Below are 115,819 nucleotides of genomic sequence, written 5' to 3' on the forward strand. Positions count from 1 at the left end.
TTTCCCTCCCGTTCTCTCCCAGCTCTGTATGCATACACTTACAAAGGCTTCAGGCAACAACTGCTATCTCGAGTTAAGGTCAATCGATACAGCTGATGCGTTGATGGTTAATTATAGGTAGCTGATGGGTTTCATCTGGCACAGGTTAACCTTGTTAAATATATGGTTTAAAAATATCCCTTCAAATTTAATTTTCTGCTTGTTTTTAGATACACTATGTGCACTGGTTCTTCTGTGACCTTGACGGGATGGGTGGTGACAGCTAAAACACTGCTTTATTTTGTCAACACTGAGATTCACTCCTACATTATAAAACAAGTTCAGGGGTTGTTACTATCTTCCACACCAGTGCATCTGACCTCTCTTGACAAAGGGGGCATGAGATGGTTGTATTCATCTCGTGAATACCCTGTTAGTGTTTTTTCAGCGAACTCCGTCTGGGCTGTTTGCTTCTATTCACCACGCAGTAAGAAAAGGACCATTTGCTTCTGTTCATCTCGTGTACCGTTTCTTGCCAGAGAATGAGCTGTATGAAATGCACAGAGTCTAAAAGGATTTTAGTGATGTCTTGATTGTAACAACACTCTTAACTTGAAAATTTCCAGCTTTTAAGAAAAACTGATTTTTTACGTTATACTGGAGCTGAAGACAGCAATATCTTCCTCAAGATTTTTCTCACTTGTATGCTTTGTCAATAGTTCAGTCCTGAGGGAGAACAGCTGTACTTAGAAGAGCTTTTAAGCAACCACTAAATTCACTAGGACACCGATTCCCATTGTAGTAGGTCAGCATGTCGCCAGCTGTACTCTGATTTCCAGTAATAGAGCTAATCTTCTAAATCAATATGTGATTGCAGTTGGGCAGCCTGCATCATTACACCAGGTAAGTCCAATCTTGCCTCCTTGGATGCTTACCTTTGGGTCTATAAAATTTTCACAGAGAGGGCCCTCAAGCAAGGTTAAGCATATTACTGAACTTCTGTGCTTAATGAAATGGAGCCAGTGTACTTGAAAACTGAAATATTGAAAGAAAATATGAAACACTCCAGCACTGCAGAACAACCTTCTGAAGTTTCACCTAAAGCTTTGTAAATTCCTTAAACTTCTCAACAGTGGTATGATATTCTTGTGAAAAGTTGCGTGTGTGTGTGTGTATATATATATACATTTTAAAAACCTCACTTAATGGAATCAAGAAGCAACACTTCTAACTAACAAGTGCCTTTTATCCAAAAATTTCAAAGTTATTTAAAACATTAAACAAAACCACGGAGAATAGAATCTCAGAAGTCTGTATTTTGAAAGATAAGACTCCATGTATTTTACACCAAAACAAAAGGCAAATTTATTTACTATTTTCCCTGAAGATTCTTTGGCAGGAGCTGTAATTAGATCGCATCCAGTTAAAACTTAACGATTAATCCAAACTGTCTTCAAAGGGTTTAGTGCATTGTGATGTACATTACAAAGAAGAAATTATAACTGTCAAGGGTCAGATTTTACTTCTTTTACTCACATTCACTGAACTCTGAGACTAAGCATCTTATTTCAGTGTTTTTGAGAATGTGATTTTGTTACGATGAAGGGATTGCAGAAACGGGTCTGACATGAAGACGACATTCAATGAAGTATTACCTTCGCTTTTAGAATTATCTTTGATCGCACTTGTAAATTCGCAGTGGATTTCCCATTAATTAATGTGAATTAGCTAGTTGTGGCTGTTCAATTTAGGTTAATTCTAAATGTTTTACAGTGCATCGCTAATTATTGGAAAAAAAACCGCAAACAACTTATTAAAAAGCATGCAGGTGCAAGCTGTGAATGGCAGGGAATCCCTGCCTTGGCTCGGCAGCGCTGGCTGCTCCGCCGGGGTGTTTGCTTTGGATAGCTCCTGGCTCCGCCGTCCCGCAGAGCGCGACTCCTGCGAGGGCCCACGGCGGCCGAACGTCAGGGGGACGCCGCCGAACGCCTCTGGCCTCCCTGAGGGCCCCGTCCCATTTTCTCCTGTCTCATGTACCCTCGGGAAGGCGAGGGCTCCGCTTTCCACCCACCGCGCTGCTCTTCTGCACTGGGCGCGAGGCCTCGGCAGAGCTCCTTTTCAAATATGTCAACGCTCGCCCTTCGACGGTCCCTGCAGCGGGATGAGGGTTCCTCATCCCCGAAGGGTTCGGCGGGCGGCTGCTCTGCCTCCGCGGGGCCGGGCGGACAAAGAGGGCAGCGGCCGGGCCGCCGCGGAGGTGTGGGCGCAGCCGTCTGGCCAAGACACTGGGCCCATTCTCCGCTATTGTGGACGCTGGCTGAATGCCGCTTTTTGTCCTTTGCGTACACGTATAAACTGCATCTTTTGTTCCTTCAGTCAGCAGGAGAAATCTGCCTTTGCAGTAGAACACGTTGGCCTGGCAGACAGAGGTTTATCCGCCCCTCACAGGGCGACAGCAGCCCCCTGCGCAGCCAGGGCTGCGGTGCCGCGCCGGGCCCCTGCCCCGGACGTTTTGCCCCCTGCCCTGAGGGGACGAGCCGCAGCGCTGCGAGGGGGGCCCGGCTCCTTCGGGCGGGAAGCACCGGGCCGTAGGTCCCGGCAGCCCTCGCCTCTCCCCGGCAGGGGAGGGCAGCGCCTGGGGAAGCTGCGTTCCCCCCGCACAGGCGGGAGCGGAGCCCGACGGAGGGAGCCCCACTCGCGACGGGGCGCAGAGGGCCCCCCGCTCCCCCCGCCGCGACATGGCGGCGGGGCGGAGCTCCCGCGCCCGCCCCGCCTCGCCCGGCCCGGGCGGGGGCAGCGGGCGCCCCGGCCGTTGGCGGCCGCGCCTGCGCGGTGGGGCGCGGGACGGTGCGGAGTTGGCGCGGCGGGGAGGCCGGTGCCGCGGCGGCGGCGGGGTGAGTGGCTGCGGGGAGAGGCCGGGCCGGGGCTCCCTCAGCTCCGACCGGGGCTTGAACTTTGCCCGCGGCCGCCTTGAGGGGGAGGGCGGGCTGAGCCTTCCCGCTGCCTCCGCCTGACGCCGACGCCCCGCTCCAGGCGGGACGGGACCGAGGGCCGCCGGCGGAGCGGGGCGTCAGCGTCAGGCGTTCCTCGGCGCGGGCGTTGCGGGGGCCGTTACCCGGCCCGGCCCCTTTCCCGGGCACCCCGGGGCGTTACTCCCCCGCGTTGCTCCCACGTCGTTGTCTCATCGCTTCTAAAAATACCGCCCTGGCCGCCCGCCGCGCCGCGCTGCCGGCGGGGGCTGCCGCTCGGCGGGGCGTGCTTCGGGCAGCCGGCCTGGCCGGAGGCGCGGAGCGGGAGCGCCGGTCGCCTCAGGGGCCGGCAGCCCGGGGGGGCAGGTGTCTGTCCAAAATGCACGGCCCTTCCAGCCGGCTGGGGAGGGCTCGTGCTGTGGTTTTTACCTGAGCATCTCGGTCACGTTCGGGCCATTAGGTTTGATGCTCATCTTGCTTTTCATTCGCGCTTGCCGTTTCTTGTTTCTTTGTCACACGGTACGGTGCAGTTTTCAGTCATAATTTCTGTGTGGTGTGGTGATAGACTGCGCTCTGCCGTGAACGGTTTCCAACTTGAGAAGTTTACTTTCTGCTAAAGTTAGTAAGCCAGGCGTTCGTGGGGGAGAGGGGACTCTATGTGCTTGCTTGAATATTTCTGTCCTTCAGAGCAAAGAAAGCATCAAAAGTAGTTTCTGTTTCGTTTTTCTTGCATTAAAATAACCGGGTGTGTGGGCTCAACAATATTGAGCGCAAAAATACCAGCCGAAATTAGCGTCTCTGTAACTGTGTAGGCGGGAGCTGCGTGTTGCAGAGAGCTGGCGGTGGAAGGCCTTGGCCACCGCCGGGTCAGTGGCCCGGGGTTGCAGGACGGAGCCTCGGGGGCTGGGGGGCCCTGGAGGCGGGAGAGGCCGGCGGTGTCCTACCGCAGCGAACAGATGTAGCTCTGGTGGGCTGCTGGCAGCCTCAGCTTCTTCCTAAGGTTTAAATTTAATTTCCGGAGGTGGAAGTTCAGTTCTGTGCTACTTTTTATCACAGACACAAAAAATACGTACCAAAACTCTTAACGTTTTACGTGACATCGAGGGATGTCAGTCAGAAGTTGGCGGGAGAGGTTGTTTGTGCTAGTTGGGTTGGCTTGCTGAGCTGAAGTGCTTGCAGTGTGGTCTGATCACTATCTCCTAATGGCTTTTTGGTCATAATAAACATCAATATGCTGTATAGGCTGATTTATTTACCTTGATATATTAACACAAACATTTCTTCTAAGTGTAATTGCTGTTGTACTTTAGAAGGAACAGCGACTTTCACAGCTGACCAGTTTTGAATACTATTCATGCACATTTGAGGCCAGCCTAATGTAGCAAAAGAATTAATTTGAAGAGCTGCTTCATTGTGTCTGTCTCTTTTTAACAGCTCTGATGACAAGTCACAGAGAATCAACAAAAGCAGATGGCTGGAGGTGGCTCCTGTTACTTTGGGGACTAGTCTGTTGAATAGTGAAATATTAGAAGATAAGCACATTAACACAAAACACAAAAAATTACTTTGTGCTAAAGTGTGTTAAAACTTAATTTGGGAGAAGTTTGAAAAATTATATTTTTTAAGCACTCTTAAATTCACTATATTTACTTGATACTGAAAGTTCATTTTTCCTAAGTGGAGGTACAAAGTTCCAAGTACAGCGATCAGATACGCTTATAAGGTCATAATGTACCAGCCCAGGCTTGCCTGATATATATATATAATGCTTCGGCAGAACATCTGTGGGGAAAAAAAAGAGACGACTGTGCCACATCTTGTGTGACATGTCAAAGGTGTGCTAAGTATAATGTTTTGACCTAATGCGTAACAGCATTGGTTAAGTTGAAGGCTGCCTAAACTTTAAAACCTGTTGTGGACATATTGCCTGAAGCTTTTGGTTGTTATGGGAGTTTTCTGAAGGCTTGTATACATTTCTACAGAATGTGTCTCACAAGGATTTAACTTTTAAGGTGAAAGAATACTAATACCAGCCTCCTGAGGAACATGAATTAGTACTGAATGGGTTAGGTTTTTTTTTTAGTGTTGCAGTGAATGTTGTTCCCTCCCCCAGCCTCTCTGTCTTGTTAAATTAGATGTCAAGACCACTTAAAATTTATTTTAGTCTCGTTGTGCATACTACTTTTTCAGTATGAGTATGATGGCTGTCACTGCTTAGTTTGATGCTGTCTAAAAGCCCTGCACAATATCGTGACTTAGTCCCAAACCTGCCAGGAGCAGAACATCATCTGTGTAACCCGTACCCAGTGGTCTTCAGGAATAACTCTTTAAACACAGTTGCAACTTCAAATTTCTGTTCTTCTGGGGGCTTGTCTAATTTTAGTGATTCTATTTTTTAAGGGTGTTTTTGGGAATTTCTGGCTTTTTGTGACTTTCTATAACTTTTTTCAGAGAGCTCAGAAGTGAGTGTAATGAGATCAGTATGGCATTCTTCATTTCTTTTGACTCGACAGACTAATCCTGTAGTATATTTAGTACTTGCAAATCCAGGATTTTCTTTCCAGCTAAATGGTAGACCAGAACTGATAATTCACACTTTCTGGGATGCTGCACCGATATGTTGAGATCTGGTAGGAAGAGGAACCTGACAAATCTTGCACCTTTTGATAATGCACACTGTTAAGGTGAAGGTCATTAGAATGCCTGCAGTGGCAGTGCAGTTTTTGTGCAACGGTCTCATAGTGTTGTGAAAAATCAGGGGAGTTTAAATCATGCTGCTCAGAAAAGGAATGTGATGTTTTTTTCCTAGCTTAGCGTAAGTATGGGTATGTATTTTCAATTCACACGATTATTGTGGAATTTATTTTGTACATTTATGAAAAAGTAATCTTCCTTTTGAATGTCTGAAACTGATGCATGGTTCATGTGTCATTAAATTAGAAACTGCAGGAAAACGAACCATCTGGAGACTTGGTGGGGGGGAGGCTGAGGTTTCTGGTTAAATGTACTATCAACATAGGAAAAACTATAAAGAGTGTTTCAGCTACAAAAGGAGGCAAAGTGTGCTGAGGATTTTGTCTGATTGTTTTTTTGTTTGGTTTGTTTTTTTTTTATCCTATCTTCTTTTCGTAATTAGGTGAAGCACCAGAATGAAAGACATGGACAATATCAAAACTGTAAAGAAAGAATGGTAGGTGTCCGTGCCCCCCTCCCCCTTTTTCCTCTTCCTTTCCTATTGCTGTTTGTGTGTACTGTCATGACTTTTCAAACTTTATATTAAATTTTAAAATTTTAGTTTTTTTTTTCTGTATCCACCTGCTTCACATATACTGAAGTTTTAAAAAAATATAATGTTTTGCTAAAAGATTTTTCATGTACATGGAATGTTCCCTAGATGCAAGAAGCTGTGTAAATATTTTTATTTAAAATAGGCAGCCTTATAAATTGCTAACTCACTGTGCACTTCTACATTTGATATGGAGGTGTTTGGTTTTCCAGTTATGTTTCTGAGATAAAGCATAGCGAATACTTAGATTAACGCTTCAGGTTTCTTTTGTTCTACTAGAAGACTAAAAGGGGGACAGCATATTTTTGAAATTTCTCCGTTAATGTTGAGTTTTTCTTTTGTTTAAAGATGTGAATCTGTAGGGATTCTTAGTGTTGCATAGATGCACTGCAAACAATTCCTTTTTATGCAAATGTGTCTACCATTCAAGTAAGCATTGCTGCTCTTGAATTGAATGCAGAGTTTTATGTAAAACTGGGTATTTTTCAAGAGCTGGGATTTTTTTTTCTGAACTGCTTAAAATAGACTTTTCTGAATCTCCAATAGGAATAACTCCTGCAGTGTTTACCAAAAGCTGCATAATCCTCTTATTATGCAAAGAACCTAAACTGAAAGATAATCATTCATTCAGGTTGTATATTTCTGCATTTTTATAGGTGAAAATCTAACAGAAACAGCTGCCACATATACAGCGTTTTATCAAAAGATGCGGTTGATGCATCTTTTTTAATACTCTGGCAGTCTCCACAGTATTGAAGTCTTCTGTTGTATTTCTTCAGTGTGCTCAAGTGGTCTTGACTCACTTGTTCTTCAGTTTCTCTAACGTACTCTCAAAGACAGTGATGGTGCTGGGAATGGGGAGGTTCAGGTGGGGGTGGGGGAGTAAATCCTAGGGCAATTTTCTTATATGTGGTTTTAAAACTTACGGCAAAGTCAGTCACCCAAGCCTATATCATGGAAATGCTTTAAGGAAGGCCTTTCGTTGGCGTGCCGTTAAATGTTTGATGGTCTGAATTAGAAGTATGAATCATCTAACTTGCATTCCTTGCTCTGATACCGAGTTTAGAAGCTTCTGCATAGATGAATTCACCTTTTCTATTGTCATTCTTTAACTTGTGCATCTGAAGTGCAAATAGTAGCAATGAGAGATTCGTAAGAAGTTACTAGAAAAGGCACAACGCGAAGTTGGCCTGATGTTTTGGAACAACCAAGTAAGCTGGGTGCAGGGGAGCATGCCTTTTACACCTCTTGGTACGGAACTTCTCGGGTAACTGCTTGTCTTCTAATGTGTTCTGAGGCATCGTTTTCACTTACATCTTTGTTCTGCAGGATGTGTAAATCAGGAACCGATGATCAGATTCTGAATGGTACAGAACAAAACTGTGACTACCTTGTAGATAACCTTTTTGAAGAAGCTCAGAAGGTTGGTGCTATATGTATGCCCCCAACTACAGTCAAGAACCAGGTAGGCGGTGAAGAAAAAATACTCCTGTTTAACGTAATAGCACTCCAAGAGTACTCTGGAAAACAAATGCAAGAAGTCCAGCAGTCTTATCCGGTACCTCTGTAAATAAATGCACACGGAATTCAGACAGCAGTAGGAACAGTCTCCCATCTCTTAGTCAACCAGGCCTATGCTTCTGTGCTTCTGGCTCTTCCTATTTTATGGTGGGTTTAGTGTTGTTCTAGGACTTAAGCTGGCATTGGCTAGTGCACTTCTGCTTTATTAGTGAGGAGAGTGGGCTGATCATGAGGTGCAAGGAATGACAACTATTATTACATAAGAAGTTGTTTAAAGAGTTGCAGCCATTTTATGCAGAGGCATAGCCCAGATTTTTTCTGTTTGCTCTCATTTGTATTGTTACGGTAATAGTGGGATGTTTAGTATGGATTTGTATCTCAGTGATTCTGTCCCTTTCATATTTTTCTGTTACTCCCCAAAGACTGGTAAGGGCCTGGAGAACAGGCCATGTGGAGCAAAGATGTCAGGGAGAAATTTGGAGTGGGCATTGCTGGATGGATCCCCAACTGAACCTGGGAGAAAAGGAGTGCCAGGAGCAATACCTTAAATTGGAGTTCTGAAATAGTGTTCCATGGTAGTACTTGTGTCGATGTCTAAATGGGAAGCTGGTGTGGAATAATTAGTCCGTGTTAAACTTGCATAGTGGTTCACTGTAGAGGAACCTTCCTGTGATAACTCCTTCCGTATACATTGGTGCCATGAGACGCCAGACTTTTTAAAGGAATCTAATCTTGCTGAGTGCTGTATACCTTTTTGATAGATAACCCAACCAAAAGAGAAGGAATTTTATTCAGCAGCTTGAACATGCTGTGTATTTATGTAGCAATCATCTTCTAACAAGTCAAACTGCAAAAAAGAAAAAAAAAAAAAAGATAAAATTGTCAAGTGCTATCAAGCCTAGTTTAAACTAATTTCCAGCTGAGGTGAATTCTGCATTTGTACATTCTTTGTATACCTCACATGTGGCGAAGTGTCTCTCAAGACAACATTATTTCAGCGATTAGACCTGGATGATCAAATGCTTCCTTAAATGGCATGATGCGTAAATATGAAAATGCAATCCCAAATATATCCATGTTAAAGTTGGAGAGATTTCAGTGAATGGTGTGAAGGCTACAAGTTGAAGTAGTGGATATTCTCTGGCAAAGTTAATGAATTGCTGAGAATTTATTTTTTCATTCCCATAACACCAAGGTTTTGAATGTAGCCAGGAATTCCAAGGTAACGTAAATATATGACTGTCTGAAAGCAAATTTTCTGATACTTGCTGCGTTTCCTGAGTGAAAGGCTTGTGCATGCATTATCTCAATGCCTTACTTTCAGAAAATCCTCCTGAATGATCAGAACAAGGCTTTACCCTAATAAACCCCCAGCTGGACTATTCTGGTAGTTGGTGTTCCAACACCAGGCATGTGTGCTCCCAAATTAGCTCTTGAAGAGTTGCAGCTGGCTGGGATCTTCCAGCTCTTCCCCCCCTCCACCCCCCCTGCTGAATTGAAGGAGTGTTCTTGACCTAGGAAAGCAAAATGATTGGGGGAAGGTTTATTTCTAACTCTGATTGACACAAGATACTTAGAAATGTCACTTATCCCTTGCAGTTGCGCTGCCTGTTGGCACGAGGCCGAAACAGATTATAGCAAGCCTTCTCTCAGTATTTTTAGTCCATGCAGTGGATGACTTACAACCATAGGGTACTGTGGGTATACCAAGCTGGTTTTACATCAGTGTTATAATGAGAATTATTCTTACTTTATAGGTTGATGTAATCATTAAACTTTGGAAAAATGGGTTTACAGTAAATGATAGTGAACTTAGGAGCTACACTGATGTTGCAAACCAGCAGTTCTTGGACTCCATTAAAAAAGGGTGAGTTTTGTGTTCTTAATCAGCCTGAGTTAATCTGCTTTGGATAGCACTTAGCTTATGCTCTAAATTTTCTACATAGCTGCTTGGCTTTGCTGCACTGCAGTATCCCTGTAGGAGCGTAGGCCACTGCCTGTCTCAGTTCCTGCAGCGCTAATGGCTGTTTTAACATCAACAGGTTTAATATAGCTTTCAATTGCAGTAGTCGTACAGTTGCTGATGAAATAGATAAAAGTGAGTGTTCGTAGGGGGCACAGCAGGTGCAGAATGAAATAAAGAATGAATCAGAGTGCCCAGTAAGAGCTACTGATCCAATGGTACTTTGACTAATGAACTCAGTGCACAAGTGTTTGAGCATTTCTGGTTTTATGGTCTTTGTTTTCTTTTTATTGATGAAAAGCCTTAAATGGGCACAGTTGCTCCATGTAACATCAAGAAACTCTGATCAGTCTTAAATTTCAGACATTTTTCCTAGTACAAACTTGTTATTTCAGTCATTTTTGTGTATATAGCAATCTTACTTTTATCCTCCTATTAAAAATTAGCATGCTATCCTGATTTCTGCTAGCTATATATATTCTATAATATTCTGATTGCTTTAAAAAGCAGGCTGACCATACAAACCAATGTAATTTTAAGCCTTTAGTTTGTAGTCTGTTTCCTCACCCCATACAAACGGAGAGGAGAATATAGTTTTATGGAGAATATAATTTAATAACTCCTTGTCAAGTATGTGAAATTACTAAGCCATTGCGTTTGTTGTCTTTTCCATACTTTGCTAGCCCACCAAAAATACTAATTTCACACTATATTTCTCCTCTATAGCTGTCACCTGTGTTAGTTGTAATAGCAATTAACTGCACTGTTTAAAGCCCTTTGCTTTCTTTGTGTGCATGCATCAAAAGTTTGCCACCTTTGTTCCACCGTTTGCTTGTGAAGATGCTAATTACAAGATGGTTCCTGCATAATTGTTGATGGCAGAGAAGCACTTAGTACAGCCCCTGTGCCAGCTGAGCCCCACCACCCGAAAATGTAGTATCTGCATCAGAGCTCATAGACAAAGGCATTGTTGTGTTCCACTTAATGCAAATAAAGCATTACCGAGGCGATGTTACTGCACTAAAGAGTGTAGCTGTTAGTGATGATCCAATTTTTAAAAGCTGAGATTCATGTTTATTTGTAGTTAAACACATTGTGTCTAAACTCAGTTCTTTCTCTTTAAAAGGCAGTTGTCTTTTTTTCCTCCTTGTTTTGCTATGGGGATAAAATAATTGAACTTTTGCAGCAATGTATGGCAATTCTGAACTTCCTACGCATCATGTGCTTTGGAGTGGTAACAGCTGAGTAGATTTGAACATTGTTCAACAGCTTGCATGATGATGTCTTTTTTTATTGTTCACTTTCTAGTTAATTTGCAGTTCAGGAACTTGAAGTTGTTTGTATGTCATGCACTTAACGTAACTCTTAGTAAATACTTGCGAAGTTTTTTTTTTTTTTCTGAAAGCATCATCCTTGAAAGGATAAACATAGAACAGGTATTAATCATTAATCTATTGTATACTGAAAACAGTATAGTAGTTCTTTTTCTGACATTTTTTTTTTTTTCTTAAGGGAACTGCCTTTTGAGCTACGAAAAGTTTTTGATAAGGAGGAGGTAGATGTGAAAGTGGAAGATAAAAAAGATAAGGTGTATTTGTCATCGAAAAAGCCAGTGTTTCATCCCTTTTCTGGACACGGCTACAGATTAGGAAGGTGAGTAGTCTGACGTGATCTATGATTGAGTAGCTGAAGGAAACTATACCTATGGTAAAGGAGCTCATAATTCAGGTTGGAAGTGACCTCTGGAGTTCTCTAGTCCAAGCTCCTGCTCAAAGCAGTGTCAGCTGTGGGGACAGATGAGGTTGCTCAGGCTTGTATCCAGTTGGGCCTTGAAATCCTGCAAGAGTGGAGGCTGCACAGCCTGCGTCAGTGCTGGACTGTCCTCATGGGAAAGAAATTTTTCCTTATATCCAGTCTGAACGTCTCTTGTTTCAGTTTATGTCCACCATGAAGAGCCTGGCTCCCTCCTCCTGATGACCTCCTGTAGACCCTGGCAGGCTGCTGTTAGGTGTCCCCCCGACACCATCTCTTCCACAGGCTGAACAAGCCCCTCTCCTCACGGGGCGAAGCTCCAGCCTGTGGCCATCTTGGTGGCCCTCTGTGGAACTTGCTCCAGTTTATTGACATCTTTCTTTTATTTTGGGTACCAGATCTGAGTGCAGTATTTAGGTGTATCTAATGAGCGCTGCATGGAGGATAATTGGCTCCCACAGTCTACTGGCTGTGTTCCTGTTAATACAGCCAGGGTGCTGTTGGCTTTCTTTGTTCAAGGTCTCAATATTAGCAGAACTGTTTCCAGCTGAAAGGCTGTCACTCTTCTATTCTGTGATTTAAGAGAAAAGAATCTCTTTTAAAGCTGTATGTTCAGTATTTTGTGTGAGAAGAGGGGAGTATGACAATCCCATAAAGGGAACTGAAGAAGTAAGAGGTTATTTTGCATTCTCTTAAAATTCCTCAGTATTTAATCATGCATTTATTGCAGTAAGACATTTTAGCGTGTTATAGTGATCCTCTTTCCTTTACTCCATGACTCTTACGATGGGAGAGTGTCAGCCACTAATGCCAGTGCTAAAACTGGACTTGATTTATAACCGAATGGTATTGTGTTTTGGAAGGCTGTTGTAGAGGGACAGGCCAGGAGTTCATGTATTTGATCCCTGTGACTTTTGCTTACTGCAGCCAAATTATCTGCTTCACATATCCCTGTTGTGTAAGACTTACGTGCCTGTAAAAGCAGACTTCAGCCTAGGGAACAGAACACATTCAGTGACCAGGAGCCCACAGGAAGCCTTCACGGGTGGGATGCTTAGTGGCCTGCCGACTGGGGTTAGTAGACCGTGGTGAAACCTTAGGTGAACAGCTTGTTTCAATGAAGTGGAAAGGGCTTGCTGCTAAGGCTCAGTGCTTGTGCTGAGGGAAAGTGTGATTTGGGTAGGAACAGATGAGGCAGGGGAAGGAGATAATGATCTGCAGAGTAAGAGACTGATAATGGTAAAGGATGAGTGGTTCCAGGCTGCCTCAGAGAAGCGAGTATCTGTTTTATCAGTTTCATCTGTTTCTGTAGCACAGTCTATTCAGTTGCTACATGCTTGAGTAGATATGGTCAATAGGGAAAACCGTCCCTCGATAGATGGATGAGACGCTGCCAGGCTTGCTTCTGGTAGCACTGAAATCCTGAGCAAACAAGGGTTGAGAACTTAACCTTGTTTTATCTACAAGGAGACCTGTATATAGCAGAAGCAAAAAGATCTTCAGTGTGCTGGGTTTCTGCTGCTAACCAGTCCTAAATGGTAGGTTGTTCACTTGCTTGTCAAGCTCTGTCATGCCTACAGCAATCATTATCTTGCTTCCCAATAGGCGAGTTAGGTTCTGGAAACATGCTGTTCTGTGAATTTCAGTTGACTGGTCTTGTACACTGCAACATCCTACAACTTGCTCAGAATTTTTTGTCTTTATGGACTGGATAAAATGCCATTTTTTTATTCTACTCTTGCTAGCCTATTCAGTGCTATGCTATCAGAGCCTTCTCTTTCAAGGCGAGTAAATATTTTTGCTGATGTTGGAAACATGAGCCATAAGTGCTCTTACTCCATAAACTAGTGCTCACTTCCTGATATTAATAAATGTCCATTGCATGCCTATGCTACTCTTTCAGCAGGAAAGCTTTCTGGGGACATAGTGCTGTCTGAGACCTGTAACAAGTTTTAAGCTATAGAACTCCCTTTCCACAGTTGCATTTGTGTGCTTAATCAGAAATGAGAGAGGCAAATGACTGAACAGTTTATTTCAGCTTATGACCTAGCTAAACTTCTGCTTGTCAAATAAACATTTCTTTTAATAGTCTATAGATTTTCTGCCGGTGTTTCCAGATGGATGGATTATGTGGTGGATGAACCGTTATGAATCGGTCTGTTGACTGGCTCATTAAAACTTTTGTTGGAGGAAAAATGGAGGAACTAAAAATGATGTTTGATATAACTCAGATGAGCTTGATCCTCTCCCTTTTTTGTTGTACAGGAGAAACAAAGGAGACTTATCAGACTTTTCCAATATACCTTATGAACCTATATAACTAATGGATATATTCTATCTACTGCCATTCAGCTGCACTTAATAGTTTGGGACTGTAACAAGATTGCAACCACACTTTTCTATTAAGCTTATCAATGCATTTTAAAGACTGCCTTAGAAGCATGTTAATTAAACTATTGACTGAAATCCCTTGTAGCAAAGGGGGCTTGCTTTATAACCTCATTAGGGTAAAACATTGTGTGTCAAGCTTCTTAACTGTTAGTTAGGGTAAGGCATGATGGTTAACTCTTGAGCTTTTCAGAAAGTTGACAGGAGGCTCTTATGTCTCTTCGATCTTTAGTTTACAACTTCTTTTGATAATCTTATAAAGGGAATAAGCCTTTAAAAGGGGTGATAATGCTTTGATCTCAGGCTAATAAGAGACTTAGATTCTTGGTTTGTGGCTTTAGTCAAAGGTCCCACCACTAGATGGCTTTATCTGTCAGTTCTACAAAAGCAATGTTATTAAGTATAGAAATGCTTTAAACCTTGATGAATACAGATCTTCTGACTTTCTCTTGCAGCTTAGCTTAACGTGTTGGCTTCAGTTTCACAGATACTTGCTATTCCATCTCCAGCGCCTACCACAAATTCTGAGATGCAACCACGAGGGAAGTCAGTTTGAGAATGACAGCAAAGTCTGTATCCATTTGAGACAGTTGTCTGAACTACAGCTGTGACTGATGGGCTGAAATGTAGTTCAGCCCAGGCTAAACCGGATGCCTGGCATCTGCGTGGTTGACTACGTCTCCAGCCTCTGCCGTACTGGAGACAGCTAGCTCACACACGAGCGCTCATACTTCAGTGTCTGAACCCACAACTGAACGCCACTGATCAAGCAGACAGCGAAAGCTGATCATTGCTGCACTGAAGTATGGCTTGAACTTTTTTTTTTTGCTCTGCTCCTGAGACTGTTTAACATTATGTTGCTGATGCTCAAGCTGTTTTTTTCCAGATCTGGAGGGCAATTAGGGTTTATTTTGTATTAAGGTCAAGTACGAACAGAAGATGGGTGTGAGAGAAGTAAATCAGTAGAGGCAGGTGGGTCATAGTAAGTCACCCGTACTTGGAGTACCAGAATGTTTTACAGATGTGCCTCTTGGAATCTGTTGGTGCCAAGTTCTTGTGCCCCAGCTGATATCTGTCTAATGCAAAACAGTCAGTTCTGTGCCTCTCATCTGCCTCCAGTTGTGGTAAAAGTCTCTTATTCCTCACTTGGGAATGAGATTCCTTGATTCTCATTCTTTTTGCAGAGTTTCAATGGAAGACATAAAAAGTACCTCTACTGGCTCATAGCCTAGGCATTAGGGCACTTAACTAGGCAGTGGGTGATAAGAGTTTTTGGAATACCTCAGACTGAGAAGGACTTGAGCCCAAGACTCTAACTTAATTAGCCTGAATATATTAAGTCCTTAGCCATCTTTGTTTTAATAATAAATTGGCTGTGACTTTCCTGTTTTATGGTTAAACTAAGACAGGTACAAGAAGGATGCAAGGATGCATCTGCGAAGCAGATGTGGTATTGTTAAGACTGTTATTCTGTGGCCATTGGTTACCAACTTCTCTCTCAAGAAACAGTAACTAATCAATTTTCTGTGCAAAGAGAAAGCTTTTCCGCAAACCACCATGAAGTGTTCATGTAGTCAGTGACCACAGCTGAGCTCGGAGAAGAAATGGTAACTCCTTAAATCACTGCTATTGTTTTGCAAGCAAACATCTGGTTATACTCACATGAGCTGAGGATGTGCCCATTGGATCAGGCCTTATGATGACTTAAACAGTACATGCTTAACAAGCTTAGTCCTGAAAGACTAGACATTTTTTCAGAAAAAAATTTTTGCCAGTAGGGTTTGTTTTTTTTCCCCTCTTTTAAGACCATGCACTTGGACTGAGGTCCCTGTATTCTGTCAAGTCATTTTATGGATCTTTGCCCTTATGGTAGGGTCAGCTGTGGAAAGTGCCTTAGAAAAAAAACAAAATCCAAGTGCTGTGTGCATCAGCCTGGATTTTCACATTAAGTCAATGTCCCTGATAGATGAGTAATGCTTCTAAGCTGAAATAGATGATGCTGGAGCCTAAATCAAGGCTAACAACATTCATTTAAATTGAATTACTGTAATCACATTATGGTGAAAATTAACATTAAGTATGCAAATTCAATACTCAAACCCCTTAAAGTTTCACCTGTGTGATTAGAGTACAAAAAATGCACGAAGAATCTTCAGGCTGTTTCATCTCTTGTGTATTTGTATTTAATCCTTTGATATTTAAGTTCCCTTCCATCTTGTAAAAATGTTTAACATGAGCAAACCGAAATTCTTTAGCATGTTGAAGTCCTCAAGAGAAAGTATTGGCATACAATTAAAAAAAAAAAAAGCTGATGTTTATGTCAGTATTCCTGCATCTCTTAAAAAAAGAATTCATCAATGCACCCTGATATAGGGCAGAAAGCTCCAGAAGCAGAGGCCTGGAGGGAGGTTCAAGCTTACATGTGTACACAGAAGGCGTAACCTCGTATGGCTTTTCTTTGCAGTGCTACTCCAAGGATAATCTCTAAAGTAAGAGATGATCATCAAGGACCTGACAACAAAAGACACCTGCCTTTAGTACCCTTAAATGATTTGGAGCCTATCACTAACATCCAGATCTGGTTAGCTGATGGGGAAAGGATAATTCAGAAATTCAATGTTTCTCACAGGTAAGATTTATTTTAGCACTGTCATATGTATTTGCATCTGAACTATTTGTCCTGTGTCTGTACGCATAAGTCTAATTCCTGTGAATAATCTACCTCCTCAGTTCACTTAATATTGGACTGCTGTTCAGCTGTATCTAGAAAACCTCCTTTCAAATTTTGAGAAATCTTTTAGCTGACAAGAGAGGAGCATAAGAGGAACGTGAACTGATGTTAACAGTCAGCAGATAACTGAGCATAAGTGAAAACCTGAGGAAACTGTAGTTCTTTGCAGGTTAGTGGAAGTGAAGGTGTATGTATTGCTCGCTACTAGAGGAAACAGCTTTTAAGATGACAGATCTCTCACAAAATGACTACGTCTGGAGCAGATTGCTTAGTAAAAAGGCTGCTAGTCATTGGGCATAGACAGTGCCGCAGCTGGGAGCTGGAGGATGTGACTTAGAGTTGAGCCAGAGAAACCTCTAGGGAGGGCCGGAGTCAGTGCACTAGGCAGGGGCGGTTCATCACCTGCATGTCAACGTGGACAGAACAGAATGCATCCAATGTGTTTAATTCTTAATTAGTAAAATTCCCAGTTCCCAAAGAGGCTTATAAATGGGGATAACGTCAGAAGGTGTCAGCGCAGCATATGTATGCAGGAGCTTTGAGAAAGTAGGATTCACTGTTTAATGTTAAATTGTAGAACTACTGTCTTTAGAGACCTTTCTCGAATCTGTAATTTGAAAAATTACTCCAGTACTATACAGTCACATCATATGGAAAGGATGTGTCACCTGTGCTTCTCTGTGAAGCAATTTACAGCGATCACAGATTTAATACAGCCCAGACTGCTGTAAAGATGAACTGTGTATGTCTTTGGGGCTGGTCAGAAAAACAGCTCAGCAGTTGAAGGTTAATGACTGTAACTTTAACTTGTGCTAATTTATTGCTGTTAGTGGCCTGAAGTGTGAACTGAAACACTGTTGCGATGTACTGCTGAAGAGTCGGTTGTTATTTTAATTATAAATACTTCATTAAAGGGTTTAATATCTTAATTATTCCAGGTTTCACACATTTAAGTATATTTAGAAGCCTTTTGTCTTCATGGTAAATAGCAGTTTGAACAGCTGCTAAGTGCTTTTGGAGGAAAAAAAAAAAGTCTGAGATAAGCAGAACAGCCTTACTGATGCGATGCTCTTTTTGAAGTAGTTTGCAATAAATATTCCATCATAACATATCCTCTTGCCACAAGACCACATTTGTGCTGTATACAGTATTTGTGTATGACCTAATAAGAAATAGCAGAAATCCTTCTAGAGTACATGTCCTTAAGCATTATGATTGCATGTGTAGCATTCCTTTCAGTGGAGAAGCAGAAAACATTCAACTATTTGTTAATTAAAGTATAGGTAAATAACCTGTAGCATATATATTGCAGTGCCTGGGTAAATTGATTACTTTTACCCTTTTGAAGATAGAATGTGTATGTGCCACAGTAACTACTACTTTAGATATGACTTGATTACTGATGAAAGATTGAAGTTACAGCATTGGAGCAAAACCGCAGGTAGCATTGTAATAGTGCAGCGTGGGGAATTGAGGAGACAGGAGCGTGAAGCAACTAGCAGAGCAGTGCTGTAGGAACAGCACACGCAGCTGTGTCTTCAATCGAGTTGTGTCCCTTCTTGAGCAGTTGCTAAGTCAGTGTCACCCTGGAGCATCGGGTACCGAGCCTGGAAAGGAACTTGTTCATCCTAAAGCAGACAGCTGGTGGCTAATTGCCCGAGTTGCTCTTGGGACCCAGTGAACTTCGATATAATGCACAGGTGTCTACGTAAATGGCCAACCAAAAATTTATTCCTGCTTCAGGTTTTTCAGGCTCTAGGCTTACAAGACCAAGCACTGTCTCTTAATTAAGGCCTCCAAGCACGGGAATTAGATGCTGGCTATATCTGTCCTAGAAAGTATGGCTAAGGCATGAAAATTTGGTCATCTGTGCTGCTAAAGTGTTAGGATGGCTTTCCCCCAAGCCAACTAGCACTTTCTCAAACAATATCTAGGCTTGGTTCAGACGTTAGCTCAGGTCACGGACCGTTCCCAGGAGGCAGTAGACCCCATGGGCTGCCCTGCGCATGGGGGAGAGGAAGGAGGAGTTTAACAATTTGCCAGTAGCCAGAGTCTACCAGTTGGCCTCAGGATCAGAGAATGGGCACTGACACTACGTTTATTTTACTGGTATAGATGTATCCTGTCATCTTCATTTTCTAATTAAATTGGTCAATCATGATTTCTTCCACAGCAAAATCTCTGTCTTGCTCACTCGTTGCAAGGTTCTTCACGCCTTAACAGGCAGCTTGAATCTATAATGAATTCACTGCTGCACCTGCTTTGGTAAAGGAGACTATATTTAGACATAGTTAACTCATAAGCCATCCAGACAAATTTGCAAACCCTTTTTCTTTATTATTATTATGGTTCTGCTACATGTACCACACACTGGAGGCATCTTTATTCTAGCTCTTGGCTACCAAAACCTCAGGTAAGAGCTCCACCAGCTGGTTAAGAAATGGTAGGCTGGGGTAACTGCCCGCTGAGCCATAGTGAAGCATTTCAGTGCTCAGAATAAGGTACTCATCCTTTTTCCCTGGGGACTGCTCTCATAGAATGATAGAATACCAGGTTGGAGGGACCTCAAGGATCATCTGGTCCAACCTCTCGGAGCATGCAAACCTTGGTCCTTGCCTTCCCCATCTATGTTCCTCCATTTCTATGCCATTTCTGTGCCATCAGCTATTACATGAAGTGCGTGTCTCATTCTCTTCTTGTGGTGGCTGCGTGTGCTGTGCATATGGCCTGTGTTGGGACTGGAGTGCTCTAATGCTGAATTTTCTTTTTTTGTTCTCAGAATAAGCCATGTCAGAGACTTCATAACAAAGTATCAAGGATCAGAGGGAAGTGTTCCCTTCACACTGACGACTTCGCTGCCGTTTCAAGAGCTGCGAGACGAGACACTCACACTGGAGGAAGCAAAGTTGCAAAATGCTGTTGTTGTTCAGAGACTTCGGAAAACAACTGAACCTTTCAGACTCTTAGTGATAAAAGCCCCTGACAATGACTATAAAACTGCTGCTACACCTAATGGACAGCTCAAGAATGAGCAAAAAAACACTATCAAAAGTACAAGATCAAATTAGCTTTTAACTGACCAAAAACTACATACAGGTGGAACTAGGCAAAACCAAAAATGTAACCAGCAATATCTGGATGCACTCTCATCCTCACGTACTGTGCTCGTAGAGAGCAAAATGTGTGCTGTGCTATCATCTGCTATAATAGAAGTATTTTCAACTAAATTTGGTGGTCAGAGCCTGGCTATAGCAGTAGCAGAGGTAACTGTACAACAGGTCATCCTTAGAATTTCCTTAGGTAGAAAACTTCTTAGTTCTTTAATGAGTGTATTTAGGCAGAGATTTAATTACTACTGATAGCACCTTTTAAGGAAAAATAGTATTTATTTTTGCACTTTGGACTAAAGTGAAGCTGAACTTTAGTTTCACTTACATTTCAGTGTAAGCTGCTTCAGTTTGCATTCTTCTCACAGTAACTTTTAGGCAACAGATCCTGCAGGGAAGCTCACACTTGAACTCAAAAATCTTCAGTATCAGTATCTTCAGGATATAACTTTTATCACGAGATCTGCAGTGTAATATTCTATCAAGTCTTCACATGGTGGTAGGCACATGTGTGAGAAGATAGAAATGAGGTATTCTGGTGCATACTGCATACGAAGTGCCTCAAAGTAAGCTCCGAAGGAATTATTACCAATGGTTGAAGTGTTTTCTGCCTCTTGTGCTGCTACGGGTGTCTTACAGATCAGGTGATGTTAAACTACCTAGCTCATTAGGATAGAGATCCACTTTGAGCCTTGTCACACAGAAACTTCAGCTTTTCTGGAGATTACCATACAGGAATAGTGGCTTAGAGGGACACAGTTGGTTTTGTACCGTCTATCTGCCTCTGTCCTGAACTGGCCAGGTGATAGAGACACTAATTGTATGTGGCCAAGTTTCAAAGATGTTGAAAATTCTTATTTGAAAACTGAAGTTTCTTCCTCCCCTCTGCCCCATTTCCATCCAAAACTTTTATTTTGCTACTCATGTACTTGAGGCATAAAATTTGTAGCCAAATATTCTATGTTTTGCTAAAGGAGAAGTCAACATAAAGACTAAATATTTTGTACTGTGTTTGCTAAGTAGCATGCGGGTTTGTGAATGGAACTAGAGTCTCTAGGTAAGACTTATCCTGGGGCCTTCAATGAATGCTGACTAGTTTGTGCTACCTACGCCAATGGATGATTGTTGGGGTTGTACTTCTTTTGCATGGTTAATGAAAGATGGGTTTGTGATTCTCTGGTTTTGTTCTAAATAGAAAATTACTTCATTGGAGTGACTTGAATTCTATCTAAAAGTCGTGTTACTTCAAACTAGGAATGTGCTTCCTTCATTCCCAGGGATGTAAAACTGTTTTGCTTCAGCATCTCTCCTGCTATGTTTGAGGGCAGTGAAATGAAAGCCAACTGCATGAATATCTGTTCAATGTATTCAGAAAGCAAATCTCTGAAAACTATGCAGTTAACTGTTTTCAGTGCTAGAAACTTGATGTGCTACTGTGTTTATGTAGCAAATAATATAACTAAATTTTCTTTGCTCTTGCACTGACTCCTCTACTATATGAAAAGCCTACCAGATCTCTAGTAGTAGGAAGAAATGTGCAGACAAATCTACTATTAAAACTGAAGAGACAAATCACCTACAGACAGATCCAGCCTCAGTGTGCAGAGCTTCGTGAACAGTGAATTTTATTAATCAGTGCTTTTGAATTTGTCTTAATGTAAAACTAAGTATTGGGAAAACCACACATGTTTGATTTGTAAGCTCAATTGTTCTTCTCTAAAAGGTGCATGAAATGTCAAAGTAGCAGTCTGCTATGCCTGCATTTGCAACATAGAAATTCAAAGAAATAATTAGTGTAAGATTGATTGAAATTGAAGGGGGGCGTGTCAAGTTTTAAGGTAGGTAAATCCATTTTGCTTGTTATCAAAAGATCGTGGTTTTGGGAAGGAGCAGTAAGTATTTAGTATTTCAACATTGATCCATGTCTGCTAACAGTATTTTAAGAGACTGGATAGCTTGATTCTGGCTGGCTATGTATTGTGCTCTACTAAAATCGACTGTTTCTGGCTACAGCTTTGGTGTACTTGAGTGTGTATTTGCTGTTTGAAAGTGTCATGATCTTAATTACAAAATGAGAGCAAATCTTTAAAAAGTCGAGAGTGATGCCGACTGCACTAATCCCGTGTTAGACTAGAAAGTGCCTTTAAAAAAAGCCAAGGAACTGCGATTGGATAACTTATTTCCTAATTTGGAGAAAATCTTTGGAATGAATGCAGAGCTCTCCTAAATCTAATTGGTTTCGGTCAATTTGTAAAGACTGATTAGCTACCTGTAGCGTCTGGACAGCCTAATCTCTTGCTCAGCGCTGTAGCCCGCTATTGTGCATTGGTCAAACAACAGTAAAACTAGCTTGATCAATGCTTGAGTTTGTGAAACACACAAATACTATCAGTTATTCATTGTTTCTTCACAAGCCTTCACTGTTTTGAGTAAAGCCTGTTCATTAACATAATTTACAGCAAAATTGAAATAGCCTGGAAAAGAACAAAGAAAGGAAATGTTTTCTGTGGTTTTTTTTCCTTTGTGAAGAAACATGCAAATGCAGGTAACAAAGATTGAATGTGTTACGAGAATGTTGTGGGAAGAGAAAACGAAGAACCTAAATGTTTAATTTGAATGTTACAGGCATTAACCTTGTATCTAGCTCGGTGTTTTAGAACAAATTACGTTTTGGGGCTAAGGGACTGAGCAGGCTGCCTCTGTTCTGAAGCCCATCTGGCCTCAGCCTTCAGGGACCCTTGGAGCCTAAAAGCTTCAGAGAGTTTTCGACAAGGCCTGTTAAGGCCGCAGTTTCAGTTTTGCGTTGAAGGTCTGTTTTTTAAGAAAACTCTTTAATGTCTTGTTCTTTCAGAATTTTGCAAATTTGCTGTAATTATTCTTGTCAAACGAGGTTGCACAGGGTTTGCCTATCAGTACTTACGGCGTAGTTTGCAGTGGCTGTGCAGTACCCACCAAGCGGCCCTGTCAGCAGCGGAGCTCTGGGAATCAGTCAAGCCAGGAATCCCGGTGCGTGTAGGTTAGTCATCACCTTCCCAAGATGAGCAGATTACCCAGTCCTTGTGTGCTTCTTGGTTTGTTTAAACCCTCTTCTTTCAGGCTGTCTCACTGTTGAAAGAATTCATACTTCAAAATGCAGGGGGTTTTGGGTTTTTTTTCCTCTGATGCGGAGCACTCTTGCAAGACCATTTTCCTGGGGGCAGAGTGGCGGTGAACTTGTACTGCCTTAAACACTGGTGTCAGCTCCAGGGCCTTTGAGGGCAGCAGCAGCTGCCGCTTTTTCCGCAGCGCGCTTCCCGGCTCAGGTGCGGTTTTTGTGTCATCTCGCGTCCCGTTGACAGAAGACAGCGTTCCTGGCTGGCGCGGTTGTGAATTCCTATAAATGAGAAAACAGCGCATCTCTTCAAAAGGAGAGAGCCGGTGTGCTGAGACTTTGGATGAAAACAACCCCAGAAACCTTCACCGTCTGACGCCCGACCGTTAAGCACCTCGCTGCGGGGCGAGGCGGGAGCAGCGGCCGTCGGGGCGCCGCGGCGCCTGAGGGGAGCGGCAGGGCGGGCGCGGTGGCGGCCTTCCTCTGGCGGCTCAGGCTGGCTAGCGGGCTTCCAGCGCGATAGAGCCCGGGGTTTACCTCAGGGACGGCTCCCACAGCAATGAGCCGCCCTCCCCGCCGGGAGCTGCCCCGCTCCTCTCCGCAGGGGAAGTGGCACGGAGGGACGGAGCGTGGCGGGGTGTTCCCGCCGCCCGCAGGGGGCTCGGCTATGCAGCCCTCGCCCGAGGCGGGGAGAGGGCTCCTCTGGCGGGGAATGCCCGGGCCTGGAGGGCAGCGATAGCGCCTTCGCCCGCCCAGGGCGCTGCGTGAGGGTGCTGGGGACGCCACCCGCTCGCCCTCTGCTTCCCGCCGCCGCCCCGCCCCGGGCACGCAGGTGTTGGCCGGGGGTGGGCTGTCTGCGGTGCCATGGCGGGGGCTGCAAAGGACGGCCCGGAGCGCCCGGCGGAGGAGGAGGTAAGGGGCTGGGGAGGGGGGAAGGCGGCCGTCGTGGGGCTGGAGGAGCGCCTCGGCCACAGTCCCGGGGTGAGAGCGGGGCTGGGGTCCCGCCCGCGCCCTCCTGCTCCGGCGCAGTTGTTATTTTTATTTTCATTGCCGGTAGGTTACGGGGAAGGGGGTGGGCGCTCTCGGGGGGTTTGGGGCAGCCTGAACTTTTTGCTGCCGTGTTCTGTGAGGTGCCTCTTGCCCGGCGCAGCCTGTCCCAGCGAGGTACCTGAAACAGCTCTTAAATCCTTACCTCCGCCGCCCCCCTTCTCTCACCAAGGAGCTCCCTGTAACGCTGATATTTTCCCTCGAGTGCGCTATACGATATTTACTGTCCACTTGGGTGGCAGGAGAAAGCTTTCCACTTTCTCTCCGCTGCGGGGCCGTCTCTCCGACCGAGGCAGGTGGGGTGTCGGGGCAGGAGGGGGTTCGCTCTCCTCAGGAGCCCCCATCAACTCCTAACTTCCAGACGAGCGTTGCGAGTGAGAGAGTATCCAAATGCTTGCTCTTTGGGCTCGGTGCTTGCCGAGGTAGGAGTGCAGGGGCAGGTAAGAGGCGAGTGAGGGGGCACCTGGTAAAACGGGGAAGGGGCAGCTTCAAAACGGAGGGGCCAAGGTAACCTTTCACAACGTGGTGGAGGGCGTTGGAGCCACGGAGCTCATCGGACGCTGCGGGCACGTGCTGTTCTGGCTTGAACTCTTACGTTCGGAAAGCATCTGGGTGAATTCATGGGAGAAATCTGAAGATTTTTAAATAGAGATATGCCGTCTTTGGGTCACAGAGCCCCTCAGTGCTACGTTGCTGGCAGCTGGAAGAATATCCTGGGAAAGCACCGCAGTATCCTCCCCTCTTCGTATGCCCTTTCTAGGTGTCTGCACCCAAACCCTGCCCCTGTTATTTCTTCTACTCAGGAGTGGGCTGATGTTGCTGAGAAACCTGAAAACAGTCCTTAGGATACTTGGTATGAGGGACCTGTGACTATCACACTTGTGCTTTTAAGAGGCAGCTGTATGGTCGCTCACAGAACAGAAACATTACCAGTATTAATTCTGTGTTGAGAGAAAAGCTGACTCAAAAGCTGCTCCTCGCTAGCTACGTTTTCATTGTTTCTCAGATAAACCTAGACTAGCGTTTATCTTTGGGTCACAGGTTTTGCTCTGTCTTCTTACTGCTTTTAAATTACTTGTTGGTTCAGTTCTGGACTCGACTGATAAAGAATAGCTTAGGACAAAATGTGGCTGCTCCCTGTGCCCATGATGTTCATGCAATATCTTCACACAGTTGCATAGAGTTGTTTTCAATGTGCTTAAATAATTTCTTTAGAAATAAGATGATCTGTTATAAACACTGTATTCAATTTCTGTTCTGTTGGGGAAGGGAAAATTTATAAGAGTGAAAAGTATGGTTTTAACTTACAAGAGAATTAAAAATAAAGGAACTACAGCGTATGAGATGCATTAATTTTCTATAACAATGTTTAAACTTATTCTTCTATTTAAGGAACAAAATGAAATCTCTCAGCTATTATGCTTTCTTGGTTTACCTTGAAACACAATTAACTTTAATATGATGGGGGCATGTATAAGTACAAAATTGTCAAGTTAATCTGAGAACAAAAAAAGATTATAACTTCATTTGACCTTCCTTTCTCTTACCTTCCACCCCATCCTCTCATGTTTCTTCTAAAGCTTGTGGAAGCAATTAGATGTTGACATTCAACTACCCCACAGGGGTCTCAAAACAAATTTTCATTGTAAATACTTTGTATTTTGTTCCTTATTTGACCACTGCCTACACATTCAGATCTCTGGTGAATTTTTGGCGTACTTTAAGCTTACTGATAAACTTACACAGGTGAAAAAGCTTTCACCAGATTTCACAGAAATCAATCAATCTCTGTTGCTTGAGGAAGCAATGCAGCAGGGAAATTCAGCCTTTAAGAGAAAAACCCTGTTAGCTGCTCATAGCCAATGCACTGCCGTTGGTCACACTGCTCTGCACGACTGCGATGTTATCCTTCTCAAGACAGTTTCTGGTGTCATTTATTAGCAATATCATGTAAACCCAACCAGGGCTGGGGACTTACTCTTCTAGATCCTGTAATGGGCAGCTGCCACGTGTCTCTTTTCTACTCTTAACTGTAAGCCCAGGAAGTTAGAAAGAAGGGAATGTTTCAGCTTTACTGGTGCGGAGACCTACCTTCACTTTTACCACCGTTTCATAGGATGCTGAGGGAGAAAACATAGTGATTACCATATAACTTCAAAACGAAGAGTCAAAATAAACTATAGGCTGCTTCTTTGGGAAAGAGACGCCAGAATGTAGAGTCTGAATGATTACTTCTCAGCAGATAGAAACTCTGGAGCACTCAATGAAATTACCAGGCAGCAAATCTGCAACGAACATGGTGGCATTTCCTTTCACAGTACATGTCATTCACGTGTAGCACTGCTGTGGTGTATTATGGCTTAACATACAAATGAATTCCAAAAGTAATTAGGCAAAATAAAAGGAAAACAGGTATTGAGCAGTGATCAGGATGTAACCTCCATTTCAGGAAGTTCATGAACTGCTGATTCCCTGCATTTCTGTGGCTGACCAAACAGGACACCTTTGTATGCTATGTCTATCTGACAGCTTTTTTTTTTTTCCTGAAAATAACATTCGTTAACAAAATTTAGTGAAAACTTAACTACTGCTGTGACCAAAGTATGAACTTTGCTTCAAGGTGATCTGGGAGCGTGGTTCAGAAAGTAGCTGTGCAGCATCCTGGGGGTGTGTGGAATTACAGTGAGATTTTTAAAAAAAAAAGTATTAAGATTGTAAATTTTCTAACCATGAAACTGATGTGAAGACAGGAGTACGGCCTACAGCCTGTAAGCCTGTTAGTTGACTGTTGACTGTTTCCTGTACGGCAACTTTAGTTAGACTAATTCTTAAGAACTTAACGTTCTTTGTGTTATAAAAATGTTTTGGAATCATGTATATTATACAGAGGCATTTACTTTTTCTGTGTTATCATGGCCTTAGCTCTTGAAAGGACAAGGGGCAATGGTTTTAAACTGAAAGAGGGACATAAGGAAGAAATTTTTACAATGAGGGTGGTGAGACACTGGCACAGGTTGCCCAGAGAGGTGGTAGATGCCCCATCCCTGGAAGCATTCAAGGTCAGGTTGGACGGGGCTCTGAGCAACCTGATCTGGTTGTAGATGTCCCTGCTCATGGCAGGGGGTTGGACTGGATGATCTTCGAATGTCCCTTCCAACCCAAACCATTCTGTGATTCTGTGACAGGTACTAGGGAAAAAAAGGTGGAAAAGCAGCATTATGGATCTAAAAGTTTCTCTCAGCTTGTTTTGGGGGTGGAATGGGATACAGGATTTACACAGCAGTGGTTTATGTCTCTTGATTTCAGCTGGAAGTCATTTTGCCAATGCTTGAAGGGAAGGTATCAAAGGAAAATAAACTTTTAGAGTAACTTAATTTCTGGGAGGAGGGAGGTGAGGCTAGGAGAAGGGAATCATTAGCAAATAAAACAGCATGATAAAGTTTAAAAGTACACCACCCTAGGAGCAAAGCTTAAGAGGACTGTGCTGTGAGTCAAGCGAACAAGATGCTGTAGACCCCACAAGTCTGGGAAAGCTCACATTTAATAGGATTCACATATGAAATATGGAGAGTTACTTTCCACAGCAAATATGTATATAGTCTGTTTGTTGTGTTTAAAATCTTTTATCAAATTAAATAGTATATGGTTCTGATGAGGTCTGTCTTATGACCATTTGCCACTCTTTTTTTTTTTTTTTTTTTTTTTTCTCTCCTGGAAAGAAAATTGCAAATACAGAGTACAAGTGAGGCCTACTGCGGCGATACCATTTTGCAGCTCGTGCCCTGACACTGTCCAATTTACTTGGGCATAGTAATGGGATGCCCCTCCGTCTTTCTCTGTGGAAATACAAAAAGGAAAGAGTCCTGATACTCGGTGCTTGTTCACACCCACACAGATAAAACAGTTCCAAGGAAAATGACTAGATGACGAAAGGCTCTGTCTAGAAGTCTAAAACTTATCAAAACTGTGTTAGGTAGTAAAGATGATGGTACTTAGTAAATTAAAAATGCTCAGAAATTAGGTAATGTATCAGAATATTATCATTGTGGTGGATCTCATTACCATATCTCTATTTTTATCCTGATTTAATGTAAGAATTAAGGGCTTGCGCAGTCAGTTCAGAGAGAGGGCAGACCCAGGACTAATATTGCTGCTCCTCTTCGTGTTTCCTGATTCCTGCTGACAGCAATCTTTAAAGAGGGATTGAAAGCCTGAAAGTCTAAATTCGGGTTGGGTATGTTGTCCCTTTGAAAGGAATACAAGATTAATGAAGAGTCATTTTCTTCCAGTATTTTGAATTTTATGGCATGAAATTATGAAAGATTTTTTTTAATGGCTTTCTAGCATTCTGGAACTTCTACTATTGGAAAACACAGTGTTCTTCATTAGAATTTCTGTTAGACTGTACATTTTTTGTCCTTTAATTACTGTTATGAAACCTTATTTTCAGCTTTTATCTTACTCTTATTTGGCAATTCTATTAGAGAATATTCTTGGATGCTCATGGTACTTTTCAAACATCAAAAGGCAAATGAGAGAGCACAGTCTTGCAAAATTTTTCAGACACACCTGGAGTGACTTAGAGTCCTTCCTAAAGAGGACTTGGGCCCCCAAATCACTTTCCCTGTTATGCCAACTTTCACAAAAGATATAGAAAAGTGAAGTCAAAAGGAAGATGTACAAACTCAAATGACTTTGCCAGGGTCACACCAGCATTTTGTGACAAAGTAAGGAAGGAATGGAGCACAAATGTTTGGGATGTATTCGGTCTGCATTTGACTGCGGAACTTTCCTTCTATGAATGTTGTCTAATTACTATGGTATGAGAGTATATATCAATTATTATGGTCTGAAAGATTAATATAAGATTTTTTTTTTAAAAGTAAACAAATTTTCAACATTTAAAAAAAATCTGAATTAAACATTCAAAGACAAAACTAAAGCTCAGAAAATAGTGTAACAGTATGTGCACTTCTTTGCCGCTTCTTGCTTATTTGTAGACTTTCTCCTTTTCAGTAGCTTGCGAGAAGCAGGTAGGTAAGCCTAGATTCCCTTGCAGGAACACTGTAATCTGTTTCTAGGGGCTGAATTAAGGAACAAAACCATTAAAAATCAAAGCAATGAGCATCCAAATGCCTGGTGATGATCGGGGTTGAGGGCACATGGATTTATTAGTGGAATGCCTGTGAAGAGAATACCTGAATTTGGTGTTAACCTTAGACTTTAACCTTATGATTTCTGTAGCTTTTAACTTGTGTACTTTGTTTTTCTCATCGTTTGTTCTGCTTCATCTTGAACAGGAATACAGGCTCTCGATTTGCAGCAAATTATGCTATGCAATAGGAGGCGCCCCAAATCAAGTGGCAGGGAGTGCTGCTGCTTTCTTCCTACAGATCTACCTGCTAGATATAGCCCATGTAAGTAGCACAAGAAACCTTTACAGATTGTAGACTTACCTCAACTCTGATGTTGTCAACAATGTCCCTGGAATGATAAAAGGTGAATTAGCTAATAAAGCTTTTAAATTGTCTTGTTTTCATTGCCTCTAGCTGTTCAGTGTCCTGGAAATGGCATAAACTTGTCCAGAAATGTTTTGTTGTTTTGTTTTTTTTTTTTTTTCACTAGCTTCCTTTCTGTCTTGAAGTGTCCATTGTTTGCTTTTAGTTTGGTATCATTAGTAGAGCTTTAGGTACTGTAGAGCTGACACAACTGCAGACACAAGAAAAAGCAGTTCTCTGTGTTCTCAGGAGAGTCAGAGAGCGTAGGATATGAAACATTTGAAACATTAGTGGCACAATGTTGAGGTTGTGAAGTTTTGTTCATTTGGTTTAGTTAAAAATCACTGCAGTTGCATCCAGTAGTGAACATAATTTCACATAAATTTTATTTGGTTTGTCTAGGGTAATTTCTTTACAAAGAAAGCTGAGTTACCCTTCCTGAAGGTTCTTTGCTTCCAGTCTGTGGCTTTCTGGTGCAGAAGCAGACCTGTTAAAACAAAGCAGTAAGAGTCATCCCATTCATCTGACTTTCAGCTGCTCCAGCTAGATTTCAGGACAGCAGAGAAACAAAGAAAATCAATCCATATGCACTTTTTACTGTTCTGGGTTGTCTTGTATGTCTGCATGGCAACTAGGTGGGACAGATAAAGTATTATAGCATAGAAAAAAGAATTTTAGGGAAACAAGGCCAAATTGCAGGGACTGTGAGAACAGCTGTAGCCAAAACTGCATGAGTGGCTTTCAGCACTGATGACTGTTCTTATTTGCTGGAAAGAACAGGAGGTTCTGGATCAGATATTGTTATCCATTTGCTGTTTAAGATGTAGAAAGGCAGGATATCATGACTAGGGGAGTGGAGGTGTACAAAAGATTGGGTTTATGGTTTTCCTATAAAAGTCTGATATCAGAAGCTGAGGTGTGACTTACTTGATAAAATTGGCGACAGGATAAGACTGACATATAAAACTGAGATCTTGAGTGTCTTGTTGAGATCAAAGTCACAAGATCTAGAAAATGGGCCAGTTTTGGACAGCAGTGCCAAAGATGGCAAGTGGATGGTGTGGAGTCTGAGGGGTTGGAGGTGGAACAGGTAACCTGGAGATGCAGCTCTGACTACAGTTGTTTCACACTTACATCAAGGATGGCAATACAAGCCATTGGAGATGATGAAGCAGGAACCGAATGAGAAAGACACTAATACAGTTTTCCCAGGGTGCTTATAATTACGGCAATTTCCTCACCCTCTGCTTATCACAGAAATTGAAAATTCTTGAAGCTAGGGACTGTTTATTTCTTTATCTGTTTGTGTACAGTGTCCAGAAAGCCAGGGTCCCATTCTTGCATCTTTGGGCACTACCTAAATAAATGACCTAATAATTATTATTTTGTTAACAAGCTCCTACTGAAACCCAATAATTTTGCTTAATGTTTGTAATGATACACTTACAACTTCATTAAGGGGCTTAATTATTTGTTCCTTGATGGTTTAGTTTGTTCTCTGAAGTAATCCTGCAGGGACAGGATTTATTTCAAGGCCTGATAAACAGCTCTGAATTCCTGTGGTTTTTTCCACACATTTTCAGGGGAGAGCATGTAATTTTATAGTCACTACCTGGATTTAATTCTTGCCCACTTAGAGGGCAGAACTGTTTTAGCTCTTTGAGAGATTGGGAAACTCACTAGGTGTAATCTTTCATACATAATCTGGATCCTTTCTAAGAAAATTACATTTGTATTACTTTCTGTAATTCCTTTTGAATTCCATGTTCCACGTAAATTACCCGTGTAAACTACAGACATATAAATGTAACTCCAAACCACCACAAATTACTAGAAAACACCAAACCCTCTGATAATAGGATCCTGGTCTTTATTCGTTTTGAGATGGGCAAATTTAGCATATTTTGTATTTTATTAACACCGGGAAGTTTCTGGCATTGGTGCTGACAGACACTGTCTAGATTTAGGGGCTAAGAAAATGCAGCCAAGGGATGTATAAGCCCCTACTGATGATGAAGACAGGGTGACTATGCAGACTCCACTCTTAATGTAAGAGAGGGTTTAATTTTCCTCAAGGCTTTTTTCTACTTCTGTTTATGTAGTATCCACTTCCTTTCTGTCTATTCACATTATCTGAACAAAATACCAATGCAAAACCCACCTAATATGAAGCTTTCTGTCTCTGTGTCCCTCATCACTCCCGTATTTCAACCCCTGTATCTTTCTGACTGCTGTTTTGTACTTGTTTTGGCTGACCTGTCTCTTGAGAAGCAGTAGTGACTTGTGAGTAGTTCAAGTGCAGCCCCGATGGCAAGCCTTCCTCAGAGCTGCTGGGTTTCTTGCCCCCCTACCTGTGGGAGGGTACCAGTTAGCAAAGGTGGATGAGGTGAATGTCAGCAAACTGCTGTGGGACACAGCCCAATACTCATCCCAGTCTTATTCTACAGTGCAGCAATAGGATGCTTGGAGAGCCGCTGTCATTACCTGCTGGAGACAATTTCACCTAATTTGGGCTAAAATTTAACAGGTGTGATTACAAAAATGCATCACATCTGCCTTTTACAAAGGTCATCCAGGACATCTCAGAGATTATTGCTTCTTTCTTTCACCTCTGAGGGAATACCCACAGCAAATGCTGCAGGCAGGGGACCTGCACCAGCTGCAAGCCGTGGGATGCTGCCTAGGAGGCAGTAAGCTTGCAGAAAAGCAGGGAATAGTAGCTCAGGCTTGGTGTTGTATCAGCTGCGTTCGCCAGGCTTCCTGCTGGGTTGGAACACTGATAGCATGAAGAAGCATATAGGTGAAGGAGTTCTGTTTGCTGCTGCTGTTTAAGCCCTGTAGGCTATTTCAGCAGTCTCTCGCTCTCTCTTTCTCCCCCCACCTTTTTTAACCATTGTGTGATATGAATTCCTAAGCTCTTTACAGATATATGTGAAAAATAACTACGTTGCCTGGGATAAACTGTATTTCTAAATAGGCACTTAAGTATGGTCCTCCTGGGCTAACTTCAAAGGTTTTTCTTATCAAAGGTTCTTTTCTTATGCAATCCATGAACATTTTTCAGGTGAGATTTGTTGGACATGTGCTGGGAACTTTGATTTGAACAGATGTTCCTTATGCAGTTCAGTTGTCCCAGTTCAGTTCTGAGTGGATAAAGTCTGCTGTGCTACAGCCTCTTCCGCAGCCACGTGCCACCAGTTGGCAGCCTTGTTGGTAATCTCAGGGGATGAAAAAACATGAATGCATGTAAACACCTCCCTCTGCTTTTTTTCTAGATCAGATCAAGATGAAGATATGGGGAAATGGGGCTGTGTGGGGAACAAAGCGAGGGGATAATGACAGAGGGACTCTGTCAGGTTTTATGACTAAAACAAGGACTTTAGTCTACTATTGGACTCTCTGACTCATTTTCCTAGTTCTAAACACGTTAATAATCTGTCTTTCCTTGCACTTTTCCCCTCTAATCCCTTCTTGCATGGTGCCTGTCTCAATGTCTCATTTGTTTGCTATGGGTAACCAATAGTAATTTCTATGACAGCAGCAGACATGTTTTGTAAATGGACTATCATTATTCTTTAAAACACTGAGTTTTTTTTCTGGAAAGTTGCTTTATGCTGTTTCATTGTATTGTGAAACAATGGCTCTTGTTTACAGAATTCTGTCTGTACTTTCAGATTACTCCGTTTCATGCCTCTCTGGTACTGTTCATTGGCAAAGCCTCAGGTGCAGTTACTGATCCTGTTGCTGGCTTTTTTATTAGCAAAAGTAGATGGACAAAAATTGGCCGGCTCATGCCTTGGTAAGCATAAATGTGTACGTATATTTACATATATATATATATATGAATATTGTATGCGTGTGTGTTGTGATCATACAGTCACCTCATTGAATTAGACTCATTTTTCTTTGCCTGTTTCCCAGACAACAGTGATTGTATTCATTCTACATATATAAAATCAGCATTTCTAAAGGGACAGTGTGATGTTTCACTGTGACATACTTATCTCTTGTATGCACTCTAGCTAGTACACTTGTACATGCGATGTCCAGGAGAGGTTAGAAGAATGAATGTTGCTTGTATAGGAAGGAGATTGACAGGTGTGAAGCAAGAAAATTGGAAAGGATTAGTCCATGTTAGAGGAACCCAAGCTCACCTATGCCACAGGGCATTTATTTGTTGGGTTTTTTATACTTTGGAAGTCAAGGGGAGACCGAGTAGTTTGTGAAATAAGGAGTTTTTCATCACTGCTCTATGTCATGCTTTATAAGGATGTATTATAAGATATTTTGAATTAATATAGCCCCTAAACTTGATTCACAACAAAAATCTAAGAGTAAATGTGGTACCCTGAGCAAAGAAGTTGAATTTTCATGGAAAATAAGCCCAGTTTTTTAGCTGGTGATTCTCTTACTGTTGGGGGGTTTTAGGGCTACAGAAACTTGCCTGTGGGCAGCTTATATCTGACAAAAAATAGAAGGCAAGTACAAGGAAGAAGGCTGAGATCAGCTGCTCTCGGCCCCAGCAGGAACAGGGCCTTCAGGTCAAAGTTAAGCTTTTTGTCAAGAGCCCCATGGGAAAAGAGGAGCTTGCTGCTGTTTCTCTTTTCAGGATTTGGTTTGTGGCCAGGTAAATGGAGCGCTTTTCAATGAGCACGGAATTATCTGAGTAACAAAGTTATTAAAAAAGAAAATAATGACATTTTTATACAAATGCCATTAGATGTATTCTGATGCATTTTTTTTTCAGTTCTCTGAAAATACTGCAAATACATGTGTTTAGTGTTAAATTGATGTTAGAATAACTCCCATCCTAGCACAAGCATGAACTTACCAGCCCTTTGCACTGTAAACCAACCACTGTACAACTTGCACTTCTTACAGGAAAAGTGCTTATCTAACCCGGCCTTTAATATGCATTCATCAAACAGCTGCTTTCTTTCCAGAAGGATTTTGTCTGGGTTTTTTTGGTAATGGTAATTCTTTTCATGGGGATTTTGTTCCTACACTTTGGAGGTCAGACTTTATTTATACAAAGCAAAAAATGGGTCTTCCATTAGCTTAAAAATACTTTAGTATTTTGAAATTATTCTGACTTCTTAAGTATCTAGAGTGAAGCAATGGAATTGGCTCAGTCAGAAAAGCTTGCCAGCACAGGAAGAACATTAGTAAAGAAGGTGAATGTTTAACTATAGCTTAATACTGTACTCAATACAGCAAGAAGTCATCAATCACTATTGATCTCTTTTACGTAATGTGTTTAAAAGGCATAAGCAGACATTGACTTGAAATACACAAACCTGGTCAAATATTTTGTCAAAGGAGATAATGGTAGGCAATCGGATATTCAGCAACTTCTGCAAGGCTCTGAAAACTCACTGACATTAATGAGGAAAGGAAAATGTGGAAAGAGGATGGAAGGGGGGAAGAATACCGAGAGGGTTATTGCTGAAAAGTTGCATGAAAAATTGACTATGAAAATATTTTACTGTGGTGACTCTGGACACCAGTCTTGGAAGAGCTCACACTTTTGGAGAGGAAGGTGGATGCCCAGAGATGTGTCAGGGTTTTACCCTTGTTTGTGTTTTCCATTGCTGACCAGCTGTGGGTCAACTGTGGCCTGGGGACTGGAGGGATAGAGAATACCAGAACCTGGCACTTTCCTTGTAAATGCTCAGCTCCCAGTGATGCTGTCCATCCCAAAGAGCAGTGTGGGAAAGCCATTGTTTTACTAAACTATTTACCCACATTACTCTTTTGTATTCCAGGTTTTCAGTTCACGACTGCAAAATAATCAGCTGACCCCCAATGTCAGTAGTGCTGTTGTGAAGGGATTAATCTGTTTTCTCTTTTATGTGTTTGGATATTTTTTGTTGGGATCTTGGTCATCTAATTGCATTGTTTAATGTCTGATTTACAAGAATACCAGAGAGCCCTGCTGCTGCTGCAACTCAGACTTTTGGGAAATAATAGCATCTGACCACTTCTTCTGTATCATGGAGTTTGATGGGTATTGTTTGCCTGAAATAATTTTTAGGCTAATGTAATTAATTGCTGGTTAATGGCAATGTCTGGAATTTAAGTTTCTGTGGTTCTTTTTTTTAAGCCACCTTCCTCACCGGAAGATGATCCTTTTGTATTTGAAGTGATAAGGAGTTTTGCTGTTAAATGAAGCAAATTATCATATACCCAAGTAGATACAGACTGTAGGAACTTTTGCAGTGGTCTGTCCATTATATTTTGTGCTGTTTTCAGCATTTTTAAGTGTATCAACGTATTTGCACTTATTTGAAGTAGCAATGAGGAGGCTAAGTTGAGAGAAAAACTGAAGGCATTAAAATTGGAAGAGGGAATCCTTGGTAATAAGTAGGCTCATGTAAAAATTGCTGACGTATGCAAAGACATGTGACAACAGAGCTTAGTTTTCAGTGGTTCTTTCTAATAAATGTGTAGTCTGAGACATGTACTAAGGAATGCCAATATAGGTATGTTGTTATAGTGCATGTGCAAGGAAATTGTGTCTGTTCTGAGTGGGATATTAACTTAAGTATAACTCTCTTCCTTCAGATTTGCTGTTTTTTTCCATTTTATAGAAGTACTAGTATAACAGTATACATTTTATATTAATCTGTGCATTTAATGCATGCTAATGTTTAATACTTAAAACATGGCATTATTGTAGTTAGAAAAACTCCACATAAAATTAATTGCATTACATTGATTATTAGCAGGAAAATTTCATGTGCTTTGCTATCATTACGTTGAGATTGTTGACTTGTGTTAATCTTCTTTGCAGGATGCTGGCATGTACACCCTTCACAGTAGTGTCCTATTTTTTTATGTGGTACCTGCCTCCTTTTGTATCGGGAAGAGTTGCGTGGTACCTGATTTTCTACTGCCTTTTCCAAGCACTGACCACAGTGAGTAGGTTACAGGTCATCATGTTCTCAGCAGTAACTCGTTTTCTGTCTATGTTCATGCATTCAGATTTAGCAAACTGACATTTAACAACACTTTACATTTGGTTTCAACTTCTAGTGAGTTTAAGGGATAGGCAGATGTCCTTTTATCAAACTCTCTGCTGGTTGATGGTTTATGCTAATGCTTTCTCTGGCAAATGACCTGCTAATTCAGACAGATTACCTCCAGTCGCTTTCACTGGCAGCACCCTAAATACTCAACTCAGAGAGACAGAGTATACTCTCATGTATAGAACTCATGTATAGAACTACAGAGATATCTGGATTCCTAATTCCAGTTAGACATCTAGCGTGTCATAACTTCTATTTTCAGGAGCAGATTAGGATAGGTTTATGGCTCCAGTTCTGGGTGTGTTGACTCAAGCTAGAAGGCAATGAAGTGTCAGGGTACCAGAGCTGAAATAGTACTGATAGTAGTCATCATGATATTTATGCCTGGATAGAAGAGTTTGAGCACATGAATTTTTTAATACAGCCCGAACTTGCAATATTTATGCAGAAGCCATCATTTCAGTGGATCCCAAAGAACTTCTCTGACACGTTCCACACTGTACACGTAGGGGTTGCATCACCCCATTTTGCCTTGTAGCCAATGTCAAGGTGAAACAAGGTATCTTCCCTGCAAAGCAGTATCACACAGCAGATTATGGCTGGAAGTGAGACAGCTGCATTGCAATTTGGCAGGGTGTATCCTGGCTGATTGAAGTTCACTGGATCCTGTTTTGAAAAAGCAGTTCCCAGACATTTAAAATGTTTGTGTTTCTTGTTTGACTTTGGCTTTTCTCCTGTTTACAGATCTGTTGGACCTGGGAATTCTGTATTCCTGTGTTAAGCTGGAATGTTTCCCTAGGTCCTTTTTTTCTTTTGGAGAAAGATGGTCCAGAAGACGTTCATAATGGCTTTAAATAATTTTCTTCCCTCTCTCTTTTGAAGGAAAAACACAGCTTTTCTATGGCAGAGCTTTGAAAATGTATATACTTGCCATGTTTGATGGAGGTGAACAGAAATGCATTTTGTACGAACAGAGTAGGATGCAGACTGTGAGACTTGGTTTGCCTGGCTACAGATCTCTGTGGTGGTGGAAACACCACAGAGAACTTTATCGTTCAAGCAAATTCATGTCCCGCTTCCACTTCACAGAAGTCTGAGAGTTTGGCCTGTATGTTGTTCCAAGATTTTAGAAGTTGTGCTGGTTTTGGCTGGGGTAGAGTTAATTTTCTTCACAGTGGCTAGTATGGGGCTATGTTTTGGATTTGTGCTGGAAACAATATTGATAACACAGGGATTTTTTTAGTTACTGCTGAGCAGTGCTTACACAGAGTCAAGGCCTTTACTGCTCCTCACCCCACCCCACCAGCGAGCAGGCTGGGGGTGCACAGGGGGTTGGGAGGGGACACAGCTGGGACAGCTGACCCCAACTGACCAAAGGGATATTCCGTACCATATGACATCATGCTCAGCATATAGAGCTGGGGGAGGAAGAAGGAAGGGGGGGATGTTTGGAGTGATGGCGTTTTGTCTTCCCAAGTAACCGTCACGTGTGATGGAGCCCTGCTTTCCTGGGGATGGCTGAACACCTGCCTGCTGATGGGAAGCAGTGAATGAATTCCTTGCTTTGCTGTGCTTGCGTGCGCAGCTTTTGCTTTCCCTATTAAACTGTCTTTATCGCAACCCATGAGTTTTCTCACTTTTACCCTTCCAATTCTCTCCCCCAACGCACTGGGGGGGAGCGAGCGAGCGGCTGTGTGGGGCTTAGCTGCCGGCTGGGGTTAAACCATGTCAGAAGTGATCTTTATTTTAGTTCAACGCTATGAGGACAGGGTCCCATTCACATCATGACCATCCAAAAGGTGAAGCCTTTAATGTTCAATAGTTATTTTCAATGAAGTACTACTGGAGATAAGCCTCTCCTGCAGTAAAAGTGGGGCTCATTTACCCAGCATCGCAATAAATATTGCCACTGCATTGTTTCCACCAAGATTTTACAGCAAGGTATCAATTGCATGCTAGATACAGTGCTGTAAAAACAAACAAGCAACGCTCCTTATCTACCTTTTTGTCAGTGCATGGAAATAACAATTGGGTGTTTCTATCTATTCTTAACTCAAATTAAGGAGTGTGTGGCAAAATGGTGCTGAAGACAAAGTAGTTTTCACAATTATCTCCTGGAATTACATAGTGAGACAGATATTTGAAATATTTGGGGGATTTATACAGTCTTCTGGCTTGAATAAAGTGGAAAATTGTATTGTCCTTATTATGGCTTTGCTTCCTGTTAGTTAGCTCAAGCTAGAAACATGATAGTCTCCTAGTGCAAAGAAAACTAGATGCTTTATAGCCTAGCTATGAAGGACGTGTTCCCAAGGGAGCTGAAGGAGCACAGCATTAAGGTAAAGTCTCTTGGTAATTTATTATTTATTATTTGTATTATGAAAGATACTTTTTTACTCTTATATGCTTTACAAATCGGAAAGAAAAGACAGGTCTTTGTGCTAAAAAATGCAGTGTTCTAAATAAGTGAATTCCAAGGTTGCATTAAACCATTTTCCTGGATATCAAAGGAATACAGCGTTTACCCTGACATTTCCTAAGTGATGTTCTTTCTTTGCATAGTTATTCCAAGTACCATATTCTGCCCTCACCATGTTTCTCAGCACAGACCAGAAGGAGAGAGATTCTGCAACGGCATACCGTGAGTGTGATCTGGGCTTTCTCATGTGGATTAAGGCTGAGTTTTATTTAAAATCATTCTCTATCTATAGGAAGTTCCTAATGGTTTGTGTCCCTAAACTGGACTTTTATATGAGATTTTTAATATCTGATGAAAAATATTTTGTCTCGTAAATGCTTCCATTTTTCTAGCTAAATAGGAGGCATTAATGTTCTATTGTCTCAAATTATCTGATTAGCTATAAACTCCTTTCGGTTTATTGATAGCCAGACAAAACAATAAAAACTGCTCTTGCCCAAGCCAGGATAGGGAATAATGATTTCATTTAAAGGTGATTTGTAGGGGGAAAACCAAAGTGCTGATCTTCTTCAACATTGGATTAAAGAAAGCCTGAAAGTAATTTTGAGTATTTTCTTTTGTTTGTTTGTTTGTATTTCTTTAGGTTTATGTGTTTCATGTCATAAATTCAAATCTCCAAGCTGTTTGCTCTAAAAAAATTTCTAGAACTGATAGAACCAAGACAGTTAACCCCACCAAAAAAGGAGAGTAATTTGTATGCATGTTCACAGCAACTGAAATCACTCTTTTTATTTCATCTGTGTGTGTTTAATTCTAACATATACCAGGTAGTTTAAGGACAGATCTTCCTGTAATATAACTAGCACTCTGACTGTATTAGTTAAAAGAATGAGGGCTTCCAGATCATATCTCTGGCTCTTCAACAATCAGAACAAGACAAAGATTTTGCTTTGAAGCAAATTGATAGGACGAAAAAAGTGCAATGAAAAGCTTTTCAGTATTTCCTCGGTAGATCATAAATTGAATGTAAGAACAGTTTCTTTTCTTCCTACTTTCTTCAGCTCTGTTTTCATGCCTTCTTTATTATTTAACTGCTGTCTCTCACGGCCACCAGCGTTAAGCAAGGTAAAGAGAAAAGAGTGCTCAAATGTCACATGAAAGACTTTTCTGTGTCTTAACTTGTCCTTCAGTGTTGCTTTTGAATAACTTGTAATTCTTTTGTTGCAGCTGTTTTCTCTTCCTGGCAAGAGCCCTTTTCTCTTCCATTAGTCCTTCTAACCCTCAACATACTTGCTTGAGTATGTTGAAAACTAGACCATAGAGGCACAATGAAATGGCCAGAAGTGCTAAAAAAAAAATCATGTCAGAAGTTCTAGATACAATATCCCCTGAGCAACCCAATCCCTTTCCGGCCACATGGAACAGTTGTAATTTGCATTATCATCAACTATCTCAAGAGAAAGTCTGGGCTAGCAGTCATAGGACAGAACTAAACAGCAGGAGATTCCAGTTGTGTTATATTCTTTGGCACTGACTGTATTCTGAGTCATCTGGCCTAAATTCTAACTAAATCCATGTACCTAGTGTTTTCTATTGTCTGGTTTTATGTCTTCAGAGGCTGTGATCCAAATGAATGTGCTTTCCTATCTGCTAGTCCCATGCAAGGCTTCACAGGCATGTGAAATTTGTGCTCATAAAAGCTGTTGAACTCCATGGCTGAGAGGTGTTATACATACATAGTGTCATTTTATTGTTCAGAAAGGATTTAACTTTTCAGTGTACAGCTGTTCTCCTAAGCCAAGTTAGGGTGGTGGAATGAACCATAGTTTTGATATTTCAAATGTTTGTATTTTTGTATATTTTGAAATTATATTTGTCTGGAGCCAAGTTTTCTTGTAATAGTTATGATTATGTGAGAATCTTTTTTTTTTTATCTTTTTTTTTTTTTTTTAAGCAACTGTTTTACTTAAACACTTTTGCCTTTCGGGGTTTCATAGAGAATTCTTCTTGTTGATAGACTTTCTTGGATGCAGTTGGTTGTTCAGGCATTTCTTCAACTGTTTAAAGAAAAACAGCTGTGTAATATAAAGTGTGCTTTAAAAAAAAAAAGGTTGGGATCAGAGGATCCATTACCCTCTACCGGAGACAAGCAGAACTGCTTATTTTAAGTTTTGTCCTGCTCTTTACTATAAATGCATGGTAGAAATACTGGATTCCAAAGTTCCTTTAACATAAATCCTACTTACATTCTGGCCAAAATATAACTTATTTCAAGGATGATCTGCTTTCTGAAAGATCAGTTTTCCCAGCTAAGGTGGAAAGTAATACATCATAAATTCTGAGCACACAAGAACTTTGAAATCTGCCTGTTTCTCAGCTCTTGCTGCTACTTAGAAAATGAGGTTTCACAATGGTTGTATTTCTGTTGCCGATAATGATGCTTCTGAGCTTAATTCTATGCAAGTGCTTGGTAAAATGCAGACGTAGAGCCCTAGATAAAGGTTATAAATGTGTAGGTGGTATTTTGAATAAAAAGTGTACTTCAGGTGCATTGCCTTTGCACTGAGCAGTCAACAGTTTGGAAGCTCTGCAAGGCCCATCTGAGACTAGTTTGTGGCCAAACACTTCAGATCAGGTTGAGGTTAGGATTTCCACCATCGGCCAGCATTTTTGTGTGTATGGACAGAATTGCTAGTGAGATTGGATGTGAAGTTTGGGGAAGAAGGGTGGGGTTTTTTTAACCCCCATTGGTTTAAATTAATGTTACGTGAAGCCTCAAATTTTCCGTTCAGAAGCATTCTCTGTTTGGGAACATACTAACAATGGCTTAAATGATCCAAGTCTCCTAGGGAGCGTCTCTTTCCTTTTCCTTACTTGATCTTCCATAGCTACATACAACCGTCACTACTGCACTACCTGAACCCCTCGCAGTCTGTGTGCATTACCCTCCCGTTAGGTGGAGAAGTACTTTTATCCTTTTACAAGGATACACAAAAAGGCATGTGTTCAAGGCCACCTAAGAAGGCTGTTACACAGCAGAGAACTTGAATAAACCTGAACCTAGGAGCTTTTGAAACACCTGTCACTTCCCAGGAGAGTATGATAACCACCAGGGCACAACCTGCTCTGGAAGGGGCCCTTCAAAATCCCCCATGGTGCTTCTGAGAAAGGAACATGGCACTCCTGGGGCCACTGAGAGAGAATAAGTAGAAAAAAAGCCCGATGTTTAGCTCAATGAGAAGAGCGTTTCCTCATAAACAGGGAGTCTTGGTCCCTGTTCCTAATCTGTTCACATATTCAGCCCCATGGATCTTTATGCAAAATGTGTAAATAGCCTCTGGAGCTAGGACAGGCATTCAGTTTATGTCCCTGCCATGGCCATATTGCGTGGAAACAGGAGTGGTAGGCTGGAAATCCCTCAAGGTGAGAAGGGTCTGGAACCCAGATTACTGACCCCTCGCCTGTGACAGAGCTGTAACCACTAGCTGCCTTGTTGACTGATTTTGAGTACATGAAGCATGAGCTGGATGCTCATGGTTAGATCTTTGCTTTCCCAAATGGAGGCTTTGGTTGTTTTTTTCAGATGATCCCTTGTTCTGATGGTACTTGGAGTGTTAGTGATCTGAATCATTCTCTGAGGCTGAGGTAGCTAGTTCGGCCTGACTGTGGCCTTAGGCAGTTAAGAACAGCATCTGCTGTTTCGAAGAGCTTTGCATCTTTATTCTTTCTAACATAAGCCTGAAGTAAGTATCGTTTTATTTTACAGTTGGAGAACCTAGAGGTCTGATCAGATAAGTGGCTCGAAAAATGTTTCACAAGTTACTGTCAAGCTTGAGATGAAAAGTCTGATGTTATGGCTCCTAGTCCTGCTTTGGAAAAATGTCATTCAACATTTAAACTGTAGTTCCTCTCTGGTCCTCAAGATGAAAGGTTTCTATGTTATCTCCTTGTGGCTCTTCATCTCAGCCGCTTCCATCATGCAGCTTGTATAAAAGAGGCTCTTCCATGGAGGCTTCTAAGAGCTGATCAGAAAATAGATAGCAAAACTGTCTTTCCTTGAAACTGTTCTATTACTGACCTTCCAGTTCTGCTGTTCTTGGTATTGCTTTTTCTGCTTGTTCCCTGTGAAAGGAAATGGTTTGGTGAGGTTTCTCTTCAGTGAGACAAATGAGCAAGCTTGCAGACAGTGGAGGTATCGAGATTTCATCCTCAGCGCACATTTGTGCTTCCTTCTTTAGGAATGACCATGGAAGTGCTTGGGACCTTGATTGGAGCTGCACTTCAGGGGCAGATTGTGGCCAGTGCTCATGTCTCTCATCACTGCATTGTGAATCCCCCGGTAAACACAACCGACTCCTGGCATGACACTCCCAGCTTCCCAGACCCCTCAGATCCCCTGTCTCATCAAGTAAGTGTCTATGGGAGCACACTAAAATCTCTTAGGGAGGTGGGGGGTGGTTCTGTAATACCATGTCATATCATCCAGCTGGATGAACGTGAACATGACTTCCTTGAAATCAGTAACGCTGGCGCTGAGACAATGACCTTGTTGCAAACAAGGCTTCCCGTCTGTTGTCTTTGCAACCACTTCTCAGCAGAATTACACTGAGGAGCTTTGCTGAAGATCATAGAATCATAGAATCGTAGAATCGTTAAGGTTGGAAAAGACCCTTAAGATCATCGAGTCCAACCATTAACCTATCACTGCCAAGTCCATCTATACCATGTCTTCAAGCACCACAGCTACCCATCTTTTAAATGCCTCCAGGGATGGAGACTCAACCACTTCCCTCGGCAGCCTGTTCCAATGCCCGACTACCCTTTCGGTGAAGAAGTTTTTCCTAATATCCAACCTAAACCTCCCCTGGCGCAGCTTAAGGCCGTTTCCTCTCGTCCTATCACTCGTTACTTGGGAGAAGAGACCGACCCCCACCTCGCTACAACCTCCTTTCAGGTAGCTGTAGAGAGCAATAAGGTCTCTCCTCAGCCTCCTCTTCTCCAAACTAAACAACCCCAGCTCCCTCAGCCGCTCCTCACAAGATTTGTGCTCCAGACCCTTCACCAGCTTCATTGCCCTTCTCTGGACACGCTCCAGCACCTCCATGTCCTTCTTGGAGTGAGGGGCCCAAAACTGAACACAGGACTCGAGGTGCGGCCTCACCAGTGCCGAGTACAGGGGCACTATCACCTCCCTGGTCCTGCTGGCCACACTATTCCTGATACAAGCCAGGATGCCATTGGCCCTCTTGGCCACCTGAGCACACTGCTGGCTCATGTTCAGGTGGCTGTCAACCAACACCTCCAGGAATGGAGGTGCCAAACTGTAAAGTACCTAGGAGGTATATGGCCATCCTTTGTTTCCACTCGGGGCTGATTTACAGTTTAAAATAGAACCTTAGTAAGAAAAGCTTACTTTACCCCGCCAGGAAAACTGCATCCAGTTCTGGGGTGCCCAGCACAAGAAAGGTATGGACCTGTTAGAGCAGGTCCAGAGGAGGCCACAAAAATGGTCAGAGGGTTGGAACACCTCTCCTATGAAGAATGGCTGAGAGAGTTGGGAGTGTTCAGCCTGGAGAATAGAAGGCTCTGGGGAGACCTTATTATGGCCTTTCAATAGATAAAGGGGGCTTGTAACAAAGATGGAGAGAGACTTTTTACCAAGGCCTGTAGTGACAAGACAAGGGACAATGGTTCTAAACTGAAAGAGGGTAGATTTAGATTAGATATAAGGAAGAGATTTTTTACAATGAGGGTGGTGAGGCACTGGAACAGGTTGCCCAGAGCAGCTGTGGATGCCCCATCCCTGGAAGTGTTCAAGGCCAGGTTGGACGGGGCTCTGAGCAACCTGATCTAGTGAAAGATGTTCCTGCCCATGGCAGGGGGGTTGGAATTAGACGAACTTTAAAGGTCCCGTCCAACCCACATAATTCTATGATTCTATGAAAAAATGGTGGCTATAGCAGGATCTTTCAGTTCAGCAACACTGCTTTTCAAAGTGGTTATCACTAGGGATCTCCTGTAAAGATTAATGGCTGTTATGTGAATGAAACTGTAAGGCCTACTTGGGATCTGTATTCTTGTGAAGGTACAAAGCACTGTTGAAAGTAAAGGGTTGGTAACAGGCAGTGGGAGCAGGGCTCAGTGGTTAACACGTGGAATGAACCTAGAGATCCATTCTTGTTTATTTCATTTTCCACAGCAGATTTTTCCTGTAATCCTGCACAAGTAATTTAATCTCTTCATGCTTCAGTTTCCTATTTGTTGAGAGACAGAGAAGGTTTTATATCTGGGAGGAAATCCTAAAACCTGATCCAAACCTCAGTGAACACAATTTGATAGTCTTCCGTTGTTTCCAGTGGTCTTGAAATGGGCCTTGAATCAAACAATTGCCTTGTGTAGTGTTTTTTTTTCCTATGTCACTTGTGAAATCAGCAGTTTGTTGGTTCCATTTTACCAATTGCTAGATTCAGTCTTTCTTTTCATGTTTTCATCTATTTCTCTGTCAATGCATGTACTAACTGATATATAAAATTCCCTGGGAAGAAGATTCCTTGACCTGAGCCTAATCTCAGGTGCTTGGTGCAAATCAGGATGTATGTATTCGTGCTCTGCTTATTGTAGTCAAATAGTTCCTATTACCACTCTTCAGTAAAATCACAAGCTAAAGGCATGTTTCTATGCATGCTTTGAATTCGCATACCCTGGCGCCAGCACTGGTAGTCCAGGAAGGGGACCAAGCCTTGCCTCCCCCCACTCCCAAACACTATTCTCTGCCTCTGTGCTACCCGATCCTTGCTTTTTGGCACAGGTCATTTTAAGGCTTCTCAGAGAGCTGATCTGGGAAACTGCCTGGGGAGAGCTGGGCTGCCTCTGTAAGTGGCCATGCCATTTTATAGCTGATTAAAGCATTTTTGAAGCTGCGTGTTAGGTAGCTTCTAGTGCATATTTTAACAAGACACAGAACATCACCCTGTCTTCCTTTTTAGCTTATAAGACAATGGCTTGATGGTGAAAACTACTGTGCTATTACAGCTCTGTGAATTGTCAAGAGGAGTAGCTTGAAAAGTTGTGGAGCAAGCTGAATTTCATTGCACAGCAGATTCCTTCTCCGAATCTGCTTTATGCCATAATCACCAGCTTCCACTTTCAAATCTCTCAAATGGCTTTAAAGGAAAAAAAATACATGATCTTGATTTATTTCCTTTCTGTCTAACCACATGTGCTTTCCTGTCCTTTCTGAGGTAGGAGGGAGATGGAAAAAGAAGCTTCACAATGAGTTGAATGTCAAGTAGTTTCCAATTTTGAAAAAATAGCAAAGATACATAGCCTAAAGTAGCCAGAGTTTGTAGACAGAAGTAATATCTTTCATTAAACTAGCTACTAACACTGGGAAACAATGGAAAAGCTTTAAGGCACACAAACATTTTTCAGATCTGAAGAAGTCACAGTGTGACTGGAAACTTTTTTTTTTTTCCCCCCAACTATATGGGTTGATTTAATTAAAGATATTACCTTCCTCATTTCACTTCCTTATTTACAAGCAGCCATGTGCTCATTTTTTGTGAGGATTTCCTGTTTATTTGTTTTGGTCTTTGTTTTTTTTCTTCTTCCACTGTTTTGTGTGTCACCTTCTCAGGTTTTGTAGATGAGTAGTATCGCATGGTTGAGAACGGTCTGGTTTATGGTGTCCAACTGTTTTTCATGGGTAAGGTTCTGTTCACTCCTTGTTCTTTCCTGCTGTTTTCTCCGAAGAGCCCTCAGGCCTGGGCAGAGGCCATAGTCTGAATGAACTGCTCTGGCAACCCACCTCACTCCCTGCTACCCTGTTTTGTGAGGACCAGAATTTTTTGCCATTCACATAACCTGGCATCAATTTGGTTGGATTATAGGAGCATGCACGGCCACCGAGCCACGCTGGGGAGCTGCTCACATCACATGACAGAACACTTGCCTTTTGTTCACACCACGCACAACAGAATATGCACCTAACTGCATGATCAACGGGAGACATTGGATCTTGAATTTTGGTTGTGTGACTGATGGACATTGACTTATAAGTTGAGGCAGGACTAAGGTGTATGAACCTGAAGTACCTCCATCAGTCTAAAAAAAAATATTTAGAAGCGGCCAAATCTTGACTGTTTCTTTTAGTGCCATTCAGGAGTATGACCCTGACCCTTTTTGTCATGAGGACTAATTCTTAGCTGCTCAAGAGCACACCTAGTTTAAAAGAAAACCTAGCGAATGACTGATGTTATTTTGCTCATTATTAAAGAAAGGAAGTAGAAGAAATGGTTATTTCTAAGTTCTCCTGAAGTTGTTACTGTAAGCTTAGGAGTGGATCTTTCCTACTGAAAACCAAGCATGGATATTGATATAGTTCGTAGATGGGCTAATAAGTTTGGTTTAGGGTCAGAGAATCGTATTTGGCCTACCATGAATATCCTTGGTAGTTTAAGCTCAAATTACACTTCACAATGACCTGTGAAAGAAAGCATTTAATTCAATTGCTTCAAGCAAATTAAAAAAACAGACACAAAATATAAAATTCATAATGGAGTCCTATTCTTTTTTTCAGCCCCTTCTCTCCTAGCTAGGCTGCTTTTGAGGCTGAAATTACCTCATTTAAGTGGTTTCAGGTACCTACAGCACTGCAGTGTGTAGTCTGTGCAAGCCATAACCGATAATATAAAAGTACTCTGTGACTTAATTTATAGCTCTGATATGAAAAAACCCAAACCTTTATCCCAAATAGAGTAGTCCTGCATTCCTTTATTTCACCATGTCTCCTTCTGAAATGTAAATATCTTAACAAAAGCTGTTGTCTTGAAGATTGTCTATACTTACATGGTTCATCTGACTACTTTTGTATCTATACTAAGTGACTTTATATCTGGGAGTACATTCTTGTAATTGCATGCTTATTTACCAACTGCTTCCTAGATTTATAATCATTTCATTTGCAACATAAAACTTGTAATTTGGAATTCAATTTTCCTATCAAATAATCATTGTGTCATAAAGCTCTATAACCAGCACTTATTTTATCTTTGATAACACAGAATAAAATAAATTATTATGGAATACTAAAACAAAATAATTTTTTAAAGCTTTATTCCAGAGTCAGTGTAATCAGAGTTAGAAACAATAAATGTGATCTGATGGTGTGGGAGGCATCCTTGCACACTTTGTCCCCTGGCTAATAGGGAGCAAAGATTTCTGATTTTGCTTGAGTATTTCACTAAGTAACTGGGAAAGTGAGCATGCAAGCTACCATATTCTCAAAACATTGGCATGAAAGTGTAATTTCTGAAATTCATTAGAGCCTAAAGGAAGTTTTTATTATCATTATGTATAAATGCAGTTACTGTAGTAATGTTTACATCAGTACTGAGGCCTTTCCCACCCAGCATGAAGATACAGATTGCAGTCTGTGTAGCTAGATCAACTGGATTTACTAAAAATTAGACTCACTCTACAGATGCTGCATGTTTTTGATAGATGACTGTGTATGTCTATAGCTAGTCTCAACATAAGCAAATTTTTAAAACATTCAGGTTGCCAGCACAGTAGCCCTTTTGTTCACAGTTTCTTTTTTTTGCAAGAAATATATACTTACACGCCCTGGATTTATCCTAAAGTAGGTGTTGTTTATAAGTGAACTGCAGAAGTGAATATTTTTCAGAGACGTAAAAGACAGACAGTTGGCTGTATGTAGACAGGCATTTCTTCATTTGCAGATGACTCACCAGAAAGAGACTGAAATTTTCATAGTGACTTGTCATTCCCCTGTCACAATTTCAAATATGTCTTTTTTTCTTTTCAAAGGCAAAAGTTTATATGATTGCAGCAGGGGTCATAGGAGGTGTGTATCTTCTTGGAATTGTCATTCTTTTTCTTGGAGTAAAGGAAAAAGATGGTAAGATATATTTAAATATGCCTAGATTTAATAATAATTATTTCACATTCAGCTCTGGAAAAGATTGTTATTTTATGTGTTCTGCTCCTCTTAGATCCTTATGCCTTAAATTCAGACAGAGCAATTCCTTTTTGTAAGGGGCTTGGACTCACCATGAAGCATGGTCCATATGTGAAGCTTACAGCTTCATTTCTTCTCATCTCGACAGCAGTTCAGGTAACTTCAGACTCTCTAAGTCTGTGTGTTGGCCTTGTTCCAGTCCCAGCATGGGAGAGTCTGTGGCAGCTAAAATGCAAATAACCTTTGGCTGGTGACTAGCGGTGGTGATCTAGGGGGTGGTGCCTTCCCCTATAAATCAGTAGGGAACCAGAGTCCTTTTTTGGTGCCTGGGGTCCTGTGTGGCTGGAGATGGTTCTTTCAAACGAGAAGCAAAACCGAAGTCCTGACCATTTAAAGATGGCTTTTTATTTTTTCCATAAAAGGTGAGGGACTAGTCCTAGTGACCCAGATTGGGTCATTATATGTTATCCATCTACAGTGTCCTGTGGTTTCAGTTGCTTAGAGAATGCTTTTTCTCTTCTCTCTGTTCTTCTCCATAGTATGTTCTGCTTTAAACCATTGCCCCTTTCCTTTGCATAGGTGGCTGTTCTCAGATAGTGGCTGAACTGGTTCTTACGGAGTCTTTTGTGATGGAAGACATTAGGTCAGAGTAAGAAAGATGTTCAGAGGCAGGAGGTCTTACCTGTCTCAGAGCTAGATAGAGCTAATTTTCAAACGAGGACCTGCAGTTGAACGTGGCTCTTGCACGAAGATGCAATACGTCCTCCAATAGAGAGAAGCGGTAGAAAAACCTAAAGCCACTCAGTAAGAAACCCTTACTCCCCATAGTCCAGCAGTCTTTTTAAAGCTTGATTTTTGAGCTGTGTTCAACTCGGTAAATATGTTATTTTAATGTGAACCTGTACGTATCAGTTGAAGTTGGCTTTATTTTGAAAAGCAAATACTATTCACATTTTCAACAGACTCATGAGCCAAGTGAATATCAGGATGGAGGGCAAGAACAGGGCATGTAAGAGAGCAGCGCTGTGTTCATTAGCAGTCCTGGTGAATTAGTAAGTTCCTTGGAAGGGCTGCTTGAAAGTCTGTTTGCCAAAGAAGCACTGAAGTTTCCCGTTGGCCTGGATTTGGGCACAGTTAATAGGCTGTCCTTTACAGCATCTGTCAGTCCTTGCTGAAAGGCCCAAGGGGGAGAAACAATAGCAGAAGCACTTCTGTTTACATCTGGGAGCTGCAGGCACTGTGAGCAACAGCAGAGAGAGGGAGAAGATGAAAGATGAAAGGTCCCTTATGGTCCAGATCCTCCCAGCATCCATTCAGTCAGTAAGGATACAGCGCACAGCTGGTTGCTGGCAGCTAACTACTTGCTGACAACACCCAGAGAGGAAAAGATCTTCTGTCAGTCCATATCGATTTATTTTTCTGTTTGTACAGACTGAAGGGAAGGTGTGAGGGGAGGCAGAAGCTGGAAGCTGTATTGCTCCAGTTCAGCCAGTGTGAGCCACCCTTGCTATTGTTATTCAAGGGAGGGAGGGACACCGGCTTTGTGGAATTTAGTGACTGGATTACTGGTGAACAAAGGAATAGACAGGTAAAGATGCATTGGTCATAATCCCAGAGTGTGATATTCTACATCTAAAATGAAGGCAGCGTAAACTGGGACACAAGCTAGGGAAGGCTTTTGTGTCAATGGAGAAAGGATATAACTTGTATCCTAATTTGTATACAGATGATTGGCGACTTATAATCTACAAGCACACAAAGGAGCAAGAGTTGATCATGCTGCTGTGGCATGAGTATAAATCCTCCTCTGTCATTCCACTTCTGCAGAATTGCCGGAGCTGGGCCTGAACCATATTCTGGTGTTCAGACCTGCCGAGTTCTGCAAAAGCATGGTGGCAGTGGCTTCATCTGTCATTATGACACAGTGCAGCTAGATCCTCCCATCCAATGAGTACTGAGACTTATGGAGATATCTGACCCAAAGCTACACTCCATAGCCAAGGTTGTATACAAAGCCAGCAGTTAGCTGCTTTGCTACAGGAAGCTGGCATGAATGTAATTCCAGCTGAAGAGTAACTTATTTTGGAGTCAGAGCTTCTGGTGAAAGATTTATGGCATTGCTATGGAAAAGGAAGGGCAATTTCTTGCAATAGTCTGCAGCTGTGGCTGTGACAACAACATAAGGCAATTGCAACGTTGGGAATAAAGCCTTTAGACAGAATCCTCTCATAAGGCAGTTCCTGTTTTGGTCATTTTTATGCTGTATTAGGTGCAGGGTTTACCTCTTGCTTGCACCGATATTATTGGCATGTTAGTCCAGTGACACAGGAGAGTTATTGCTTCTTTAAATTGCTGCAAACGAGGGAAGAACGAGACTCCCAAATCCTACATTTAACAAATCAGTCACCAACTATGTTTGGCTAGTATGGAGTGTGACATCATTTTTGTCTTTTTTAATTTTCCTTTCTTTTTTGGTGGTCACCAAATGTCTTCAATTCAACAGCTGGAGCAGAGCAACTTTGTCCTGTTCTGCACTCATGCTGCTGATCTTCGCAATCACTTCCAGTATTTGGTGGTGACCATCTTGGTGAGTTGCACTTTTCTCCCATATTTTTATTTGATAGCTGGTTCTCACTGGTTTTTGGCACAAAATAACAGAAGACAAGAAGAGTTTTGTGTCTAGACAGAGCTGTTAAGAAGCTACACCATCTTTTGCATTGTCTGTTTGAAATAAAGCTGGTGTTCTCTACTGTACTGCTAAAAAATTAATGCTTTGGATCTTTTAATTAATTCCTTGTTGCTTTTACCTGTAAGTCACTTTCTGCTCCTATAAAATGCAAAAGCTGCTGCCAGAAAGGAATTCTGGAATTTTAGCTCTGTTTTCCCTTTCCCCAGTCTGATATGCTGAAAATTAAACAACTTTTTAATTTGTGTATTCATACACATGAGCCTTCTGGGCTAGGCAGCTTGCAAGGATAAATATTTAAAATATCCAGAGATATGAAGATTCCTCTCTAGAGCAATTGGCAGTGTGATAAAAAGATCCTTTTACAGAACCTTTTTTCTTGACATGCAGAGGTAGAATTCTGCTTGCTTAGGTGATACTTATAACTCAGTTACACACTGCTCCTGTATTGCATGATTTACTTTATGATTAGAAGTAGTATTAATTGAAAACTGCCATTTTCATCCTTCTGACCAAAGTCCTTTTAACACAAGCAGAACATTTAATGTTGCATAGCTACTGTGATGTGCCTGTGCTGCACTTTTGAAATATTTTGTAGAGAACTTGTCTACCGTATAGAATACTGCAGCAGTCATTTTCAGGGAAGCTGTTGCATGATTTCTAACCCATTTGGCACAGAGACTTTGTGGAACCATCTTAGGGGAACTTCATTTCCACTTCTTGGTCGCAGCCTCCCACCCTTTCTACCCCTTTTTAATTCTTCCTTTCCCACATTATGACAGATCTTTTCCAATGTTTAAAACCAAAATGTTGGAGAGCAAGGGATGACTGTTGGATGTCTTAAGGCTCTGCAAGTAATGAACACCGAGAAGAGAGACAAGAGACAGTAGAGTTAAAGTCAGTAAAGAGTGGAACATAACTGTAACAATGAGATGACATTTGAATTTAGGTCAATTGTAAGACTGCCATTAGTAGCAATACTTCAGTGCATTGGTACTATGTTGCTAGTGGTTGTTGCTGCTACCAGGTGAGTATTACAGTATATGAAATCGTAATGTTGACTGTAAGCGACTGTGTCTCTTACAGGTTTTTCCTAAGAATAAACATGAAATGTAGTATGGGATATGTACTCTAAGTATATATTAAGATAAGCATATCTTGTACTTCAGCTTTCTTCCTGTACAGTGGGGTAGAGCTTAATTCTCTTATTGTTTGTCAGGTTCAGATAATGAGGCAAAAGCCATTAGCACAACGTATGACTATTTGCAATATGTTTGAACTTTAATGCCTGTGTCATGTATAGCTTTAACTGCTGTGGCTTACATTAGGAAAAGGAAATTTTAGGACACTGCCTCTGATGTTTGACTGTGGAAAACCCTCTTGTGGATGGCTTTTGTGTGTAATATATAATAGTGAATAAAAAAAAAAAAAATCATTCAAAGGATGAGGAGAAACAGGAATCTGCAAGTTCACCTTCCTTTCAGACCGTAATGTACTAGACAAAAAGATGTCTGTGAGCTCTACAGCTGAAGACGACAGTGGCAGTAAGCACAGTACAGATACGTTTTTTTGTCAATTGTAGGTATCAGCAGCTGTGAGCATTCCCTTCTGGCAGAAGTTTCTGCAGCGATTTGGCAAGAAGTGTGCAGCATGTGGGATTTCGGTAAGCAAATCCTTTGAGAAAAAAATCTGCTTGTGCTCACTTCATTTGACAACTGGAGCCACTTCAGGAGCTCTTTCAAATGCTTATAACCTCAAGCTACATGAAACTTGCTCAGTTTCAGGGCTTGTTTTAAATAGTTATACCAAATTTCAGACAGATTCCAAGTTTCCAAGAGAAACTTTTGAGAAATGGATTGATGCTGAAGGGAGGTCCCAGTTTATTTAAGAATCTGCACAAGCTCTGTATTTGACTGCTCTCAGAAGTGAACCCCAATGAGGTTTTATAAATTCAGATCTGTGTTGCCTCAGATTGACAAGTTATCTGTTGTACAAGGCTTGTTTTGTCTTTGTATATGGTGTTGAGTTGACAGCACCTGTAATTCAGTCACAGAGGAGGAAACAGAAGTCGCATCCTTCTCTAGAAACGTAAGAAGGCAGGGGTGCCCACGTCCCTGTGAACGGAGATGGACTGTTATTAGTGAAGTAAAGAAATAGGTGACCTACCTGAGAAAAAAAGCCTAGTTTAACTTTGACACAGCTCTTCAAAGCCAGCTCAGTGAGCCTGCCCTTGTCTCTGATGGATTATTTTAAGTCCTTCACTTAGTGCAGACAGCAGCAATTTTCTGTCATCATCCTCAGTGAGTCATTGTGTAGGCCTGTTCCTCCCCATTTTCCCCCTGTTTACCTTCAATTACTTATGAAAGAGGAAAGAAAAATTGTCTGCCTTGTGCACAACAAAGCATAAGGACTTGGAAAATCCAGCCTGAAGCTGTATGTCAAAATCTGAAAAGTTTAGGTCTGGTGACAATTGTTGAATATAATTGAACAGTTATAATTTTTGGAACTAAAATCTGTGTGTTGGAATGACTTCCAAAGAATCAGAAGTAACTTTAGAACCCAAGTTCCACATATACTGAATTGTTATGTGTTTTGAAGTAGGCATCTGGAATCCAAGTCCCATCCTCATTTCTTTTTACCACTTGAGCAAAGAGAATTGCCAAAAGCAGTATTGGACCATTGACTGGACCAGGGAATGCAGACTTCCTCCTTAGGAAATCTCCTCCTCTGTCTACTTGGCTACGAAAAATGCTTTCTTCAACCAACTTGGCTCTATAAATTTAGTTTAACATGACTGGAAAGCCTGTCAGCACCTCTGTAAACATGGTTTAACTTAATTTTACAGTTGAGTTGCTTGACTGTATTATGGTCTAAGTGGGGTCTGGACTGAAAAAAAGCCACCTCTCTATTTCACCTTGTAGACATTTCTCAAGGGACTCAGTGTGTGCTCAGTGATGGATTTTGTGTCTGGCAATGCATCACAAGGGCTCCCTATACTACCACCTTGTGTGATCTGTACAACTAATCTGTTCTCTCTCACTGTGAAATAAAATCACATCATTTAAGGCTCCTATGTTTGTCACCGGGGAATGGTCTTCTGGAAGGGAAGGAGACAAGGGAGAAAACAAGGGGTTTTTTCTCCAAAACCTTACTCAGCTTTCAGGGTGAAGATGTAATTTGAAATTCAGTTTCCTGAAAAAAATTTCACACTGCTCCAGACTAATTTTTCCTGTTAAAGTGGTTCTATGTTGAAGAGATCCCTGAAAGAGTATAGAAGGCAGAGTACGTAGATAAGCAACAAGAATCTTGGCTTCCTTCCACTGATATTGCTCCCTTTTTACTCATTCTTCCACAAGAGATGACCAACAGTCTCAGTACTGACTAAGTATCTGAACTTCCTAAAAGTTTAAAGCCTAGACTTTCTGGAAGCACAGGGTCATACCCAAGCAGGATCCTTGATAGCATTCTTCCCATGATCAGGTTGGTGCACAGGCTAGAAATTATTCTCTTCTGTTTATTTCCTTCTGCTTCCACGTTCTATGTTCATGTAGATTGTCTGCTCTGCCCTCACCGGGCAAATGCTGAACTTACAATCAGTAAATCTCTCAGCTGGTGACTGGAGGTGGAATTGTCATGAGAAATTCTAAGTGTGGCAGCTTGTTGGTTCATGGTTTTGGCAAGGTGTCTAAAAGTGGAAGATCGCTCTCTCTCACAACTCTACCTTCCATCCTAGCCAATAATAGCTTGTGGCTGTGGGTTTTGGAGGATTTAGTAAAAAAATAAAAACAAATCCAAAAATGCCCCCAATCTTTTCACCTCCCCCCACACACGCAATTGTTTATTTGCCATCTGTCAGCACTGTGCAGCAGGGAGGCATACCCTGGGATGAATCCTGGCTGTGCAGCCCCTTTTCCACTCTCCCATTCCAATTTCCCCTCACATCCTAGCCGTGCCTTTTCCTGATTTGCCCTTCATAATGTGCTGCTGCACAGGCCAGTACCACCTTGAGCATCCCAGTAGGGTCACCTTCCATAGTGCTGTCAGGGAATGGATGGAAGACACGTGATAACTGTAGGATATTGTTTATGACTCGGAGGGCGGCAGCCCTGTGAGTAGGGAGCAAGGTGCCAATAACGGAGTATTTGCTTTGCAAGTAGGAAAGCAGGAGATGCATTAGCTGTTTATTGCAGCAGGAACACTGCCCCCATGATTGCACTACCATTGCATGAGTGAGACTTTAGGGCATTGTAGCCTCAGTTCTGCGGGCTGTGCTTCTCTTTCAGTAGAAAATTACAGTTACAATGATTATTATTATCGATCTAGAATTTTGTTTAAGTGCTTTGGTTTCTGAGTGGATGCCCCATGTGGAGCATAAGGCAGTCATAAAATTGCTTATAGGCAACATAAAATCTTGTATTGTTGGAGTGCTCTCTTGTGGTGAAATAACGATTTTGCCACAACATTGGGCTAATGCAAGGATTATCTCTCTGTGCTGGGAACTTGCAGTCAGGAAAGGTTATTTTCTGCCTCCTTAGGTTAGAAGCAAATGCTTTAGATGGGAAACGCATTTAAAACATAAACATAATGGATTAGACTCCAGGACTCCCAGAATCACTTATCACACAGAACTGTAAATAGCAGTGCTTAGGGGAATCACTCTCTGTGAAAGCTCTTCTCATACCCTCAGCTCCCAAGCTGCAAGTATAGAGGATTGAAACACTTAATGTTAAACTAATCCCCCATCATTAAAAAGCCCTGTAGATAAGCCCCTGGTTCTGGATTCTACATGTGCTGTGCCCATGGTTCACAGGTGTGGGAGATGGAGCATGTGATGGGTACAGGACAGCTGGGCTGTATGCATTCAATCAGCATTTAAAATAGTGGATTTTCAATCCTGTAAGTCCATTGCTTCAAGTTGAAGTTGAGGAAATCTGGTGGTTTTTAGGTACTGAGAAAACAAATCCTGAGCATCCCAAATTAGACTGGTTTTGAGGGTAGCCTTAGTGACTTGTGCAGTATCATGAGTGTATCTGGCTGTGTGCAGTGGGAGTAAACCACACTGCCTTCTTGGTTTTAGTTATTGCCGAGTACCTAGATTGCTTTAAAGTGGTCATTGGAAATGAAGGCGTAAGCAAACCCTTCTTCATTCAATACTCGAGATGATCTGTGAAATGGGATATTTACAGTTTAAAATGAGCATTGAACCGCTGCCCCTACCCTTGAAATGCAGTGTGATGATGTTTCAAGGCTTTGTCTCTAATAGTAAATGAAATAGTTCCACTGGCATAGAATAGAAACTGGTGTTTGGTCATCTCTGTTACTAAACTGGCAGAAAAATCTAAGCACAAGCTGATTAGCGGTCTCCCAAGAAGTATCTGGGCACAGTCTGGGAACTAGCCCACTCAAGGGCTCTTCACGAAAAGTATTTGTATGGCCACGCTTCTTCTGGAGACTATGAATGTTTAGGAGTATGAATGTGGCCAGGGTCTGCCAGTTGGCCTCATGACTGATAAATAGGCTCTTGGGAATGTTTAATTTACTACTGCAGTTATAGCCCTAATACTGCTAACAGAGAAGACACTGCCATGGCTTGTCCTATTTTTCTCTGATTCTTCTGGATAGATAAATATAGATTGGCTCAGAGCTCTTTGGAAATGCCATTTCACCAAAATACTGACGTGTTAGGCGTTGCTTTGCGTGAACTGTTTGGTAACACAGTCTTATATTTTGAAGGGAATAATCCGCATACCGTTGAGCAGTGCATACAGTAAGTTAGATGTACTGTTTTTCTTCTTCCTCAGTGGATGATTCCTTTTGCAGTCATGCTAGTGACCATTCCAAACCTGATCCTGGCTTACTTCGTGGCCTTCGTCTCTGGTCTGAGCATAGCAGCATCTCTTCTGTTGCCATGGTAGGAGAATTTTACGTTCGAGGTGGGGAAGGGGTATATGTCTACATTACCTGTATGTACTACTGCATGGAATTTGCCTCCAAAAGAGGCAGAATTTGGCAAGAGTCACTTCTTCCAAGACTCTTTTTCTGCTTTTAGAAGAGAGGCTATTTGCAACGACGTGACTTTGGTTGCCCTGTTGTTAACAGATTATGTCTACTGTAACTGCAGCTGCTCTTTATACATAATGATGAATCAATAGATAAATCAATAATCTAAGTAGCTATAGAACTTGTGATAACAATAAATCAGTTGCTTAGGTTTGGTTTCTAACAGAACTACAGGAATGATGAAGTTAGATAAATCAATTAATGCTGAGCAATTAAGAATGTAGCAGAGGAAACATAAGCCAAGCTATGTGTCCCTGCTTGAGCAGTCCTCTGTTATAGATCAAGTAACACAAAGATATGATTAAAAGAAACTGAGAATTCAAGGTCCTTTGCTCTTGAGGACTGAAAATATGTGGGGAAAAAAACTACTCAAGGATGAGCAGGATGGGACATTTCCTCTCCAGAGCGAATAATTATTATTCAGGTCAAATTGACCAGAAAGCAAGACTGCTGCTGAGAGCGCTGTTTTCCATTACTCATTTGTACAATGCCCTGAAAACTCCAAGAGATCATGGAAACGTAGTTTAAAATAAGCTGTCAGACTCCATAAGCTTTTCTGCACAGAGGGTGAGAAGCCCTTTTTTCCAACAGTAAATCATGACATATATTGGACAATTCACAACTGACATTTGAGCAGCTTCCATTCTGATTCCCCATTACCAAATTCAGTCTCTTTGCAATAGAGAGAGAATAGGCCTCATTGGTTTCTGGAAATTTTGTTAGCTTGTCAAAAGCATTATTTCAGAGTGAAACTATTCAGAGATTCAGAGTCCCTTGAAATCTTAAGAAACGTGTTTTTTTGTTGTTCTTTTTTTAATCTCACAACTTCTGATTGGAATGACAGTCAGTCTAAAGAATTCTGTCACCTCCCAGCAAGTGTTTGATAGTTTTTCAGTGGTTTTCTACTTTGTAATATGTGGCCATGCATTTCTTACACAGATTTTTGCCCTCCTATCCAGCAGGAGGACTTTTTGAACTGGATTCGTTCATGTGCACGACTACATCAATCAGATCTTAAAAAAGGAGGAGGGGTGTACACTTTTCAGTAAGTTTGGACTTTGAGAAGAGATTTTGGCTTGAGTTTTTCTTTTTATCTTGCTCATCTCTAGGTCAATGCTGCCTGATGTTGTTGATAACTTTCGCCTGCAGAATCCTCATGGAAAGGGACATGAAACCATTTTCTACTCTTCTTATGTTTTCTTTACCAAGATGTCAGCAGGAATTGGCTTAGGAATTTCTGCAGCAGGACTGGAGTAAGTAACACTGTGTTTCCACTTAGTGGATCTACTCTGAAAGCATTCTGAGGTTACTCCGCCTTAACCCTGTGGAGTTAATTGCCTTTTTGCCCTGAGGCTGAGAGTGCCAGCAGCTCCATATGGCTGACCGCTAAAGATGGCATTGTTATCATCATCTGTCATCACTGAGCATTGAGTTGCCTGCCCTAACATGTTTCTGTTCAGAAAGACCTGATTTTCCTCTTTTCAAATTACTCATGTAAATTTTAGTTATGTAAAAGTTTAATGTAAAGTTTAGTTTAGGCTTATATGAATAAAGAACTAAAACATGAAAGCCCAGCAGATGAAGGTCCCCCACAAGTGATACAGCTGCTTTGTGCATTCCCTGTTGCATCTGGGTTGGACTATGCATACGACTTTGTAAGTCTTTACATGGATTGGAGTGCTTTCAGGGGTGCCTAGTGGCCTGTTTCACATAACAGGATCACCGATTCCTGCATGGTTTTGGGGAACTGGACGCTGATCAGAGTCAGGAACAGGGTCTTTCTCACAGCTCTGCCCATCACCTAGACCATGTCAGTTTGGAAGATGCTTTGTGTTCTTCTTCCCCCTTTGCCTTGTCTGTTCTGACTAGGCAGGTTGAGAAAGTGGTCAGCCATCTCCTGCCCTGCTTTTGTGCATGACCTAGCAGAAAGGGCCTTTGCCTGTAGCTGCTGCAGCACACAAGCATGCAATAAACACTTAGAAAGGAACTTGTCTGAAATACTATCTAGCCCTTGGCTCCAAGTTAGGTTTTGGTAACCAGAATGTTTTGCTTCAGGGCCTTCAGCTGAAACTGCTAAATAACAGACAGTGCTAGGCTGAACATTTTGGGCTTAGGAATTTTAGATGCTTACTGCTAACACTCTCAAATAAATTACTGTTCACCAATTAGCCCCTTTTCAATTGCATTCCAGTTAGCTCCCAGCAATTTGCCAAGGCAGATGTTTGTGGGAGAACAGAGAAGACAGAGTGATGCCAAATGAGCTGTAACTTTCATAGGTGCATGTTCAGAGGAAAATAAACTCATTCCACAAATTAGGAATGGGAATTTGAGTATATCAGCAGTCATGGGACTGCATGGAAGCCCTGAATCAATGAACTGTAAGTGTGCGCCTAACTCTAAGCACTTGAGTAAATTTGTCTATCTTGAGAAGAGTGCTTAAGTGTGTGCTTAATTTAAAGTTAATTATTGCTGTTGAAATTGGTCAGATTACTTGCATACTTTTAAAGCGGAGCCTAAATACTTTGCTGAATATTAATAGGAAACACATAACAGATCAATTTTCTTACGTGGGATTCCACGCTCCTCTTAGTAGTTAAATGTTATATAATGAGAAAATACAGAGGTAATGCAGTTATCTGAAATCGAGCACAAAAATGAGATGTGAAAAACAAGATTTGAAACAAGTAGTGGGGGGAAGGAAAAAAGAGAGGTGTAGGAAAAATGGCAGAAAAGTCTTGAAGAGTGTTGGGGCAAAGAAGGGAGCCTTCAGCTGAACAACTGCCTGTTAGCTTTGGGCATTCACGCACCACTGTTATTTCCATTTGTTTAGGTTTACTGGATACAAGCCAGGGATATGCAGACAATCCAACGATGTGGTCCTCACACTGAAAATCCTCATTGGAGCGGTCCCTGCTATCCTCATCCTTGTAGGTTTATTTATACTTCTTTTCTACCCAATCACTGAAGAAAGTCGGAAAGAAACAAAGCTTGCACTTGAAGTGTTAAGGTAGGTTTGAACTGGCAGCAAACAGCAGTAACATCACTGCAGCAGCTCTTAGTCATACTGGGCAAAAGATTATTAGCTGCCAACATACACCTCTATGTTCCTTACAACAAAACAAAACAACACTCTATTAGTTGAATTATTAACTGAATGGTTCCATTACATGCTCCGGTATCTTATTTTTGTAGTGCAGTACTACCTGCTTAGAGGACCATTTATCAGATATATCAGCTGCTATATTTTACTTTTTCTCCAGGGCGGCACACAAAGCACTATTGCGGTACAGTGTTTCAAGCCAGAAATAAAGAATATTCTATGTAGATTAAATTTCTGGAGAAAATGTGAATAGTTACAGTTTACTTGTCTATAGAAGAAAATGGGATTCTTGACTGCATTCTTGGTGTTTATGGCATATAAGAAACATCCAAACCATTTAGAGGCGTAGGCAGGAAAGATAGTGGGAGAAAAAGAAAGGACAGCTTTGAGCTGTTCTTTCCCTTTTTACCCTATCACTCTCCCTTCCTCCCTTATCCTCCCTCTCCAAAGAAAATCTTGCCTAGCTCAAAATCATCCACCTCTGTCAAATGCAGCCTAGGTGTACTGAGGACATACCTAAGAACAGTCTATCCTAGCAGACTGGTGGATTAAATATCAAAATATCTTGTCACTCTGTCTTGTTTTTGTTATCCCAAGTTGGAAACTGATTTCTATGCTAAGGGATCAGTCCCAGGGCCTAAGCATGGGTATCTGGGACCAATTCATTGCCCTAAGATACCTGCATGGGGTTGGCAGATATGACACAGGCCTCTCGTGCACCAGCTGCTTTCTCGAGTGGCAGCTGCAGACCAGAGGGGACAGGCCAAACCATCTAAAATGGTCCCTCTGTTTAGGTACTTTACTGTCCATAACAATCACACCTTGCTGGTGGTTCTCAGTTGTTTGAGATTGCCCAACTGTAGCTTGATTAGTTAGCAGTAAAAGCTGGAAGTCTGTTCACGTATCATTTGTTCTGCTTTCAACAGAAGGAGCCATCAAAGCACAGAGAACCTGGATGACCACAAAGAGGGCGTCTCGGTCTGACAGCTCTGAATACAATGACTTTCCAAATACAGTCTCACATCCCACGCACAAACTCTGTGAGAGTCTTCCAGGTCGTTTGTCTGCTCACGTTTTGTCAAAAGGGATAAAGGATGATTCTGACACAGTCAGTGATGAAATCAAGAGAGGACACTACCATGCAAAATATATATCTAACTCCATGCAGTGTGCTAAAAAAGAAATTAAAAATATTCAGGAATGTAAGCTATTGAAGGCTTGGGGGTTTTTTGTTTGTTTTTCAAGGAGTAACAGAAAGCTGTGATGTTGTTGCCACAGGAGATTCTATGGACTTGTAAGTCAAGGGAAAAAAGTGTAAATGGGATGCACCATCCAAATTTTAACTAACTCGTGATATATTTCACCTTTAGAGGCTGGGTGGGTTTTTAACATAATCGCTACCTATAAGTTGCACACTAGTGTGTTTGGAAAGCCCTTGGGAATCCTGAAGTTAGGATTTACTATATGAAGTTAGGATTTACTTTGTTTTGAAATGAAGCAAATCACTGATGCAGACATGTTTTGAGGATTTTCTCACAAAAAGTTTTTCGGAAAGAGATTTTGATGTAATTTAACTTTATGGATTTTATATGAAGCAGAACCTTACATTTCCCATTATTGGAGTTCCTTGCTTCTGACACCTGTAAACTGCTCTTTGTCAGAGAATGAGTAGTTAACATTTTCAAAACAACATCTCCCCTCAGGATACCCCAAATCAGCAGTCCCTTCTGAAAATTAGACTATGCCATTCAAATTTCTGTAAATTTTGGCCTTTAAGTAGTCATGGTACTCAGCCATTTCTCATGTGGTGTAGGCTCTCTGCCTCACAAAACACCATGGCAGAGCCGTTAATCTCAGCTTGCACACAGCGTTTTGTAATAATGAGGCTACACCTGACTTTTAAATGGTGATTTTTTTTCAGTCAGGGATGTCATCGTGCTTTAGATACATTAACTGAAACCTCATTTCTACCATAGACTTGCACTGCTGAACACATTTTGTAGATGAAAGACACATCCAACCTGAGGCACTTTCTGGAGCACTTAAGTTCAGACCTGGTCATTCTGGGCTGCTTCTGCAGTCGGTGGAGATACAGAGACCTCCAGAGGCTGACTCCAAGCGTAAGCTGAAATGACTGGACTCTGAAGACATATCTAAATCAGGAGGGGAGAGTGATGAATCCAGGAGTTGAAAGCTTGTTCGTCTTGAAGAAATTGGCACAATGCAAGACAAGACACGAATTTACAGCCCACTGGCTTCACTCCGTGAATATGTGGGAGGGTGCCTTTATTTTGTACTGGAAGTGCCCTCAGAGGACTGGCTTGCCGCGGTTTGGGAGCACTTGCAGGTGTCACTGGAGGCAGCGACCACAAGTCATTTGCTCAGGGCCATCTGGGAAGTCACTCACAGTGCTGGGACTGGAAACGGAAAGCTTTTACTGAAAGACACTGTGAAGTAAAATCAGGGCGTCCATCTCATTGAGTTTAATACTGAAACCTTTTCAGGCAAGTTTGAAGCCTAAGGCCTAATGAACTGTCCTAATTAATTCAGCAAAATGCTTAATCATGAATGAGCTTTTAAGGATATAGTTTGAGTGCGTGTGTGTAAGAGTTAAATATGTTTAAGACCTATGAGGCTGGGGTTTTTTTTTGTTTCGGTTCTTGGACAAATCAAGATTTGTATGCCTGGGGCATATGTGTTTACAACAATAAAAACCATAAAGCTGTTTATAATTTTGAGTCTGATGGAATTTGAAATAGCACATTTACTGCACTTTGAAGTAGGTAGGTTATGTAGTAATATCACATAGCTCCAAGACATCATAGGAAACAGTTTGGGGGGTTTGATTTATTCTGTAATATTTGTGTATTTCTGAAGTCTTCTTTAGAAACAACCAGAAGTCCCAGTCAAGGCTGTTAATGTTTTTTAATGGGTTATGTTTTTAGCTGCTATAAATCTGTAGCTACAAGGCAGTGGATCCGTGTCAGTTTACATAAGCCAAATACTTAGCCCAGCGATAAAAGGGTTGCAGAAACTGCTGGCGGTGGTTGATTGGAGTCATTTGAATGTGGCTTAAGGTATTATTTCTAGATCAGTTGTGAAGTTGCCTCTACATTGCACAACACCCTATCTGAATTCAGTCTCTTGCAAGGTAAACTTGAGTTGATTGTAAACTGTTTTCCTCTTCTCCAGAGAGACAGTGTGATATTTATCTAACAGAGATGTACTCAGTCCTCACTTTGCATATGGTAGCAATAATTGGAACTGCCAAAATAAAATAGAAAGCTTCCGTAGATGAAATGTAGCAGAGTATTTTTCTATTTTGAAAATCTCATTATTTTGTTTGATTATCAGAATTGTACTTTTGGTAAGAAACTGAATGTATTTTTGTAAGCAAAAAGAATGGAAAAGTAAGCGAGGGTAAAACTTTTTGTGTCATTTTGGTTTTTTAGGGCTCAGTGTTGGTGCTGTAAAATGAATGAACTTTGTATGTCTCCTTGTCAGTTTTAAATGATGGGTATGCCTCACGTCTGTTCAGAACATGTGACTGAAAGAAGCAGATTCTTATATTGACGACCATTCAGATTAAACGCTAATCTAATGTAAACCTCCTGCCTTGCACTGATTGGCAGTAACAAGGGCCAGCTTCAGTCCCCAGGGGCTCTCGTTCAAGTAATACCCGAATACAGGCGTAAGGCTATGGGAGATTGGATTAAACCAGCTGGGTGCCTGATGGACAGCGCTTCCCCACTGCACGCAAGCAGTTCCAACAAATGGACTGACACAAACAGAGGAAGAAAAGAAAAGGATAACGGAGTTACGTGTCGCCGCGTAGTCCCCTGTAAGGCAAACCATGCCCGTGGCTTGCCCTTGCTGAAGCATAGTGATGGCAGCCCAAATCTTCGATGCTGGGCTGATTGCTGGTGTGGTCAGCAGCCGAGCTAGTCACTAGTCTTCTCTTCCAGTTTCATCCCCCTTGTAGTTTCTGCCTAAAAATAATGTTGAAACCTTCCAAGCCTTCGCCGCCTTCCCGAGTGGCACCGCTGGCGATCGGTCTCCCCGCAGGGCACAGCTAACCGTGTAGGCGAGCTGCCGTTCCCCAGCGGGCACCGAAGGAAGGGGTCGCTGGTAGCCACCGCCACCAGCCCTGGCTCCTGCTAACCGTGCTCTCCCGCCTTGCTGCACCCTGGCTGCCCCTGAGCTTGCTGACCTGCGCGGCTTAGGGGGATCAGGGCGCTTGTGCTGAGCCCCCCACTTTAACAGCTGAATGCCACCTCGGACATCTGTCCCTGGGGCCTCCCTGGAGGCTGGGACCTTTGGTGTCAGGTCACTGGGTTTTCAGGAAGGGCTCTGTAGATTTGACTACTAATTCCTTCAGTCACTCCTGCACCTTATAAGAATCACTGCTAGATTGAATCCCTGCTGCATCCTCTCATCTCTATTCACTTTCTGCATTCCAAGTAAAATAGTTGAAGTGGACAATGTTTTCAAGCCAAACCCTGCTTTTTTGGGTTCATAGTTTGTTTCCAAATATCACTTGTTCATCTCCTTTTCTACTTGCCTTTCTGGGCTGCAGATAGAAAATGTAAAATTAAATCAATTGTCTTGAGAGGAGGAGTTTCCTTAAGGGAAACTCAGGTCCTTTAAGACCTGGTAGTTGTTGTCCAGCTCTTTAGCAATGAGGAAGAGAAGGCAAGTTAGTTCAAAGTCTCGTGCAGTAGGGTACAGCCAGTAGCAGTCTAGTGTACGGTGGTCAGTCACATGCCTCGTATGAATTTTGTATCATAGTTACGTAAAAACCGGTCTCAAAGTGTTACAAGAGAGTCTTTCCCTTCAGAAAACTTCTAGCCTGACTGACGGAAAGGTCAGCTGGATTCATGCAGCTGGCAGGTGAGCAAGGGAGTTTTGTTTCCCTGCAATTTTTGAGATCACAAATTCCTCATGCTGCACTGAATGTTTTTCTTTTACCTTAACCCTCTCCAAGACCATGGTTCGGATACCCACCAAGAGTGCTGAGTATTATGGTTACAAAAATGTGTATATGTTATAGGCTAAAAGTATGAAATCAGATAGCTTTCACATCATTAAGCACCAAATCTGCTGCGTAGAACAGACGTTAACTCACTGGGAAGCTTCACTGAAAAGGCAAAGCAGCAGCATGTGTCTGCCCCTGAGGCAGAGGAGGAGACTTCTTGCTGCGTTGCACCTGAGAATTTACAGTCTCTGAAGACGCAGACTGGCAGGACACAGAGCTGAACAAACACCGGCGGGAGAGCGGTCCTAGAGCTCTGCAGAAAAGGTGGGTCCTCAGCAGCATTTCAGAGACGTTTACGGAGCAGCAGTCTCTAACCCGAACTGGAGAGCAGCAGTGCTGTTGGGTGGCACGGAAACGTGAATGTTTGCTCTAGAAGTGTGGAAGCAGAAATAAATCTCATATCCTGATCTATTTCTTGTCCTGAATGATGTTAGACAAGACTATGAATTTCAGCTCCACCCGTCAGCATTCTGTCCTCATTTTTGCTGCACTCCGCAGCGGATGGTTGAGGAAGGATTGCTCAGCCCCTGGGGCACTGACCGTCGCTTGCTCAGCTTCACCGACGGAGGTACACTTCGGGGACCCAGCCCCCATCCCCTGCCAGCTCCTCTTTGCTGATGTACTGGAATCATCTGCATTCAGCAAAGGATCAAAAGGATTTCTTTGCACCTTGGTATTCTCCATCATGGACTGTCATCTCCGTTTTACCTAGAGGGTGTTTTCACCTGCCTCGGGCCAACTCGGGCCACCAGCTTGTCATCATGATGATGGAACCAGGTTTACACGGGCTGAGAAGTTTATTTCCAAATCAGCTGCAGCCCACGAGGAAGTATTTCCCTTGTGTTTCCAAAACAAACTCACCCTTTGGCCACCTTCAAAGTCATCGAGGAGAATCTGAACATTTGCCACGTCCAGCAGCTTCAACAAGTCCGCCAGTGCCGGCCGTGTCGGATTGTGAGTCTCGGTGCACAGACGTACCTGCCAACATCAGGGTGGGATGAAAGCAAAACTGTAGCCACCTCCAGACTCCTGGCAAAGTCTCAGCTGGGCTGGGCTGGCCAGGCAGGGAGAATGGGCAACTCCAGAATTCCCAAAGTGACCTGCTGGGGTGAGAGAGGAGCCATAGGACAAGCAAGCTCCCTTAAAACACCTTGCAATCCTCTCCTAAGGGCTCTTGGGTTGACATCGATGACTGGGCGGAAAGATGTTGGATGCGGAGATCCGAATGCCACATGCAGAGCAGAGGAGACTCGGCATCAGTTCACACTTTCTGGTTACCAGATATTCACACGCTCAGCTTGTCCCTCCCTGATTCCCTGCCGTGTTCGTATAAAAGCAGATCAATGGAAAAAGCACCAACTTGACACAAGAGACGATCAGGGACTGCAGCAAACGGTGGAATTGCAGTGCTGGAAGATTCCTGGGAACTGGACAGTCAGCAGAAGCAATGCTATAAAAGCTAAGACAGACATACCTTAATTATTCTGGCTGTGCAACTGAAATACAAGGAGCTTGATAGAGGGCGCAGGTAGAAAACAAGCTGGGATGTCGGCACTCGCCGTGTCACGGCACAGAAGGGAACGTGTTTTGGTCCCGGCGCTGTGAGTACCGACTGCAGGCTTGGCGGCTGTGGACAGCAAGAAGCCAATTAGGAAACGCACGATAGAGCCGCTCTAATTAACGAGGAGGACCAGTAGGCGAGCGTGGGGTGTAACGCACAAGGAACTCCTCCACGATACACAAAGGGAACCACAGTTCCATCTTTCTTTTCCTTCACCTTTCTGTTCCGCCCCGCCGCGTTCTCCCGGGTTGCCAGCAGACAGTGTTCCACTTGTTGCCCACAGGCTGGGCCTGAGTAAAGGAAACTGTACGATAAATCCAGGACTGAGACAGGCCGCAGGGCAGGCTGAGTTAATCCAGAAATTAACTGAAGCTGGACATAGTTTTGGAGGAGTCAGTGGTGGCACTTGGTGAACGCTGGCGTGCCTGTGGCCCCCGCTCGCGTGGTTGCTCAGGGTCCCTGGAGAGCCAGATGTCCCTGGAGAGGGCATCCAGACTAATAGGAAAGGCAGACTTGAATCTCATGGGACAAACCAGGGACAGAGTAGGCAAAAAGGTTTAATCCATCAAACCCAGTTTGTGCTGGGCATAGACCGCCACTGGAAGATGATTCTTCCCACCACCAGCTGGGGTTGGAATCCCAAAAAAAAGCAGCTGTTAGTGGTAAAGGAAGCACAGCACCTGCCTGCGTTAGAAGAAATAGGATGGAGGAAAAAAAAAACCTCGCTTTCCAACTTGCTCCTGTACCTCTCTGCTTTTCCTCTCCACTCGTTTCATTTGGAAAACTGACAGCTGGTAGCTGAGGATGAATGATTTGATTTGCTCCTAAAGCATAACATTCCCACCGGGGATAAAGCAATGGAACATGCCGGGACTTTGGCAGCAAAAGCTATACTTTGTTTTTAAGGTTTCTGGCTTAAAGAAGCTTTGATTTTTTTGTCTTTGATGCCTGGTTGTGAGAAGCCATTTGCTCGGTGTTGAGCTCTTGCATTCTGCAGAATGGAAGAGCCAAGGATCTTTGGATGAGATGATTTCTCATCTACTGGTCTACGTGGTGGTTGCCACTGGGCTTTGGGGCTTTGGCTTTCTTCCCTTTCCTTCCCCCTCGCTAACAAGACAGCAACAAACAATAAGAAAAAAGAAAAATCAGAGGTGCTGCCAGTAAGTAAATAAAACCATCCAAGATGAATTTCAGAACACCTGAGAAAAGCTGTTTTTTCCTGAAAACGACAAAAGGGATTTTTTTAAACTGAAAGCAAACCTCGGTGCAGCTCAGTGCCTTTTAACTGCAACGGCTCGGCGGCGGCTCAGTGGCCATGGGAACAGTAGGACCGGAGTCTCGTGCTACTGGGAGAAACGTCTGAGAGAGGTTCCCAGCAGAGCCACCAACAAAGCTGCCCCAAGGACAGCTGACCAACGTAAAGGAGACATCATCCCTCGAGGCTTCAAATGATTGCTTAAAAACTCCCGCGGCACCTCTTCGATGCCATTAATTTAGTATGCAACTTAACGCTCGCCAGCAGCCAGAGGACTACCCTGAGCGCAGACCTCAAGTACAGGCGTTAGGGCTCTGACTGGAGATGGTTATCGGCTCCTGAACTTCACCCAAGCGTCTGGCTGACCTCGTGGGAGACCCCGGCTCCGAGGTTCCTGCTGAACTGCGGACCTTCCTTGGGAAGCTGCTGTGAAAGGGGACGTCCTCCGTTGTCCAGGCGCCATCGGCGCTCAGTGCTCTGCTGGCTGTTTATGAGCGTTGTACATATGAAGAACGTGATAACGCTGAAAGAAATTCCAGATGCGTTCCATGGAGCATATGGATAATACCTGTAATTAGAAGGTATATTAGGAGATAGAAGTAATAAGCTATTAACTACACGTGACAATTAGACACGTTATATATAATGACCATATGAGTGTACAACCAGCATAGCAATGTGTACATCTGAAAACGTGCTTCTGAGGAAACTCACATTATCCCAGGCTAATTCGTTTTTGTGACACTGAAATGGTAGTTTTATTGTACCTTTTTATTTTAATAAGGTTTAATTGATAGAGTCACATTGCAAGTTCTTTTAGTGGTTGCTTTTAGACCTAAAGATGCAACGGATAAGAGGACATTCACATTATTTTCTGGTTTATGAATGCTAATTCATCTTTTAAAGTTTGGGGACATTATAAACACAATAGAAGTCTCTGATTTGAGATGAAAAAAGATTCATTTAAGGTTTTATCTTTTTCAAAGGCACTGAGAGCACAAGCTTTCTTTGTACGGATTTGAACAAGAGCCACATTCAATCAAGAACCATCAGAAGTTTCAGTAAAAGAAAATGAAATGAAAAGTCAATACACGAAAATAAGGTTTTTAACAACGTTTCATCAAAGAGATTTTGAAAACCATTAGCTGTGCATTTCTGGCCATAAACCCGAGTGTAACAACATCTCTCTCTTCAAGATCAAGGGAAATTCCAGCAAGTGCTTTTTATGCCCCGTTGCATACGCGTCCCCATCCCCAAGCTTACGCACGCCAGACACGCGGTTCCTCATCGTCACGGTATCAGCTTGTAGCATCTCCAACTGTGGACACAGGGAAATTGGCCACAATGAAAACCAAGCTCAGAAAAAGACTGAAAACCAGGTGAATTAGGAACTCTGCTTCCAACGCGACTCCCAGACCTCGTGCTTTCACACAGCAGGAGCGAGCCTGAAGTCGTCCTGAAGGTAAATAAAAATGCACACGAGTAAGATAATGGCTCTAATCAGTTTTGCACTAGTTTCTTCACTCTTTTTTCAGATGAGAGGTGTTAATTAAAACAAAGTTTAAAATCTCTAAGGTTTTGTGTATGTGTGCGGGCTTTTTTTAATGTAATCTTTTCTAACACTTTTGATGAACTGTCTGGAAGGAGTAAGCTGGTTAGCCCACTAAATTTATTCATAAATAATACTTGGTACACTTGTAGCATTACGCCTCACATAACCAATACACAAGGTTATTATTAACCCGTACTACAGGTCAGCTGGAACAGAAAAAGTACTTCATTTACTGACGGTATCTTAGCAGGAGAGCAACAGCCTTAGCTGCAGATTCTGCTCGTTCCGGCCCCCGGCCCCCTGCGTTAGACCATGGTGACTTCCAGCTGCTTGCACACCCCTCTCCGAAGTCTTCTGCATTGAAAAGTGAAGGCTCGTTACCGTTAGTGTTACGCTTGATACATCTGCAGCGGTGTGGGCCTTCGTTTGACGTTCAGCTCTGGTGCAGACCAGCCCATATGTTTAGAAATGACTTCTTGATTAGAAATAAACAATTCTCTTTATGCAAGGATTTAATGTAAGGATTTAATTCTTCTGAGATAGGGCCACGAAAATGATCAGAGGGCTGGAACACCTCTGCTGTGAGGAAAGGCTGAGAGAGCTGGGGTTGTTCAGCCTGGAGAAGAGAAGGCTGCGGGGAGACCTTATTGCGGCCTTTCAATACTTAAAGGGGGCTTATAAGAAAGGTGGGGACAGACTTTTTAGCAAGGCCTGCTGGGACAGGACAAGGGGTGATGGTTTTAAACTAAAAGAGAGTAGATTTAGACTAGGTGTAAGGAAAAAATTTTTCACAGTGAGGGTGGTGAAACACTGGCACGGGTTGCCCAGAGAGGTGGTAGATGCCCCATCCTTGGAAACATTCCAGGCCAGGCTGGATGGGGCTCTGAGCAACCTGATCTGGTTGTAGATGTCCCTGCCCATTGCAGGGGGTTGGACTGGATGGGCTTTAACGGTCCCTTCCATCCCAAAGCATTCTGTGATGCTGTGATTCCTAGGATTGTATTTCAAATGCAGTACTTGTCCACATGCACATAACACACTGTGAAGAACCAGCATAATCCCGTGACCAAACTGTGAACAGCTTCGAGTGGGTGACTTGCCCTTGCTGGGTCTGCTCTGGTTGCCCGACACGGCAACGCCCTGTGCACGTCCAGCTCCTGGTGCTCTCCTGTGGAGCTGGGAGAGTCCTACAACTCTGCCTGGTGCAACCTGAGACTGAACACACTTCTGGTGGGAGGCACTGTCTTTCATCAATCTAGAAATAATACAAATAGATAATAATTCCAAAATAAGCAGCTAATTTTTATACACTCTTTGGCTGCATAATCACAGAATCATAAAATCACAGAATCATAGAATCGTCAAGGTTGGAAAAGACCCTGAAGATCATCGAGTCCAACCGTTAACCCAGCGCTGCCAAGTCCACCACTAAACCATGTCCCTAAGCACCACGTCTACCCGTCTCTTAAATACCTCCAGGGATGGGGACTCAACCACTTCCCTGGGCAGCCTGTGCCAGTGCCTGACTGCCCTTTCGGTGAAGAAGTTTTTCCTAATATCCAATCTAAACCTCCCCTGGCGCAGCTTGAGGCCGTTTCCTCTCGTCCCATCACTCGTTACTTGGGAGAAGAGGCCGACCCCCACCTCGCTATAATGAAATTATAGAAGCAGTATTTGAGGGACGTGCAAGTCAAGGCACCCTCTCGGGGTGAACGGGCCAGCTGGGGCGGCAGAGGTTTCCTGCAGAGCCAAGAGCTCTCAGCCCTAACCCTCTCCGCCTGCGCGGCGTTGAAACCAGGAATGGGCATGAAAAAGGACTGTTGGGGGCCGGGAGGGGCCGTGGGCCATCCCCGGCGTCCCCCCTGCTTCGAGCAGGCACCCAGTGCTGAGGGTCCAGGTTCAATGACTTTCGGTAAGAGCAAGGGTGATGCTGGGCCGCCTCCTGATCAAACAGCGGCAACGCCCGAGAACAGGCGCTTGTTACGTACAGGGTGAAGCCCACAACCGCCAAATTATTTTACCTGTTTTCCTCCTCCCCTGCTCATCAAAAGCTGTTAACTTCTAGTGGCACCACACACCACCGAGTGCTCTTTGCAGCTTTCGCTAATGTTGTACCTTTAATACTGTATTTTGTGGGCAGAAGATTTTTTTTTGACAGTGGCTACAGGCAATAAAAAAGAGATTACATTAGTCCTGAGACAGCAGCTCCAGTTCTATAACCTCATCACTTGATTCCTTCTCACGCAGTAAGTGCCACTGCGAAAGCCTGATAAACTGCTTAATGTTATCATGTTTTAATTTTGTGGGCAGCAAGCTTGGATTACTGTCTTTTCTTCAGTGCTGCAATCCACGTTACACAAACCTGTGCTGTTTTCTAAATTCACCTTTGCGTTTTCTCTCTCTCACTGCAAAAACCCACAGAACATTTTCTGCTGTCAGCCTTTAACTTGGGTGCTCTCAAGGTGATGGGTTATTGGACTATGAAAATTAGAACATGTATTGAAGGCAATACCGTTAATATTAACAGTATTGTTTCAAAGGCAACAGGGAAAAATTTCAATATGAAGACAAGAGATGTTAACGGTCTTAACTAGCAAACGTTTAGTCACTCAAATGTAACTAAAGCCACTTAATGCCTGTAACCATGTCCTGGGTCTGGCTGGGACTGGGTTCCTTTTCTTGACAGCAGCCCGTACGGTGCCTTGGGTCTGTGACTGCACGGCGCGGGTGCGGCAGGGCGCGGGTGCGGCAGGGCGCGGGTGCGGCAGGGCGCGTTGGCTCTGCTGAGCAGCATCGGGGCTCTCCTCCCTGCTCTCTCCCACCGGCGAGGAGGCTGGGGGTGCCCAAGAAGCTGGGAGGGAGGCAGCCGGGACAGCTGACCCCAGGGATATCCCACACCGTATGACGTCATGCTCAGCAATAAAAGTTGCGAAAGCGGAGAACATTGGGAGTTACGGCGCTCATTTTCCCCAGGAACTGTTACACGCGATGAAGCCTTGCGTTCCCACAAGCTGCTGAACATCTGCCTGCCGACAGGACGTACTGAATAAACTCCTGATTTCGCTTCACTTGCACACACAGCTTCTGCTTTACCTATTAAACCATCTTCATTTCAACCCGTCAGCTCTTCTGGCTTTTGCCCTTCCAGTTCTCTCCCCTGTCCTGCACAGGGGAGCGAGTGAGCGGCTGGGTGGGGGCTCAGCTGCCAGCTGGGCTCAACCCCCCGCAAACGACGGCAGACCTGGCAGCCACGTCCCCAGATCCACAGAGCGAAGCACGCGCAGAGCCGCTGCTGCTGGGCACAGAGGGGAAAAGGGCCTTGCTTCCACACGCTCTGGCCATTCCACACAATCATACCTTGTCCCAAATTCCTTATGCCTGAAGCAGTGCTTACACCCCGAGTAACACCACTGCAAACACACATGCGCTTCTGCGGGCACTATTTCTAAATTACAAATAACAGCATAATATTTCAGGCTTTGACAGAAGGGAGGACACGGGGGACAACGCAGCGTTTTCAAGGATGTATTTATTACGCAAGTTTACTATCGTCTAAAAACACCAACATATTAAAGACCAAGATGGAAACATTAGCTCGGAAGCTTGTAAGGACGCGTGTTTCCAAGCACTGATACAAAGACCCGGTCTATACTGCAAGAGGCATATTTAAAAAACACTGCTCACTATAAAAAAATGTTAATGTTTCCAAGGATCAAATAAATAATTTACAGTGATATGCAACCAAAAACTTACAGAAATCCAACAGAGATTTGAGACAGACCGTTGTTTAGAATTTGCAGTCCCACACAGTAAATGTAAAAGTCTCCCGTCGTAAGACGGGCATTACAAAATCACTGTCGAAAACTACATTTTACTGCTGGGCTGTTCTGAAGGACTGCTGCTGTCTAAAGGCTTGGAGGAGCAGTCTCTGAGGACTTCCAAAGAACTCGTGATGTCCAGACTTTCGGAAGACGCGGGCCTACACCCTTCCGTAGAGCTGATGATGTCCAAAGTTTTGGAAGACCGGGCGCTGTAGCCTTTCGTGCTGGCGTCTCTCACGACTATCTCCTGCCTGGATGTAAACGTCAGCGGAACAAAGCCCTCGCTGTCCGCCGTGAGAACAATCCAGGATGAGCCTGTGAAGACACATAAATGCTTGTTTGTGAGGTTTCCTGTAATTAGGTATGTTTAAGGTATAAAACATATTCCTTCTAAAACTGAAGTTAAATGCTTCTGTATGTTTACAGTTTTTCTAGGAAAAAAAATATTATGGGGGGATATAGGTTGTATAATCTCAAAAATAAAGGACAGTTAACGACTATGCGAAACAGCTTCCTGACCCATTCTGCCACTAGGAGATGAGACTATAATAAGTGCACGCTTCAAATAAGGAGGAGGAATGAATTTCTGAACAGAATTTGTAAGCACCCAGACTTGTTTTTAATTAGGTATTCATAAGCTACTTCACAGTGCTTCAGCTGTGCAGATACTGTAAAAAGCAGAATTTGTTAAATTAAAAGACAAATTAATATCATAAAAACAATTTAGAAACTGCTTCTATTATGTAATTTCAATATAATTAATTCCAATAAATAGAAGGAAGAAATACTGTACTATGCTGTACAAACCCCATGTCTCTGGTCCATTTGCTCTCGGACTTCACATCATCATTAGCATTATTTTTACAATTTGAAATCGTTTCCTGAATCCGAAACACTGACTTCTACCAATTCATATAACCCAGAAAATGTTCATACTTGTATCCGTTAAGCTGACGGAGAAATAAAACAGAGCTCGTGGGGGGTGAGGGAATGCAGAGAAACATTTCCAGCTGTTGGCCAATTTACATTACGTAACTTCATGTCACAAGTAAGGTCATGAGAAGATTGGAGCTTAAAAGCACGCAATCCTTTAATTTTTGGCTTAATATCTCATTTGGACCAAACTTTAAAATCAGTACAATTCAGGAATGTGAAATTACCATTCCTACTTGGCCCCTTGATCGAGTAATATTTGTAAAATAAATAAAGAAACCTACCGCAACACTGTTTGCTTTTAAAATCTACCTAGTAAGGCTAGTCGTATGCATGACAATTACTCATTCCTGGGCAACCAATTCTGTTAAGTTTACGTTTTTAAGCTGAAAATGAGAAGTCAAAACTAACGCAGGTAATGGGGGACATTGTTCTTGCCAGAAAGGGAAGCTGTTCAAGTCTCATAGCTCAAAATAAAATCCCAGTCTGAAAAATGAAGAGATCAGTATCTGCAAAGCTGCCCGCTGTTACACTGGGTACTTCACACGTTTCTGAGCTGTGCCACAACATGATTAAAGTAGTCACCGTGTTTCAGTGCAGGAACTGATCCTGCAATAGGAAAACTACTACACTAATGTAAGATAGCGGTAAGAACCTTTTCAAGATTCAATTGCTAGTGAATTAGCCAACTAAAGTTTTATCTAGGTATTGGCATACTAAACACATTCCAACAACTACTTAAAGAAAAATAAAACTTGCACAATGGTAAGAACAGCAGCCTTCAGGCTTTGGGGCAGCTGCTCAGCAATCTGCAAGCAGGCAGAGAGCAGACGCGGTAGGCGAGTAGCTGGAATACAGCACAGAGGACGTACAGAGAGCACCTGTAGCAGCGAGGGATCCGACCCCAGAAGCGTGGTTTCTACCTTTGCCAAAAGTAAGACGCTTAGGACTGACAGGTAGGCAGACACACGGGATGTGCATGGGATGAACGGGTAACAGCAGGGAAGACCACAGCAATAAGAACGGTGGTTTTCCTCACAGCAACAACTGAAGTGAAAGGCACTCCTAAAATTTAGAGAGCTACTTTTGTGTTTATAAAAACCTATAGGATTTCTTAAAGGAGACCAGATGCTGGAACTACAGATTAAACTATAGAAAACCGTATTCCAAAACTCCCAGTCAACTCCAGCCTCCTCATTACTCAGACTTCTCTGTTTAGAGTAGCTGAAAACATAAATAAAATGCCGGGTGACAGTAGTTTTCCTGTATAACTAGCTACTTGATAAGGGGGTATCAATACGTAAAAGTTTGCTCATTTTTTTTTTATCATGTTAAGATTCTTCTCAGTAAACGCCCAGAGAAGAATCTTTACGTTATAAAACAAATGAGCAAACTTTTATTAATAATCTTTCATGATTTATTCCTTGGGTTTTTTCCCAGATGGGATTATGCATATTGTTACTGCTCCCTGAGAATGTCTCATGTGTTTCAAGTGTTTGTGTTATCAGATAATTACAACATACCATGTTGCATTTCTACAAGAGAGAGATTGAATATCTCCTGGACTATATTTAGATGGAGTTTACCACCACAAAGAATAACAGCTCGTCTTTCATCTGAATCACTTCTGGAAAGCTGCTTCTGTAAATTCAAGAAAGAATCATTAGGTACCGTGATGTCAAAATGGCATTAATCAGAACAGGATCACAGACATGCCTTCAACTACAGCATTTGCAGAAAGTCGGATGCTACGTACATTCATTCAGACCCATTTGCAAGATTTATACTTTAAAGTCTCAGCTCTCAAAGAGATGATCTGTGAGTGACAGCAGCAAGTAACGGTGCTAATTCAGCGTGTGTCAGAACAACAGGAGAGGAACTCGCACGCTGCTGCTGAAGAAACCATGAGCTTCATCCACAGCGCAATCCTGACTCTCGCCCTACCACCTGCGAGGGGCACTTTCCTGGGGAGTCTGTAAAGCTGCAGGTTTTCCGTCCTCCCCCCGCCCTGAGCCACAGCTGAAGAAGAGGTGAGAACTCCTGCCCATGGGTGTCTGGGACGAGGAACAGACTAACAAATCAGAAGGGCTTGTTTGTCTCACCTCTGACCATCACTGCCCCAAGCCTTAAAATCCAAATAGCGTCTTCAAAGAACATCCCCCACGGGGCAGAGCAAAGCATTTTTAAAATCTGCAAAAGATCAGTTATTACCAAAACTACAAACTCTGTCTTTGCATACAATAAAATTCACACAACGACGTCACTTCCCAGGGAAGCCCTGATAACATCCCTGGGTCATGACAAAACCACGATAAAGCAAGTTCTGACTCCTTTTCCATGCCGTGGACGGGGCCAGCCCTCCGCAAGGAGGGCGTACGGTGGAGGGGAGGTTGGAGATGCACGCATGCTCTTTGCCCCCTGCGCTGACAAACTCTGCCCTCTCAAAGACACTGCTTATTTGGGACGTTTTGGGTTTCCTCAACATTTTGTAAAATACAGCTAATGACTTGGCCAGTAGAGAAACGATCAGGGCTCAGCACATGAGGTGAGGATCCCTGTTCGCCTGTTAATGATTTCTGAATCAAATATACTCTGACTGAAGTTAAAACACAGCATTTTGTGCCAGACTTTACAATGTCACTTGTAATTCACAAGTCAAATGCTCTTCTTGCTACAAATCATCTGTGATCAAAATAAGGAGGTAAAATTGTGGCATTACTTTAATTTGCAGAGCACCCCCACGCAAGCGTAGCTAATCCGGCTCTCGGAACACCAAGACAAGCCGATATGTAACTCAGTTTCAAACTATATGTAAAAAGAGAGCCAAATATAAAAACGTAACAAAAATTTGTGCTACCTCAAATTAAAGTAGCTTCTAAACAAACACCTCAGATAAACGAGACGCTAGACTTGCTGAGGGAAACTTTCACTTTTCAGAGTAATGTCCCATATATATTTAAGATTTAAGAGAACTAGAAAAATTAGAGTTATTACAATTATTAAATGTTTGCAATAGAGAACAGTGAAGAGAGTGAGGGAATATGATCTAGGACCTAAGAGTTCGATGCTACAAAAGTTGAGAATAATATTTTTTTGCACTAATAAAGCTGAAAAATAAGAGCTTACTGAAAGGAGAATGGCAGTTTAAATGACTTTGAATATTGACTAAGGTTTATTAATCTGAATTCTAGAAGAGACCTAGTAGATTTGTGCCATGTTTTGATAATCGGGTAACTTACACTTTCTAGCACGAGATTTGGAAATGCCTTCTTTCAGCCAAGGAAAGTGTCTTTCACATGAAATTTGATTTTAAATCCATTTTTAAGCTATGTTAATGGTATTATCTATTGTGTCCCTAAGGGTCTCTTTCCTTCTCAGATGGTGCTCTCACTACTAATTAGCAACACTATGGTTTCAGAGCCAAAGCATTTTTCTTTTTTTGTTTCAGTGTCCATTATTTTAGTTGTCCTCGCAGGAGGACGTGAGATTGACACCAATTCCCACACATGGAAATGTTCACTTGTCTAAATACCTAACCAGGCAGCTTCAGGAGTTGCCTAGGAAAACCATTACCTTCCTAGAACTTCAGACAAGCCTTTAATTCTGCGACTGAAGCGTCAGGCGTGGGTTCTCAGGAGTCCCACAGCCTCTGTGCAGAAGGCGCAGGTACGCCGGCGGGGGCAGAGCCGCCGAGCTCGGCCCAGCGCGAGGTGGGGACAGGGAGCTGCACGTTCCCAAATACGACATCGCTTTAAAAACACCGAACGCCTGCAGAGTAATGGGACTTGTAACATTAGTCCCACCTACAGGAACAGGACGGAAATCTAATCCTACCCACCATTACACGATCATGGTCTTTTTTTTCCAGAAATGCTCTGTTTTTACCACTGGTACAAATAGCTGGGCGAGAATGAAAGCACTACTACAGCGCCCATCTGAAATGGCAATAATTTTAGATCCATTAGTTTAAGTTTAGTTTTAAAAATTATCTGAAATATTTCCCTCATTCTATCTCCCATCAGAGAAAAATAAAAATACACAGTTTTAAAAGAACTGTAAACAGAGACTGAGATGCAATTAGAGGAAGAGTAGGGAAGAAGGACAACAAAACCAAGCCAGGTTTACGTAAAGCCTAAATAAGTCTAAATAAGACTCCTATCGGATTCATCTGCATGTGGCGAGATCATTCATATGTACCTAATTTGCACATACTAAACGTTCACAGGATGTCATCCTTCCTGTGCGTAATCTGACAAGAGTTCATGTTTTAAATGCGCACAAAGAACATACATCCATAAACAGAGTTTATCATTAAGGCTTCCAATATTAAAATTACCTGGCAGGTGATGTTAATAAAAGAGGGTTCCTGAGAAGATGGATACACTGGAAGATTTCTCTTCCCAGATTTTAGCAGCTCCGTTAATTCACAGAGATGATGCTGTAATTCTGTGAAGTTACCAGACAGTTTTTCTACGTTTTTCAAAAAGTAATTCGCCTCCTTTTCACTTAACAGGTTATTCTTGTAAGAATTTGGTATTTTGGAAGCTGCATCTGCCTGCCTTTTTGGAGATGCTGGCTTGTTAGAAAACGCCAGCGATGTGGCAGACAGTGCCACAGTCCGATTAACTGGTTCGGTATCGAGAGGCTCAACAGCTGGAGGAAAATTCATGGAAGTCTTTTTATCTTTGAGGTCACTCATGTTCAACAACAAGCTTTGTTCATAAACAGGACTCTTAATTTCTTCAATGAGTTTCCTTCTGCTGGTAGGGGACTGAATGGCAGCACGATCTGGTATCAAGAGTCCACGGCTGAGAGGGGGAACATCTGTAGAGAGATCATGAGGTATGTTCGAAAGGTTCAAACTGGAGCTCCCATTAACTGATGCAGATGTGGAAGGACCCATTTCAAATATTAGTTCCTTAATCATCAATCGGATCATGTACTTGTCCGATCTTGAAGAAGGAAGAAATGCGGGGTCAGTGAATTTTTGTCTTCCAACCAGTATCAGTAACAATTTATTGGTCAAGAAGCACAAACCCTTTGGTTTCTCATTTTTCTCCAGCTGAATTTGTTGAATATTGGGTAAACTGGATGAAGTCAGCGAATAGACTAAAATAACGTTACACGTATTGGAGGCAACCGATACAGTTTGAGTCTTGGGGTCAAAAGCCATTATATCAGGAACCAGAATGCCTGGGATGCTAACTTTTTTGGTAGAGGTAACCTTTCTTTCAAAAGTCACCAAGATGAGATGTGAAGAATCTTGGCCGCTTCCCGTCAGGTAGTCCTTGGGCCTCAGATGAAGAAGAGGGCTGGAATCAGCACCCTGCTTGCTAGAAAGTATGTGCGTTAGATCCACGGGAGATGTAACAACAGACAAGGGCTTCTCAGACTCCAGTGATTTTTTCCCCCCATCCATGGAATACTCTTCCTCACCGCACAGGCTGGACTGCGAGGGGAAGGACTCTGTTTCAATGCTCGCCGGAACTTCAAATGCAACACCAGCATTTAAGCCACAGATCTTGTCTAGAGGAAGCTCGGTGGCAACAGCAACTTGGAAATTCAGAGTAGCTTCCACAGCACAGATGTAGCCTCCCACATCAAAGATTGGGCAAAAAGAACAAGCATTCAGTGTTTTCTGAGCATCATCCCAAATATAAGAATGAAGGGCACTGCCTACTCCCACGACTAAGCGATTGCCTTCCTTCGTCCAACAAGCGCAGTGGATGAGACCGCTGCCTTTGATATCTGCTTTAATTCTGGAGTTGTTGAGATGAACAGAGTGTAAGACGGAGGCATCCCGTGTAGTTAGCACAGCCAAGATCTCCTTCTTCGGATGCCACACGCAGCCTTGGGGGAGCACTGGAAACGGCTCGCTGATGTCGCATATCTGAGAAACTAGGAGCTTATTTCTTTCTGTAACATTAAAACAGAGCTGCCAAATGGTGATATGCTTTTTATGTTGAACAGCGAGCAGGGCTGGGGCATCGGGGGGACACGGGCCCCAGTAGAGTCCATGGACATGTTCAAACTGACCGACAACACTCGAGTCACCAAATTTTGGTTCTCCGTTATGGAGGTGTAAAGCAGTCAGTATCACCTGTTTCCCATCTGTCCAGGCAATACCATGCACAGGGTGAATTGCTTGGTATAAGGCATTAAGGCCAGTTCTCAGAAGCTTCGCCTTTCCTAGCTCCATGATTTTTAATGCGAGACATCTAAACAGATTAGAATGAAAAGAAAAAAAACATTATTGTAGAGGACAGAGGACAACACCTGTACGATTATTCAGCTTACGGCCCTGCCAATGCTGGACTCTTCCTTCCAGTGAAGTCAATGGACACATAATGTTCATCTACGCTTAATCCCTGACCCTAGAGATTTTTGTTTATGATGTTTCCACAGTGAAATGCAATTTTAAAAGAAAGAAAGTTTGCTGTTTACGTAGGCTCAGTCTCCTGCATTTTCATCACAAGACCAGTCCTTTCATTCTAATTGACAGGTTGCTGCTTCTCAGAATATTTTCAAATGACTTCAGTATTAAAAATTTTCAAAATATTGCCTCTCACTCTCAGCTTCATGGACCATCTGTGATCAGATAAAGTAATCCCTTACAAGTATAACCGAGCATTAATGTATTATCTACAAATCTGATCCTGTATTAAGTGGGTGAGAACGAGACATTTGTACGGTTATTCCAGAAAGCTCTCTAAAAAGGCAAATGTAACTTTGGAGAAAGTTAGGATCAAAGCAGATTTTTCTGAGGAAATGAATGAGAAAAGAATTTAAAAGAACTTAGAACACAGGAAGGGACAGACCCATCTACCTCAGGCACGAGCCAAACTATGAGAGCATATGAATGCCTCAATCTTCAACATCTTCTAATGCAGTGACTATTTTTTTTCTTTTCCTAAGTGATTCAGCACCTTTTTGTCAAAGTTTGCAAACCACCTTGTAGCTAACTACTGTTTGTTGGGTAGAAGGGATGAAAGTAGTAGGCAGCTGATGATGCCTGCAGACTGCTATTTCCTCGTGCCTGAATATCCATACAAAAATATACATACATTTTTAAATGTTTGGTTTTGGGTGTTTTTGGTTTTTTGGGTTTTTTTTTTTTAATATCTGCAGTAATCCTGGGGACATTTTTATCATTTGGATATTGCTTTAGGAGTACTTATTTTCACAGTGTCCTGCAAAGTAGAAATTATTGTTTCATAGGTAGGAAATAACAGCACAGAAAAGCTTCATTCCACTATTTTTGAAAAATAGGTGACATGATTTGCCTGATGTCTCAAGAGAAGCTTTCTCTACGTAACATAACAGCTTCAAGAGGGAGAATGGGAAACTGCCAGCAATGATTATTCTCCGTAATCTGTAACCAGGTGTCTGGGACATTTAGAAGCCATATGCAAGGCACCAAAACTTCAGAAGGGTTCAGGATTTTACACATATTTCTAGTTTTTGAGCTGTGAGCAATCCCTACTCTGCGCACAGAAGCCAATTCAAAGGAATTGATGGTTTCCTCACTTCAGATTCCCTGTAGGATTTGGCTCAGCTGCAAAGCCATGGCACTGAATGAGTTGCAGCTTTAGTAGGAAACATGCAAAACAAGAAGAAAGTGTGCGAGAAAGTCAAACTGGAAGCGTTTATCACAATTTGCAGGGCCTGGCACTACTCGGTATTTTAATTTACTACTTGTGGATGATGCCAAACCTAGAGGAAGGAGATTGGAAGAACGGATTTCAGAGATTAAAATTCGATAGAAAAAGTTATGTTGTGATGATCAAGATAACTTCTTCTCAAACTAATAACAAGCGCAAAATAATATACTTAGTAAAGAAAAACAGAAAAAAAAAAAAAAAAAACCACGGATATCTCTTCAGGAATAATTCCCTGGGTAGCAGTAGAGAAAAAAAGGATCTGGCTTACAGTGCATCACAAATTGAATATTTCAGTAATGTGAGACTGTTGCCAAATAAGACAGTATCATTCTGGAATGTTTTTAAGAGGGATGCCATACACAAGGGAGATAATTACCACACTTTCTCAGAGCTAACAGTATCTCCACTGCAGTACCGCATGTAGTTCTGGGTTTAACAGCCCAAGGATGATGGAAATGCTTAACAGAGCTCAGGGACCAGAGAAACGTAAGAAGCGGGTTCACTCAGTTGGGAGATCGTGAGCAGAATCTTGCAAACACCCACCAGCCTGCTGACAAGGGAACACTGATCCATTGTTCTCCAGGTCTACTCTAGACAGTGCAAGGTAATAATCAGCTTAGTTTCAAGAAAGGAGATTTAGGTCAGCTATTAAGGAAAAATTCCAACTCTAAATCATAGCTAAGCATTGAAGCAGGTTACCTTGGAGAGCGAGAGAAGGCACTCCATGAATTTCATAATCTATAAGAAGGTTGTAGCGAGGTGGGGGTTGGTCTCTCCTCCCAAGTAACAAGCGACAGGATAAGAGGAAACGGCCTCAAGTTGCACCAGGAGAGGTGTAGGTTGGATATTAGGAAAAACTTCTTCACCGAAAGGGCTGTCAGGCACTGGAACAGGCTGCCGAGGGAAGGGGTTGAGTCCCCATCCCTGGAGGTATTTAAAAGACGGGGAGATGTGGTGCTTAGGGACATGGTTTAGTGGTGGACTTGGCAGTGCTGGGTTGGACTTGATGATCTTAAGGGTCTTTTCCAACCTAAATGATTCTATGATTCGATGGTGTCTGTCAGGGAGAAGTTTAAGAACACTGGATCACTCGAGATGATACTTCCCACTCAACTGCTCCACCACCTACCTGGCTCTCCTCTAAAGGCCACTGTAACTGACCTCAACCTCGTTAAGCAACCACCACTTGCAGGAAAATCAAAACATCATTAACTGTTCGTTCTTCAGTACGCCGAACCACAGGTGCGCGGCTGGGCCATACTTACGAATGGAAGGGAGATGGTAAGGTGCCTCCTGCGATACGGTAAGGTACCAAGCCTCCTGGCCCCTCTGGACAGGTTCCTGTGAGACAAGAGGCGTTTTACGCCATCCCCAGCGGACCTGGGAAAGCAGAAGCCGCCAGACCCCCGCCGCCCTCGCCCTCCAGCCGCCGCGGCCTCGCCGCACACCCTCGCACCCCCCCGGGCCCGGCAAAGGCCGGGCTCCCCTGGGGCAGGTGTCGCGCTGCCGCCACAGCCGTGCGGGCGGGCCGGGACGCTCGGTGGAAGCCGGCGCCTGCCCCCAGCCCCCCCGGGCCGCCGAGGAGACGAGGGCGGCCACGGCGGGGGGGAAGAGAGAGCGCCCAAACCCGCCCGCCCGCGCCGCTTCCCCCGCGCCGCCAGCCGCCCGCACCAGCGACCCGCCGCTCCCTGCGCGGGCCCGCCCGCACCGATATTCCCCACCTCCCCCAGCGGCCCGCCCGCTCCTTCTCCTCCCCGCCGCGGCCGGCAGCCTCACCCGCCCGGCGGCTCAGCCCGGCTCCGGTGAGGCGCTCCCCGCGGCCGTGCAGCGGGGCGCGGCGCTGGGCTGCGGCGGGCACCTCCCGCCCCCGGCCCGGCCCGGCCCCGCCTGGCCGCGAGGGGCGGGCAGCGGCGCTCTAGGCGGGCACGGCTGAGCTCTATGGCCCGGCAGCCGGCGCCTACAAGGGGCGGGCGCTAGAACTACAGCTCCCAGGAGGCCGCGGGGCGGGGCGCGCGGGGAGAGCACGTGACTGCCTTGCCCCCGCCGGTCCCGCGGGTGGCGCGAGCCGTCTCCTCACGGCGCCTCAGCGGCCGAGGCGGCGGGGACCGGTCCCGTCCCTCGCTCCGCGGCGGTCGCGTACCCTGCGCCACGTCCCACCCACGGCCCCCCGGCGCGGCCGCCTCCGCGCGGCTCCCGGTGAGGCCTGGGAAGGGGCCAGAGGAGAGAGGAGGCGCCTCGGGCGGGCGGACGCCGGGTCCCCAGCGGGGAGTACCCCGTCGTGAGGGGCGCCGGGCGGTTCAGGCAGCGGCAGTGTGGCTGGCCCGGCCTTGCTGTCCCGGGTCGGTTCACCCCCGCTGCGGCCGGAGGGTGGTAGGATAGACAGCTCCTACGACCCGGCAGATACGACACTGGTCTGAGCGGGAAGCCTGCAGGTTTCAAGAGTTATTTGGATCCGTCTGCACAAGATAAAGATGCAAAATGAGAGATGTGCCTGCTTTGTTTTGTGTTTCGTTTGTTTATTTTTTCCCCTTGGGAGGTCCCATTTAAGCGAAGAAAGCATAGAAGTCCATAGAACTACTCCAATACAACTTCTTTGGCCCTGCTTTACTGCATCGGGCATAACTTCATATAAGTCTCTGAGGCCTTTTTAAAGTTAATTATATTACAAGACTGCCACTTTGTCACTGCTTAGTACTGCAGAGCAGTCCAATCATCGTACAGTTTTTGAAACCCATACTTTTGATGGCATGTTGAAACACTGGAAAACGTGCCTTAAAGAGCTGCCAAAGGTGTGAAAAAATGCTTGAAGTGGTTACAAGGTCAAATATGTAAGTAGCTCAAACTTACAGAAAGAAGAACACTAGGTGGTGACTTGGCTATATTGCATGAGTGCCTTTACAGAGAAAAAAAATCAGAACTAAAGAGTTCTTTAGTGAAGGAAGGTTTAACAAGAGCCATGGATGAATTCAAGTACATAAGACAGCTGTGGGTTTGATTGACCACTGGAAGAAACTACCAACAGAGCAGATCCTCTGCATGCATCTTCAAGTTAAAACTTGGTGACTTCCAGGGACATATTATTTAAACGCAGATTTTGCCCCAGCCACAGAAAAATTTCTGAGCTCAATAAATGGATTTTAGATTAAATTCAATGGCCTGTGGGATATAAGGTGAAATTCCATGTACTGTCTCTGTCCAAAAAAGCTCAACATCATTTGACTGTTTTACACCTGACAGGGCACCTGCAAGATACTGAAAGGTAGGCTGGTGTGTTTGAGGAGACTGCAAGGAGTAAGAATTCTTTTACGTGATTATACGGGACAAGGGTTGTGGAAGAGAAATTCCTGCCATTCAAATTGAAAGAAGTTAGTTCCCAGGTTCCTTTGGAAGCTTGTTCAGCAACGGAGAAGTGGCCGTGGGATAGAGACCGGGGTGGCTAGAGGTGGAGAACAGGATTTGTTTGCACTGTTGTATTTTTGAAGGGAAAGAGCATCTTTCTGCCAGCTTCAGGCACTTGGTGCTGTGAGTTGCCGTAAATAAATAAATAAATAAACAGATTTGAGATAACAAATAGATTTCCAAGATTACATTTTTAGTTTAGAAAGATAAGCAGCAGACCCAAATGCCAACTTTTCTGTGTTGCTCCATAAATACACACTCTCAGGTGTATGAGAATTTAGCAGAAAATGAGCAAACCTGGTTTTGCTTTCTCCCCTCTGTTTTCCTTTTTCTCTGTCATTAACAGTGGACAGGGTGCAACTGTAGAGACAGCAATGCAAAACTAGCCCAGAATTGAAAAGGAAATCTGAAAAACATTCCTGTAGAAATCTGGTCTTATGTTCACTATATGTGTTAATATACTCTCAGGCTTAGGGCCTTAGTATATTATGCCTCTCGGAGAGGTGAGCAGAGATGAGCCCTGCTTGAGAGATGACAATGACGATCATTTGATTTGCTCTTGTTCTTTTAGCTCTGGGCCGTACGCACTTAGAAGTTACAAGAACGGAACCGCACTAGGAATTTCTGCCCTCTCTTGCCTGCGCCTGTGTGGCACCTGGTGGGTTGGTAAGGGTTGTGTTCCAGTTTTCCAGCTCAACTTCTTTCTCTCTACAGGATTGCACGTGCTTGAGCACGCCACGCTGTATTACGGCAGTTATTGGCATAGAAGGTGCCTGAGGTCCTTCGTGCTGTGCATGGCAGAGGGTAAGACGGAGCCTGTGCTTTCAGTCTCGTTCTCCCTATGGATAACGTAAGAGTGACCAAAAAATACACCTCCTAAGGCGCTAATGATATGCCCTGTGATTTTTTTAGATTGATGGTGATGTGCTTTGAAAGCGCTGTCAAGCCATCCATAAATAAGAAAACTTTTGGGGACGTGTTTCAGCCGTGAGGCTGGCCGCGTAGCGTTTTTACTTGGTGCCTGTGAACCTGAGCCACCAGGGGACTTTACTAGACAGTAAGAGTATAATTTTATTCCTCACAAAGAATCTTGTTTAACAATAACGATTTCACATTTTTCTCTTCATATAAACTTAAATTGACCATCCATATTAATATACAGAAATAAACATTTAAAAATTGTTTTATCAGGTGGAGAGACCACAATTTAAGAATGTCTTAGAGGATACTTTCATATTAAATGCTTATTTTTGTTTCCTATGCTTATAATTATACAAGTATTTTTAAATACTTTTGTTTTCATCATGTAAATTCTCTTATATGTATAAATGCTAATTGAATTCTACAAATGAACCGAAAATATCGCCAAAGCTTGTAGTTATTTGCAGATCTGTAAAATATGGTCAGTTGTATAATATTTTGATTGAAATGGAATTGTCTCAGCCTACCAGAGTGCCACGATGGTGTGTAGGTGGTTATTATTACACCTAGGTGTTTATTTCCATGCCCAGCAGTGTGTATCTTATTTGTGTAACCACAGGCTGGTTATTTCGCGATGTAGAACAGCATGAAAATTGCTGTAGGCTACTTGGCCAGCAGCCACTAGCCATGGCTAGTCACACAGCCATGATGTGCATAGCCACAGCAGTTATTTCTCAGTAGCTGTAATGCAAATAAACATCTCTTGTTTTCTTTCTTTTTTTTCCAGACTTTTCAAGCTGTTTACTGCTGATACATATGATGCGTCTGTTACTTCAGGGATTTAGATGATGCAGAACCCCTTAGGAGATGTATATGAGGTAGAAAGTGGGGCAATGAAATTATGCAAGGAAAAGTGTTTAAAAAGCTGAAATTATAGAAATCGTTTCCTATGGTTGCGCTCATTTAAAGCACACGTTTTGCCTTTTAAAAATACGTGCTTACATTGAGTCAGGCTTATCCTTAAACGCTGAACAGTCTCTCAAGTCTGTTCTCAGTCCCTCCACTGAGAACAGCTTTGTGTCCTCGTAACTTAATTTATTGTATCATTTGTGTGTCTGCCTTTCAAATTAGTTTGAAACACAACACGAATAAGTATATAGGACAGTCTGAGAAAGAAGTTATGAATGCCTGTTAGGGGAAAGAATGGCAGGGAAAGAAGGTGAAATGGATGTGATGGGAAGATGTGCCGTACAGTTATTATTTATGCACTCTAGATTTTTTTCTTTGCTCTTATTGAATTTGTACACATTCAAAGAACATAATGTTATAAGGGAAAAGAATAATTTCAAGATACTTCCTGTTAACTTCATAAGCATCATTTTTTTAAAAATTTATTTAATCCAGGTTATGGACACTAGTGAATGAGCAAGTTGATCTCATTATCATATTTCTTAATGGGAAAACTTAATGAGGCACTGTCGTGTAATTAAGACCCCTAAAATATGGTGTGGTAAAGCCTAAGATCAGTAGCTAAAAGGTACGGATGTTTTATGCACTTCTTGTTATTAGATTAAAAATGTTTCTTCTTAATTTTGGGAGGTGATTAGTCATAAAGATAATACAAGGTGAGCAATTTTACAGAAAATTACCTAGACCCGAGTCCATGTCATGCTGTTAGAGGAAGGCAGACGTCGTTGTGGGATGTGTGAACAGGATCACTGTGTGCGAGACCGGAGCCCGTTCTGCTTGGCTGAGTCAGGCCAGAAGGGGTCACAGTGTTTCCACAGTGTAGGCAAAACTGAATTTTGTGCTCTATAGCGCAAGGTCTCGTAGGGGGTTCCTTGTGGCTCCAGGCGGTGAGGAATGGAGAGGATCAGTGAAAATTTGGGGGATTAGGACAGTGACAAAGTGAGTGGTAATTACTGCTTCTCTCTGCAGCAGCAGCTACCGCACCTCATCTCCTAAAGCAGCTCCCACTCCACATCTCCTGAAGCCTGCCTTAGCAGGTTGGACTTCAGCAGGTCCAACACTTTGCTGGTTGTTGTAGAGACAAAGGAGATGCAGGCTGTTATCTACATTAGTTTCCGAAGAGCTGATTGTTACCTACGCTGGGAAGAAGGCATGGGCAATGTAGAAAACTCATACAGGAATGTTTTGTCACCCCCTGCAGTTGTTCACGCTGTGACAGCCTACTTCTGCTGTACGTAAAAGCCTATACCACTGTTTTTTCTGTCTGAAACCAGCCTTCAACTAAATTCTACTAACTGCTGCAGTTTAAGACAGATACTGAATGCTAGCATTGGGCAGAGTAACAAGAGGTCCAGGGTGGATGTCTGTGAGAGAAACTGAAAGAGTGGTATTGCTGAGAGAAGAGAGGACTCAAGGGAGACATAATGGCCATAACAGTTTTTAAGTATTTAACAGACAGCTGCAAAAGACAAAGGACATAAATGGTGAATAGTCAAAATCTCTGCTTTGGGGCAGGAAAATGGACCTTCCAGTCCACTGGCATAAAGCTGTATGTCAAACTAATGTACTTGCACTGCTGTGGACGTGCTGGGATGTAAAAATTAGTCTCCTGACTAGTCACGCAGTTATTGTGTACCATAAATAACATGCAAAACCAAAATAACATCATGTATATTAAAAATGAGATAGCCTTTTGACAGCCTTTCCGTTTTAAAATTCATTTGGGTAAAACAATTATGTTGTAAATAAGGATTTTTGATATGACGCTGTTCCTTTGGAATAATCTTTCCAAGGACATTTTCAGGCATACCTCTTCAGAACAAGTAATATCTTCTTTTAAATTACATATGCTTGTAACTGTGGTTAGTCCAGAACCAAGCTAATACACAAACCACATCCTTACGGATATTTAACAATATCATGCGAGAGAATTTGTTCGAATCTTAATCTTTCTAGTAGGCACCTGGAGTTCCCTTTTACTTGTGTCACCATATATAGACATCTTTTCTCCTTCTCTATAAATCTTGATGTGAGAACCCTTTCTTGTGGTGGTAAACAATTCAGTCCTAGATACTTCTATCTCCTACTGTTGCATTTCCTATTTTCCTTTTATGTAAGTAATCTGCAAAAGCACTACTTTCATCTTTGCTACTTCTTAGGTTAATCCTGCATTTCAGGCACACTGTTATCATGCACAGTTTTCTTTTATGCTATTAACAGGTACAAGTGTTTTGAGATAACAGTGAAGATCAGTGTAGCTACATTTTGTGTTGATAACAATATAATTGATACCTAAATAAAATGTTAATAAGAAAAGGTAGACATGGAAATGGAGATGACAGCTGTATAGAAGTTACACGAGCCTAAGAATATTTACAAACTGAGTGTGAAATTGTGACTTCTTTGAAGTTGAAGGGAAATTTTGACAGTAATTTGCAGTGGAGCCAGTATTCTGACTTACACTTTTTTTGTCTTATTTGACTTATTGTTAGGTGAACTAAGTTTCTGAGGGAAGGATAACAAGGGAAACAATTAGCATCATACTTACAAATCAAATTGTGACTAGTGCGTTAATTGTTGTTTATGCTATCTATGGTAGGTACCATGTAAAGAAATGCAACCGGCCTTATTGTAAAATGCACTGAAGTGTTAAACTTAAAAAGAAGTTTATTGATAATTGCTGAAACACAGAATTCACTGATAGATGAAAGGTATGAGATGTGATAGCAGTGGGCATGTTAGTAATTCATTGGTGTGACTTAAGAATCATGATGCCTTCTCCACTATGCTGGCACAACCATCCAGCACAGCTGTAGGTTGAATTGAGAAACCGATCCACTTTAAGAATGTTTTGGTAGGTCTTTTTAGGTGTATACATTTTTGGGTGCATACATTTCCATCCAGCGACTGCAGGATGAATGAGCAGGGGTCCAATGGAGAATGAGAAGGCCTTTCACCAGTATCGCCTTGGAAAACTTCACCTCCGTGTCCCACAGCTAAATTTCAATTAGGACACTAGAACTTTTCTTACATGGCAAAAGTTTATTTTTTGATTGCTGAAATTAGTACATTATTGTGAATTTTGTACTAATTTTTAAAATAATGTTTGTGGACTGTTCCTTTGTTTTACTTTACTGCCTTTTATATTTTTGAAGTGTATTAAGTATGTTTGATTTGAAAGAAACGACTGTTGCTTCTAAAGTGAACTAATGGCTTGCCTTTGTCTGGAGTTTTGGTTCATTTTTGTCTGTAGTATTACACTGCAGTGTTCGGTGTTTAGATGTGCTGCTCTCCTGGCTGCGTACTCCCTTATCTGTTAAGATATCATGGTGCCTGCTGACAAGTGGGATGGATCCTCGCCAAAGGAGAGAGGTTGTCGAGTACTAACGGTTTTAACTGGCAAGAATGTATAACGCTGCAAATGTCACCTCCTGTGCAGGAAGTCTTTCTGTGCCAGCGCTGAACTTTGGCACCGCATGCCTCCAAACATTTGATCACACCTGGCTGTTCACACATATGTGTCAAATAATAGTGGAGGAGAGGGAATCCTAAAGTTCAAGGACAGTATTGGCTCGCTGCAAGCAGAAGCTGAATTGCACTGAGCGCTTTGGAAACTCATATGAGAGGTACCCAAATGTCATTAGCTGGGAGATAATGGCAGACCTCTACTTGTCCATTAGATAATAGCAGCAGCAGGGAAGCACTGAATCTCAGCAAAGTGAGTTTGCATTTAACATAAAGATTGTGAAATTGCCTCAGTCTGTTAGAAAAATGAAGCCATAATATTGACTGATTAACATATATAAAAACATATAAAATCACTATTAACAGATAAACCACCTATACATAAGTTAATTTCTGTTGTGTGGGACAATGGAAAATAAATTCATACTTTCAGGTGTGAAATTGCATAATCCCTGGGATTTACCTCACCTGACTTCACATGCTTAAAAGTTAGGTCAGATGAGTCCAGGTCTAAAGGACTGAACTGTTTCATAATTGCAGTCTGGTACTATATGTTGTTTTTTTAAAGAAGACGTTAGATAAACATCTGTCAGGAGCTACTTAAGAATAATTGGCAGTGTCTTGGGTTAGACAGAAGGACTCTTCAGCTACATATTGGACAGGGAAAATGGTCCAGTGCTTGTGGTTTTCTGTTAAGATGGGAAGACCTGAAAGTAAAAATGGCTAAAAATCTGTTCATTGTCCAAGCTGAAAAAACATAGATAAAAATGAGGATTGGGGGAAAGGAAGTTAGGCTTGATGATACTATTTATACTATTTCAGTGGCTGAAAATAGGTTAAAGGAAATTGATACTTAAGATTTTTCACATGCATATAGACAATACTATTCTGGAGTAGTAGAGGAAAAAAGGGAAGAGCTAGTTAAGGGTCATGCAGGGCCTGCTTTATACACTTTCTGCAGTGGTCCTTCACTTTTTAGCTATTATGAAGAATATGAAAGTAATATTTCATTGTGCAAAGTCAGCATCATAGACTGGCCAGCAGAATTCCAGCTGACTTTGATTTTGTTGCATTTAATTTTTATATTGTTTTATTATTGTTCTCACAAAATTGTTTTCAAAATCCAGAAAGAAAAAGCCTGTCTGGCATATAGAACTTCTGTTGTTAGCGTTTTCTCAGGAAGTGGGTCAATACAAGAAACCATGAAGAGTAAAGCAGACTGCTGCATGCTTAGCAGCAAAGTTATGGAAAGTGTAAGGTAAATTTTAACTTTACTTTGAAGCAGATTGTACTTTTAAGTAAAGATATACCAACTTCTAAAAATAGACTAGGATGTATATAAATGTGCTGGATAAAGATGCAGAGTAATTAAAATGGAAATTTAGACTTTCTGGTATGTTGTTTATTCCCCACAGGGGAAATGTTTTGGAGGAGCTGGTACACCATTTAGTCTTTGGAGCGCCACTGGTATGGCATACTGAGTGTAGTCATTCTGCTTTGACTTCTAATTTAAGCTCCTAGCCTTCCTAGCTTTCCTCTGTTTTAATTACAGAAGACAGACTCCCCTACTGGGTGACTCGGGACAGGAACCTAGCACCACCAGTCTCATTATTCTTCCAGAGGAGCCTGTCCTTTCTGCTGGTGAAATAAGCAGCCTAAAAGAGGGGCTTAGTGCCTCCATGAAATTTAGGTGATCTGAACAACTCCCCTTTTTCTAAACTGATCAGTTTTGGCCCTATAAAATAGCACTTCTGGAGGATGGTGAATGCTTCTCAATCTATGCTTTTCTCCTTTTCACAGCCTACTGTCTGCTCAACTCATTTAGTACAAACTCCTTCTATCTTTCCACATGCCTTTATCACTGTTTGTGCAAAAATCTCCTGTACAGCTTGTGCTTAATAGAACAGTCGTCTTGTATCTCTCTACTTCACTGATTCTCCATCTGTTCTGCATCAAAACCAAAGCTGAAAATTTATCCTCTGCTTTGCATAAATCTCTTCAGCACTTTTCCAGTGCTTTTATTACTTTCAATTTTAACTTTACAGCCCTGTGATAGACACTATATAAGATAGTTCTGCACTGCATTGCACTCCTAAATCATTACCTGAAAACAAATATTTCTGCATTCAATTTTTGTCCATTTTTAAGTGCATGCATATGATTTAAACACTTATTTTCAAATATATGTACAAAATAGCGTATTCATAAATGGAGGGGGGGAGTGCGATTCTTTAACATTATACAATTTTAATTGATATATAGTATATTTTTCCTAAGCCTTCCTATAAAATTGTAAGTGTCCAACAACATGAACTGGGGTCCTCATTTATTACCAGACTAATTGTGCTGGGTAGTGATAACACCTTGTTGTGGTTTAACCCCAGCCGGCAGCTAAGCCCCACACAGCCGCTCGCTCGCTCCCCCCCAGTGGGTTGGGGGAGAGAATTGGAAGGGTAAAAGTGAGAAAACCCGTGAGTTGCGATAAAGACAGTTTAATAGGTAAAGCAAAAGCTGCGCACGCAAGCAAAGCAAAACAAGGAATTCATTCACTGCTTCCCATCAGCAGGCAGGTGTTCAGCCATCCCCAGGAAAGCAGGGCTCCATCACACGTGACGGTTACTTGGGAAGACGAATGCCATCACTCCAAACATCCCCCCCTTCCTTCTTCCTCCCCCAGCTTATATACTGGGCATGATGTCATATGGTACGGAATATCCCTTTGGTCAGTTGGGGTCAGCTGTCCCGGCTGTGTCCCCTCCCAACCCCCTGTGCACCCCCAGCCCCCTCGCTGGTGGGGTGGGGTGAGGAGCAGAAAAGACCTTGACTCTGTGTAAGCACTGCTCAGCAGTAACGAAAACATCCCTGTGTTATCAACACTGTTTCCAGCACAGATCCAAAACATAGCCCCATACTAGCTACGATGAAGAAAATTAACTCTATCCCAGCCAAAATCAACCTTCAGGCAGATTAGTTCCTACTTAGGTTCAATAACCCTTGAATCATGCAGCAGGGGAAAAATGTCCCCAAAGTATAACAAATCCAAAAGTTCATTAAGCATCACAGAACTGAGTTTTTGAACTTTACAGCCAGTTATTCCCTGAAACTGATTGTTTTGTCATTTAAAAGTTTACTTGCCTCTTTTTATCTCCACCAAACCAAACTTTGATAGCCGTTCAAAGAAGCTCCTTTCACTCCTGATCTTCTCAACATTCAGATTGTTTTATAGAAGAGTAGTACATGAAAAATTAAAATGGTAGTGTGACAGACTGACAATGAAATGTCTGGTGATAATTATAAGTTCTGAGGCATCATTGATGCCTAGGTACTCGCTGATCTCTGCTAGTTAAGATTTTCACCTTCTCAGAATTCCCCTTTTGGCTGTTGCAACAGCACTAAGGCATGGAGATGACAAAAGGTGGAACGTGAGTATTTCTCTAGCAACAAGGAAGTCCTTATGAATAATGTATATAATGAACTCAAAGAAACTATACAGTACAAAAAAAAGTGTCTTGGTGTGTTATCAACCCATTTTTCCTCAAGTTCGTATGTGTAGAGGGCAGGACTGTTTGTGTAACATATTTTTTGTGTCTCATTAGCTTCATTTCAAGTGGATGAAACCATGGGACTACCACCCGTAGAAGATAATATTTGTGCGAAAAATTTCCTGTTAGTTCTTCCTTTAGTTGAGCCTAAGTATTCCTCCAAAATATATCCTCCCATCATTCTAGTTATTTATAATTAAGTTTTACTTTACTTGGCCATAGCATAAGTACTGTAAATACCAGATACTGTTGTGAGACACGAGGATGTTGTTCAAGTGTATTTGCAGGATCTGCTGCTTCGAAATGTGCTGTCATTTACAAATCTGATAACGTCTTCCCTCACCATACCACGTCTGTGAACCTCTGTGTTACTTATGTGATTTCAATGATTTGTGCTGATTTCAGCGAAGAAAAGCATGACTTTACCCAAATCTTTAAAGCAGTAATAATACAAATACCTTTTTGAACACAATTTTAATGCAAAGTAGTGGGCAATCCAATTAACCAAATAACTGTAAAGTGATAGATGTGTTTAATAGTTAAAAGGTCAGATTTATTTTGTTTTGGTTTTTTTTACAAACTGGAATGCTCCTTGAGGCCGCTTAAAAAGATCTTTGCAAACAAGGTAGTGCAAATATACCCAGCTGCATTGCATACCTGTGGTTGTAGGTGATTTAGAAAAATGATTCCTTTGTCTCTGGGAGGATTCTTGCATGAGAAGGACATTATTTAATTCAATGAATAGAAACCGTTTCCTTATTTCAGGAACTGAAGCTGTTCCTCATGAGATTTCTGGCTGCATCACTGGAATGGTACTCACGCCAAACCTCCAAATCCATTAAGTGCCTTCAGACCATAGATCTGCCTTCTTGATCCGGCCTTGGTATGGGGTGAAGTATTGTAACTGGATATTAGTGTATCTGCGACCTATGAACGGGCTTGCCATGGCTCCCAGGCAGGGAAAAAAGATTCTCCAGGAATATTAACAAGACCCAAAATGCACAGTATGAAAAATCAGTCTTAATAGTAGCTCAAACAAGGTCATCCCTTTCATGTTTCCCTAAATGTGCAGGGTGAAGCAGGCATGCCTTCCCGTGGTTGCTGCTGGGGCCTGTCCAGCAGTACAAAACGCTAGGCCTCACACACGTGGCTGCTCATTACGCTTTACCCATCTCTTTGCATTTAGAGGAAGAAAACTTAGGGAGTTTATTCAGTTCTTCCCTTATGCCTATTTCTGTCACCATAATCATGATATAGTTTAATTTTCATTAATCTGCCTGCCTGCTTCTCAGGTGTATCTGTATTGCCTCTTGTCTCTGAGAGTGAGGTTCATCTGACTAAATGTAAATGTTTGTATTTAAAGTAGTCACCTAGCTTGCTTTTGCAGTCAGTGGAAAGGAGTAGGCACTTATTTACTTAATAGGGATGGTTCCCCACAATCAGTTTTAGAAATCTATGTTAGGGCATGAATAATCTGCTGTAGAAATGCTTTTCTTTTTTTGACTGATCATACAGGAGTCTAGATGACATGTTCAGTGTAGACACCTGCATTTAGCCAAATAAAGTTTACATTCAATGTCTTTGACCCTTTACTTACCTTGCAAGGTTTTTCTTTCTCTTCTGTGTGCCTGTATAAATCTACGTGCTGTGTAAGACACTGACAGGAGACGGTGCTGCAGCCTTTTTAGTAACTGAAAATTTTCATATAACAATTAGGCATTTCTGAAAACATTGCAGGTTTCCATGGGATCCAACTGGAACAGCAAAGAGAGCCTGAAGCAGATTTCTCTTTTATTTCCCTTCCCAGTTTTCCTCCATGAATATAAATGCTCTCTAGTTGTATTTTCTGCAGCTTTTGTGTGGACTATACACCTGTACTAGCTAGATTTGTTGTTACTGCATGATTTTTAGTATAATATTGTTTCTCCAAGAACATCCTGACCACAATGAAAGTAGAGGCTAGTCTCTCTGCTCCAGTGCGCTGGCAGCCAGTAACAACGACGGCTGTGGTAAACTTCACTCTAGGTCTGATCCTTCAGAAGAAATCATGAGGGTCCACACCCTAGGATTTAGCTATAGTGTAACCATGCCACAGATTTTACAGTTAAAATACATTGAAAGTAGTGAAGACAGCTTTCTAGACGCTCAGTTTCTGACACTGCAGAATGTCTCTGTATTGTATTAGAAAAGAAGGTCATTACCGTTCTTTGTTCAGAAATTATGTCACTCTGCTTGGTGGTCGCATTGAAATGCTTTTTTTGTAGGAGTGACCTCCACAGACTTCTGAACTGTCAGTTCCGTCCCTTATGATTATCTCTTGTGTTGCTTTGAATATTAATGGCACAAAGCCGTCCTTGTCTGCAGTGAGTACAATCCAAGAAGAGCCTGCAAAAATTAAGCAAAAAAAGAAAATGAGTGTACTGCTCTGGTTACATAAAATGGACAAGCACGTTTTAAAAAGTCAGCCAGCACTCGAGCAGAGCAGGCTTTCTTTTTGTGCACTAAAGCCTTATTACGCTAATGACATTAAGGTCTGACAATCCATGCTAAACACACCTTTGTGTAAATGCGAAGGGGGGCTAAATGAAAGGTCTTGAGAGGTTTGAGGCATTTTGTCCCTTATTTAAATCAAGTTGAAAAAGAAGGTGCATCTTTGCTAGTTCTGATAAACTATAAATATCTCAATTTTCTGAAAACTCAGCCAGCCTTTCCATGCTGACTTTTGTTCTAGTGACATCAACTTCTGCTTATCCTTTTTGCTCATCTGCTCTACCCAAATGATAAAGAGATCATAAAAACTGAAAAAGTTGGCAAAGAAAATGATTGTGCTGTATTTGTTCTAGAAGGAAGTAGGGGCTTCCATCTCCTTTACTGCCAAGCCAAGATTGTTCAGTATGTTTTCAAATTCATATATCAAATGGAAGGAAGTTACACCTTGAAGATGATTTACAAAAGATACCATGATTTACAAAAGATGATTTACAAAAGGTGATATGATAAAATTTCTTGTCCTTTAATTATTTATCGACTCTTCTCATAAAGAAGAGAATGAACAAAATCTGAATGAAATTTTTAATCCTTTTTTTTCTGAAGAAAAAAAAAAAAAAGAGGCAAGATTAAAAAACAAAGACATCAAAATCATTCAGGTTCACTTTCTGTACTGCATAGAAGCAGAAAATAAACCTACTCCCCCCTTGTTTTTTACTTTCCTTTGCAAATCAGTTTGACAGTGAAGCTATGTGTACTATATATATTTTTTCTAGTGATTAATCTGGTTCCTTTTGGACTGGATATTGCAGTTCTTATAGAAAACAGTGAATTCTCTATTTGTCCTTTTTCAGTTTGACATTTTATGAAAAAGAAAAAAAATCTGTGGCAACTGAAAAGCATTGTGGGAGCCCTTGTATCACACGTTTTTCTCAGAGCATGTGATCCTGTCATTACTGATCAGGAGCATTAGCTGGGATCTGAGGTAAAGAAAGCCCTGTTATGTTCTGTTGTTGAAATTTTTAATTTTGGGAGATAAAACTGGGTTTTGATAAGGAATGTGAAAGAGGAAGTGTAGAAAATCCAGGAGGACCATGCTCAATTTTTGTCAGTCATAATGAAGCATGTTCCTGGACAAGGCAGATCTCCCCTCCTTACACTATTAACAAAGCACTTTTCCAGGCTGCTACACTATTGCATGTTGTCATGTCACCTGTTACATCATAAGAAGATTGTCATTCCAAACCATGAATCTTTAATCTTCTACTCTTAATACTTTCTTTCTAATTCTGGACAGACTTCAGATTCCGTAAGCAATGGGCCTGAAAGTGGAGATTCGGCTGTCTGAATTGATAGTTACGTTGTTGGTCCAATTGATAAAGCATACTCTTTTGTCCCACTCTTGGGACTTCTTATTTTCATCCATTGAAATGTTTGAAATTCTCTGTGTCGTTGCTAACACTTGAAGCGTATCCCACAAAATATTTCAATGGTGGAAAGACCTTGTGCGGAATGTCATACCCTCTCACTATGCGCAATTATTACGATGATGACCCACCAAAAAGAGAGACTTCTGTGTGCTAATACCAGGGCACTATATGACAGGCTATATTTAGTACAGGTAATGGTATTAAAGTCCTGGGCTTAAAGTGCACATGATGAGGCCAAGTTCATTGCTCGTATAACTCTGAAGATCTTAATAGCCTTGCTGTGGGTATGAATTTGGCCTACAGTTGTGAACTTCTTCTTCCCAATATATTCCGGTTTAAGTGTTTATTCATAGTAAAAAATGCCAGGCTGTCATTGCAATACAAGCATGCTGTTCATTACATTCCCTTTAATTATATGGTATTAAAGGATTGGAGTGATATTTTTAAACATCACATTTAATATTAATGCCTTGTGGCAAAGGAAAGATTTAGGAATATAAACCTGTATTGGTCAGAACTGAATAAAGAGCTACATAACTACTTCTGCCCCAAACCTGATGATTTTGCAGGATTTTGGTGAGTTTTAGAAAGATTCTTGTTTCAGTGTTTCTTTTTGCTGTCAACAAACAGACTTGATTTCAGAAAAGCCGAGCACCACATTGAACAGAAAGAGGGACATGGTAGGATGATTCTGAGACATTGTCTTTTTGATATCTCTGAAGTCTAATGCATGAAATTGAGGAGTGGCATTCTGCTAATTAAATATTAAATATTTAACTGTTCTATAGAGCTGAAAATAGGTTTTCTCAGGCCCATTATTTATTATTTTCATACTGAATTCTAAACCTCTTTTTTCATTGTGGGCATTTGTTTCCAAAATCAAGAACTGGAAGTACAGGTTAAAAATGGCATCCTCCGTGCCATGCAAGGGCAGCAGCCTGCTGGGAAATAGCTCAGTCCTCTACAGCAAGTGGAGTTTTTTCATATATGCCTCCAATGCGCTGCACAGTCAAGAGAGATTCTTGACAAAAATACAAAACCTGCATATCCTTATTTTCTGGTACAACTCTTGGAAACTGCTGTAAGCCAGGGGAAAACTGAAATGGCCCAGTGTGCCTTGGATAAAGGCAGCTCCCCTGATCTGTGTTTTATTTGTAGCCCCTTTTCTTCATTCTTGTGGTCTCATCAGCAACAAGGAGATAAGCGGAATATGAAAGGCAGAATGGTGCATATTTTACATCTCTTTTTCCCACCGTCCTTGGCGCCAGCACCAGTAACATCCCAGGCCTGGTTTCTTTCTCATCAATAAGCCTATTACATAGCAGTCTGGTGTGTAACTGTCATTATTTAGAAAACTATAGCTTATATTATTACTTGCCTTTTCTTTTTGATTTCATCAACAGTTGAATTAATTTCTCATACGACAGAGTATACCGATTAAGTCAATATGTGTCTTAGCCTGTCAGGGGCTAAGACAAGGGGCAAGACAGAGAGTAATTTGTGGATCTCTCAGTGTGGAAACCATGCAAGATCATAATTACAGACAACTATTGTGTAGCATAAGATCGTAATAAACTGTGATGAGAAAAGCCATCAGAAGCATTATAGAGAAACGGCTAAAAATAACAGTATGTATGTTGCTGAGAAGCTAGCATACAGGAACAGACAGGGACAAGGTAATTCAGAGACCAGTCTGGGGCTAGGATTTCCCTAGCTGCTTCTGTCCTTACAAGTTAATCAGCAGTGGGTGGTAGAAATGTGAGATTGGCAAATTAGAACATTGAGCTTCGTTGTTTATCTTACGTTAAAATAATCCCAAATGCTACACGATACATACATATATCATATTCTGAGAATGAATTTTTCTCCAACCTACCCTCTGTTGTTAGGTCTGGGACATGCTTGTAAAGATGGGCAAAGCAAAATGCCAAAAGGTCTCAAGGAAGCATTTCAATTTGCAGGTAACACAGTGTACTGATTATTTTTGCAGCCTTCCTCTGTAGAGGGATCTAACATATCACCCTGGTAATAGGTAGTTCTGCAGTTACTTAGCATTTAAGTGATTTCAAGAGACAGTCTGCCGTATTTCAGACAAAAAGGAAAACACACACTTATAAAAAAAAAGTTGGCTATCTCCCTTTACTACAGTATGGGGTAATTATTCTACCACAAATGCCTCTTTTACGCTAAAAATCTCAAGTGAAACCAGATACCAGAAATAAAAAGAACATACCGTGTTTCATTTCAATAACAGGCAGATCAAACAGCTGCTGGACTAAATTCAGATGGATCTTGCCATCACAGAGGAGAACATCTTTTGTTTCTTCAGTAACTGCTCCATTTGAAAAACTTTTCTTCAAATGCATATATGTAAAAGAAAAGACCTTGTTAAAGGCTTAGACATTGTGCCCGAGTTCTTTTAACCATTCCTCTGCTCTTACTCCTTTTAGTTCTTTAGGCATTTTGCTTTTTCTTTGTCTGTCTTTGCTACAATTTATAGATGACGCCATCATGCAGTGCAATTCTAAGCACAATCTCATAGTCCCACATGAAGAGGAACATGCCTCTTTTTTGCTTTGTGTGCTTATGCAGCTCAAAACTGCATCAGCCCTGTATATATAATGTATTAGGTCATGCATATATATGTCCGTTGGGCCTTTCTGCCTGAAGAGTCAATTCAGTGGAAGGGAATATATCATGCCTGGAATAAAGTTGTCCAGGATGTCCAGAGCAAATGAGTACTCTGCTCAGTTTCGGTTGTACGCATGGGTGGTTTTGATAGTCATTAGTCAGCTATTCCACCCCAGTAAAATAACCTCAGTTCTGGCACAGAAAGAACTGCAGAGAGACTGGACATAGCGACAGTCTCTCTGAAAAGCTGTCATAACAAGGTAGCTTGGGAATCCTCTGACTTTCTTTGAGAGAGAGGGAATGTATGGATGTATAGCCCTGGAATTTGCTCTGACATTCACTAAAAGAACACCCTTGAATATAACGGTGGCATATTCGTGCTTCATGAAGTTTAGCTCGCCTTCAGAATCGACACCTTGGTGTTCCATCATTTCGGTTACTGCAAAGTGCAAGGACCACAAAATAGTTGAGCTAATATGGTTATGGAGTGGATATATATTTGCATTTACATTTTCCTGTCTGCTATCATTTGAAAGTCATTTTAGGTTTAAAAATTTGCTAGTGACTCAATGCCATTATAAAATATATGCGAATTGGACATTTTCTTCTAAGTAATCTTGCTATACTTTGTCCTGTGAATTTCATTTTGTTCTTCCCTCTCCATACTTCCCACCTGTGTAGTTCCCAGGTGTTATGATTTTTTTTTTTTCCTTTGGCATCCCTTATGTTTGCAATACCCCCAGATTTAACATATTTGTTATTTGAATGAACAGGTCTATTCATCCCATTTCCCAGACCTTTCTGTTTTGTACATTCAGAAGGCATCCAAGTTAACATTTTAGAATGGGTTGAAAAGATGTCATCTAGCGTAACTCCTGTTAGTCCTACCCTGTCTGTGTCTGCTTCATACCCTTGAATCTTTCTTGCTAATATGAAGCTTACAGTTGAATGAATTCACAACTGCATCTTCTATTTCTGTGCGTAGAAATCTAACCTTTAACTAAATAAATGTCTCTTTTAATGCTTATCTTCATTTCTAATTGTGTTGTCTTTTGACTCTGTCGTTCTCTCAGTGAACATGTGCTTTTTTTACTGTGTGACAACTTTTCTTTTTTCTGTACATAGTATGTATGCTGTCATGCAACTACATTGGATTCTGTAAATCAGAATGTCTACCAACTGTTTCGAAAGTATTTTTTCCCCACTCCATCATAAATAGGCCATGCAGATAGTCTGTGTCTGATTGTTATTTATGTATTATGATTGACTGAAGATGTAAGAACCGTAAAAATATCTTTCCATTAAAAACTTAAACTTTCCAACTTTCAAAGGTCTTCTCATCTCTTTCCCCATTCAAAACAGCCAGAAATGTGTTGCTGTGTAATTAATAGAGAAATACCTAAGAAATGCATCAAAGTGGTATCATTTTCTCAGTCATAAACCTTTTTATTACAGCTATAACTATATAACAGAACTTCTTTGTCATTTTTAGGTCTCTTCAAATTATATAGTACTATATACTATTGAACCTAAATACACTTAAAACTCAATGGGCTGAATGTTCAAAGCATGTGCTTTGCATTTACATTGCAAGATGCCGTTTGCCTGTACAGGTATTTGTGCAAAGCTTTTCATTGCTGCATATTGTGGATTAGCACATCTAACAACTACTTCATTTTCCTGAATTCAGCTTGAAATAGCAGAGTTTATTCAAACTTGTACTTCAGTTAATGAATTATAGAAAAAGGTGGACTGTAAAAGAGACAGGTGCATTGCCTTGACCCGAGTGGTTTATTTTTTCACGTAGATACACTTCAACTTAAGAATAGTCAGAAAACAATCTAGCTCTGACTGTGTTGACTTGAAATCAGTTGAATGGAAATGTATACTAAGGATGACTTCGTTCTACTATGTTTCCTACTTAGCCTTGCAAGTTATTATGGGAACAGCCATTAGAAGTGGAAGACATTTTTGTATACACAAAACTACATGGCATCTATTTTTTATCCTAACCAGTTTTTCAAGTGCAGACCTCAAAGCTTAAGTTTCAGGGTTGTTTGTCTTTCATCACTTGTGAGCATTCATATTAGTTATTCTCTCTGTCTTTGTCATATACTTCTGTTTATAATGATAAACTTAATCAACTTTACATTTATTTTTGTCTGCTGGCAAATTCTGTCAGGTCAAGAATCTTTCTCTGTTTTAATCTGCTAATTATTTAGCCTTTCTTGTTTAATGTTTAGTTTAAGTGATGACAACATGCCATCTCTTTGAGGAATATGTTCACACACGTCATATCATAGATTAACCGATTTAAACCCATGCCTTCTTGAGAGGCAGGTAACTGTTAGTATTCCCTTTTTATAGCTGATCAAACCATTACACAGGAAGATTAAGAGATTTACGCGAGGTCATGGAAGTAATTTGTGACAGAGTTAGCAATACAATTAAAATCTCACCTTAGTACTTCCCATTTTTATGCCTTAACCCAAAGACAATTTGCTAGGCAAATCTAAAGTCTAATCCACCTCTTCCCAAAATATGTACCTGTTTTTGCTATGTCGCTATTTATCTCCAATAGAAGCCAGAGGACTTGCCATTCTCAAATTAAAATCCCTTAGTGTTAGTTGTTTTATCCTAAACCAAAGTTTATTGGTAGACAAAGAACATATTAATCACAGAAGAAACAAATATACTTCCACATATGTGAGTGGATATTTTCAGATGAAGTTTCTTTAGCCAACTTCCTTTAGTATGTCAAGTCCAGCTCTCCCGCAACAAGAATCCTACACAAAGAAACCATCAAGTCAAGAATTGTTTTCCTTCATCCATGTCAGCCTGCCCCTCGATCAGAGTTTATAGCCTATAAAGGGTCTTCTGGGCAGCAGCCAGCCCATCACAGCATTGCCAGGCTGCCTTTCAAAACTCATGTTTTGGAATGCAAATATATATGAGAAGAAAATCATTTAGTAAGGCAAAAAGGGCTCCTGGATTTGATGTTATACACTGTATGTCTGCACGATAAATAAACATGTCTTTTATCACTTTTTTAACCCCACTGAGCAGTCAGCTAGTTCTGCCTCTTGGCCTTTTTCACTATTTATCTTGTATTTCTTAATGCACTGCGTATACTTGGCAGGACGCTAAGATCATCTTCATGAACTTAAATTCAACAACTGATGAAACAGCGAGGTGAATAAGTATATGCTACCAATCAGAATTGTTTTTACTTACACTGGGTTAATGATTGATTGCAGTTTGAATGTGTCTTTCTTGCACATGGATGTCTAGAAATGTAAAATGTTTTCCAGATGAGGCCTCACAGCTGTGTTTCCCAGTGTTGCATTACTTACTGGAGGTACCTCTCTGATGTACCCACAAACTGCCTTTGTTCTGTTCATAAACGAATCACATTTTTGATACATAGTCATCTTGTAGTCGCTTAACACGTGCAAGCTTTTGTCATCCTTGGTTGTTTCCAGCTAATGAATATCCAGTTTATAGCAGAAATTCCTCCTGTTAATCCTGGAATATATCACTACGCACTTCATATTAGTTCGTTTCAATCCATTTTTTTTTATTCTAGATACTAAGGTCATCAAATTACAGGTGCGATATCCTGATCCTCTATTGAAAATACTCCTGACTTTATGCCATATGCAGATTTTATTAGCATATCTCATCAGATCATTAATGAAGCTTTTAGATTAGCCTGAAGATCAATCATGAGAAAATCCACTAGTAAATTTCTTCCATTTTCTTTTATATTACTATAACCGTTTACTATCTTCCTTTCAGCCACTTCCTTAACCATCTTACATTTCTTCTATTAATCCCTATTCTCTGCTTTTGAACAATAATTTCCCCGGTGGCACGATTTCAAGTACTGTACTGAATTACAGGTATTTTAAATATTATTCATATCCTCTGTGTTAATGATCTGTTCTTTCATAAAGGAAAGGTATCAGGTTAGTCACATCTCTGCATTGTAAGATGAATAGTGCTGTAGTTGCCTAGATCTCTGTTTTCATTTTCTTAAACCCTTGATTTCAGCTCTTTGTGTTGTGCTTCAGTGGTAATTTCAGTTCTCATACCTTAGTACCCATTAGTCAGCTTGCTTTTGCCTTGCCCCCACATTCATTGTGTGGGATGAGAAAAAACTAGTAAATTAAATAGATGTGGGGGTTCTGGCCCAGAAGACAATGAAAAGAGAGTTAGATGGCTAAGGAAGAGCACTGAAGAGGAATGAGAACTATGATTTTTGACATTCAAAGTACTGTGTCTCATTAAGCCTTGTGCAGCATTGCCACGGGTGGTATTAATTAGGTTTGGCAGCCTGCACTGCTCCCCTTTCCTCTCATGATTCCTACTGTTGCTGTGATTCCTGTTTGATTTTTGGTGGATCCTGATTTTTTTTTGGTGGAGATCTTAATATTGTGGTGGAGATCTTAATATCTTTGCTTGCCTTTATGTGGGACATTGCAATTGCAACCCTAATTAACCTGTCAGAGAAGCATAAGCCTGTAAAATGTTTACGTTGGAAGAGATCTGAGGTGCTCGGGGGTGCTTAAATCCCAGTGCAGTTTGCATTTATAGTGCACATCAGCATTTCGGATGATATGATGTTAGGATTTCTCTACCCTTGGCTCCCTGTTAATAGTTCTGCAATTCCTGTTTCAGGTGTATTGTCATCGAAGATATACCCTTTGTCCTCATGCTTGTGCTTCCATGATCTTTGTGTTTTGAGTGTGGAGGTTTTTTTAACTCAGATCTTTACTTTCTTTGCACAGTACGAAAACGTGGATTCATTTTTGACATTACATATTCCTTTTCTTTTGCATCTATGTATCCAGCAAACAAATCATTTGCTCTAATAAAAGGTATTGTGTCTCCTCTACAATCCCTGCTTGTCTGCTATTGATCCGTTTCAGAACATTGTTGTCAGAATTTGTTCTTTACAAATTCCTCAACCTTTGCTCAAAATGTTATCCATGCATTAATCACACCTTCTCTTGACTACTGCAGGTCTTTCTTTTACAGTCATCCTAAATCTCTTCCTTCTAAACTTCAGGATGGCTGACTAGTTTCTTACTCCAGGGAACAGTCATTTCACCTTCCTCTTCCATCATTTTCATGACTTTCTTTCTATTGCTCAACCCAAGTTAAAATTGCCCTTTGGATTTCAGAAAGGTTCATGGTCTTATTACATCTGATCATTGCAGCCTGGTCTTTGCTCATTTTACTGTGCCACCCTTATACTGCCCTTCTTTATCTCTACTTCATGTATTTCTATCAGAAGAACTTTATTGCCGTATGTTTGGATCCTTTCTATTCATCTCTCAGCTCTGTGTAAAAAAAATGTTTATTTTATGGCTGACCTTGGCAATAAAATTTCCCATAGTAAATTGTATGAAGATGCAATAAAAGTACAAATTGACTTGTATACATTTGTTGGTGAGTGCTAAGAAAAGGAAATCATTGTGACTAATTGCTGAAAAGGTATTTATTTCCTGTTTAATTACGCAATATATGCTCTCAGTGATATACACTTTTGACAAATACTGCTTGTGAGCAAAATGTAGGGGCTTTAAGGTATTCTTCAGATTAAGATGAATCTTGTTCCTCCTGGAGAGGTTTGCCTAAATGCCATTAATTTCAAATCCAGATTGGCTTTATTTCCACTGTAATTAGCTTTTGAATGAGGCTAGTTTAAATATTCTGCAGCTGTTTCTTTTCTGGGGATGATAAAAGTATCTTTTTGCAGAATGAAACAGAAACAAATCTGTGACAGACCCTCATCTCTTCTTTTTTTTTTTTCTTTTTAAATAATATCCTCTTATTGCGTTTGTCTGTCTGCCCTCCCACACTATCCTGAATCACAAGTCTGTATGTGATGAAAGAGCAATAATATTTGCTTTTCAGGGTTGAACGATCAAGTCACCTCTGGTGGCTGAATGCTATTACACAAGTGATAGTGCAGTGACATTTCCAAAGTGTGAGTGATCATGTTTTTATTTTATAGCTATGGGCTACAAAGAATATAAATTCTGGTAGTACGGCATGGACGTGACTTCAGAGGAGTTATAGGTAGGCTAGCACTAACAGAATAAACAAAGGTTTTGAAGACTATTTAGTGAGCAGACATTATGAATTTTTAAGTAATATACATTCTGGTTTATATTATGGTTTTCTAAGCAGAACTGGAAACATACATAAATATGTCAATAATGCTTCTGCACAACAGTGTTTGTAACTGCCCGTTAATTATTGCTACATTTTTATCTATTATGTTTTAAACTTTCCTTTTATGTTTTTAATGCATAAATATGGTTATGCAGTACTGATCATTGTATTTTATAGTACAATAGATTTCTCAATCAAGATTGAGCCTCTGCCGTGCTGGGGATTATACAAACACTTAAGAAGACATGCACTTGGCACAAAAAGCTGAAGGATAATGGCCATATTATTGACTGGACTGCAGTGATCCTAAAGCTTAGAATGTTTTCCACAGACAGATATTTATATCATAAGGCAATAAAGCTATTTCCTGACTTATTGCACTGTGAACACAGAGCCTGGCTGGAACCCACAGCCCAGCTGGTCTCTGAGCTCACAGAGCGCTAATCAACTCCTGAAGGAAGAACAAGGTTCAGATGTCTGAATCCAAACTAATCAAAATAACTATTTTCTGAGAAAATTATTAGCTGCCTATGAAGCAAATATTTCCCTGTCTGTCTGGAGGCCTTTTTGCCATCAGTCTATTTTTCATCATTTTTTGGCATCATGCTGTGATCCTGTTAGGTTTCAGAAGAGGGACTGAACTATGCAAGGCATTAGTTGAGACTTACACAGAAAAGCTATGTGTGTCGGAAAGACATTAAGTGGCACTTTTTCTGAGTCATTATAATGTGGTACTAGTGGTGCTTTCTGCTGGATCAAAGTGAAACTAACCTGTTCAGATAAATACCAGTCTTCCTTTCTAAATGTAGTTAGTCTAGCAGTATTTTAGAAGCACTAATATTTTTTTTTTCTTCCAAAGAAAAAACCAGAATAATTAATTCTTACTGCTTGTGCAAGCAAACGTGCACAGTGACTTCAGATCTTAGATTAATGTTACGTGTCACAAACAAAACTTCTCTTTGGAAAGGTTAATCCAATCGAATCTGAGAGAGGGCCACTTGCTAAATAAATAAGTTAATTTATGTTAAGAAATCAGAATTAATTTGAACATGCTAGAGAACAGAAGGGCTTGCTTCTTGGCAAATAAAATCCTAAATTATTTAAAGCAGACATGTTGCTTTTTTCACCAGAATTCGTATAATGTATCCAAGTTAAATTATTGACTAATTCAGATCGAAAGCTTTGCTTTTATCCAGAGTACCCAACATAATAGAATCTGCTTAAAGGCCAAGTAAACAATTGCTAAAAAGTAATTAATATGATTGAATTGAGTCACCATTCCCTTAATGAGTGTTTAAGGAGGGGTACTTAGATGTCTGTATGGATTCCTTTAAAGTAAAAGGAAGTCAAATTTGTTTGAGAACTACGTACTTCAGCATCATCACAATGTAAAGTATTACTTTGACATAATGCTGCTTATGTTGCAGTAGATAAGAATGCATTTATAATTGGCATCTACATCCTGACAGGGACCCCAGTTTTAGCAGCGATAACCCTAGCATCAGCATGACCAAAAATATTATCAGTATAATGTTAGTATTACTGCGAATAATACTAAGAATAATGGCCAGAAATAATTACCCAACCTACATTCCTTAGTTGAAATTCTTATTGAAGCCAGTAGGAATTTTGCCAAAACAAGGGTGGGATAGGAACATGATGATTTGAAATTAATCTGTTTATTTAATGAAATGATAATTACATATTGACAGATTTTTTTTCCTGAAAATTTGAAGTGGTAATATGTTTTATAAATGGAGTATGTCCACCTCTGTGAAGATTAGTGGTGAGAAATTAAAGTAGAAATAAGTCAAGTTCGTGTCATGCCCGTCTGAATTTTCCATAAATTGAGATTCAGTACTTTGTTTCAGCCTTCATGAGAGTCTAGCTATCTTCAAACCTTGGATTTGAGCTCAGGTTTGAATTTGCTACATTTCTGGTGGGCTACTGTACCACCCTATTGATAGGCTCATCTCTACACTAAACTAACATATAAACCTTTTGTACATTAACAACTATTTGGCTCTGTTTGCTCTCTTTGATAGAGGCACACAAAATCAGCTAGTATCTAAGACAGTTGTGCATAATCAAAGAAGAACGAACAGACACAAATCTACCATGTGAAGTATCTTCTAAGTTACCCACATCATCCTGAGTTATTGTTTCAATGACATAGTACCATTTTAGATTAAGCTTGATGCCAAACTCAGGTGACATTTCTCATGGGTTGATAAGAATTAAACCACATCCTCTTGATTTAAAGCTAAATAAATACAAGATTGTTTAAAAATTTAGTGTCCTATCACAATATTTTTAAGCTGACAAAAAAGTTACCTGGTAAGTGATATGAACGACAGGTGGTTCCTGTGAACATGGATAGGCTAAAGATATCCTCCTCCCATTTTTAGCGAAGTCTGTTATTTCAGAAAGACTCAGTTGTAACTCATTGAAGCTGCCACAAAGTCTCTCTAAATTTCTAGATATGTGACTCATGCCTCTTTCACTTGGCAAATTGTTGTTTTTAGGAGAACTTGATGTTTCTTGGATCACATTGAACTGCACTTTAGGGGAAGTTGGTCTGCTGGAAAGCCTGGTAGGTGTTCCAAAACCAAGAAGAGACACTGAACGATTGGTAGGTTCAGCATCCAGTGTTTCCAAGGCCACTGAGGGGTCACCCGGGAGCCTTTTTTCATCCAGGTCACTCACACTTGATGAAGAGCTCTGCTCATAACTAGGGCTTTTTACTTCTTCGATGAGTCTTCTCCTGCCGCTAGGAGATTGAATAACTGTGCTTCTTGGTATTAACAGCTCCCTGCTTTGCAGTTGGTCTTCTGTAGCAAGATTTTCAAAGAACTTTCTTTTTCCAGGTATATTAACAGAGGATTCAAAGTTATAAAACATATTCTGCTTAGTCTCAGGCAATGCTGAAGAATCTTCTTCCAGCATCAATTCTTTGATCATCAGACGCATTACATACCTGTCTGAACTTGAAGATGGAATGAGACTAGGCTCAGGGAACTTTTGCTTGCCAATCAGAATCAATAGGAGTTTATCTGTCAAAAAGCATAGGCCCTTTGGTCTTTCATTTTTTTCCAGCTGGATTTGTTGAATATGAGGCATGCAAGAAGAGGTTACGGAATACACCAAAACAATGTTAGAAGTATTAGAGGCTACTGCCACAATCTGAGCTCTAAGGTCAAAAGCCATTATATCAGGAACCAGAATACCTGGGATGGTGACTTTTCTGGTGGTGGTTACCTTCCTCTCAAAAGTCACCAAGATCAAGTGAGAAGAATCTTGACCATTTGTTGCGGCAGACTGTTTGCGTTTCAGAGTAATAAGAGGACCGGGATCAGACCGACGGTGGTTTGCAAGGATATGGGTTAAATCCACAGGACCTGACGAAGAAGAAGCAACTGAATCAACACCTGATCTGTCTGAATCTGTGGACTTTCTTCGCAGGTCCATGGAGTATTCCTCATCGCCAAGCACCAGAGCAGACTGTGAGATTAAAGAACCAGTTTCTGTACCAGGTGGCATATCAAATGCAATGCCCGCATTCAAACCACAGATATTATCTAAAGGAAGCTCAGTAGCTACAGCAATTTGGAAATCCAGTGTGGCATCTATAGCACAGATATAACCTCCCACATCAAAGACTGGGCAAAAGGAGCAGGTATTCAGAGTTTTCTGAGCATCATCCCATATGTAGGAATGCAGGGCACTGCCTATAGCAACTACTAAGCGATTACCATCCTTAGTCCAGCAAGCACAGCGGATAAGCTCACTGCTTTTGATATCTGCCTTAACTCTAGTATTGTCAGTACGAACAGCATGCAAGACGGAAGCATCTCTTTTTGTAAGCACAGCCAAGACCTCCTTCTTTGGATGCCAGACACAGCCCTGGGAAAGCAGTGGAAACGGCTCACCAACTTCACAGGTCTGAGAAATCAAGGGTTTGTTCTTCTCTGCAGTGCTGTAGCACAGCTGCCAAACGCTAACATGCTTTTTATGCTGAACAGCGAGCAGAGCTGGGGTGTCTGTAGAGCAACATGGGCCCCAGTAAAGCCCATGAACATGTTCAAATTGACCAACAACACTTGAGTCTCCAAACTTTAGCTCTCCGTTGTGATAGTATAAAGCAGTCAGTATCACTTGCTTCCCATCTGTCCAGGCAATTCCATGCACGGGGTGGATGGCCTGATGTAAAGTGTTGAGGCCAGTTCTCAGCAGTTTTGCCTTTCCCAGCTCCATCTTTTAAAGCTTTCTGTCTACTGCTGGTTGTTCCAAAGCAGAGAATCCATGGAATTCACTTGCAGATCACGATGAGGAAAATTTTTTCTCGTATCTCCTTCCTTTCCTTTCCAGAATCAAGCTGGTCTTTATGCTAATAATCCAAGAGCCTATATTGTGAACTCCTTCCCAGTAAGCCTGCAGCTGCTCTAAGTATAAATCCATGTCAAAGCTGCTTTTGCTATGTCTCTTCCTGGGAGGAGTTATCATCTTCATGTGATGGCTAACAAGGTTTAACCAATTACTGTACGTTTTCATAGAAGTCTATTTTTAACTCTTCACTGCTGGGAGTATATTTAAAAATAACACTCTAATACCTTGACCTTCAGTGAATGAAGGTCTTTGGTGAAGGCTGGAGAGAGATCATACACTGTTAAGCCTAATTATTAAGCTACAGCCTGAAATAATGACCCGACACATCTTTCAGCCAGCCTTTGAAGGATAAAAGAAGATTTAAACATACCTGAGAACTGTACAAGGCAGATAGCAATCTCTGACGGACAGCATCTTTCAAAGATACAAGATCCTGAGTGGCTATGAAAGGAAAGTGGAAAAGAGAAATCATGCTCTGTTCTGTTAATAGTTACAAGAGAATGAAGGAAGGTGAGATTTACAAAAAAGCAAAATAGTCTAGAAGCAAAGACAGCTGATCAGTGTTCATTTTACTGGGACAGTTTTCCTAGCTACAAATAGAGACTGATTTCTTTCTTGGTCTTCCCAGCCACCTGTATCTGAGGACTGTTCCCTCATCATATAGCCAAAATGCAAAGAGGAAGCCAAAATTTGTCTGTTTCCCTAAACTCTGCAGTTTCTACAATATGTAACAGAACATCAGACAAAGATCCTTGAGTTGACAAAGACCCAAGCAATAAACTCATGTAACCCAGCGGGGCCGTGTGAGGATACGCCGATCTCTTTTGGCTGTACTGTTTCAGGACCAGAGCTGGTCAGATGGACTGCCTTGGGTGTCTCCATTCTTCCCTCCTCAGTGCATCCTTTTCTGGGGTTAGCTTGGACAGAGCTTGCCTATTGCTGAACATAAATTGTCGGGGTGGGATTCATTACTTAAATATAAGCAACCATTACTATTTTCAATGCCCTAGGATATTTGAGACAGCCACACTGGGCTGGCGGATATGGCGTAGGACTTACAGAAGAGTAGTGCCATTCTGGAGTGGCAGCTGGCAACAGAGATGATCCCTAGATCATCCCTAGACTGTCTAAGATGGCATTAGAAGCTTATATACAGGTAACTGATTCCCATCCTCAGCATCTTTTTGTAGTTCTTCTTTTGCCAGCATCACCTTTCTGCTTTGATGTAACTTGTGTCTCTTGCTGTTTACCTAAAAAAAATAATGTGAATAAATTAGACCTGGGCAGAGGTTTACAAATTATCAATATAATCACTATGGTTAAAGACGTAAGACTTAACTATACGCATTCTGCATCTTTGGCTTTATACTTTATATATTTTTATAGTACTCCCTGGGAAAAACTGACCTCTTGTTGAAGGCAGTTGGACCTCTGTTGTAAGAATTTTTTTAGTATCCTTTTTCCAGGTGTATTTACTGAGGATGGTGAGTACCAACAAAGAACTACAAATTTATGTAAAGTAATCATACCATATTCTCATTCACAGCTACTTGTTTTTTGTAGATTATTTCATGAAGATTACACTCAAAATCAAGACTTTTTTATATTCATCAAGGACAAGCCAGCAGTGATGACTGGAATAGGTAAAAATTAAAAAGTTAAATATACAGGTTAGAAGATCCCTTTTTATGCAGGTTCCTAAATTTTTGGTCCCTGTCTGTGCTTGCAGTGAAACCATGTTTTTTAATGATTTTACCTTACCCATTGCTAACACAGATGCCCAGGCCGCGCTTAAGATGCCACTCTGCCATACCTGTTCCACTAGGAACTCTGACTATTCTGCACTGCCTCAAAGTAGTAGCAGGATTGTGGTGTCATATATTAGTGGTAGCCTTTTACCCATAGTAGTTATAATGAACAGATGACATTAAAATACAATCCCAGCAGCTCCACAAATTTGCAGAGTCTGTATAAGATATTTTTGTTTTGCTTTAAAATAATGCTGCTTTGCTGTCTTCTGGATGTGTTTTCCTGAAACTGATAAAGCTATTCTTTAGCACAGCCATCTCGTCTGCATTCTGAATGGTGCTTTAAATATCATAACAAAACTATGTTGCAGCTGGCTTCTAGCAACCTAAAATGTGTTTTGGATGCAGAAGCTTCTGCCTCACTACGACTGAAATGCTCAGAAGATGTTTCACTAAGGATGATGTGTGTTCTGCCAGCTATGCGGACATCTTGAGATCATGGACTACTCATGTGGAAGATTGGACTTTATTTGCTGTTTTTTTTCATTTCATCATCTCTCATAGCATGCATCTGCTCTTCAGCAGTGTCTGTGACATTATCAGAGGGCGATACAAGGCTGAATCTATGAGATTTGCCAGTAACAGAATCATCCTCGATTTTGGAATTAAGGATGTCCCACAAACACTGAGGTCTTGAAAAATATTTGTAGCATAGCCATGGTGAGGTTTTCATCTAGCTCTGAAAGCATTAGGAAATAGGACTTCATCTGATGTACTTATGTTTAATTCTTGTTAAGTCTCCAAGATATACTCAGATATAAAAGTGACAACATCCGGAAAGCTTCACTGGCACAGTAGTGAGGTGATGAGGTAGTGAGGCATGATATATTCACAGCTGATTTCTGCTTTGTCCAGTGTTAAGATCTTTTTTTTCACCAAGCCCTAGCACCTTCAGTTCACCAAGATTATTCACCTCCTGTATCCTATCACATAACATCTTTATGGTAGAATTTTTCTAGAAAGTCTGAAGCAAATCAATAAAGGTGCTTAGCAGATAAGGAGTTACGCACTTTATTTAAAGCAAAGGAGGTTCCGAGATCTCTGACTACAAGGAATGTTTGCAATACAAGTTCAGTGAATGTGAGATGAGGCCCACTAGAAACCAGACTCACGGAGAGACACGAAACCTTTGACAAGTTTGCTGTGGCCTTTTTTTTAATCCTCTGAGGCACAGTGTTCCTTGAAATCTGCAGGGTTTGGACACACCACAAGGCCTATTCTGTAGCAATCGAGTTTGAACCTCAGGCTCCATTGGGATAACACTTGAGGATCTCAAGGAGAATTTCCTCCTATGTTTCATTCTGTGTTTTTTTGGTGGGAGAGAATAATGTGGACAAGAAACTTCTGTGTGAACAGAATCATCTGGTACCTCCATTAGCACCATACATGAGGAAACTAATTTGAGCTAAGGTTACCTTTCAGAGTGTATCTATCTTTAAAAAACTATGTAAATAATGGAAGACTTGTAAAATATACAAAGGGAAAAAACCATAGGTTATGCCATGATTACAGAATTTAAACAAGTTATACTCAGGATCAAAGCAAATTGCAGATGCAGGCACAAGGTGAATGAAAGAGACAATGAACTTATGTTTGGCACAGCCTCGTTTTTAAAAACAGGATAAAAACAGAGAGCGGGAAAAACAAGTTCCCCTCATTCAGCTAGCATATTTTTTTCTGGAAACTGGTAAAACATTTAAATAATACTTCTGTGTCACCTTGGCATGCACAGATCTATATAGCACATGCTCAATATAAAGGCCAGTAACTGAAAACTCTCCTGGCAATACTACAGTTTTCCTTTGAGACCCAAGAAAGCAATGCGAAGAGTAATCTGTTAGTAATCGGAGACACTCCAGTGAGCAACCACAGTCTTTACACTGATACCGAGCTAGATTCTGATCCTATTAACATCACTGTGCCTATGATTAACTTTGGTATAACTCAGATCAGAATGTCACCCGTGGTTTAAACAAGGTGTTTCAGCTGGTGGCACCGTGGCTGGCTCTGTCCTGCAGAGTGATTCCGGCCAGCCAGCCTCTGGTGCTTCGGAGTGGATGGTTGTTAGAAGTAGCGTACAAAGTCCAAAACCGAACACCGCCCACCCAGCTGCACATAGCTGTTAGTAGCCGTCAGTTCCCATTGTTCATAATGAATGTTGGAAAATTATCCCGCC

The 115,819-nt window shown here is 41.8% G+C and overlaps 4 protein-coding genes across 11 annotated transcripts; 2 read left to right on the top strand and 2 right to left on the bottom strand.

Annotated features, from left to right (window-relative positions):
- The first annotated feature begins 2,800 nt into the window (after positions 1–2,800).
- UBXN2A (UBX domain protein 2A) lies at positions 2,801–20,918 on the top strand. Of its 5 annotated transcripts, none has more exons than XM_082306366.1 (7): positions 2,801–2,873; positions 6,085–6,138; positions 7,564–7,699; positions 9,513–9,622; positions 11,231–11,371; positions 16,323–16,487; positions 19,369–20,918. In XM_082306366.1, the coding sequence occupies exons 2-7, from the start codon at positions 6,098–6,100 to the stop codon at positions 19,655–19,657; spliced, it is 882 nt and encodes a 293-aa protein (XP_082162492.1). In that variant the 5' UTR covers positions 2,801–2,873; positions 6,085–6,097; the 3' UTR covers positions 19,658–20,918. The 5 variants fall into 5 exon arrangements, with proteins under 5 accessions (XP_082162492.1, XP_082162496.1, XP_082162493.1 ...); XM_082306370.1 differs by having other exon boundaries at positions 7,564–7,657; XM_082306367.1 differs by lacking the exon at positions 2,801–2,873 and adding an exon at positions 3,045–5,763.
- A 112-nt stretch (positions 20,919–21,030) lies between these two features.
- Positions 21,031–63,730, top strand: MFSD2B (MFSD2 lysolipid transporter B, sphingolipid). Of its 3 annotated transcripts, XM_082306364.1 has the most exons (14): positions 21,031–23,699; positions 29,135–29,251; positions 33,007–33,131; positions 36,126–36,249; positions 38,923–39,001; positions 43,018–43,187; positions 48,608–48,698; positions 48,793–48,914; positions 51,262–51,345; positions 53,027–53,107; positions 57,246–57,355; positions 58,614–58,757; positions 60,335–60,511; positions 61,531–63,727. In XM_082306364.1, the coding sequence occupies exons 1-14, from the start codon at positions 23,652–23,654 to the stop codon at positions 61,586–61,588; spliced, it is 1,530 nt and encodes a 509-aa protein (XP_082162490.1). In that variant the 5' UTR covers positions 21,031–23,651; the 3' UTR covers positions 61,589–63,727. The 3 variants fall into 3 exon arrangements, with proteins under 3 accessions (XP_082162490.1, XP_082162491.1, XP_082162489.1); XM_082306363.1 differs by lacking the exon at positions 21,031–23,699 and having other exon boundaries at positions 28,962–29,251; positions 61,531–63,729; XM_082306365.1 differs by lacking the exons at positions 48,608–48,698; positions 48,793–48,914; positions 51,262–51,345 and having other exon boundaries at positions 61,531–63,730.
- A 9,789-nt stretch (positions 63,731–73,519) lies between these two features.
- On the bottom strand, positions 73,520–84,271 carry LOC309588247 (WD repeat and coiled-coil-containing protein). 2 transcript variants are annotated; one of them, XM_082307297.1, is made up of 5 exons: positions 84,199–84,271; positions 83,688–83,763; positions 79,098–80,979; positions 76,285–76,402; positions 73,520–74,143 (listed from the first exon to the last, which is right to left on the bottom strand). In XM_082307297.1, exons 3-5 carry the CDS (start codon positions 80,958–80,960, stop codon positions 73,872–73,874), a joined length of 2,253 nt encoding a protein of 750 aa, XP_082163423.1. In that variant the 5' UTR covers positions 80,961–80,979; positions 83,688–83,763; positions 84,199–84,271; the 3' UTR covers positions 73,520–73,871. The 2 variants fall into 2 exon arrangements, with proteins under 2 accessions (XP_082163423.1, XP_082163424.1); XM_082307298.1 differs by lacking the exons at positions 83,688–83,763; positions 84,199–84,271 and adding an exon at positions 83,122–83,213.
- A 12,665-nt stretch (positions 84,272–96,936) lies between these two features.
- Positions 96,937–111,703, bottom strand: LOC309588257 (WD repeat and coiled-coil-containing protein-like; the record flags this gene model as incomplete). The annotated part of the gene is made up of 3 exons (XM_082307311.1): positions 96,937–97,103; positions 100,869–100,989; positions 109,784–111,703. 3 exons carry the CDS (start codon positions 111,701–111,703, stop codon positions 96,937–96,939), a joined length of 2,208 nt encoding a protein of 735 aa, XP_082163437.1.
- Positions 111,704–115,819: the final 4,116 nt, after the last annotated feature.

The sequence above is a fragment of the Platalea leucorodia genome (genome assembly GCF_965183815.1).
Source record: "Platalea leucorodia genome assembly, chromosome: 3".
NCBI lineage: Eukaryota > Metazoa > Chordata > Aves > Pelecaniformes > Threskiornithidae > Platalea > Platalea leucorodia.

Excerpts from the sequence above, each read along its gene's own strand:
- MFSD2B (XM_082306363.1), top strand. The coding sequence starts at position 29,066 with ATGATTTCTGTAGCTTTTAACTTGTGTACTTTGTTTTTCTCATCGTTT. Across the intron at positions 48,699-48,792 it reads TGGAGTAAAGGAAAAAGATG|ATCCTTATGCCTTAAATTCA; the intron begins GTAAGATATATT and ends TGCTCCTCTTAG. Across the intron at positions 53,108-57,245 it reads GTGCAGCATGTGGGATTTCG|TGGATGATTCCTTTTGCAGT; the intron begins GTAAGCAAATCC and ends CTTCTTCCTCAG.
- LOC309588247 (XM_082307297.1), bottom strand. The coding sequence starts at position 80,960 with ATGGAGCTAGGAAAGGCGAAGCTTCTGAGAACTGGCCTTAATGCCTTA. Across the intron at positions 76,403-79,097 it reads TTATTAACATCACCTGCCAG|AAGCAGCTTTCCAGAAGTGA; the intron begins GTAATTTTAATA and ends TTGAATTTACAG. Across the intron at positions 74,144-76,284 it reads TCTTGTAGAAATGCAACATG|GCTCATCCTGGATTGTTCTC; the intron begins GTATGTTGTAAT and ends GTGTCTTCACAG.
- UBXN2A (XM_082306366.1), top strand. The coding sequence starts at position 6,098 with ATGAAAGACATGGACAATATCAAAACTGTAAAGAAAGAATG. Across the intron at positions 11,372-16,322 it reads CACGGCTACAGATTAGGAAG|TGCTACTCCAAGGATAATCT; the intron begins GTGAGTAGTCTG and ends TTTTCTTTGCAG. Across the intron at positions 16,488-19,368 it reads AAATTCAATGTTTCTCACAG|AATAAGCCATGTCAGAGACT; the intron begins GTAAGATTTATT and ends TTTTGTTCTCAG.